This window comes from Barbus barbus (genome assembly GCF_936440315.1).
Source record: "Barbus barbus genome assembly, chromosome: 10".
In the NCBI taxonomy this organism is placed as follows: Eukaryota; Metazoa; Chordata; class Actinopteri; order Cypriniformes; family Cyprinidae; genus Barbus; species Barbus barbus.
This window is the reverse complement of record NC_136738.1, coordinates 1,111,879-1,256,057: the sequence shown is the minus strand read 5'-3', so window position 1 is coordinate 1,256,057 and position 144,179 is coordinate 1,111,879. Positions and strand designations below refer to the sequence as shown.

At 36.6% G+C, this 144,179-nt stretch overlaps 5 protein-coding genes across 9 annotated transcripts; 2 read left to right on the top strand and 3 right to left on the bottom strand.

Annotated features, from left to right (window-relative positions):
- Positions 1-33,292: 33,292 nt before the first annotated feature.
- LOC306875944 (rac GTPase-activating protein 1-like) lies at positions 33,293-44,863 on the top strand (the record flags this gene model as incomplete). Its single annotated transcript, XM_079426773.1, has 16 exons — positions 33,293-33,374; positions 34,692-34,894; positions 36,225-36,361; positions 36,446-36,518; positions 36,646-36,702; positions 37,947-38,045; positions 38,638-38,779; positions 38,855-39,000; positions 40,435-40,596; positions 40,683-40,778; positions 40,984-41,182; positions 43,173-43,278; positions 43,367-43,499; positions 43,590-43,707; positions 44,620-44,731; positions 44,809-44,863. The coding sequence occupies 16 exons, from the start codon at positions 33,293-33,295 to the stop codon at positions 44,861-44,863; spliced, it is 1,920 nt and encodes a 639-aa protein (XP_079282899.1).
- Positions 44,864-45,170: 307 nt separating this feature from the next.
- Positions 45,171-49,644, bottom strand: LOC306876381 (mannose-1-phosphate guanylyltransferase regulatory subunit alpha-A-like). 4 transcript variants are annotated; one of them, XM_079427492.1, is made up of 14 exons: positions 49,391-49,628; positions 48,897-48,994; positions 48,699-48,802; positions 48,441-48,633; positions 48,284-48,343; positions 48,071-48,201; positions 47,931-47,945; positions 47,340-47,474; positions 47,119-47,216; positions 46,990-47,036; positions 46,327-46,419; positions 46,056-46,224; positions 45,829-45,962; positions 45,377-45,644 (listed from the first exon to the last, which is right to left on the bottom strand). In XM_079427492.1, exons 1-13 carry the CDS (start codon positions 49,428-49,430, stop codon positions 45,862-45,864), a joined length of 1,284 nt encoding a protein of 427 aa, XP_079283618.1. In that variant the 5' UTR covers positions 49,431-49,628; the 3' UTR covers positions 45,377-45,644; positions 45,829-45,861. The 4 variants fall into 4 exon arrangements, with proteins under 4 accessions (XP_079283619.1, XP_079283617.1, XP_079283618.1 ...); XM_079427491.1 differs by having other exon boundaries at positions 45,179-45,962; XM_079427494.1 differs by lacking the exon at positions 47,931-47,945 and having other exon boundaries at positions 49,391-49,644.
- A 953-nt stretch (positions 49,645-50,597) lies between these two features.
- LOC306876335 (protein lifeguard 3-like) lies at positions 50,598-55,348 on the top strand. Its single transcript, XM_079427422.1, has 12 exons — positions 50,598-50,672; positions 51,567-51,808; positions 52,010-52,065; positions 52,181-52,245; positions 52,357-52,410; positions 52,544-52,594; positions 52,673-52,712; positions 52,800-52,837; positions 52,927-53,014; positions 53,318-53,413; positions 53,966-54,019; positions 54,886-55,348. The coding sequence occupies exons 2-12, from the start codon at positions 51,577-51,579 to the stop codon at positions 55,033-55,035; spliced, it is 924 nt and encodes a 307-aa protein (XP_079283548.1). The 5' UTR covers positions 50,598-50,672; positions 51,567-51,576; the 3' UTR covers positions 55,036-55,348.
- Positions 55,196-82,896, bottom strand: LOC306876334 (aspartate--tRNA ligase, cytoplasmic). 2 transcript variants are annotated; one of them, XM_079427420.1, is made up of 18 exons: positions 82,728-82,896; positions 79,934-80,036; positions 78,632-78,661; positions 77,853-77,910; positions 77,108-77,200; positions 73,593-73,695; positions 69,947-70,049; positions 68,001-68,081; positions 66,289-66,348; positions 62,167-62,278; positions 59,494-59,628; positions 58,454-58,601; positions 57,838-57,984; positions 57,693-57,735; positions 56,818-56,898; positions 56,626-56,737; positions 56,367-56,438; positions 55,196-55,937 (listed from the first exon to the last, which is right to left on the bottom strand). In XM_079427420.1, the coding sequence occupies exons 1-18, from the start codon at positions 82,748-82,750 to the stop codon at positions 55,846-55,848; spliced, it is 1,596 nt and encodes a 531-aa protein (XP_079283546.1). In that variant the 5' UTR covers positions 82,751-82,896; the 3' UTR covers positions 55,196-55,845. The 2 variants fall into 2 exon arrangements, with proteins under 2 accessions (XP_079283546.1, XP_079283547.1); XM_079427421.1 differs by having other exon boundaries at positions 55,526-55,937; positions 79,934-81,683; positions 82,728-82,874.
- A 1,857-nt stretch (positions 82,897-84,753) lies between these two features.
- LOC306876540 (C-X-C chemokine receptor type 4-B-like) lies at positions 84,754-87,134 on the bottom strand. The gene is made up of 2 exons (XM_079427817.1): positions 87,040-87,134; positions 84,754-86,790 (listed from the first exon to the last, which is right to left on the bottom strand). The coding sequence occupies exons 1-2, from the start codon at positions 87,052-87,054 to the stop codon at positions 85,744-85,746; spliced, it is 1,062 nt and encodes a 353-aa protein (XP_079283943.1). The 5' UTR covers positions 87,055-87,134; the 3' UTR covers positions 84,754-85,743.
- Positions 87,135-144,179: the final 57,045 nt, after the last annotated feature.

Below are 144,179 nucleotides of genomic sequence, written 5' to 3'. Positions count from 1 at the left end.
TAATCATAGTTTCTGGCAAACTACAATAATTACTGCTGTAGAATATCAGAGACTGAATCAGACAAATTTAAGATGCATCAGAACATTGAAACCTGAGGAGCTGGAATTCAGAGCGGCTTTCATTTTCATTTTAATGAAACTAATCTATGCATAACTCCATATCATGTATGTAACCCACACAATTGACTATCATGTTAATCACATATTATGCATGCCTTTTTAATCAATATTGAATAGAAATTACTTACATTTCACTGCTGGTTATACTCTGTATAATTGTGTGTGAGACGAATAAAAATCTTGAATCTTGAAAAAATATTGAATAGCTGAAGGATTCATATGCGTATTTGGTATGTATGAGTTTGAAAAATCATGCTTTAAATGTTTCTTCCAATCAGTTCTTAGTCAAATGTATCATAGTCTGGTTATAGAAATCACATCCAAAAGTATACTTTGCAAGAGTGTGTAAAATTTGGATCATGTGACTGATAATATGCTGATTTATGATGGAAGGAACACCCCAAACAAGGACAGTATCTAATTGGTCAAGACGTCCAGATGGGATGGTCTGAAAGCCAAGTTTAAAAACCATCAAACTCTCTCTCGTTCACCCTTCTCCTCTCCTTTTTGCTTATCTTTTGCCACCGTGTTTTAACGCTGCTCTTTGAGCGTGCTCTGGCCCACGTGCCAGCTGCTACCACAATGAGAAGAAAACCAACCTAGTCTCCTTACATCCTTTTATTCTTTTACTTTAATTTCTTTTTTTTTTCCGTTGTGAGTTTAGTTAAGTTTTGCCGCCACGCCTCGTCTCAGAGTTCAACTGGAGTCTGTGACCGCCTCAAAACTTCTACCAGCCACAACTCCATCGGCTTCCCAAGACGTCACTTCAACGACTACTGAACTCTCAACCAATCAGACACTTCGGGGAACCCCCTCTCCTGCAACCAGGACAAAAGGGATTCCCTTAGCAACGCAAGCAAGTACCTCCTGGTTCTAACTGAATCGGTGCAGTTAATATAAATTTTAGCCTCAATGTGTTTAGTTAATTTTGTCTGTTTTTTTTGTTTTTGTTTTCTGGGAAATAACATGAAACTAGCCCCAGTTTCTCGCTTTACTGGCAATTATTAAACTGTAAAAATTGTGTAGTAATGCCATTTACTTTATACTACATATGCAGAATATTTTCTTCAGCTGAGGTTAATCTACAGTACATAATTTGACCACCTTTGTCACAGTAAGGCGTCTGTTTATATATTGTGGTCCATTGATGGCCTAAATTCAATAGACATGACAGTTACCTGCACTCTTCCTCCCTTCTCTGATGCCCTCCTCTTTGACGTCTCTGATGGGCCTCTTGCCCACAAGTCACTGATTGTTCTTGCTGTATGTTGACAAACTGTAAAAACACACACACTTTTTACAACCAATAGTGGTTACTTGGGCGCTGTTCAATATATTGACACAACTACGTATGGCATTTAATTTTAGATTAGTTTTCTTGTTTGTCGACTATGGCAAAGGGAAATTTCTGAAAATCTACAATACAGAGCAGCACTCAAGAGATGAATTAATCACCCGGTATGACGCCACACCTCAGCGTCTACCACATAACAACCCGATGACAGCGGCTCACAGGCATACACCACCACATCAGCACTGTGACCTGACAAGGGAAGAGCAGGTGTTATTCAGCAGAGACTACAGGCCTCTTTGTGTCTTTAAGGGTCATGGATCAGGTGCGCTGACACAGGTCACGTGCACGCCTGGGCTGTTGCTCTGGGGATAACAACTCGAGCATGAAGCCCGATGTGGCAGACACACTCAGCAAAGCTGATCTCTGAGCCGCACAACCCCAAATACTCCATACATCCACAGACTCATCATAAACATACAGAATACAAATAAGACACGAGCTTTCTCAAAATTACAAGCTGCAGTCTGATTGGCTGCCTTCAGCCATTTATGGGAGTCAGAGTTAAGATGTTTTTTTTGTCTGCCTGGAAACAAAGTTGTGTTTATATGCTACTAAATGATGTGATCAGAGTTGGTATCGAAGGTTGTCCATACCATACCAACGGTGGCCCAGTAGTGCACAACACAAATCACCACAATACAACGCATAGGACTAATTTTGTTGTGTTGTGCTAATTTATTTGTTATGTTACGAATTGTTTCCATTGTCTTTCAGCTTGTTTCCTTTGGGTTGCAGATTGTTTCTGTTGTGTTGCAGCTTTATTACATAAATTATACAAATATATAATTTAAATTTTATATCAAATTGTTATATATGAATCATATTTAAATATTTTTATTTTACTTTACATATTTTCTATACGTATATTACCTATTTTTTACTTTACATATTAAAAACTATTTATATATACTAAATATAGTTTAAGTATTTTTATAAAAAAAACTGTTATTATTATTATAAATAGTTTATATGTTTTTGAACTAGTGCGGTCAAACGATTAAAATCACATCCAAAATAAAAGTTTGTTTAAATAATATGAGTGTATACGGTGTATATTTATAATGTATATATAAATACAAACACATGCATGTATATATTTTTTAAAAACTTGTTCTGTTTACATATTAAATACTTAAATATTAAATATATTTATATATAATATAAAATAAGAATATAAATATATATGCATGATTTTTTTTTACTTTTTATTTTTTTACAGTGTATATACTGTATGTGTGTGTGTTTATATATACATAATAAATATACACAGCAGCACACATACATATATGATGTAAAAAAACGTATTTATTTTGGATGCGATTAATCACGATTAATCGTTTGGCAGCACTATTTTGAACATGAATTAAAGGGATAGTTCACCCACAAATTATTTTAATCTACTAACCCCCAGGCCATTTAAGATGTAGGTGAACTTTAAATACTTGTATTATTTCAATACACTGATAATTGCTTTTGTAAATGCTACTAAATATTAGTATAAAGGAATATTCCACCTTTCTCTTGGGATTATGTCCCAATACAGATTTATTTGACACTAAACATCACCTAATGATCAACTGTCATTGGTCAGTTTACATGACAGGCACCACCTTCCTGATTAAATGACCGATACTTGGCAAAACAGACCAGACTTTATGCCGAATGTCAAACGTCTGGCTATGCAAGACTAAGCTGTACCAAATTAACTACTGCTTATCCATAAACATAAGCCCTACATTCTCTCCAACTGGCTGATAAAAAACCCTCCCCATGTCCTCATTTCCACTCTGACCCTCTCTCCCCACGGTGCGGCTCTGAACGCACTGATTTTTTGCTTGCATGCAGAGAAGCACCCTGTTTTCATGTTACAAGCTCAGCGATGGGAGTGTTGCAGGTTGTAGTGCAGCCAGCATGGGCTGCATAATTCAGTCTAGCTGTTGCGTTTGGGTGGGAGCTGGGCCGCAGTGCATCTCCGTAGCGTCGCGTTAATGATGACAGCCCGGCCGATAATGGTGCGGGCTGCCAGACAGGATCCATACAGATAACCCAGGCACGACACTGATGGAGTCTCTCAGCGTCATTACCGTCCATCAGGTGGAATTACAGGGCAAAAACCAGCAGCAATATATGTCATTAGCAGAGTCACGGTTCAACACACAGCCCTGCTAAAACAAGGGTTGAGACTAGAGCCATCAAACACAGCCTCAGCATCCCGCCCCACGCACACACATAAGCTGCTTTTATGATATGTTTGATTCAGAATATGGCTACACTCTATTTATGTTGATACCAGCCTATCATCTTACCTAAGACTTTGTACATCTCATGCATCCACTTGGTTTTTATGTTCAGACAATTCATTAATATGCAAGCATCTGAATTTTTCATGACTTTAAATTATTTTAAAGGAAAGAAAGAACCATTCGCAAGCAGATTGTAGACAATTAAGATAATTGCGAAAGCATGAAATATTAATTCCTTAAGTGGACCTGGAGGAAAAGCACACACACTTAGAAACTATACTAGTCAGGACGTCTGATACACCCATTAGTTTTCATACAAAGAAAATTATATTTTACACCTGAACCCTAAACCGTATTTTCATTTTGCTGATTTATAAGCATTGTGGACCACATCAATAGGCAGACTCTAACAAGCTGGTTTGATATAGCTTCCCTAATGACAAATTCATATAATCTTACAATTACAACCACAATGTAAATAGAAATACTTCTGCTCTATCTTCAGTACTTGAATTTACTCTTGAAATTCTGCATTGCAGTACTGTGACTTTACTGTTGGCTGTTATTTGATAAACTGCTTGAGCAACATCATAAGTTGCTATGGTTAAAAGCATCTCCTAAATAAGTGTCATCAGACAAATAACTTAAGAAAAATAGCTTGGACTTAAAACGCAAACAGTGTTTACACAGCACTTTTCTCTCTATGTAAATACCCAAACAAATGTGTCTACAACGGTGTTCTTTCTACTGATCAGTCGTTCTTGTTTGGAAAGAGCACTTACATGCACGTAGAGAGCCATTTGTTTGCTACACAAATAAAAAAAAATCCAAACAATTTATTAATTTGCTTATTTGTGTACTTTATACAATTATATCCCAATACTGTCCTCCTTCAAATGACTGACTACCAGTGAATGATAAATAGTAATAACCTAAGGTAATATAAACTAATGCTGCTTCTTGCTGTCATTTTGGATCCAGTGGAAAACACATAGTACAGTATAAAGACGTCTGAGGGAACTTTCCATCTGCACACTTAAGAATAAATGTTCTTTTGGCATCTATATGGTTCAGTGAAGAACTTTTAACATCCATGGAACCTTGTTCAGAAGTTTAAGGTTCTTAAGATTTAAAAATCTTCTTCAAACCAGTTCTAACCAGGTCATATGGGCTCATATTTCAAGTTTTCCTTTCTCTTTGGAGTGTTACAAGCTGTTCTTGCATATGTATATATATATATGCACTGGATAGCTGGCCAATCAGAGCACGCCTCGCTTCTCAGAACGATGAGCTTTGTAAACATTGGAGCGTTTCATAAAGGCGGAGCATAGAGGAGCAACAATAAATGTACAGTATGTGGAAAATAATGTGTTTTTTTTTAAACCTTAAAGCACATAAACACATTGCATTACAATAAATATACAAAATAATGTTATTTTTAGCAACGTCATATGACCTTTAAGAACAGTTCACTGAAAGGTTCTTTGGGGAACCAAAAATGGTTCTACGGAGGCATTGTAGTGAAAACCCTCTTGTATTTTTTAAGAGTATGTGAAATATAGTATGTGGTATAATTTAATTCATAAATATTCGACACAGTACCTACATTTGAACTAGAAATATTCAGCAGTCCCAACTACCACACATGACAAAACCATTTGAATTCTTCATGCCATTAAATTTCTTTAAAAGCAAGACAGAATGATTTGCGAGCAGGTTCTAGACAATTATTTAGAATAATTGTTAAATCACAAAATATTCACTTCTGAAGTGGTTCCAGTGCAAAAAAAATTGCTATAATATTCCTTTTGATGAAATATGCATCACAGAAATTAATACAGCATTACTTGCATTATTTATTTTTATAAGACATTTTCAACTTGCCACTCAGAAGGTGCAGAGAGAGGTCAGGGAAATGAAAATGATGCTTTTCAGAGATCGCACACGCCTTGCAGAGATTTTTTACACTACAGTACTGAAGCAGCCTATATGAACATTATCTGCTTCACAACAGGCTCATAAATCCAGGGAGAAAAGCAAGAGAGAGGAAGAGCAAGAGAAACGGCCCCACTTCCTCAGGGTTTATCATTATGAGCATAACGGCGGGATGAAAAGGTTTGTTTAAGGTCCTGTGATGGACAGGTGATGACAGGCTTTGAGGCAAAAAGACCAAGTACCTATTAATAGAAGCATGTGTGCGTTATCTTCAGGAGCGAAAAGATCCTTCAGCAAACTTAATAAATGTCTTCCAAATCAATTTTGTTCAGCTGTAAATGAAACAGACTGCGAGACAGATGATAAGTCTGCCATTACGGAGGCGCCTTTCTAGTGCGTTTACTCTTGTGTGCTGGAGTCAGTGTATTTAAACCACACTGATGATAACATGATATTAATTTATTAAATGGACGGCGCATCCCGGTCCAGCTAATTAATTTCTATGCATGCTGTGCTGATCACTTTTATCCATATTTATTTAATATGCTATGAAGGCTAGTTGGCACACAGGGTAACCATAAGGTCCAGATGTGGGGTTTTTTCTACCAGTGGTTTCGGATGCTAGTTTTAAACAACTAATTTAGATATAACGCCATTTAATTTAAGCTATAACGCCATCCATCTAGCCTATTAATCAAATGGCAAAAATCTAAAACTCGAATTTCCAAACTAGAATCATAACCACTCCACAAAAAGCAAAAACAATGAAAGTCACTGTGTTATATTTCAGGTTCATATGAAAATCCTTAGGATTAATGCGACCCAACCTCTGCGAGTCCTTCAGAAGCTTGCCGAGCTCATTGTGCAGTGCTGAGATGCCATTTTCTGGTCCAATGACACCAAGTTACTCTCATATTGAACATACCCAGTGGCTCGGGTTCATGACTGGCATCTCAGACACGCATTAAAGGCTTTCCCTTTAGTACGGAGTTGTTAAGTTTGTGATGTGAGGCAAGTCCCACTTCTCCAGCAGCAACTGAGATGAGCTCCAAGAGCATTCTGGGAGCTCTGCAAGTCAGCCTCTATTAAAAATGACAAGATCAGACGCGCACACACACACACACACACACACACACACTCTCTCTCCAATTGTGGATGGGTGGTGTCACGTCACCTCTCTCCTCAGACAAGTTCCGGAATACATCATCATGCCAAAACACAGCTCATTAAACACTATTAGCCAGTCATTTCAGCAAATTAAATCCCCTCTCGACTCCTCTTGCTTAACAAACAGCTCTGGGGTCAAAACCAAAGAGGGGGAGACTCAGGCAAATGAAAGCAGGTCTCTCATAATAATAGAACATCTGGGACAAACAGACATAATGTGATGTTGTTGTTAATGATCAGAGGTCAGGATTTGATTGTAATTACTTAAAGAGGCTCCTAATAGTGATAAAGTGCCTGTAATTGGCTCAAGGCGCTTGTGAAAATGTGTCCTAAATGATGATCACACTAGAAACATTACTAATGAAGAAAATCAGATCAACACATTAATTAAGATCAAGCTGTAGACATTTCACACCGGGGACAGAGCGGTGGGCATGAGATACGATGCCTGGTATGAGTCTGATTGGTCAATCGAGCAGTAATATTTCCTTGTAAACACCTTACTGAGAATAAGTCCTTACTCTGATATAGTCACATTATTTGTGCACATGTAAACATTGTTGAATAACAGCATTAAAGGGATAGTTCACCCAAAAATAAAAATTCTGTCATTAATTACTCACCCTCATTTCGTACCAAACCTATAAGACTTTCACGTTATTAAATTATGTAATTTTTGTTTTCTTTGTGCACAAAAAGTATTTGCAAAATTGAAGTTGAGACACTGATGTCACATGGACTGTTTTACCAAAGTCCTTACTACATTTCTGGATCTGGTTGCTGTCTATGGAGGGTCAGAGAGCTCTCAGATTTCATCAAAAATATCTTAATTTGTGTTCTGACGATGAACGAAGGTCTTACGGGTTTGGAATGACATGAGGGTGATTAATTAATGACAGAATTTTCATTTTGGGGTGAGCTATCCCTTTAATATAATTGAAAAAAAAAACAAAACAAAAAAAAAACACTTACAGACCTCAAACGTTTTACCAGTAGTGTAATTTCAACTTGGATCAGTATTTCATGCTGCTTTATGTATTTATTCATTCATTCATTCATTGAGTGGTCATGTAATAAACAAGATAAATGTACAGTCAGCCTGACATTATTGCAGAATAAACCCCTTCAGAGCGCGACAAGTCCAGATCCCTCTATCGGGGGTTTATTTTGCAATAATGACCGACTGATGGTACATTAATTCTTCATATATCAAACACCTTAATGGCTTTTTCATTAACAAAGGTCTTGGGAATTAAGATCAATGTACAATTGTTCTTTTTCAATCAACCATAGAATATTGCAATTTACATAAAACAGCAGCTGCAGAGGGGATTTTAATTTTTTTTTGAGTGGCATAAAGGCCAGCGCATATCTGAGAGTATTAGGGAGAAAATGAACAGAGAGACAGAGAGGGGGAGAAGGAGAGAACGTTATGTGCCCAGAAAGAAGTAATTGCACATCAGATGCTGACAAAATGGTGTTTTGATGCAGCAAAATTGGCAGCTGAAACTTTCTCTGCATACGGCTTGTACATACAGATAATCTGAGGATTCAGAGCCTCCGTGCTGCACACACATCCAGCGCTGGCGGTTAGAGGAAATGCTTTCTGAAATGATTGCCAATGTCATTGACATCTAATGTCAGGATGGAGCACAGAAGGCTGACCCAGCTGTTTCACCAGTCAGGGAACAGACACTTTCCACAATTAATCCTCAGCACAAATACAGCCTTATGTGCAAAAGCTTTCCAAATTAGTCTGCAAAACAGAATGTGCATTTACATACATTTATTACTAAATTATATGTTCAAAGACTACTGTTAGTTGGGAAAACATGGGAAAATCCATCTACCGTGTGGTCCAAATGAGTCGACATTAAAAAAAAAAATTTAAATAGATAAAACTAAAAACACATTGTGATGTTAAAGGAGTAATTTTGAAGACTAAAGGTCCTTACACACGGAGTCTGAAATTTTCTTATGCGTTTTTTCGTATTTTTCCTATCAAAATGCTTGCTACAGATAACGCAGAAAATCGTGTTTTTTTTAATGACGGACGAAAGTTTCAGAGGCAGATTGTAAACGTGATTGACAACGTGAGGTCGTATTTATTTTTCAACGTTCGAAAATTTCAGACAAAAATGTGCAATGGCCTTAACCCTTAAGAAAGGTTCTGCATTATTTACAACTAACCATATGTGACATTACGCATGTATAAAAGGTCAGATTTTCTTGCTTTCATTCAAACACAAGGTGCTCTATGGAACGGTCAGGACAAAAATGGAAATATGTTCATGCATGATTCATATTCAGACTAATATAAAAAAGTCAATATATTCTAAGTGAATACTTGTAACTGTATTGGGCAGGGCTCTTGCTTGTCCTGCTGAGTTAAGCTTGAAATCTAACTAAATACACCTGAACAAGCTCATTAAGGTGTTCAGAATTACTTGCAAATTGACGAGACATAAGGATAAGAACAAAGAAGTGAATAGGAACAGGGTATTGTAAATGTGTATTGAAAAAAAAAGCAGATGACTATAGGTTTATGTAAATTTTCCATATAATGTCATTTTGAAGGGGAACAAGTTACAGAATAAGAGTATTTTAACTAGTGATCTCAGGCTTTTGAACCCCGTCTATATTACAGGACTGTTCACCATTTCTAATTCGACCTCAGTTATGAAAAATGAATTATTGATGAACATTTAAAATACTGAAACACGTTCATTTCTTTTTCTGTTTGTTAAAAATGATTGTCAAACTTCAGTGACAATTTAATAGCATGCCATCAGCGGAGCCGCTCAGAAAGAAAATATAAATGACATTAAAAAAATGAAATTGAAGAAAGACAGTTATATGTCATGCAGACTGTATGGGAAAACCCACACTGAAATAAGGACCCTCCTTGTATGAAAGCATTTGGAAAACATGTCTTTAATTATTTGCTTAAAGGAATTGTACACCCCAAAATGAAAAAAAAAATCACCCAGTTTTCCTGTATTCTCGACTTTCTCCGTGAACCACAAGCAGTACATTTTTGAACATTATCCAAGCCACTCTTATCAATATAATGAAAGTGAATGAAGACTGGGGCTGTCAAGCAACAAGATGTCAGGAAGTACCATAAAAATATCAAAAAAGTAGTCATATAATAGCTTTGTGTGACAAACAGACCGAAATTTACAAATTTACGGTTGTAACTTGTTTGATCTTTTTGAAGTTTGAGGGCTCTAATTTCCATGTATTGCAAATGCATGAAAAAAAAAATCCCATCATCAAAACATCTTTTGTGTTTCAGCCTACTGAAGAATCAAAATGGATTTGCAACATTAAAAATGACAGAATTGTCGTTTTTGGGTGAACTACATTATCCCTTTAAACAAAGAGTTCACCCAAAAAAATGAAAAAAGAACATTTTTAACTTAAAATCATTGCTTCTGGCTAAAATACAAGTTGTCTGTCTATAATATTGCTGATTCCAATGAAGGAGTCCTCGTGTCAATCTTTTTCAGACTTTTTTACTGGAGGAAGTGCTATTTTAGGTTATGGACTGTATTTTTTAAAAATGCCTTGATGGATTTGCTTCTTACAAACACATAGTTTTTGACTTCACAAGATGTTAATTAACAGATTGAATTCCTTGATACTATTTGGGCTCTCATTCTGACGGCACCCATTCACAGCAATGGATCAACTGGTGAGCAAATGATGCAATGTTAAAATCTTCAAATCTGATGAAGAAACAAACTCATCTACATGCTGGATGGACTGAGGGTAAGTAAATATTCAGCAAATTGTCATTTTTAGGTGAACTATGCTTTAAATCCTGAACCGTGAGGTTCAGAAAAAAAAAAAAACAGAACGCGAGTAACACAAACAAAACACGGGTCACGGTAAGACAGATCACTCTAGTCCAGCTCAATCTCTTTGATAAAGCACATCTCAGTGGTTTAATTTCCAATGACGGAGAAATATTTTTAGCTTGACTCAAAAAGGTACAAATGTCCTGAAAATAAAACAAAACGGGCGCCACATCAGGGGATTCTAAAGTAATCTCACATCAATACCTCAGGAGCTGTCACAGAGGAGCATTTGTTTTGGAACTGGGAGGATGAAATGATGACATTCAGGGGCCCGTTTCGTGAGATGATGTCTGGAGCCACCCGCCTGACACCTCCATAAATCAGAATGACTTTGCAGAGTCACACTAATGGAGACAAAACAGAAGATTAATACGTCTCAAGGTTTTGATAAAGGTTAATTTGGTAAAAGTATGCATCCGTTTGAAGCAATTACCAGCCACGAATGGTCGGTACCTGCAGAATTAGGGTTGCCATGGATACCTGCGGAGCAAGTAATAGGAATGTTTCCCTGCATGACAACATCTCGAATTTATTCATCTTTCTTTTATTTACCAGCTCGAAATACACAAAAAATAGAGGCTTTTAAAGCGAGACAGCAGACCTGGCCTGTGTGTTACGCTCATGAATGCAGTATCAGTTATCTCTTCAACAATCTGAATAGCTGTGACCACGTAACCTCTCTATATCTCTCCTCTATACATCTATGAGGCACAAAGGCACAATAAACAGTGATTTCTGTATGGATATGTTTGCAAACACAACAGGTCGGGTCACTGCAATTAACTGCAATCTTAAATCATTTTGAAAAATGTTTGCTCAAGGAAAATGAAATTTACTCTGCTGAAAAAAATAGGCTACTTTAAACCATCTTAATTCGACTCATTTTAGATGAGTAATAGTGGTCTGTTACTGGTTTGGTTATTGTTACAGATAGACCAGCCTGACGAGTGTAGCCATATGGGTGACTGAATAATGAACGATTTACTCTAAATGTATCATTGTATGAAGATTTTGAGCTGCTTAGCATCCTTTCATTCTTTAATTGTTCTTTTGAGTCGGAGCATCAGATCAGAACATTATGGAGGACTGAACCTGCAGAAATTAAAAAGGATTGTTTGCACATTGGACTGATCTGGTTCTTACTGACTTGATTCAGTCACAGCAGTTAAAGATTCGGTCACATTTACCATTTTCTGCAGAATTTTGTTTCACATAAAAGGAGAAAAAGTTCCCCATGCAGATTTTGTGGTTTGGTCACTTTCTGTGGTTTGGTCACGTAATGTGGCAAATTTGAACATGAGCAAAATCCTTATATGAAACTCCAGAGCGTGCAGATTCCTATTGAAATGATTGGATTTCACCAAACAACAGTATGTGTGACTGCACCTTTATAGTGCTGCTGTGTCTTATTCCAGCAACTAGCAAAACGTTTAAAAAACACAACCACACAGATGCAAGAAATATGTGACCCTGGAGCACAAAAGCAGTCTGAAGTCGCTGGGGTATATTTGTAGCAATAGCCAAAAATACATTGTATGGGTCAAAATTATAGATTTTTATTTTATGCCAAAAATCATTAGGATGTTAAGTCAAGATCATGTTCCATGAAGATATTTTGTAAATTTCCTACTGTAAATATATCAAACCTTAATTTTTGATTAGTAATATGCATTGCTAAGAACTTCATTTGAACAACTTTAAAGGAGATTTTCTCAATATTTAGATTTTTTTGCTCCCTCAGATTCCAGATAGTTGTATCTCAGCCAAATACTGTCCTATCATAACAAACCATACATCAATGGAAAGATTATTTATTCAGCTTTCAGATGATGTATAAATCTCAATTTCGAAAAATGTACCCTTATGACTGGTTTTGTGGTCCAGGGTCACATATAGAAGATACAGATATATATACAGATAAATTAGCTACGAAGACTGAGACGACATTTGCCTTTGCAGAGATCTTGAGTTTACAACTGTGTCCAGAAAATAAAGTATAGATAAGAGTTGTTTGAATATTGTTTAATATGCTACTTGAACATCTCTGTCTGTCACACGAGGCTTTTTTGTGTGTGCAGACTTGCCAGATGTACTGCAGCATGACAATAAATAATCTAGAGACCAATTACTTGTGTATGAGGCCATGGGTCAGACAAAACAAATGCATCCCCACAGGACAAAGAACATGAGATGTGTCCACATCAACACGTTTCGCCTCATCTGTTCCTCCTGGGAAAAACACAAAAACTCCAAGAGGATGCAAAATAAGCTCTTTGTTCACTAATATAGGAGTGCATTTGTCTTTGGGAAGTTGCATTCAAATGCTAAGTTCTTCTCCGTGAGACGTCTGGACAGTCAATGTTCACTGAGTGGGAGTTCTTGAAACTAAGCGACAGAGAAATGACAATTTACACACAAACATTTACTACTACGTTTTCCAACCTTTCACTCTTTTGAGATGTATAGACTGATTCTTTCACTCTTTTGAGATGTGTAGACTGATTCTTTCACTCTTTTGAGATGCGTAGACTGATTCTTTTATTTTTTTCAGTAGAAACAGGAATTTGAACCTTATAAACAAGAAATGAAAAAGTTTTTAAAGGCTGATTTCATGTATAGCTCACTACCAGATTACTATGAAGTGAACTGTAATTCTTCTCAAATCTGAAAACTCTTCATCTCTAATTCATCTAAAGGCTAAAAGGAGCTTAATGAGTACATTAAGATAGGAAATGACACTGATTTCACCACAATAAACTGCTCAGTCCAAACACTTCAAGTAGACCATCTCTGAACGCATAACACATCAAACCCTGAAGCAGATGGGCTACAGCAGCAGAAGACCACACCGGGTGCCGCTCCTGTCAGCTAAGAACAGGAAACAGAGGCTACACTTCACACAGGCTCACCAAAATTAGACAATAGAAGATTGGAGAAGTGTTGCCTGGTCTGATGAGTCTCGATTTCTGCTGCGACATTCAGATGGTAAGGTCAGAATTTGGCGTAAAGAACATGAAAGCATGGATCCATCCTGCCTTGTCTCAACGGTTCAGGCTGCTGGTGGTGGTGTAATGGTGTGGGGGTTATTTTCTTGGCACACTTTGGGCCCCTTAGTACCAATTGAGCATCATTTAAACGCCACAGCCTACCTGAGTACAGGTACATCTCCAAAAATTTAAATATTGTGAAAAACTGCATTTTTTTGTAACAAGAGAGACCCTGAATTTATACTGTAGGGATGATCGTTTAATGAACCTCAAATATAAATATTCTAATATATTGAGATACTGGATTTATTATATGAAAGTTTCACTTTTTGAAATGTTACAAAAAAAATCTGTTTTTCCACGATATTCAAATTTTTGGAGATGTACCTGTATTGTTGCTGAACATGTCCATCCCTTTATGACTGAAGTGTACCCATCTTCTGATGGCTACTTCCAGCAGGATAATGCACCATGTCACAAAGCTCAAATCATCTCAGACTGGTTTCTTAAACATGACAATGAGTTCACTTTACTCAAATGGCCTCCACAGTCACCAGATCTCAATCCAATAGAGCACCTTTGGGATGTGGTGGAACGGGAGATTCGTATCATGGATGTGCAGCCGACAAATCTGCAGCAACTGCGTGATGCTATCATGTCAATATGGACCAAAATCTCTGAGGAATGTTTCCAACACCTTGTTGAATCTATGCCACGAAGAATTAAGGCAGTTCTGAGGCCATAAGGGGTTCCAACCCGGTACTAGCAAGGTGTACCTAATAAAGTGGCCAGTGAGTGTATGTTACTTTACTTTATTTAACTGAGACTTCAAAGCCACCTAAAGTACACACTGCCTGAAGACCCCAACAGCGGTCTGAGGTTAAGTGCCTTGTTCAAAAAATAAAGTCATCAGAGAAGATCTTGTAAACGCTCTGCTGACAGGTCACCACTAGCCAGGTTTGAAATGATGGGCTTTGACTCGCTAGCGCAGATCTTGAACCACTGCATCACCACCCTGACGGATTTGATTTTAACCATGCAATTCAATTCAGTGTTTTTAAACATATGCTCTATTCACTGACTTACATTTCATCATCATACTACTCTCAAAGCTGCTTGTTTGTTTACTTCAAATTTTATTTGCAAATGGATAAAAATATATAAATCTCATGCAACACTTACACAGTTCTGAGAAACTTGTCAAGGTGATTTTTAATTTTCCTTCACAAGAAAGTCTGTCCTCTAAAATGGAACGAAATGTTCCTGTATAATACAATAAGTGTATGAGAGGTTGTTACAGGTCCTGACAAATGCTCATGTCACTTTAACTGATTTGCCTTTTATGCACTATATAGAAAGAGGCCAATACTCTAAACTTGCACATTTTCTTTTATTTCACATAAAAAAAAGTACTTTTGAGATGTTTTATGGTCTATAGATTAGCATTTGCAGCAGCTCTAGACATGCAAAGCCCAAATTCTATTGGCCTGGTTAATGATGTCAGTGTAGATTCTATATTGATCAATGGCAGCAACTATTCTTCAAAGGATAATGAAATAATCAAGCCAAACATCCAGACACACATCATTTATTTAGCGAATCAGGCACTAAAACAACCCAGACAGCATTTGATAATAAATGGCACTATTATTCTTCGCAAGTTCCCCTTGTGTGTTTAACATCATCTTTGTTTGAGTATCATGTATCCCAGTGATTGAGAAGCTAGCATATTATATATTTATTTAGTCTGTGCAGCTGTCCTTGTCCTAACCTCCCTCTTGGGAATGTCCTGATGTTTGTGACATTTTAATAACAAGGCTATTTTAAGATCTGTTTGCATGGATTGCTCTCAATCTGTTTTACTTTGTTCTCCTGTTGGTTTGATGCATTTTTTCAACATCTCTATTTGCACAGCAGTACAACACTCGTCATGTAACGTCTGTCTATAATTACATACTGCCATATATTTTCTCCAGTAGATCATAGTACGCTGTCAATTAGATATCAGAGATCTCATAAACTCATCACTCCCACAAATACACTGCATTGCAGGTCCAGAAATGATCTTCTTTCAGCTGAAATATTAAATCACTGTACTTTGTAAAATACACTGACCTTTATAGAAAACAACAGAGCTTAATTAAGTTCATGACAAAGACCCCCAGATCTCAAATACATGAAGTGGTTGTGTGTCTCTGTATAGGTCACCAATTATTAAGTATTAACACTTTCTTATGATTATTATTTAAAAAAAATATTATAATAATTAATAAAAAGTAATTGAGGTCTGTGAACAATAACTAGTTTGCAGAGTGATGTATGCACATTTCTAACTTGAGTCATTAATCTTTTTATTAATATTGTTTTACTGCATTATTGTTATAGGTAAGCTTACTAAAAAAATGCAGACCACTATGCAGACTACTAAAACATACACTACTACCATTAACCCTTTTTTTTAAAGAAATGTTAGCAATATTGCATGAAAATTATAAATCGTAACTGTACAGACATTTATAATGTTATAAAAGATTTCCAATTCAAATAAAAGCTGTTCTTTAGAACTTTCTATTCATCAAAGAACATTGAAAACAAAAATGTATCATGGTTTCCACAAAAATATTAAACATAAGATAAAATAAGAAATATTTCCAAATTAATTAATTCTAAAGGATCATGTGACTGGAGTAATGCAAATTTTATATTTAAATATATTACATTAATTTTAAATTGTAATAATATTTCACAATATTACTGTATATACACACAAGCAGCCTCATGAGAGCATAACAGACATCCCAAAAATTCTAAAACTAAATAAATAAAAACTACCAACCCAAACTTTTGAATGACAGTCCATAATTTTGCCAGATTGCAATATATAATTTAAATAAACTAGACTGCTACTTTTGGCTAATGAATGGAAATGACCCAACTGTTTGCTCTCCAAGAGTTTGGACCCAACATTTATATACAACTATCAGACATGTGTTAACACAATCAGCTAATTCATTATAATGCTGTTAACAATTCCCTTAACCATGTGACTGGAATTGCTCAGTTGTACAATGAAATAAAAAACTGACACTTTACTCATCTCAAATTTCAGCCCTTGTTCTCTGGTTTTTCAGCTCTATAGCCTATAAGACAGGTGGTCCAAAACCATTAATGCACCTGAAAAAGAAAGCAACTTCAAACAGAACCTATTTCAAGCTTTGAAGTCTAGTTACAGTTAAAAGAGAGACCAAAAAAGACAAGACGGTCTCGTAGTGGTTATATTCTAATTTCACAGTACTTGTGCAGAGGCCTTAGATGAAAAAAACACACATCTTAATCTATTCTCGTCATAACCTATTTTACCAACTTTGATTCTTCAGTAGAGGGAAGTTTATATGCATATGAGGAGGTTCCTAGACACCTCTCGCAGAGAACACCGGCCCACGGCTACAGGCTGAATGGATTAAAGTTCAAAGGCAAGAGCCAGGGATTACTCACAGATTCAAAGTCTTCAAGGGTGCAGTGCAGCCCCTGAAAACGACAAGATTTCACCATGTCCCAGAGGCGGTGAGCAGCTCGATCATACAACTCCTGCCAGTCAAACCTGCACAGGTTGCACTCTGGATATGTGATGTTGAGTCGTGGCACGTATGCGTCGCCCGTTTGGCTGGCACGCTTACTGAGGACGGTGTCTGCAGGAAGGCCCCAAATCCCTCCAATGTGCTGCACATCACAGTCTGTGAGAGCGGATAGCCGGACCGGGTTCATGTTGCACAGCGTAACAGCGGGAAAGTGAATCTGGCTGCTCTCCTCATCTAGTTGGGTGACATGGTGGTATTGGAAATAAAAAGTAATAGAGCTGCAGAAATAGTGTAGGAGGAAGCCCAGTGATCCCAAGATGGCCAGCAGCCAGAGCGAGTATCTGATGGAGCCCATGTTTGGCTGGAGGAGGTTTTGAATTCCATGAAGAGAGGTCTGTTCCGCTAATGCTCTCAGATACGAACAGCGAGTTCTGCCGGCTTTCATGGAGTGCGACTGTTGGAGAGCTTCGCCCCAAAACCTGTATGAAGCAGCTGCCATTGTACTATAAAAACATCTGTTGAAAGTCTTGCTAGAAACTGAAGCAGCATTGGTCACAAGCCTTTTATAGATCTCGGAGGTGGACTTCATAGTCTAATCTACAAATATAATCTAATTTGAAAACTTCTACATCTGCATTACATACATTTATCTCAACGAGATTTCATCTACAACTTCCTCATTAAGACTTCTCGCAAGCAAGTAAAGAGAAAAATGAGTCTGAACTCTTCATCTTCACAGATGTGATAAGACACAGTGGATGCAGTAAGATAGTGATTTCCATTACCAGTCGTTAAAAAAAAATTATGTTGACATTGGTTTCTCTCATCCAAATGCTTTTTGCTCTATTGAAATTATAAAATAAAGCAAAAAAAATGTACCACTATTATATGCAAACAAACAGATGCAGTTTTGCATTTTTTGTGCAAAAATTGAACTTGCAACATTTCACTCCTCAAGCATTAGATTCTCAATAGCTCAGGTAAGCAATGACAGTCTCTAAATCAAAGTAATTAGTTGGTTCAACCAGTTCACGTAAAGGGACAGATTTAAAACAACATTTAGTGAGGCTTTTAGGTTGTATTTTGTTTTAAATACTGCTGCTCATTACTATATTTATGACACAGTTATGCATAAATTAGTAGCTAGTAATAGTTATATTATGGCATCTGTGATTTTTCATTCACTTAAAAAGCCTGAAAAATACTGTAAAAATATTACAGTAAAAACCTGGTTTAATATTAAATTATATGTATTCAAAAAAATGTCAAACTATGAATTACTGTGTAATTTATGGTGAAGAGCAAAACATCTGACATCATATCTTAGTGTGATATCACATCACATATGATTATATTTTATTTAAATAGCCGGTCCATAAAACAATACTTTAACCAGAAAATGTAACATAAAATAACCAAAAGTGCATTACTTGTAACAAAAGCAATAATTGTTTTTTATTACTTTTGTTCCAAGTAATGCACTTTTGGGTATTTTGTTACATTTTCTGTTATTTTGTTTTATGGACCGGCCACTCATCGTGTGGCTTTCAATTTTATCACCTGCATTATCATAGTGGTTACCAGTATAAGGTAAAAAGCAGCTTTGGTAGATCCAGGTAGATTGGTATATTAACATTGCATCACTTAAATATACAGTTATAAAATTTGCACCAATGTGCAATACCAGAATACACACACACACACTTCAATGTAGTTAATTCGTTGTGTTAGTAGCATAGCTAACTTTTTTTTTTTCAAAAGTCTAGTTTGACTGTAGCTTAAATTAAAATTGCATGTAGCAAAGTAGCTTCCCCAAAACTGCAAAGTGTCTAGCCTAATGCCTCTTTGTTTGCACAGATATAGATAACTAGAACAGAGGCTTACGGATCGATAGTGTGATTGACAGGCTTCTTGGAAACATGCTGAGCTCATTTAATGAGAACTACACTGTTTGCATGCGGGATTTGTTGAACAGCACTGTTGCCAAGATGTAAAATGCGTAGGCAAGATGATGAGAGCTGGCATATAAATCAGTTTAAATTCATACTTGTATACATGCACCAATATACATCTTCAGAGCTTTCACCCTGTGGTGCCATCATGCTCAGATGACAATGATTCTTCTTGAAGTCTGAAACTGGGTGCCCTCCGGCCACCTCCCACACAGGAAGACAGCAAGTATGATGTCTCTCCCGCTGGCACAGATTTAAGGACAGCCAGAGTACTCCAGGTCTCTCTCTACCGGACACACACACACACACACACACACACACACACACAATGGGGTCCAAAAGTCTGAGACCACTAGCAAAAAAATTATCCTCTATTTTACATTTTTTTAATTGAACAAAAATGAATTACAATTTTCACAAGTTTAATCGTTCAAAACTGTCCAAATTGGGTCTGAAAAGTACTCAATATTAACTTCTTGTTCATAGAAATGTTAAAAGCTTAATGCAACGTTTGCTTGGTTTATTTTTTCTAAATCCTGTTTATTAATTTGGTTTTATTTATTATTAAAGGAATAGATAACCCAAAAATGAAAATAACCTAAACATATATTCACCTTCAGACCATCCAAGATATGGATGAGTTTGTTTTCGTGGGAACAGATTTGAAGAAATCTAGCATTAAATCAGTTGCTTACCAGTGGATGCCCTGAAGTCATGAATGGGTGCCGTCAGAATGAGTATGAATAGCTTATAAAAACATCACAATAATCCACAAGTAATCCACACAACTCCACAAGATGTTAACAAATTAAGTGAAAAGCTTTATTTGTAATAAACAAATCTATCATTAAGGCATTTTTTTACTTCAAACATTGCTTTCAACTAAAATACTTCATAATTTCATGTCCTTTTTTGAGGTGAACCATTCCTTTCACCTTGTTTAAATGGCTAATTGTTTAAAAAAAAAAACATTTATTTTCATGTTTAAATGAAAAAGCCAAGATTTTCAAAGTGCGTTTTGGTCCTCACTATGTTCAGTACATATGCATTAACTGGGGTTTATTTTAATGCATGTGCATCTCTCCACAGCAATTAAAACAGTGAGTCACAGACAGCCTTTTACATTTCATCAGCCATCAGTCTAAGAGTGAGAAAAGATTCTTTCAAATGCAACTGTGGAGAGATTTACACTTGCATACTCTTCAAAGACAAAAAGTGCATACAGCATTTGTGTGCCAAATACCAAAGCATTTACCTAAAGATCAAATAAGCACCAAGGCCAGACAAGTGCAACAAACTGTGCCAACAACTTAGAGACAAGTGCTGTTGACAAGACGGATAGAAAGCATGTGTTCTATACCAACATGGAGTCAGACTTGGATGCAACCTTTGGAATAGAAATGCATGGAGTCAGGATGGTGGTTCCTGTTCCTATGATATTGTTGGTTAATGTTCAATTATATATGTAAAATGTTTGATAAACAAACAAACAAACAAACATGTTAGAATAATGTGCACTGATGAATTATGACCAAGGCCAGAGACATTACCTTCATGAAAAGGAAGTGCTCTATTTATTTGAATAAATGCATATATTTTTTTTAAAAACCTGCACTTCCAGATAATATAATATTAATCAAATAAAAGCCCTCTTAAGTGTAGACATGTACTTAAGTTGTCAAAAAAAACAAATTTCTAAAAAAATCAACCAATTACATTTAATATAAATTTAAACTACAGTAGAATACATTATTTCATTGCATTTAACATGGAATTAACTTGTTTCCGAAAACATTGTTCACAATTAATGCACTAATTTCCCCTTTTAAAAGCATGCTAAAAGTGTAGTTATTTTTTCACAAGAGTCATAAGGAAAGCCAACAATATCCATTTTAATTTCCTGTAAAATTAGCCTGAATGCAATCTGTGAATTGACTGTTTGCAAGAGGATTTGGTAGAGAACTGTATACTCTAGATGTGTTTAATAAAAGCACCTGTAACACTTTGAGCATAAAGATCAAGCTACACTGAGCTGTCGAGTAAAGGAGGTGTCTCCACAATGTGACCCATAGAGGGCTCATCTTTTAAAATCTTCACAGAAGGACGTTTTCTTTTACCCTCGTCCGAGACAAATCAATCAGACCACAACAGGCACAATCTGCTTCCATTTTCACCACTGTGATTGTTTCAGAATGCTGTAGCTTTCGTACTCTCAGGTGCTAAATCCTTTGACGGTTGTGGGCGCACTGCTCTCCTCTATGATTTGAGGTGAAGTAAACATCTAATGGGAGCCGTGCTGAAGTCAGAATAGCACACATAGTGGAATTGATCCCAATCTTCTCCGGAAGATTGACAACACTGACTAGACCGGTGGACAAGCCGAGGCAGCAATTTTTTCCTTGTCTGTCTTTTTAAAATGCTTTGGCACTGCCAAACATGGCACATGTAGGTCGAGTCAGATCAGAAGTCAAAGAGTTTATTGGCCTGGCCTGCTCAGTAAAACACTACTTTGTTTTTTTGTTTTTTAAGTTAACAGTAATGTATGTATTGCACATGATAAAATACATTGTTAGCATCTGCTCATTTTAAAGAAAAGTGGTTAATATAGGATTTTTGCCCCATTATTGACTACTAGTCTAAAATCAAATTAGGAAGAGTTTCTACATTTATGGAGAGGTGTTGTTAATATTATAATATTAATAATAATATCAATATTTTGGTGGGGTTGCACCATATTACATTTTAATCCAAAATGTTACTTTGTTACATTAATGTTACATAAATACATTTATATGCAAGTATGACTTTTTTTTTAAAAAGTGAACAGCAGGTAAAACTAAAGCACAATGCTAAAAGCAAGAAGATTGAAAAGATGATACAAAACATAAAAGCGTACGTTTACCCTAAAACCGCTTCACATTTGTTTGCATTACAGTAACTGCATCAGTGACATGAGTAGCAGGTCATGGACCCCAGAAATGGCTTTGAGATATGATTGTGTAAAAGTGCCAGCTTTCATCATGCAGCCTGAAAGAAAATCAAAGCTGATTCTAATTGCTGCTCCACCAAACCTTTCTTAGACAAACTCCAGCTTCATTGCAGTGGATTCTGCAGTGTGGCCAATCCATTGAGATGAATTTCCACTAAGTTCGCATACAATCAAATGAAATCCAAAAATATACATATAATAGAAAGAAAGGAATGAGGCCAGCATGGTACTAATATTTGAAAGATCAGAGCAAGAGCCATGAATAACAGACCACAGAAAGAGAAGAAAGAATAATGTAGGTCGCATGTTTGAATCAGTGCAGGATTTCAAGGACGTTTAATTAGAGCTTTTACCCAGCGTGGTAAAGAGCCAGGATACGGAGTCATTTATACCTGTGTCAGATTCATAAGAAGCCCTTGTCACGCTGTTGACAGCCCATGACATTATGCCAGTTACGAATAAAAGCTGTTGTGAAAGAATGAATCTTAATTGCTAGCTATAATCTGCTGTCTTGGTTTATGCCAAATTGCTACATTGTTTTCATAATAAACCAGGAGACCAGGCTGCATGTTCATTGGAGAACGATAATGATTTTTTAATCTGAGACAATTTGCCAATGTTCCCTTTACACTATACTGTAGTAATTACAATTACCCATAGCAGGGATAAGCAGAACTATCATCATATTTAACTCCTTATCTCTCCAGATAAGCTCACAAATCATACTCCTGGGGTAATTAGCTGCCTGGATTAATGAAACTCCTCTAATTAATAGGCCTTTGTCAGTCTTCAGTGACAAAATGATGTTTTACCTTTGACAGCACTACACTGCTGCAATCCCCAACATGGGATAGGCCAGAACACAAAGGACGGAGGAAAAGAACGCATTCTGTTAGGTACAGCACTGCGGCACTTCAGACTAACAACCAAACTGCAGTTTTTGGTGCGTTCACACTAAAGCTTTAGATCCAGATTAGAGTCTATTTGACGTCAGTTACAGCAGGAACTGCTCTGGAATACCATTCGTGTATCTGCTATTGGTACAAAGAAATCTGGCCTAGTTTGTGGCGAATCAGACAATTTAAGATTCGATCAGATTGGTGTTGGAACAACTCAAAGAGACAAATTCCACAAAGAGGCCCAGGATAACAAGACAACATCATAAATCTGTCCAGGATACCCTGGTGCCACAAGTCTGAAGCAGGTCAACCAACTAGCAGCTTTGAGCAGCTCACAGCATTAAAACAAAAGAACACTTATTGATAATCCCAGCTCAGGAAGGATGTGCGATATGACAATATTTAATCGTGAACGATTAAAATGTCTCCACGATTCACTTTTTCAGAAATATCATTGTATCATCCAATAGTGCACGTTCTATCGGTTACAGTTCTATGGCTTTCACCTACATCCCAACATGCTGTGCAAGTAACGTTACACGACAAATTGAGGTGCGCGCCAGATGACGACTCGTGTGTTCAGTGAGATTTAGCAACGCAGTGATGATGGATGAAAACACGGAGGAGTTGGTCCCTAAAAAAAATTTGACATCGGTAATATGGAAATGGTTTGGATTTTCCCCAAAAGATACGGCGCAAACAACGCTTATTTGCAAATGTTGCAATGATAAGATTCGCACGTCGGATGGCAACACAACAAATCTTTTTAACCACCTCAAAAGAAAGTACCTGAAAGAATATGCTGACAGTCAGATTGTGAGGGGACCCCATGAGAGTGCATCAGGTACAACACACACACAGCTTAAACAAACAACTCTGACGAAGGAGGCATTTGAGAAGGGAACTCCGTATGACAGAACAAGTAAGCGCTGGAAAGATGTAACTGATGCAGTGACATTTTATCTGGCCAAGGATATGATTCCCATAAAAACTGTGGAAAATGAGGGCTTCAAAAGATTGCTTAAAGTCGTGGATCTGCGTTACGAGATACCCAGCCGCAAATATTTTTCCGCCACGGCCATTCCATGGCTATATTCTGAATGCCGCAGCAAGATGGAACACAAAATTCAAAGCGTTATTTGTTTTGCTACAACTGCTGATTTGTGGTCAAACCGCACTTCAGAACATTATTTAAGCCTGACCATTCACTTTATTCATGACTGGAAGCTGTGCAGTGCATGTCTAGAAACTACGCATTTCCTACAAGATCACACGGGGGAGCTCATAGCACACGGCCTCAAGGAAGCGCTTGAATGTTGGGGACTGAAAGAGGCAAACATGACCTGCATGACTGCAGTGGGACTAACATGGTGAGGGCCTTGGAGCTCAACAGTTGGACGAGTCTACAGTGCTTTGGGCACAGACTTCACCTAGTTATCGGTGAGTGAAACTAAAAATAAAAAAAATATTGTCACTGGCATTTAGGAGTTTGTTCGTATAATAATTACAAATTATATTAGGAACACTGAACAGTGTAAACTTATGAGATTAGTTTGCAATATGAATTGAATTATTATATTAAAATGTTTTGTATATTTAAAAAATTGTATTATGGAACAATCTGTTTGTTTCAATAAAATAGTGCAAATTAAAAATACATTAATTAAAATTTAAAGTGTGTTTTAGGTTAAATCTATACATTATTCTTTTTTTTTTTTTTGAAAAAAGTGCCAAAGACCCTCATGTTGAACGCGTAACATCTATCTGCAAGAAAGTCGTCAGTACCAGTACAACCAGTCTCAGTTACCTCACTGACAAATATCAGGATCCCGCCACTGATGACCTGTTGGATATGGCTTCGCTTGTCGATCCCAGGTTCAAAACCCAGTATATTGACAGAGACAAGACAGAGGGAATACAAGCCAGAGCTGTGTCTGAGCTGGAGTCTTTGCTGACCATACAGTATCCAGCTTCAGCAGCATCAGATCAGCAGCCTACATCAACTTCGAGCCTTGATGCAAAATAATCCAAACCCAAAAAAGCAAAGAAATCACTTGTCAGCTTTTTGAAATCCTCAGGTGCTGTAAGTGCATCTGGAGTCACTATATCAGCTTCCACATCTCTAAAAGCGGCAATAGAAAGGGAATTGAAGGGCTACTTGTCCACACCAAATGCAGAAAGTGAGGTGGATCCTCTGGAATGGTGGAGAGGTCATGAGGCAAACTTTCCAAGAGTTAACCAACTTGCTAGAAAGTACTTGTGCATTGCAGCAACAAGCGCTCCCTCAGAAAGAGCCTTCAGCACTGGTGGCAATAGTGTCACCTGTCAAAGGGCAACTCTCAAGCCAGATAAAGTCTTTGTGTTCTTTTAGAAGGAGATGTTTGTAAGAAAGTGAAAGGTATATTCTAAAGCTGCTAAGTTTATAAGAGTCAGGGTTCAGAAAAATGTTATGCACCTTGGGGTTAATTGTTTTGGTTCTGAATCACATCGCACTTCAAAAAAATCTACTTAAGAGATTACAAAAGGTAGTTTACATTGTGTATTTGATTTTTTTATTTAGCTATTTATAGGGTTTTTTACCTTTAAGCCAATGTTTATTTTGACCAAATTCATATTTCTATTTAAACATTTTACTTAACCTTTTTAAAATACGCTATTTAATTTTTTGAGCCTATTTGTGCTGCATCTGTTGTTTGTTCTATACTTTATGTTAGATGCTATCTCAAAAAATAGAAAGGGAAAAGAAAATGCTGACAATGGGTTTTGCTGAGGATTTGTGTCTAGCGGTCTGAGTGTTACAACTGTTGCCAATGTTGGAATTCTTTTTTTTGTTTTTTTTTAAACCAATGTTCATTTTGTGATGAGAAGTCTTTGAATGTTGTTGAATGCAAGTCTTGTTGAATGTTCTTTGTGGAATTGCACTTGCATAAAATCTACACTTGATTAAAATATGCTTGAAAAAATACTTTGGCCTGAATGGTCTTTTGTTACCTTGTAGAGCTGTATTTTTTGAAAATGGGGACATGAGTTTGGCTGTATTGTGTTTCTCTTACAACTGTATTATTTACTGTAAAATTAAACTGAAGGACATCAGTAGTAATACTGGGCTTATGACAAATTTTGTTCAAGAACACTGCTAGATTATAAGAAAAAACATTTCTTCTCAAATCAATGTCATTATTTATGTGTAAAAAAAACTGTGTAATAAGTGATATAACTATACATTACCCCTTAAACGTCCATATTTTAACTTGTTTCTTCAGACAGGTTCAAAACTGCTTGCTAGGAACTGTTTTTATTTGCAGTAGCTTTGTGTTTAATGAGCTAAATGCACTAACTTAAATCAATATTTCGTGTCTAATTATTTACTTATGTGGCAAGCAGCCATGTAATACGTAGGATACTGCATATCCTGCAAGCTGTAGAAAGGTTTCTTTTATCATCACAAAAAAGCAACTCAAAGCCTGTGAAGAACTCTCCTCCACCATAAGTTACACATCTGGGGCTCGTTCTTCATACCTCGCTTAATACATCTGAGATTATTTGAAAGATTCCAGATCTTCTAATCCTGATAACTGATCTCTGGCTAATTCAGTTTTTCAAACAAATTTGCGGATTTGATTAAAATATCTGTATTAAGTTATCTAAGATTACTGCATGATGTATCGATACTCGAAACCATGATCAGCAATGCAGCGATTGGCTGGCTGCAAGACAGCAACGTGATGACATCATATCATTTTTTGTCCCTGGACCAGTACGGTATTCTTGTAATAAAGTAGCGTTGGCTGGGGCAGATTTTAAATATCAATTCTGCTTAAAAAGATGCAATCCAATCCTGTTTACGTGAAATAAGCCTGCTCCCGAGCTTTTTAAGCTTATGGATCTGTTGCTATGACAACAAGTCCAGGATGAGCTTCGAGGGAACCAAACGATCCAAGATCAAGTGAAATCAGCAACAATCAAATCCAGCTGAGTTAGTGACGTACGAAGAACGGGCCTCTGATCTTTATTCCTGTCTGTGTACTGTACATTCAGTTTATAAATAACTGTGTTTACATTAATGTCCCACCAAAATGCACTGTGTGATCAGTCAGCACCACAGTAGTTGGCCTATACATTGTTAGTTTTATTAGTCCTCATGAATATCACTGCATGTGGCATAGAGGTACTTTCTCCTGTAATATCAGCTAAATATCCTAAGAAAGCAAATCATTCTACAAAGGAGATGATGACTGCTGGAGTTCATTACTGTACTTTGCTCATTGCACAATGTAATGAAATAATGAATTCTCTCATTCTACACTTTAAAAATGTGCGCACAATACCAAACTGATTCATGTTATTATCTATTATTGTGCAAAAATGCAGTCTCCTTATTGTGTCCTCACTGCAAAACAGAAGTCTGACATTTCTTAAGTTCAGAATTAGTTCACTTAGACATGCACAGACATAAATACATTTAAACGGTTTGATACAGTAGCCTAATATCTGAATTTAGAAGCACTTATGAAACAAATTAATCAGCCTTCTGTTTTAGATATAATAAATCCTTATCCTTAAAGCTTTGTAACTCTGCAGCTCTTATACATGCACAAACAGCTACACAAGAAAGAAAAAAAGCATCATATGACCCCTTTAAAAAAAAATCCACAAACATTTGAATAGAAGTTTATACATCTGCTCTAGTATTTTGCGTCAAGTTCACAATAAATTGCCAGTATATCTATAATTGACTTCAAGTCTTCTGGATCAAATGCCACTGTGTGCATTATGTGATTTATTTTATACTCATCATTTCAACCCTATGAAGTTACTGCATGAACTGCTGATAGTACAGTATTCTGTTAAATGTCTTTGTTTGACACCTTTGCAGTCACTGCTTGGCAGAATGATGAGTCAAAACTGTGGTGCAAAGGATCTTCAGAAGTCATGGGAACTCTGAAACGAAAACAATATATGCCACATGGGAAGCTGACATCATCTTCAATCAAATAATGTGGTACTGAGAGACCTGTCCTCCGTTCAGTCAAGATTTACATTCATCTGACACAGGAGTTTCTCTCCTTATTCACACTGTAGTCTGACTAGTTTTACACGGTTTGTTTCAGGTTATGAAGACGGTTCCTCTCTGGAGAAGCATCTCAGAGGAACAACGGGACGAGGTTGGCTAGAATATATAAATATTTTTTAAAAAAGTCTAATAAAATCTCCAGTGAGATGTACACGATTCATTTCATGCTTGAAAGTCATTTGACAGTAGAAACAGTAGCAAAAGGGTGGCTGTGTTCAGGTGGCAAAACATAGGGAACCACATCATTGTCAAATAACTCAAAACATACAGTGCTCTGCCAAGAATGCCATTATACAGCCTGAGAACAGATCCAGAATTAAAACTTTACCTTTAGGAAACATTAGAGTGATTGTTAGTAATGGAATAGCTTTGCTTTAAAATCATTCATATCTGTCTTGTCTCTTTTCATCTGCAGTAAAGCCCACAGCTGCATATACAATTAGATAAGCTAAACTTCAAATGTTGGTCTTTTTATAATCCATCAGAAAGTAAGAACCGGCAAATAAAGTTTTTCTAATGATTAGTGAGACATTGGACAAAACACGACTGCAGCTGTACTTGATATTTATTTTTTTACCTCGATTTCTACTTTAAAAATCAAATCAGTGATAAATCAAAAGAATTATAATGATACGTTAATACAATAAAATATATTTGTAATTATTACAAACACACACATACAAACAAAATCAACAAAATTACCATTTCTGACAATTCTATAATAAAATATGCCTTATTTTAATAGGTTTCACAACAGTGTCCCTTTTACAAAAGCATATCAATATTTAAATCAAAGTCAGCCTCATAAATGTCCTCTTTTCATATTTCACCTGCTATAAATTATAAAAATTAATACCACTATAAATTTAGTATTATTTATATACTATACTACTATGTATATATTAGGTATTTATTGATGTTTTGAATTTTATTTATTTTTTTCAAGTTGCGATAGTTGTCATTTTTATCTCTTTTTTTTCAATAAGGAAAGTTATAAATATTGTTACTTTAACAATAAGAACACTAATGGTAATATTCTCACTATCCATACATTTCGTGAACTGTCCCTTTAAGAAGAATTGCATTAAAGCACATTTTTAAGACATTGTGTTTGTCTAGTCTAGTGTATGCTTTAGACTTTACAGCGATCTGCCTCTTCAAAGTAAAGCTAGCAGCAGCATTTCTGCCTCATTGAATGCAGCTAGTTGCTTTGATATTATCTGAAACTGGAATGTCACTCGAAAGGTCGTCCACTGACATTTGTAATTTCTTAAACAACCGACACAATAAAACGAATCTAAATGTGCAAGAAATGGAACGCAGTCTGAACCAAACTATACTGTTAAATGTTGACATTTCTCCTCCGTGCACTTTCAAAACGCACCGGTTTTATCCTCTCTAAGCCCTGCTAAGACTAATGAGTCAGAGAGACATTAGTCATCTCATAAACTGATAAGTGATCACAAATGGTCAAGTGCACTTGGAAATCCAATATTTGCTTAGTTCTGCTTATGTGCATCAAACAGCATCCAACTTTCCAATCAGAAGATATGGAGATACCGTATGCACTTACCGAAACAAACCCAATCAAGGAAGATGGTCGACACTTTGACCTTTTCTACAGTATGGGTTGGATCCCATAGCCTGTTCCTGCCTTATGCAAACATACATAGACGGTGAGGGCTTTCCACTGCAAACCCGGGTTTAATCTAATTCCTCCACCTAGTTATCGGCTTCTCTACCGTTTCAGATGTAAACTCAGTTCGGCTTTTAAACTTGCACTTGTAAAATCACACATTCTGTTTCCCCTAGAGAGAAGCTAGTGTGTTTGCTGCACATTTAAAGCCATCTGATTAATTATTCAAGGGTATTATTTTCAGCATTCAATCTATTTCCTGCATCAGCGGTGCTGATAATGGGTCCCGGTGGAGCTGGGGAAGTCATGCATGCATATTCCTTGTTTATTCCATGCTTACCTCATAAAAACTTCACAGATGTACTGTACCTGGTGCTCACATGGGAACAAGTTCACAAACAGATGATTATGAGAATTCAACTAGCGACTTCAGCTATGTATATTAGTTTGAGGCTTTTTTGTTTTGACAGTTTCAGTAACAGCTTTGGATGAGGCGCATTTACTTTTTCATTTCTTTATTAATATTTTGATGCATCTGAGTCCCCAGAGGTTGTTATTTTTCTTTCCCTAGGAGCCAGGTTTTGTCAGCAGCTAAGTGCACACTGCTACTTTGGAAGTATAGGGCCTATATTTGGTCTTTTAATTTTGTTTCATACCAGAAAATAGGTGACTTCATTGACATGAACAAATTGTAATTTAGTCTATTTCAACACAATAGGTGTGAAATAAACCATAAAGTAAATTAATATGTTTCACTGTATTCTGGCACAAAGAGGTCAAAGCTCAGGTCTGGATCTGAATACATATAGACTGCTTTCATTTGCTTGTGTTGGGCTTTTGCTTTCTCTTTTACTACACATGTCAGTTAGGAAGGAATTACTGGGTTCAGGACATGAAGCAGATCAAACCTGACCCTGCAAGCTTAGGCAGGACTACAATGTCTCAACAACGTTTATGTGACAGTCTCTGCTTATCCAAGCACGAAGCACCACACATCCTTCATCTTCACTTTAATATTCACAGACAGCAGATCTCACATGAAAAGGATGAACAGATTGAGACTTGATCTCAGAATGACTGCTTCTCTGGGTTTTGGGTAAATACTTAATGAGACAAATGGCTCATTCAGTAAAACCGTGTTGACTAAATAGGGACTAGTATCAAACACATTCATCTCTGGTCCTCAGATTAGCATCTCATCTGCTGAGCTGTGTATATATTCAGCCAAAGGCAATAAGTTTCCTAATGAGCCAATGCACTGTAAAGCAAACATTTATATTAAGCAACAGACAATAAATTGCGTTTTTAATGTTTATGTACAGAGCTTCTGAAATCTATTTGTTCTATGCTGTAGAGTCCCAGTCGAATTAACGTAACTTAGCCTACGTCTTTCAGGAAAAAAAAAAAAAGAGGAGTGCATTTAAAAGATTTGTGATTAATTCATGACTAAACGTTAATTACAAACTAATCTGTAATAATAAAATATTTGCAAAAAATAAGCAATGTTTAAAAAATCTTCTATAGAAGATAAATATATTAATCAGAGAAGAACTGCATGCCATGTCTATTTATGAAACAAATTAGGTTATTTTATAAATGTATTTTTTCCCAAGATCAACGCAACACTCGCTTGTTAAAGCAAATGTGCATCCGCCATCAGAAACTGATTATTTTGTGGGTTCAAAACAATGCAAATATCTCAGCAGCCTCAGAGAAAAACAGATTTTGCATTCCACGCAGCACATGCAATCACAATTACATTTTTATCAATGTCGCCGTAAGAAGGGGCTTTAATTTAGGAGGAAAACTCATTTCTAAACTCACTGCAAACAGTGGGTTACAAAGGCAAAGAGTGAATATAGGCCAATATGAGGCGCCTTTGCACCTTTTAGTACAACATATGGTGTTGAGATTTAAATATCACCCTTTATTTGATATAATTTATACAAGGTAACAAGAAAAAAACTATATTGGTACAGCTCATGCAAAATCAATAACCAAAATGACAACAATATTGGTTTAAACATGACCACAGGTTTATCATAACATTATGTATAGGCCTATTTCTAGTCTTACAATTTAAACAAATTAAATATTAGATAAGAAGAATAAGAAAACGGATCTAGTCCAGTGCAACACTGCTAAACCCAAATGTTTACCATCAGGACCGAGCATCTATTGCTATGCAAAGGACGACATTTGAAACCCATGACAGCACTAACATTCAAATGCAATATTTCACATGCAGTGACCAAAGACTCGCAAGCCAGTTAAACTACAACAATGAGAAAGACCTGGTGTTGCAAGTCTTTTATTTCCGACAAAATTGAATTCGGTCTCTCCAAAAGCCACCGCTCTTGATCTCCTACGCTCAAAGCAGCCATGTTAAAAATGACTGTAATAAGATTTTTGGTGCTAAATTAAAGTGACTCCAGTCGCAGCAGAAGCCATTATTTGTGTAATGGAGCATTTGCAGTGGAGACTCGGAGCATGATAGCACAGAGAAGCTTATTTTCTTGTGAGCAGCGTTGAGTCAAGCAAACACAACAAAGCTTTGCTCAAACACCACCCTAATCACTGGCAAACTCACACAGCTCCATATGGTGAAGGTACAACAGTCCTGGATGCTCAACACAAAATGCCTCGACTGCCCTCTACTGGCTTCCACGGATCAGAGAGAAAGCTTGAATGAATGCTGGAGTCCTGATTTTTGACCCTGGAACAACCAAAAATACAGTCTTGACCACATCCCTACACCTAAATCTAACCTTATAACCAGGAGTAATCCCTAAAATCAGAGGAAATGATAGATGGATGACACTGATTGTAAGCCTAAACTTCACAAACACTATAAACTGGTTCTTCACATCTGATTTGGTTCATCTCAATGTTGTTTCAGTTAGTCTGACTTATTTTGAAGTAAATCAAACTGAAATAAACCTGTTCTAAGAAACAGCCTCCTGGAACATATTGCACTTGGAGATACTCGAGTATCAACCCTTATTTCAAATTTATCTCAAATTAGGAATAAAACATTGGAAAATTGCGTTATCATTTTGTATTAGATGATTAATATTACCTTTATTATATTTAAAGATGCCATGCAATTGTTGTAGCTGTTTACTTTAGGTTATCTTAAAAGAAATAAACAAACATTTACTCAAATCACGTAGGCTAGGTAACTTAGTCAAGATTATCAGGTAGTTCAAGGTATGCTATTGGCCTGTACTGAAACTAGTCCTGATATTAACTGTATTAATAATAATAAATAAATAATATAACAATATAAACATTAGCAGGTGCGATGCCAGTTTCAATGAATTAAAAGCTCTTACTTCTGCTTTGAACTGTTTTCGGTTGTTGCTGGGCTTCTGGACCATATTCCGTCCAAACACAAGTTTGTGAACCGCCTGGGCTCCATGTGACCGCCACATTACACTCACGTGAGGCATTTAAAGCGGTTTGTTTGAGTTTGGATCACCTGCTGACGAAACCATGGGGGACCAGTTTATCCGAGAAGTCCTCAGTCTGTGTTTGCAAAGGCTTGCTATTGAAGAAGCGTCCAACTCTGAGCTCGGTAAGATGGTACAGAACCTGATTATTTTATAAATAAATCAAATAAAATAAAGCATATCTCTGACCTTGAGCTAAAACAAACAAACAAAAAAAACTTTATTTTATAATAATTCTTATTATATATTTTTTTCGAAACGAAATGGGTCTCCATCATGTTGTGTGTTGTGCAGATGGCTGTTTTTGAAATATTAGATGTATTGTGTGTTGAGTTTTGTCATGCTGTTGTTCTCTAGACTATTTGCTGTAGACTGGTTTGTATGTTGCACTAAACATGGAGTTTAAATACCCCCCCAAAAAACATATATTTTCATGATTTTGTTATCTTTTGTGATGATGTGTTTCAAACTCTGCAGACAAAATGTTATATTCTCAAAACTCCATCTACAGTAAAACATGTATATAATTCACTCACATGTTACTGCCATTCAAAGTTTGTTTTTTTATGCTGCAGCCTGTTATGTTTTTTGAAAGTTATGCTGAATTTATCTGATCAAAAATAAATTTAAAACAAGTTATGAAACAACTGAGTAACTAAGTGTTACTCCAGTCTTCAGGGTCATGTGATCTTCAGAAATCATTCTATTTGCTGATTTTCTGCTCAAGAAACATTTCATATTCTTCTCAATCTAGAAAACAGTTGTGCTGCAAAATAGCTTTTGTGGAAACCATTAAATGTTTTTCAGGATTCTTTGATTGAATAGAAAGCTCAAAAGAATCATCAATTTAATGCATCAATGCTGATTAAAATTAATGTTTTTTTTTTTTTAATACAATGTACTTTTGAGGTTAAATTAATTTCCATCTCGACCCAAACAGCGTTACTATTCTAGATGGCAATCAGCCCTCTGAATACTATATGCCCACTCTCTGAGAAAACTGATGCTTTAAACTTAACGTAATGTGTCTGAATGGGTGGATGTTCAGTGCAGGACTATATTAAAATCATTGAATATAAAATCATTTGAAATGACTGTTATTTTTATATGGACGTTGAAAAGAAGGGAAGGCAAGTCAATTTCAGTGTAATGTGAGGGATAATTTCATCTGAAAAAAATGTAGTGTGTTGGTTCCAAAGAGCTTTTGAAAGCCAGGAATACATTTTTATTTTTACTTTTGAGGAAAAATGTGCAAGTGGTTATTTGATTACCACAAATTACCCACTTTTTATTGTTGAACTGTAACTGCTTCATATATTTTGTGCTATTATTTATTTTAAACTACTGCTTTCAGAAAGCATGTTTTGTCTTGATAGTCGTTCTTTTATTTGCATATATATTTAGCCATATTGAAATCTCACCAGTTGTCTTTTATCTACAAGAGTTGATTGAGGTGGTGAGGAACTTTGAAGCTGGCCGGAAGAAATGGCTTCATGCAGAGCTGGAGCTGAAAAAACAGAAGGAGCTCCTGGTGAAATCGGATGTGGCTCGAGCTGCTCTGGAGGTCAAACTCAAACATGCTCGAAACCAGCTGGACGTGGAGATCAAGAAGCGCTACAAAGCTGAAGCAGACTACCAGTGCCTGGTTAGTTAAGACTTGAAACAATATCTCTTATCACTTGTGCAGTAATATAAAGTAGCTAGATTTGTGTTTCCCTTACCAATAAGTGCTATACTTCAAGTTTATTTTATTAAGCATACGTGAGTAAAGTTCAAGTATACTTTATGTAGTAAGCATACAAACATCAGTTAGTAGTATACTTGTAAGTGTACTATTTCAATACTCCTTGGGACTAAATTGGCCCACTTTCTAGTATATAAATGTATACCAGTAGTAAACGTTGAGTACACAACTAGTTTACCTCAAAGTTTTTAACTTGTACTGCAACTATACTAAAAGTTAACTTATACTGATAGTTTACTAATTAAATACTTTGAAGTATAGTCTAGTTTAGTAGTTTTATACTGCAAGTATACTCATAAATTCGTTAAGTGAACTTTATAGTAGTATACTAAGTATACTACTATATCCCTATTTAGGTATTAATTTGTATAAAAACTTTAAAACATTAAAAAAGAACAGGGTATCTGCTTTGCTCTCTAAAACATTGTATTCTAGCTTCATGCATTCTTTTTTTAAACACTTGAATGTGGGTAAGTCTCATAAATAAATAAATAAACATCATTTTGAACAAAAAGCTGAAATCAAAGATTAATTGGATTCAGACGTAGATGGAGTCGATCAACACCCCGAAGCTTGACAGTCATTATTACCTCTTCATCGGTCGATATTTTATTCATAACGTAACAGTTTTGATGCTGTTTTATGTCTGATGATCGTGTTAGATTACATGTGGAAGCATCTGTTGTTTCAGTTTCTTCTTCACTTGTGTTTTTTTGGAAATTCTGTACAGAAGATGAGTACTAGCTCCCCGTATAGCAATGAAAACACAGATTCTAGGAGCACAGTATAGCTCAAATATATTTAGACTTTGAAAAAGTCTAGTCAAGTATACTTAAATGCCATTTTAAGTATATTTCTACATAAAGTACACTTTCCCATTTTAGTTTAAAAGAAGTATACTAATAGCACACTTGAATAAACTTATTTTTCCTAAGGGTTGTACCACTTATTATAAATGATTCATTTGTTGGTTGTTTCGCTACTGCACCTTGAAACTTGTCTGTAAATGTTGAAGCCAACAAGGAAAGCGTTGCCAGTTTGGTCAGTGCAACATGACTAACATAGACTTGGTGGAGGGCGTCATCGAGTACAGGGCCATGTGAATGTGGCGCTCATGACTTATGTGCATAGAGAGTTCATAAAGCACAAGTTCTCTGTGATTTATTGCCCATTGTCGTGAGTTTATTAAGGACACTTATTGTATCTTTATCCTCATTAATTAATTTGACAGGAGCGGCAGATGCAGTTGATATGTGATGTTCTGGTGCATGACAGCAAGTCAAGTGCTTGTCTCAATGATGAGCAGAGGTCAATGCTGACCAGCTTCAGTCACAAAGGAGCCAGTGTCCCACAGCACAGAGGAAAACGGTACCTCAACAATCAACACAGGCTTTATATACTTCTCAGTTTGCTGGAGTTTTCCCCCAATGCTGTTTTCCATCTTTATACCAGGTTATCAGTGATTGATGAGTCCTCCTTCCTCTCGCACTCAGACATTAGTTATGACAGAACGGATGATGATTTGGTGGAGTATCATATTTAGTATCATTTTTATTCATGCTGTAGGATTATTGTCAGACCTGAGAAAAGTGCATGTGCATAAAAATCACTGAGAAGATCAAAACAATTGTTTCTGCTGGTATGGTTTCTAGGACTTGGACAACACAGCGTTTGTTAAGCCTCTCAAGTCAAGAGCTCGTGAGAGACGAGTAAGTGCTGTACTTAAGATTAAAATTACTGTTTTTACTGAAATAATATTACATATTGAAATATTACTACAATTTAAAATAGTTTTCTATTTTAATATATTTTAAAAAGTAATTTATTCCTACTATGACAGCTGATTTCTTTTCTTTCTTTTTTTCAATATTTAAAACAATTGTAATGCTTAATGTTTTTTTTTGTGTGTGTGTAAACTGTGATGCATTTTTCAGGATTCTTTGAATAGAAAGAGCAGTTTAATGCTTCCTTGCTGAATAAAAGTACTACTTTTTTCCTTTAAAAAGTGGAGATGTATAGAATACATGGAAAGGCTAGGATTCCAAATCAAGTCTAAAGTAGCAAAAATAAAAGATCTAACATAAAATTAATTTAAGGATTTGCACTAATTCAATCATACTATTTAAATAAGTAGATTTGTGTCATTTTAAATGTATTTTGAATTATATTATATATATATATATATAGCTCACTAAATATTCCCATTCCTTTTTCACTAGTGTATATACAGTGCTGCTTGAAAGTTTGTGAACCCCCTTGCAGAAAATGTGAGTAATTTTAAACTCTTTGAATTTGAAGATCAAGGTAAATTGTACTTAATTTGTCTTCCGGGAAACATGCAAGTATCTTCTGTTGCTTCCGAAGGGCAAAAAAATTATATTTCTACAAAATAATAAAAATTTGGGTATCTTCATCCTGTTCAAAAGTTTTCACCCCCCGGCTCTTAATGCATCGAGTTTCCTTCTGGAGCATCAGTGAATGTTTGAACCTTTTTGAATAGTTGTGTTTGAGTCCCTCAATTGTACTCGGTGTGAAACAATGGATCTCAAATCATACAGTCACTGCTGAAAAGAGTTCAAATATGCAAAAGATGCTGGGAAACTGAAGAATCTGCAGGACATGGAGGATTTTTCTGAGTTTAACTGTTCAGAACAAACAAGAGATTCATAAACAACCATCACAAAACAAAAAATCATCCAGGTAACCACACACAGTATTAAGAACCTTTTGAATGGGGTTATTTTTTATTTTTTTTTGGCTAGTGGACTAAATGTATAATATATTACTCAGGACAGCACTAAATAAAAAAATAACATGCATTTTGTATGATCGCTCTTATTTTGTTAAAATTACTCCCATTTTCACAGATTCTGCAAGGGGTTCACAAACTTTCAAGCAGCACTGTATTGTAGTTTTGTCATTAATGTGTCTCTTTATCACTGCTTGTTTTTAGCGTTCATCAATGGGCCCAAGTGTTGGTCCTCCGATTCAAAAACGAGGGAGGTTAAGCGGGCGTTCAGGAGATCTGCTGGGGGCTAGACCGCTGGAGAAGGTTGGTAGAAGTTTATTAAAACAATTCATGATCTGAATCTTGAATATTTGATTCCGCCGTGCATCATTTGTAAGTTAAGGCACCATGCTATTTTCACAATCAGTTTAGTGTTTAAAATCTTCAGTAATCGTACGTTGTCAATGAAACAGTACATCAGTAAGGACTGTAACACACAGTTAGCAAACGTGAGGTATATCTTGTGAAATGTACAGACTCTTCATATTAGTAGTGGGATCATATTCCCTCTTTAGGGTAGTCTGGTGTCGTTTCTCATCAGCTCGTTCGTTCATCAGTGCCTCATCCGACTGCTTGCCATCATATTGCCCACATCCACCGCCTCACTGCTCGGATGAGAACAGCAGTGGACCGTGTCCTGTCTGTCTCCCTCCATGGGACTCATATCACTCCCACTCAGCTGGCACTGATCACTGAGAGAGAAGCAAAGCAATTTGGCACTTTGAGAAACTACATTTGTCCAGGAACGTGGACACGAGCTAGATAACCAATTGTTATGCTACTCTAAGGGTCTTCCATTTCCGCAGAAAGAATGATTGGCTTCAAATGGATTTTTAGTGTGTGTTTGTCTGCTTAGGAAATCGAGACGACGGTTGTGAAGGCGTCTGTCACTACCCCAGAGACTAGAGGTCAGATTCACATGGTAATAGACATAACCCAGGAGACTCCAGAATATCAGTCCAGGGCTCTCAGAAATGAACATTTTCCGTCTGTTGATGGTAAATAAGACTCAAATGTGCCACATTCAATGACACATTGTAACCTTCTCAAACTAACCAGAGTCCTTCATGCAGAACAAACATCTGTGTGGGCACACAGTGAGGTCTCAGAGGCTGAAACAGTGGTTGAAATGGAGGTGAGCGCCCCGGAGCTAGCCGTCCCTCAGGACTTCACTCCTGCCGTGGATAAGACTTTGCAGCATGTTTTCCAGCAAAAAACAGTAGGAGGCCATTCAGTAGTACTTCTCAACATTTTGTGAGGCTTTCACATCTGGTTTTAACATCAGTTTCATGAGTCATGAAGCAAGCTATTACTTGTTTTTTTTTTTTTTTTTTTAATAATATTATATAATAGAGACATTTTTGACATTCCAAGGGTTCCCAGAAGCTGACGTTATCATAGTTGGGTAAACTTGGACAAAACCACAACAAACATAATTTTTTATATACCCATTTTGTACAAAAGGAAAAGAAAAATCCATGATAGAATTTCTGTGACTTTACAAAAGATTACATGGGTCAAACGAGAGATGTCAAATGTGTGTTAATTCCTTATATTAGAAACACTCATGCGGCAGAGAGTTTTCTGTAATTTTACACCGAGGTGATATAACACAAAGTATAAAAATATGTATAAAATATGAAAACATTAAAAAATATATGTGACCCTGGAGCACAAAACCAGTCTTAAGTCGCTGGGGTATATTTGTAACAATTGCCAAAAATTGTATGTGTAATAAAATAAATTGTATGTGTTTATGCCAAAAATCATTAGGATATTAAGCAAAGATCATTTTCCATGAAGATATTTTCTAAATTTCCTACCTTTTTTTTTATTTTATTTTTTTTTATTTATTTTTTTTTGGCACCCTCAGATTCCAGATTTTCAAATAGTTGTATCTCGGCCAAATATCGTCCTATCAAACCATATATCAATGGAAATATTATTTATTCAGCTTTCAGATGATGTATACATCTCAATTACGAAAAATGTACCCTTATGATGGGTTTGTGGTCCATATATTAGTAAAAAATGTCATAGTCTGTGAAAAGGATCCATGTAATATAAAGATTTGTTATATTATACATTATATTATGTTTAACATGAATTTATCGTATAAAATATAGTTATTTATAAAATAGTTCCATGTACTGTAAATTAACTTCATAACCTCCCCAGCCTATTAATTACTCAACTTCATATCCTTCCAAACCCATAAGACACGTGTCGAATGCATTTGTCGTGGCAGAGACTCACACGGAAGAGAAGAATTGTTGAATAAAGTCTTATTTATATTTTCTTTGTGCACAAAGTTTTCTCGAACAGCTGATGTCACATGGGCTATTTTAACGATGTCCTAAATATCTTTGCGGGCCTTGAACGTGTCAGTTCCCTTGCTGTCTATTTTGGGTGAACTATCCCTTTAACAGTTTGTGCAGCATATTTCATTGTGCATTTTATGAAAATTTTTTGCTGTAAAAAATTTGAGAACTTAAACATTTAAGGCAACCAGCTTTAGCAGATTTTTCTCAACTGTGTTAAGTTGAGAACTCAAAAATCTGCTGAAGCTGGTTGCCCTAAATTAAGTTGGCTAACTTTTTTTTTTTTTCTTACAGTGTATGATGTCTGTATGACTGTGGTTAATGTTCTCTAGGTGATTCGTCCAGAGACATGCGTGCCATGTGGGAAGAGGATTCGCTTTGGGAAGCTGGCCATAAAATGCAGAGACTGTCGAGTGGTGAGCCATCCTGAGTGTAAACAGCTATGTGTGGAGCGATGCAGTCCTAATGCTCACGGTTCAGCCCAGCCCAATGAGGTATTCACCCTTCATAGTGCACAGAGCACACACATCCTTATGTGAAGATGCTCTGTTCAAAAGTTCTGTTTGTTTCCCTCTTATAGCAGACTTTAGAGAGCTTTGCCTCCTCCACACGTCCAAGGATTCCCTCTCTCATTGTTCAGTGTGTTCATGAAATTGAGAGAAGAGGACTTGAAGAGGTGTTTTTACTCAATAATACAGCAACACAGGGATAATTACACTGCTTGAAACGCAGAGCGGTATAATTAAGCTTAATTTGGATTTAAGAAACAAATCTTTTCTATCATATTGCAGTACATTACAACATCAACTTAACAGGGTATGCAGCTGATATAAGAAACTTCTCCGTATCTCATTTGTGTTGTGGCTGACTGGGGTATGTAGAAGGGTATTTACAGAGTGCCTGGAGGAGAGCGGCAGGTGAAGGAACTGAGGGAGAAATACGTGTCCGGGAAAGGCCCGCTGATGCTCCACAAAGTAGATGAGGTCCATGCCGTCTGTGGACTCCTCAAAGACTTTCTGAGGAAGCTCAAGGAGCCTCTCATAACATTTAAGCTTCACAGAGCATTTATGGAAGCTTCTGGTGGGTAATTTTAAATATACACTACTGTTCAAATAGTCTTTAAGTTTCTTATGCTCAACAAGGCTGCTTTTAGTTGATCAAAAATACAGTAAAAGCAGTAATATTGGTCAATATTATCACAATTAAATATATTTAAATTGTCATTTATTCCTTTGATGGCAAAGCTGAATTTTTAGCAGTTATTAATCCAGTCTTAAGTGTCACATGATCCTTCAGAAATCATTCTAATATACTGATTCTCTGCTCAAGAAAAGTTTCTTATGGTTGAAAACAGTTTTCAAATTTTTGAAAAGTAATGCGTTTTCAAAATTCTTTGATTTAAGAGAAAGTTCAAAGAACAGCGTTTATTTGAAATAGTAATCTTATATAACAAATGTCTTTACTGTCACCTTTAATCATGTTAATGCATTGTATTAATTCATTTTAAAACAAATCTTACCCCAAAATGTTTAGGTAAAATATTTATGGTTAAATATGATAATTTCATATTTACAGTGTTTATTTAAAGGGCTTTCTAAACCGCATGATGTTCTTTCTTCCTTCCCTGGAACACAAAGAAGTTTAGCAGAACATGCTGGATGCTCTTTTCCATTCAACAACCATTCAGTTGATCTGACTAGTATTCTAGAACTCAAGACCACTTAATCTGAAGTCTGCGTTCAAGATCATATGTGTCCCTGGAGCACAAAAGCAGTCTTAAGTCTCTGGGGTATATTTGTAGCAATAGCCAACAATACATTGTATGGGTTAAAATTATAGATTTTTCTTTTATGCCAAAAATCATTAGGATATTAAGTAAAGATCATGTTCTATGAAGATATTTTGTATATTTCCTGCCTTAGATATTAAAACTTAATTTTTGATTAGTAATATGCATTGATAAGAACTTCATTTGGACAAATTTAAAGGAGATTTTCTCAAATTTTTTTTTCTTGCACCCTCAGATTTTGTTTTGAAAAATATACCCTTATGAACACAATTCAAATAGTTTTGTCATATTATAAGCTCTATATATGACTGGTTTTGTGGTCCAGGGTCACATATATTAATTGGGATTCTGTCCTGACTCAGACTTGAACATCTTCTGTTTTCAGTCTTGATTGACTCGACTTACTCCGGGCTCAGCCTGGACTCGAACTTTAATAATCTGATCTCTTCAGTGCAGAAAAAAACCTGGCATTTATTAAGAAAGTCAATGAGTTGATTTTTGAAAGCTGTCTGTCCTGAACGTTTTGTTCTTACTACTTAACTTTCTTTTTCCCCATCATCATCAAGTCTATCAAGAGACCCGTCTTGTCTTGACATTAATAGTCCCAATTTGACTTTCAAAATTTGATATACGTTGAGGAGTCTGACTAGATTATCCAAAAAGGTGGCAATTTTGCAGAGGGTGGATTCTATAACAAGCGTCTGGTGCTTGTGTATGCCGGAGGCATGAGGACGTATGCTACCCTCATTCATTTAGGGCGGATGGTTATTTCCCATTACTTGTGATATAGTTGACAAGTCCCTGATGACTCGGAAACAATCAATGTCGAACGTTATCTCCAAAACCAGCGCTTGTCTTTCTCAGCATTTTAATTTCATTCGCCGCTGTTGAATGGAGGGTAAGTGGCAGATTTAGGAGCAGTCAGGGTGCTTCTGCTATTATTGAGGTTTTTTTTTTTTTTAAGCCCTCATAGTTTCAGGATGACTCCAGGGTAAAGTACCTCCCTTTTAAATTATAAATTGGATTGGATGTCATGGGGAGAGCCATATTGTCTAATTTCCTTGGCCAAGAATGGCTGTTGCATGTAAATGAGAGAAAGTCCTTCATAATGCAAATGCTGCTACAGGTGTTTATGTACCTGCTCTGTGAAACCTGATATCCTTAATGTTAGAAACGTTGATGAAGTGATTAATTCACCTGATATATTGCTCTGGCAATGGAGCGTAATAGAATCTGATACTGTGGCTGGCTCTGACAAAATAGTCATTTTTTCACTTGCAGAGATGGCTGATGAAGACAAGAGCATAGAAACATTACTAAAGACTATCAAAGAGTTGCCGCAGCCGAACAAAGACACCCTGGCCTTCCTGATGCTGCATTTGCAGAGGTAAAGTGCTCCGATTTAGACATTTCTGCAACTCTGACTTTGTATACTTGTTTAAGCATTTTGAAAGCGCGTTCATGTTGTTTATCAGAGTGATGCAGAGTCCGACGTGTCAGATGGATCAGAATAACTTATCCAGAGTGTTTGGGCCCACTGTCATTGGTCACGGGTTGCTAGAACCTTCTCCTATGACCATTATGAGAGACACAAACACCCAACCCAAAGTAAGTTGCAAGAAAATCTCAATGTGATGCATTCCTTATGTATTTAGCTTTGTTTCAAGAAATAAACCTCTTCTAACTTCTTTGCAACAGGTAGTAGCTCGGTTTTTGTCCTTCCCCTCAGATTTCTGGGAAGGCCTTCTAGCTGAGAAGGAGGCTCCGCTCGTTCCTCCTGTGGTGGACCGCAGAGTCTGTCCAAGCACTAGCAGAGGTACATGGTATCCACCAAGAGTTAAGAGCCGTTCACACCAAGAACAATAACTATATAATCATCCACACCAGCACAAAATAACGTTCAGTCTACTATAAGCATGAACTGCTGTTCTGTTGCTCAAGCTCTTTAAAGCAGGATGGATTTTGATTGACTGTCAATGGTTATGAAAGTGATTCAAACAGTATCGTTACTTTTGTCCCGATATCGGAGTCATGGTGTGGACTCTGCTATAACATTTAAAGCATTTTTAACTAAATACTTATTGTTATAGTTGTCATCCTTGGTGGTGTGAACGGGCCTTTAAAGTTAACATATATAGGCCTACTGGCTGGTTACAGTTCCACTGCTCACTTATTGTCTATTTTAATACCGTTTTTATGGTCTAAAATAACTTTCAAATCTGTGTGACACTGGACCACAAAACCAGTCTCAAGTGTAAATTTTTCGAAATTGAGATTTATACATCAATGGAAAGATTTAAATTTAATCCGCTTTCATATGATGTATGGTTTGTTATGATAGGACAATATTTGTCTGAGATACAACTATTTGAAAATCTGGAATCTGAGGGTGCAAAAAAATCTAAATATTGAGAAAATTTCCTTTAAAGTTGTTCAAATGAAGTTCTTAGCAATGCATATTACTAATCAAAAATTAAGTTTTGATATATTTACAGTAAAAAATTTACAAAATATCCTCATGTAACATGATCTTAATATCCTAATGATTTTTGGCATAAAATAAAAATGGATAATTTTGACCCATACAATGTATTTTTGGCTATTGCTACAAATATACCCCAGCGACTTAAAACAGCTTTTGTGCTCCAGGGTCACATATGTATTTTTCAGTTTGTAGACTATATTTTGCTAGGACTCTTTAACTTTGTTTTTTAATTTATAGGAACAGATAAGCTATTCAAACCTCTGACCTCTCCTGAGTTGAGTAAACACTCGAAAACTACGTCCAGTGGCTCAATAAAGGGTCGGATCAAGCACTTTGGTGGCACTTTCAATAACCCGTAAGCTAATTTGCCTCATTGTATTGGTCTCGAGCATGTTCGTATCGTGTTTTCATAACCATTGTTTTTCTTTCTAGAAGCAAACCAAAAAATGAACCAGGAAAAAAGAAATTCTTCACATCCCCCAAATGATGTGTGTGTGTGTGTGTGTGTGTGTGTGTGTGTTGCACAGGAACACTTTGAGCAGTTTTTCTTCCACCACACAAAATGAAACATTTTAGCACTTCATATTCTACCCGGGAAAAAAACTTTTCCTATGAATGTAATTCTGTCCAGAAAGGTACAAATCTATGAAATATGAGACTACACTCTTTGTATTTTCTTCAGAATGATTAAGTCTATTTATTATGTAGGAAATGTCCTGGAAAATATCTAAAGGTGGTATGAACACAGGGTGAAATGGCTAAATGATTTGAAATAAACTAGATGAATTAATGTTCTGTCTTTGTGGGGTTTTTTATTTATTTTGTTAATATATATGAGCAGTATCCGCACTAGTGACTTCAGAAGTTTATACAGTTATATATAAGCATTTTGCCAAACTGCAAAGTCTGTAATTGAATAATTTGTCTTGGTCTTAAAGGTTAAGAAAAATAATTGATGGTCTTGTAGCTGTTTAACCATAAATACAGACACTGTGATTTTCTACAAGGGCAGCAGTAAATTACTTTATTACCTTTTGTGACTTAATCAAAATATAATTTATTGCAGACTCTTGCACTGTGCTCGGCTTTCAGACAGTCACAGAAACATCAACTGGTATCCAATTACAAGGTTTTACCATTTTTTTTAGTTTTACATGACATGTTAAAGGCTGGAACGGATGGTAACGGACTGCACAAATAAACAGCATTTCTTTTTTGCACCTTTCTTTGAATATATTTGACCTTTCACTGACGAGGGAGCCAACAAGCTGTAAATAAAATGAATTTCAAGTCATTTCAGAAACAGTTATTCTACAGCAGAACTATTTGTGCATTTGTTTGATCCAGCTGTGACCTGATAACACTGTACAATGGTAAATCCATACAATACAGTAGCAGACCTTTGAACACAAATGCTACTGAATCTTCAGATGATTATACCAGATGAAATACCTGATTTATTTGTATGAAAATGACAGACTGAAACTACAGTATGATCTGGTTTTTGAAGCTTCTGTTGAGGTCTTTATGTGGCAGGACGATGGAGTTGAGTATGATGACCTCAGATGGGATATTTACGTTACAGCCTGATTAGATAGAGAGAGAAGCATTGAGAAGTCACATTAGATGAATCACTTTCAAATACATAATATATTCATAATGATGTTCTATAAAATTACCTAGAATTGTAATGGACGGTGTTAGTTTTCCATCTCTGAACAGTGTCTCACTGTCAATTTTGGCATATGGGTCATTAGGATTCGGGTCACTAGGGGTCCCTTCCACTCTGGCCCATTTGCCAATGGTGCTGCCCCAGCCCACGATACTGTTCAACACGCAGCTGTGATCCTACAGAACACACAGTTAGTATATATACTGTATTATATTGTGTTGAGTCAATAGGGAGAGAAGGTGAGTGTTCTGTGCCACTGCTTAGGAGCATAAACTCACCTGTAAAGTAGCCCCATGAAGGATGATGGACTCCCTCACGCGAACTCCTGCACCGATCGTTACGCCTGTTCCTATGGACACATTTGGACCCAACTAAAGAAGAAAAGAAACAACACAGATCCTTTAAGGTATCTTGGAGGGGTTACAGGGATCGCAAAATTCCTAAAACCCTGGTAGCCCTTCAGGGAGGTACTCTTCAGATTTTGATAGCCCGAAAATTCATTTAACAAAAAGACAATTTTTTTTAAATATAGAAAATCAGATAAGTCTAAATGTCAACAATACACAAATATCAATGAAATAATTTTATTTCACAATTTACAGGGTATCTGCAGAATTTTTAAAAGCCAGTTTAAAGCAATTTATGAATCTTTTTCAGAGTTGCATGAGTAAAATGAACACTATACGACTGGGGTTGGACAATGTCTATGGTAACATTTTAAGCCATAAAATGACATGATTTAAAGTTTTCACACACACACAAAAAAAAAAACGTTCACTTTTTATGAAAAGTAAAAGTGACATGTGGCCAAGTATGGTGAATTCTGTAGTTTTAATCTTCTGCTAAACATACTTTTTCATGCAGAAGTGTCACATTGCAGAAGTTTAATGCATTGCAAATGATTGTTGAGAAACTAAATATCAATATCAAGAAACACTTACCACAGCAGTTGAATCAATGTTGGCAGTTGGATGTATATAAACATTTCCTAAAATAAACATATGCATTAGAAGGCATGCATAAAGAGCTCTTTCAGACAAACAAAATGTATACTTCCACTAAGCATCTACCTCTGGTCTTTGGCCCTCCTTCTCTATTAGTAGCTAACCTCTCTGGATGCGTTGTGTGATACTGGTTAAGATACAAACGGCATGCATAGATCGCAGATCTGGAAAAAAAGAGCATAACAGTAACTAAAATCATACACACACACAATCAAATGTAGTTACAGAGAAAATGCAGTAATATAATCAGTGCATCATTGTAATTAAACAGCATGTCAGCAACTAACCCTGCAGATTTGATTTGGCTCCAAAAGCGGTCTGTTTTGTACACATATAATTTGCCTTGGCCTGCCAGCGCTGTAAAGATGTCCTGCTCCAGACGGATCACCTCTGCCCGATGCCAGCCGTTGGACTGCTCCTCTCTACAGCACACAACCACATAGCACCAACTTAAGTCTTAATTGCACCCTCTGGTGATATCAGGAGAATTTTCAACGACCCAGGACAGAACGACACTATGATGGACAAACACAAAATTAGGAAAAATAACTTGAACACAAACAAATGAAGGATAACGAAAGGTAAATGATGAAGATGCAAGGGGTTAAAAATGAAATGGCATTTGCAATGTATTTAACTTTTAAAATGTATTGTATTTATTAGTAAATCAGAATACTGAGTAAAAAATTCCCTATAGGGTAATTCACGTCTTTGTCCAAGCCATCAATTCACATTATTTTCAAATAAGTTTTAGATGCTGCTAACAGGAATCTAGCTGACAGACCACACAAGCAGGTGAGCTCACTACAAATCTGCATCACACTTGCTTTTTCTCATTCTACATCCAAACCAGGCCTTCAGTCCACGTTCAGACTTACCCCTCATCGTAATATCTGATGATGGAACAGGAAACAGAATGATGGCAGACAGGAAGGAGTTAGAGGGGAAAAGATAAATGAAGAGAAGCAAGTATGCATGCACTTCCACTCAAGAACCCTACAGGAAGTGTCCCACTCACAACAGCATGTCCTGTTGGTTCTTCTGGAAAACCGCTCCGATATGCTGGAATATCTCCGGAGTGAACAGGTATATTCCACAGTTGATTATATCACTCACAAATGTGCTGGGCTTCTCGACATAATGCAAGACCTGGAGGAAAGGATGAAGCAATTATGATCTTATTTGTTATTGCTTCACGTTTTTAAAATAAAAAAGAAATAATCTTGATTACCTCATCAGTTTGTTCATTCTCAACAATGCAGCCGTAGTTCAGGGACTGTTTTCTGTTGGCCTGAAACAATCAGATTTGATTATTAAAGCTAATAACTGAGAATCCTGTTTTATAGATAGCCTGTCTCATCTATGATTTAATACATAAACACAAGAACCGTGGTGCCGAGGATGACAAAACTGTAAGCGTCTCCGTGCTCCTTCTGGAAGTCCAGCATCTCTGGCAGAGGAAACTCTGAGCACACGTCAGCATTCATGACAAAAAACGCCTCTGGACCGCCAGACAGAATCTGATCTCTGAAATGGTAGATTCCTCCTCCGGTGCCCAGAGCAGCGTACTCCTGAAGGTACCTGAGGGGGATTTCACAACAATAAATACTAATGTTATATAATAAAGATATTATAAAGGAGCTTACCTTATTGAGATTTTGAAATCTTGTTGGGCGCATGACAAAAATCTGTTTAGTTCTTCATTGGGCTGATAAAAGCCGATAAGTAAGATCTCCTTCATATTCGGAAGCTAAAGAAAAGAGAAGTCATAAAACCTGTTAAACGAGTGCACAACTTTTCCCTATAGGGAGATGAATCAAATATCTATTCATCTCTACGTGAACCTTAGAGCAAGCCTCGATGTGATGCTGTAGCATGGGCACTCCAGCCACTGGAAACAGAGGTTTGGGCACCTCGAAAGACAGCGGGCGAAACCGGGTCCCTGCAACACAGAATCAACAAATACAATTACAAAATCATCATTAGGGTGCATTTCATGTCCACTGATGGGACTTTTATTTTACTAACAAGTCTTTTCTGCACAAAAATAATATTTTATCAATTGCTTATTATAATCTCACATTTTTTTAAATAACTACTTCTCATGTCCTTTCAGGGTATATTCTGTATTAGCACAGGTGTTATGAAAAATATTACCAAAATTAAACATTTGCATAAAAGTACCGTAATGAGGCATATTTATAATTTTAAATAAAGTCCTGTCCTTAGTGACAATGCTGAGAATCACAAAATATTATTCTTAAAATGATTTTAAAACAATCACCGCACGAGAGAAACATTGATGAGTTCAGTCTGAGTCTGAGGGATATTTACTCGCCTTTCTGAGGACCTCCGATCAGAATAACAGCCTTCAGCATGATTACTATACAGATGCTCGAGCAGGAAGCACTTAAACTCCTTCAGTGAATCGATTTCGTGTCATTCCATGTTTGGCTTCAACGTGCAAAACTTACAAAAAAAAACTATTTGTTTATGTATCCAATTCCAAATTAAACAACATGACAGCAGAGTAAAATCTAATGAGCTGAGCTCACGTAGACACTTCCGGAAGTAGCGTTTGTTTTTATTTTCAAAATAAAAGTCATTCTAATCCTCACACTTAGAGGCAAATACACTTTTAAACAAGACATCTGAATTATATAGTTTTTATTATTATTTAATTAATAATTTAATAAAGTTGTATTGTTTGTTATTGTTTTACCTTTGTGATTGCTGTTTTTTAATTTGTTTTAGTTCATAGTATGCAAGTAAACTGAGCATTTTTCTGCTCTTGGTTAATGGATGTGTTCTGTGTGCTCTCTCGCCTTTCTGAGCTCATTTTTTTATCTAATATTTATCCCAGCCTGGTCTATAAAATGTTGTATTAGCATGCATCATTTATTTGGAGTATTTATTTATTCGTTAAGTGAAATAGCACTTACTAAAGAAGATATCAGTGCAGTAAATAATACATATTTAAATAAATATATATATAATACATTAATGACCAATCACAATAACCCTAAGAAATATAACCAGTCGCAGACAGTATGCAAATATTACAATGATATCAAAAATCGGATAATGTAAGATTTGAATCGTATATATATATATATAAAATAATTATTTAATGTGTATTAAAACCAAAGATAAAGAGCACACCGATCAAACCTGTATCGAGTCTGAGTGTGTATGTAATATTATATGTTTTAGCGCCGTCTGTTGGTAGAAAGGTTTTACTACAAGATCATTAACGAATAATAAACTAATAATGACCAACTAACTACGAACGTGTTGTTGCGAATAAGACGATACAATAATACACATATCTATTTGTTCAGATCACCCAAAAAAATAAATAGTTAATTGTGAATACTAAACAGCGGTCACACAAAACAGTATTTAGGTGAAATAACTACTAGAATAATTCGAGAAATAGATCCAGTCCAGATCCGGAGACCTGCTTCCAGCCAATCAGAGCTCTCCTCGCGCTCCTCACGCTTCTCAAGCTGCGTTGTTCAGTCTCTCGCGCTCTCATTTGATTCAGTCTCTCGCGCTCTCATTTGATTCAGTCTCTCGCGCTCTCATTTGATTCAGTGCCTGAGGACGCAGTGAACCTGGTGAGCGAAATATATCAATAATTATAATTATGCTGATGTCACACTGCCATAAAGTGTAACTGTATTGTTTACAAACTTAGTGAAGTATTTTTACTTTACTCGAGTAATGTTACATTTAATAAAGTATCTGTTGTGTTTTTATTTGGAAAGCTTTTACTTCATAATATCATACTTTTTACTGCACTACATACATTTCCTAAATAAAATAATTATTATCTGAATTATTTTCACTTGAGTACAAGAAAGAAAGTCATAGATTTATAATGTTATTAAATATTTAATATGAAACGTAGTGCAGTAAAAAGTACAATATTATGCTTTGTGAAGTAAAGTTTTCTAAAGAAAAACACTGATAAAGTACAGACACTTGAGTAAAAACACTTGCTGTCCGCCTCTGTTTACTATATGCACTTATTTCTGAGCCTGGACAACAAAGCCAGTCTGAAAGCTGAATAAATCATCTTTCCATTGATGTATGGTTTGTTATGATCGGACAATATTTAGCTGAGATACAACTATTTGAAAATCTGGAATCTGAGGGAGCAAAAAAATCTAAATATTGAGAAAATCACCTTTAATGAAGTTCTTAGCAATGCATATTACTAATCAAAAATTAAGTTTTGAAATATTTATGGTAGGAAATTTACTAAATATCTTCATGGAACATGATCTTAATATCCTAATGATTTTTGGCATTAAAGAAAAATCTATAATTTTGACCCATACAATGTGTTTTTGGCTACAAATGTGCTACTTAAGACTGGTTTTGTGCTCCAGGGAATGCATTGGATACTCTGTATGTGTGTAAATAGGGAGAGAGAGAAAAATAAAAATAAAGTGTTAATATAGGTATTAATTTCTTAAAGAACTTTAATTATGTGGCTTGTGTTTCAGGGACATCACGATGTCAAAGTCAGATCCCCCTCCAAGTTATGAAGAGTCAAGACAGCAGCAGCATGGAAACTATCCATACCCTCCCTACGGATATCCAGCCCAGCCAGGGGTGTACACGGGCCCGGGACAGCCTGGCATACACCCCCCAGCAGGGCATCGGCAGGGCCCTGGGTACTGCCCTTCAGCAATGCCATCTGTGATGCCGTCCTTCATAACACCAGGGATATTTCCCTCCAACCTAAGTAAGAATCAAGTGTAATCTATTACTTCTCTACTTGTCTGCTTTATGAACACAACTGAGCTGATTTTATTCAGAAACCATGCACTCTTGTTAGGCGGCTGAGTCTGGCATATATCTGCTACAGCAGAAATGCAACATAGTTGTCCAAATACATTTATATATATATATAATGATCAAAACTGTTTTCTGTGCATTGTTGTAGGAGATGCAGAGGGCGTATGGGACAGCATGAGTGTTCGACATGCCTTCATTAGAAAGGTATTGAGACTATTACTTTTAAAATAGAATACAGATTTCTAAGTATATAAATGTAGCAATAAAATAAGCAACAGCTTAATGTAACGAGATTGGCTTGTGGTTGTTTTTATACCAGGTTTACCTTATTCTAGCCGTCCAGCTGTTAATCACTGCTTCAATCATTGCAGTGTTTACGTTTGTGTGAGTATGATAAATTCACAAAACAACTGAACATTCATGAACTGAATGTAATGCATTACACATACTACTGTAATGAAATGGGTGTGTTTGTGTACATCCCTCATCTTACAGTGAGCCCGTGCGTCTTTTTGTGGTCCAAAATCCTGCCATTTATTGGGCATCATTGTGAGTTATTTTACTGTCAAATCAAAGTCTTTTATGATCCCCAATATTACATTCAGAAATCATTATAATGTGCTGATTTGTTGCGTGTGGATGCTGTGGTACTTTTTTCTATTTCTATTTTTTTTTCTCACAGCCCGGTGTATCTTGTTACTTACCTTATGCTGGTTTGCTGTGAGGGGCCGAGGTGAGTTTAATCATTTTGAACTATTTACATTATAAGCACCACAATATCTACCGTATTTAATCCTGACTTGGTTTGTAGGAGGCGTCATCCATGGAATTTAATACTCCTTTTCATTTTTGTAAGTGATGATTGCATTTAGCTTTCATGGACATTCCCCTTGAATTATTCATTGTAATTAACCAAATATGTTTTCTGTCCTCCACAGACCCTTACGTTGTCTTATATGACAGGAACAATATCAAGGTAAGACAGATATCATCAGTTTCACACACTGCATATGCTTGGATTTAAACTTCAGATATGCTCTTGTTTTTCCATCTGGTGTTATTTAGTTATTTTGACACCAAAGCAGTGTTCCTGGCCCTGGGGATCACGGCAATAGTGTGTATAATCGTCACAATCTTCTGTTTTCAGACCAAGGTAAGACCTGCTGTGGCAGCACCCATCGACTGGTGAATGCTACTTTGTTGCCTGTGTAAAATAACCCATTGTATTTGATTACAATGATCGTCTGTCTCTGTTTAAACATTCATGGCTTACTGGTAAATATCTCATGCTTGCTTGAGACAAAACTGTTTTTTGTGTGCTCTGCTTTTTAATGGATAAATGTTTGCTTTTGTGTAATATTTTCTCCCCATTTTGCATATGTAATTTACTTTAGTATTGCAGCTTCTAAAGTTTGGTGTGTTTTGAAGTAAAGCCATGTTTTCTGCATTTGAACAGGTTGACTTCACCTCCTGCACAGGTCTGCTCTGTGCTCTGTGTGTTGTTCTTCTGGTGACTGGCATTGTCACATCCATTGTACTCTCCTTTCAGTATGTAAGTGAGGCCAATATGTCATTATTTCAGTCATTGCAAATAATGTGGTGTTTAAAGCAGTGGTTTTCTTTGAAGAACCAGGGTTCCCACAAACCATAAAAACCTGGATATATGAGGAAGTGTGTGATTTCTGTACCTAGAGAACTCTAAATTATTGGGCATTTTTATAATGAAAAACATATTTAAAAAAATCCTTATCCACTAAATCATCAACAGCTGGATAAGTTAGGTAAATAGTTGTGTATAGGTTAAAAAGAGTGGGATCCCTGAAGAACATTCAGCTCCAAAAAGGTGTAATTATTATCATTATGATGCCATAAGGAGTGCCCACATATTAAAATAAGTTTTGTACTCAGACTAGGGGGACTTTGAATATTGTTGAGTCCAAAACTGTCTGACAGATGCATATGTTATATACAGTTCACTTATTAATATAAGATTGATGTGGCTGAATTGCTGACCAAGCTTGTCTTTGGAAAGTAAGGCCTATATCCTGTCTTATGAATTATTAACCAGGAAAATACCTGTTATATGATAATATACCTGTCTCAGGTGCCGTGGCTGCATATGCTGTATGGTGCTTGTGGAGCAATAGTCTTTACCTTGGTGAGTTCATTAATAGCATTATTATGAAAAATATACTTAAGTGTCAAGTCACCTTTATATAGCGCTTTTAACAATACTTAACTTAAACCTTAATTGAATTAATATTGGATTATCTGCAAGTACAGTTTCTTTTAAATATACCTTTTAAGATTTGAAGTACACATGCAACAGTGTTGGGGGAAGTTACTTTTAAATTTACTGCATTACAACATTGCGTTACTCCCTAAAAAAGTAACTAATTACGTTACTTGGTTACTTTTTAATGGAAAGTAATGCGTTACGGTACTTTTGCATCACTTTTTAAATCTGGGCAGGGCTTGCTTGTTTGTTTTTAATATAACATTAATGTATATATATATATATATATATTGTGTTTTAGGCAAACGTTAAAGCCCTTTCACACCAAAAGTGAAATGAATAAGTCTCAGGCTGAAGGGAAAGAAAGTTCACGTCTGTACAGAAGAACTCAGCTTCAGCAATAATAAAAAAAAAGAAGCACAAATGTTTATCTAGAGTGATTTTTGCTTATTAGTGTAGTTGAATTGGATCATCGAAGGTCAGCAGCAAAGGCATTATTTAACATTTAATCATAGCAGGTTTGCGTCATATTCTGAGTTTGCATTTGACTGTTTTTATTAATTTTGAGGAATACTGAATCTTTTTTTTGCAAGTGAGGTGAATTAATGCATGCTCACATTTATTCTAGAGCTATAGTAACATCTCACATGGGGACAGGACAGCTGTCAATCAATAAATTACTAGAAAAAAGTCATCTGAATGCGTTACCCCCAACACTGCATATTCAATACAATTAAGCACGCTTGTTTCCACAACTGAATGCTAAATGATTGCTTGTCTTTTTCTAGTTTTTGGCTTACCACACTCAGCTGCTCATTGGAAACCGAGCGAACAGCATCAGCCCTGAGGAATATATCTTCGGAGCTCTTTCCCTTTATGTTGATATCGTCCAGATCTTTATCTTCTTCTTGCACATCACAGGAAGCTCTTCTGAGTAAACAGATGAGCGTTTCGGTCTCAGAGACTGACCTTTCTTGGAGCTTATCTTGATTTTTCAATCGCATGGATCTCAAATATTACCTTCAGCACTGCTGACGGTTATTAAAATTATGTTGTGTTGCTTCATATGTTGTTCTACAGAGGTTGCTCATACTTTTACCAAAATGATTGTCACTTTATTTACAATAAGCACTTTATTTTTTGTAACATTCCACCTGTTCTTTTGCAAGAGTTTACTGTAAAAGCGTGAGCGTGCACTAAAACAGTGATTTGATGTATTATCAATGTTTAGCCTACAGCCTGAAGGGAAATAAAATGAAGAAAATCAATTAAATGTATGATGATTATTGGCTATAAAACAGGAATCATTGGCACTGCACAACAGAAAGTGATGCAATATTAACCTTCAACTTAGTAAGTGCTTCTGATTCGAAACACAGTAAAGAATACATGTACAACATTAAAAATCATTTTCAAAGAAAAATACTCAGAAACGTACCATTTTGTTAATTTATTGTGCATGTACTGTTTAAATTATTTGTTAGAATTCTCAAAAAACTTGGTGTCAAGGAACATGATCAGTAGAAAAACACCTACACGTACAGTATAACTTTAATGATACATGTCACAACATCACCTGTATTATAGCAGTTAACACTGATTCCCTTCAAAGTACATTCGTTTTATCTAACATCCCGTTGTGTCTGGTAATAAGTATTATAAAAGTGGCTGAATCTGTGTGGGTTAATCATCATGGCACGTCCAGATCCCTGATGGCTGGCTGTCCGAGAGGTTGGCTGCTTTGATCTTTATGGGGTCAGGCACTTGGGGTCACGAGGAAACATGGAGGTCTGACGTACATTATGTAGGCCGAGATAAAGCATGGTCACTCTCTCCAGACCTAAGAGATGCCAGACATTTAACATCATGCACTAGTGCAGCAAATGAGAGCTAAAAAACTGACACGGAATATTTTAGGATTTCCAATCATATGATTCTTCAGAAATCAATCTAATATGCTGATTTGGTGTTCAATAACATTTCTTATTATCAACAGTTAAGCCACTTAATGTTTTAATGACTAGAAAGTTCAAAACTACAGTATAGCCATCTTTTGTTACATTATACAGCGGGTAAAATAAGTATTGAACACGTCACCATTTTTCCCACTAAATATATTTCTACTTTAGTTGTTACCGACATCTGGTGAAAATTTCAAGTCAACAGAACCTTTAGAAATATATTTACTGAGAAATGGTGATGTGTAAATGCCTTAAATGACCCAAAACCTTTGAACAGTAATTTCTAAGATTGTAAAAATGTTTGTTACCTATGCCACCGCCACCATGAGGAGGAGCTCCATAACGGAACGAGTCAATATAGGCCTTGATCTTCTCCAAGTCTGTAACACAGAGCAAAACATGTATCATCTATGACAAAACAGACTTCAGAGTAGTCAATATTTACCATAAGGATGAAGTGCAAAGAGTTGTGAATCAAACGTATTACAGTCACTCCACATTCTGTGTATTCCTGTTTAGTGGAGCATCACTTTTAAGAGCACGGATGCTGTGATGCAGTGTAGTTACCGATGCCGTGGTGCATTGCTCTTTCAGTGAGCAGCTGGGCATCGTGAACTCTCTGAGCTCCAGACAGGATCTCCTCTCCTCTCATGAACATATCATACGAGTTGGAGTATTTCTGCAGGAAGAACATGTAGAGTTTGTTGTTCGCTGAATAAAAAGCGATGGATTTAGATCTATAGGCTTCTAAACACTTACCGGGTTGCTGGGGTCAGGCATGGTGTAGAATGGCCTTACCGCCAACGGGTATTTGTCCAGCACATAGAAGTCAGTGTCATACTAAAATAAATGCAAATGTGTGTTTAATTTCTATGAGCAATATTCCACTCATTTGCACAAACATATTTGTCCTGGTTTCAATATTTCTGGAGCTAAAGCCATTGATAATTTAGATTTACAAGGTTATTTTCCACTTTCTCTGACCTTAAGCAAACAAAGGTGTCACAAACAGACTTCAGAATGACCCATTTGTTGTAGTTTCCATAAATTATTCTGAGCTTTAGAGTATGTCTGCTCTCTTTTATGTCAAAGTAAATTAAAAATGTGGTCAGATTTTTTATTTATTTGAAAAGAAAATTATCTTATTCCACAAAAACCATATTTTATGTTCTTTTAAGCTTTATTTTAATCAAAGCATCCTGAGAAAAAAAAAAAACGTGTCAAGGTTTCCACAAAAATATTAAGCAGCACAACTGTTTTCATCATTGATTTTTATGCAGCAAATCTTTTTATTAGAATGATTTCTGAAGGATCGTGTGACACTGAAGACTGGAGTAATGATGCAGAAAATACAGCTGCAGATCACAGAAATAAACTGCATTTTATTTATTTAAACTTGCTGCATTTTTAATCAAATAAATGCAGCCTTAGTAAAAACATAAGACTTTTTTTTTAGTAGAGTACAGTGAGTCAAAAACTGCATGTTGTGTTTACTTGTGTTATCTTTGATTAATATTTAAATTTGTTTGATGATCTGAAACATTAAAGTGTGACAAACATGCAAAAAAAAATTTAAAATCAGGAAGGGGGCCAACACTTTTTCACACCAGTGTATATTATTAATGATCTTTTACCTTCTCTTTCACAATACGACCAAGCAGCTTTTCATTAGGTGTGCTGAGGAAGAAAAAATGAAATGATCACAGATCTGTTCTAAGATGTGTTACAGATTCCCTGCGTGTGCAATGTGGGAAATTCTATCAAGAAAGCCACCCTGACCTCAAATCTTCTTCATCCCCCATTTCCACCCCAGCAGCTCTGAGCATCGCCACCGCCTCCTTATACTCCAGTCTCAGCGTGGGCTCCAGGAACCTGAACGGCTCACTGGGGTACTGCTTATTCACCGTCTGGATCTCTGTCTGGAACCTGGAGTGCATCCACATCACAGACACATGATGAGAGAGAATAAGTAGGTAGAACGGAGACTTGCATGGAATGTTTCAAGTTCAAGTTGAGCTTGAACTTGAAAAATGTCATCTTCCAAATACTGTTTTCCATAGCATTAGTGGGCAAATGTTATTTTTCCTCAATGCTGGTCAGGCTGGATCAATCATTTATGAATTCCACATAAAGAGAAAGCTGGGACAGATTGCCTTGTAAGTAACATTTGCCACAAAATGACATGACTTGCAGTATTAACCTGAGCACTAGATGGCAGTGTACATCTTTGTTATTATAAACCACATGAACTTGTTGGCATTTCTTTCACGTGTCATTTCAAGAGAAATTCATGTGACTATTCTCATGTGATTTGCTTCTTATTAAAAGGAAATAGGACTTCACTAATTTTCTTTTTGCACATTTAAAGCCATGTTGAAGGAGTCACGTCCCTTACCGGTCACGCAGTCCCTTAAAGATCTGAACCATGGTGTCAGTAATGGAGTCAATGACCTCATGGTAATGATAATTGAAAGCCATTTCAATATCCAGCCCCACAAACTCAGTCAGATGGCGATGAGTGTTGGAGTCCTCAGCCCTGAACACTAGGAGAAACATTTGCATAGTCAACTGAGTGATTGACATTCATAGTAACCGCAGTATTTAAATTAAACCACAGGGGGATTAACTTTAAACACATTACTAGTGTTCACGGCTGACAGAAATTTATCATGAAATAACATTTTCAAAATTCAAATTGCGTCACAGTGTTATTAGAGTCAAACCAAAACTAAACTATTTAAATATTTATTGTTAATTTAAATAAAGCTGAAATTAAATAAATATGAAAATCTTAAAATTAAGCTTTTACAACAAACTGAAATAAAATGAGTTTATGTAAATGAGTAAAAGCAAAAAATAAACGGAAAAGCTAAAAGGAATATAAAAACAAAACAAATGACAAACGCAACAAAATGACTAAAACCTAAAATGAAAACTGAAAATATAAAAATAAAAGCTAATTTAAAATATGACAGTACATAAAAAAAAAAATTCTAAAACAACACTAAATTTCTAAAATGCTGCTTTTTCACATTTTCAGACCATCAATAACGTCTCAGAATGATGCACTTTTGAACATTTCCAGGTAAAAGGGAGAAAAGAAGAAGCTGTTTCTACAATGTGACTTCCCATCAGCAGAGGTCCCTGATGAGCTGTATTTTCTGAAGTCTTGCGTCCCAGGGCTCTGCTGAAAGTGTTTGATATTCTTGCTCTATTCAGTGTGCTGCACAGGAGGGATTTCTGTGCAATCCGTCTGTTTATCCTGCAGTATGTCCTGATCTGCATACTGGCAGAGAGGAGATACTGCTGAAGGTGACAGCGGCCAGATGCTTTTGAGGCCATGATCGTCTCTGGGTCTTCTGGATTGTTTGCGGTCACCTTAGAGATGACCTGAGGATGTAGAAGGGAAAGAAAGGGTGTGTTTTCATGCTTTACCTGGTCCGACACAGAAGACTTTGTCAAAGTCAGCACAAATGCACATCTGCTTGTAGAGCTGAGGGGACTGGGCCAGGTATGCACTGGTTTTAAAGTAGGAGACGGTGAAGACATTTGCTCCCCCCTCGCTGGCAGCTGTGAAAAATACACAAAAACACATGCGCTGTGATCATAGATATTATGTTGTCTGCAGATGTGAGGACAGAGCAGTGCTAATAATTCTCATGGAAATATGGCCATCATAAGAACATGATGTTCTAGAGGACACGTAGAGTTGGGTGTGGGCACCGGATGCCATGCGGTTTTACTGAAAGAACACGATGTTGATCTGTTGCGGGTGGTAGATCTCACCGAAGGCGGCAAACTTTAAATTCAAAATGCGTCACTAAGGCTTCTTCTGATTGGCTGGCCGGGCTACAGAGGAAATGAAAGTAACTGTTTTCCTTAACAGCGAAAACCACAAACACAGCGGGGAGAGAGAAAGTGTTGTAACACCACCAAGGCCTTAGTGACGTAATACCCAGTCTTTAAAATCATTGGTGGACTAAAAAAGCAGCGTATTTAAGAGCTGCTTGAAGTAGTTGAGCGACATCATTTTGGCGCTCGACTTCCATCAACGCTAAGAAACAAGCAATGAATCACTCAATAAAAACGTTCCAGTATTAGGTGAATAAAAGCAGTAAAGCAGATATGAATTAACATGAATATGTGTTGTTGTGTGTGTGTGTGTGTGTGGGGGGGGGGGGGGTTGTTTTTTATTACATTAAGGTTTTTTTTATATAAATGAATAAAAAAATTATTTATTTTACATTCCCTCCTGTCATTACAAAAGTCATTATACCAATAAAGTTTAATTACACCACTAAAATGAAAGCTCATTTCTGCCTCAAAATATATCTTAATAAATAAAAATGAAACAATTAACCTTATAATTTGCAATGAAACTTGCATGTCTTATTTTAAACTTTCTCTCACAATTATCTCTTTACTTTTTAAGGTAGAATCAGTCTCCCACGGAAAAGTGAAATATTTTGAAATCAGTAAATTATTATGTATACTATCAAGCTGCAAAAAGGACAAATATTTGCAGTCGGTATGATTTATTTATGTTTTTGATATTTTTGAAAGAAGTCTCATGTTCAGAAAGGCTAAAATAGTAATATTGTGTACAGTTAAAAAGAAACTGTTTTCTATTTGAATATATTTTCAAATGTAATGTATTCCTGTGATGATAAAGCTGAATACTCCAGTGTCACGTGATGCTTCAGAAATCACTCTAATCATCACCTATTATCAAATGTCGAAAACAGCTCAGCTTAATATTTTTGTGGAAACTTAGCTATTTTTTCAGAATCCTCTGATGAATAGAAAGAGCTGAGAAAGCAATCAATTTGAGTTTTCAACAGAAGCAGGCCCTGAACTCTTTGTGCTCATGAATCCCAGCAGATCTGATAGATCTCAAGAGTGCTAACATGGCATCCTATTACTGACTGGAGACATATCTCCTTAATAAACACCACTTTTTCTTTTTCTTCAGCTGGTGTTTTGACAGTGTCACTGTCTTTTTTTTTTTTACCTCAGAAAATGAAAAAGTATCAATCTTTGAAATTGAAATTTTAACTAAGTTGGACAGCGGGAGCAGGAAATCATTCAGGAGGCTCAGTGTGTGAGGACAGAGATAAGAGCTGTGTCGTGAATACAGATACTCCAGCGTGAACATGGAGACAAGATCATTTACCTCGTGTCATCTCAAATGTTCTGTGAGGTTGAAGATATAACAGAAGCAGAGACTTCTTCTCTTCTAGATTGTGACGTACATCCAAATGAAATGGATTATTAGGTTACTCAATATGAGCTTACCGTCAGCTCTGAGAAACTGACTAAATGTTTAGAGATACATCACCAGACAAAGTCTGTCGTTTCACCTAAAGATGAAAGTTAAAAAATTAAACGAGCACGGCATTCGAAAAGACATAATGTGGCATAATTCAGCACTGAATATCCAGCCCGGCCTTCATTACATCAGAAGAAAAGTTGTTTCAGAGGTGGATGTGTTATGTTTTGGTACGACATGATGAAAACAGATCATGATTATAATTTATACAATTTGTAAATGAATTGCTTATATGTGACCCTGGAGCACAAAAGCAGTCTTAAGTCGCTGGGGTATATTTGTAGCAATAGCCAACAATACATTGTATGGGTCAAAATTATTGATTTTTCCTTTATGCCAAAAATCATTAGTATATTAAGTAAAGATCATGTTCCATGAAGATATTCAGTGAATTTACTACCTTAAATATATCAAAACTTAATTTTTGATTAGTAATATGCATTGCTAAGAACTTATAATTGAACAACTTTAAAGGAGATTTTCTCAATATTTAGATTTTTTTGCTCCCTCAGATTCCAGATTTTCAAATAGTTGTATCTCAGCCAAATATTGACAAAAATGGACCCTTAAGACTGGTTTTGTGGTCCAGGGTCACATAGCGTGCTATTATTTGTGCTTTCTGCTTAATCTGGACACCACATATTCATTTTCAAAAAATACTTTTTAGTTTCTCTGAAAACACTGAGTTTTGATATGCAAGTAAATAACTAGTGAACTACTCCTCTGGCATTTCTTCAGAGGTATGCAGAGAGATGAAGTGCACTTGGAGAAGGCCGTACCAGAGATGATTTTGGGGGTCTGGATCTCCACAAAGCCCTTGTTGATAAGCGTGTCTCTGAAGAGCTGACACACGCCTGACTGCAGCCTGAAGATGGCTTGGCTGGTCGTGGTCTGTGAAGGAAGACGCATGGGTTAGTACACAAGTTATGTAACCTGTTTGTTTGGGTGTTGCCAGGGACTGATGTCAGCACTGCTGTTCTCATGCCGTGTAACACCTTGAAACCTCTGCTTTGCATTGTGAAGGTTTCCTCTGTAGACGTTCTGGAGAAAACATAATGCTAGATCTCAAAAGACCTCTTTTGATTTTGGCAACTCTCTCTGGCAACTGAATATATTCTGGTCATTTTTGTCAGAGATACAAATAAATTAGGTCCTCTTCACAGGACCAAAGGGACAGAGTGCTTGAAAAATCAATCTTCAGCAACAATCAAAGCTCCTGAATCCTCGGGTCTCAAACAAAAAAGCTTTCTCAGCCTGAATTTCCCATGAATCAGATGACTCCCTGATGACCCGTGATACGGGCCACGTTTCCTCTTTCTTCGTCACGTACAGAGAGCTCGCATAAATCCTAGAGAAGCAAAAGGCTTCTATATCAATATTTCAAGGATCTTGTTTATTGGATTTGATTCGGTTAGGACAGACTCATTGTGATAGAGTAACATTAAGATTTCTGTGGAGATTTAAGGTAATTAGATCTACTCTGGTTCCATGTTTGTAGTTTTATAACCACATTACAAACCTCCACTCCCCTTAGGGGGATTTTAGACCTGTAAATAACAGAAAAATGACGCTGTTCAGAAACCTAGTGAGCAGTCTATATAGACACTTCTACTATTCTAATGAAATATGAGCGATTTGATAAACAGCAAGTCTGCAGACAGATCTACAACAAGCATGTGCATAAACTGGGCTGGCATCAAAACAGCTGTTTTTGCATGATTTGAGGCTAAATTTATGATATTATTATCGTCAGATTTTATTGCTGCTTTTAAATCTAATTTTGACATGCAGTCCTGAAGAACAGTTCATAGTTTCTGGTCATCAAGCAGAGTTGTACTGACTGTAAAGGGTGTTAATCAAGATGAAGTTTGAACTCAACATAATAAATAGCAGACATAGATAATGGGTAAAATAGGTCATTATTAATTAGACTGAACTATTCAGTTTTCAGTACTGAAATAAGTACACAGATAGTTTGAGCTCAGCACGATTTTTCATTAAGGCCACATTTATTTGATAAAAAAAAAAATACAGCAATATTGTGACTTATTATTACAATTTACAAATAACTGTACGATTTCTGAAAGAAGACTTTTATGCTCAGCAAGGCTGCTAAAAATACTATTATGAAATATTATTGCAATTTAAAATATCTATTTTCTATTTTAATATATTTAATAATGTAATTTATTCCTGTGATGGCGAAGTTGAAGTTTCAGCAGTCATTTCTCCGGTCTTCAGTGTCACATGATATCTATCGATCCATCCCCAAACTTTTGAACGGTACTGTAGATTTATGACTGAATTTTCTCTTTTCTGGAATCTTGGAATATTTGTTTCCCCTGAGCTCGTCACAATGCATTCTGGTATTGCCCTGTTTGCAAAACATAAATTTTAGTCATAAAAGCATATCTTAGAAGGCAGTATAATGTTGCCGCCTTCCATTTAGAAACCTTTTCCATCTAGGTAGACAGCTTTGGTTTTGTGGGGGGGGGAGACCCATATTATCACTAGTGACGTGCAACTTTGAAATGAGTTCCTACAACTTTTGACTAATGCATTTGAGTAGTTTAACAAATCATTAAATAGAGATTGCACTCACTAACAGCAAATTTCTAGTGATTAAATATAGCTGAATGCAACTATGAAAGTGTAGACTTTATATAAACATGCAAAGGTTATGGACATGACTGTGGGAAACCTGCAGAAATTACATGTTTTTTTTAAATAAGTTAGTGTGATCATTTAATTTTATGGCCGTAATGCAGTAAGTGTAATATATACAGGGCAATAGGACTTCCTCTTAATTAACTGCTAATAAATATCAAGAAGTCAACAGATTAAGACAGTCTGTCTATATTCTCAGTGCAGATCACGATAACGCGGTGCGCTGCGAGGACATTAAGTGACTCTTCTGTGAAGCTGAGTGGTTGTACAGTTAATATGCAAAGCTGCTATCAGCGGAGTGTGTAAACATGCAGGTTTCAGTTGGCATCCTCACACGTCTCTCACTGGGGGAGTGTAGAAATGAGCTGCGTGCGTCACTCTAGTGTTCGCAAGGCTGCAGTGAAAAGCGAAGAGGCACAAAAAGCTGTTGTCCTGTGGTTTGACTCCCCCGCCTCACACTCTCTGATTTCTGCCTTCACTTTCTGGAAGTTCTCAAAAACGGCCCGCTGTCTCAGAGCAAGGTGTGCTGTGGCAGTCCTATAGCACTGCCAGATTTCAATCTCACTTGGTGTGTGAAAAAAGGTGTGTGTGTGTGGGTGCCTGACACAGAGGTCTTTCATTATGACAAAGCTAAGTCTGCAACTGCTGGAAACTGTTTATTGCTCTACTGTTCACTCAGAAATTAAAGTGTGAGGCAGGCCAGGTCTGTTCACACAGACACATTGTCTCAGAAACAGGTGCTCTCACAAAGCACAGGCGGCCAATCACAGCGCTCGAGTCCCACAACCCCATCAGGGCTTCTTCATAAATCTGAACAATACACATTTGTGATTCTCCTTTATTTCAGAACCTTATCGCTTTTTTCATGCTGCACAATATCAGGAAGCCAGGGAGGACAGACCAAGGAGGTCTATACAGTACAAACTGAAGCAAGCTATCTGTTAACTTTCCCATTCATCCAAATAAATGTGTGTTTAACTTCAGGCTGACTTGAAGCAGTGCATGCAATTTTGTACGAACTGAGACCATGTCACGGTGACGTATGCCAACAAAGTACTGCAAAAGAGATTTGAGAGCAGCCTGCTAGCTCTTTCAAGCGGCTGGATTCACTGATGACAACACCTTTTTTGTTAATGCTTTTTTGTTCGTCTAATGCTTACAAATCTTTTCATGTAAACTTAATGTTAAATTGTGTCATGCTTATCAAAATAAAACTGATAAAATATACAGACCCCACTTTATTGGTATTTGAATAGTATATGTGACCCTGGAGCACAAAACTAGTCGCTGGGGTATAGCCAACAATACACTGTATGGGTCAAAATTATAGATTTTTTTTTTTTATGCCAAAAATCATTAGGATATTAAGATCATGTTCCATGAAGATATTGTGTAAATTCCATACAGTAAATATATCAAAACTTCATTTTTGATTAGTAATATGCATTGCTAAGAACTTCATTTGAACAACTTTAAAGGAGATTTTCTCAATATTTAGATTTTTTTGCTCCCTCAGATTCCAGATTTTCAAATAGTTGTATCTCAGCCAAATATTGTCCTATCATAACAAACCATACATCAATGGAAAGATTATTTATTCAGCTATTAATCAGATGATGAATAAATCTCAATTTTGAAAAATTGACCCTTATGAGTGGTTTAGTGGTCCAGGGTCACATATGCTTATGTTAAACTTTATTCTTGTACATGCAGCTGCTGTATTAAGAAATACATAAAGTATTAAATGAAAAAACTTTTTTTTGCTACATGAAAACATCTGAAACGTCAGTCAGAAGTCGAACATACCTGTACAAACACACGGTACAAATGTGCTGTACAGTGCGTTTAATGGACTGTACTGTTCTTTAACACAAACTGATTGTTAAGCTGATGAAATGTCTTTCCAAAAAAACATTCAGTAGACAAATCTATAAAATAATTTTGAAAGCTTTAAATTATAAAAAAAAAATTATGATCTAGGACTTTCATTCACTGTGTGCCATTGTAAATACTGCAAGTCTATTCCTCACAGCTTCATTTGATCAGTGTTACATTCAATGGGGCAACTAACCTGACTTAGGTCTATTGGCATTTGCTTGACTGGTACAGGGCCAATCACCTGAGACATAAATGTCATGTGACTATTTACAGGACAATGCTAACCAACCAAATCCTGACCCGTAGGGACAGATAATTAATCTTAAATGAAATCAGAGAGATGGATACAGGCTTACCCTCAGATCGATGACTCTGTTGTCCAGTCTAGTGTCCTGATTAACAGTGGCTCTTCCCTCCTGAAAGAAAAACAGAAAAGGTCATGATTACTCAAAAAAATTATTTCTACAACATTCTGTTGACAGCTCACAAATAAATCTGATCATGTCATTCCAAACCTATATGATTTTTTTTTCTTCTATCATGGTTTAATATTTTTTTCTGCCATGAACATTTACAAAAAGAAAGTTTACAACAAGCTGGAAATTATACAGGTATAATATACACCACTACCCAGGAGTATTTTTTTCTTGAGTCTGAAGTCGCTGGGGTATATTTGTAGCAATAGCCAAAAATTCATAGTATGGGTCAAAATTATTGATTTTTCTTTTATGACAAAAATCATTAGGATATTAAGTAAAGATCATGTTCCATGAAGATATTGTGTAAATTTCCTACGTAAATATATTAAAATTTAATTTTTGATTAGTAATATGCATTGTTAAGAACTTCATTTGAACAACTTTAAAGGAGATTTTCTCAATATTTAGATTTTTTTGCTCCCTCAGATTCCAGATTTTCAAATAGTTGTATCTCAGCCAAATATTGTCCGATCATAACAAACCATACATCAATGGAAAGATTATTTATTCAGCTTTCAGATGATGTAGAAATCTAAATTTTAAAAAATTGACCCTTATGACTGGTTTTGTGGTCCAGGGTCACATATGCATAAATACACACAGTATGTGAACAAAAACCTTTATTTTGGATGCGATTAATCGTCTGACAGCACTAGTATAAATCTGACTCTAGATTCAAATTGTTTCTCTTGCAGAGGCCCCAAGGCCCCTGAGCTCTAAGAGTTATGTTTCCTTCATAAAGCCTGTAGGAGCTGAAGACTGATCAACAGGCCGCTCATCCTCAGCCCGCCCGATAAGACACAGGCGTAATGAGGCGGCAGATGCTCTGTCTGACTGACATCGGGGAATCCCTGCAGAGAACACCTGGACAGCAACTGCAGCTGGTTTCTTCTTTCTACATAAACACTGTCTGACATCAAGAAAGACAGGCAGAGACAGAAGCCATGTTCACAGTAGCCATTTCTGTACTGTGCAAAGTATGCAAATTTTCTGTATATATGGTATGACCTGCTGCATTTGCTATGAGAAATACAAAACAGATTAGACCATATAGAATACTATATACCATACTGTAATGCTCTCAACAATGTAGCAAGGTTATTTTTATTTGTATAGTGCCTTAAAAAAACATGAAGGCTGCTGCTTTAAAGGATAGTTCACTTAAAAAAAGAATTCTGTCATTATTTACTCGCCCTCAATTTGTTCCAAAACATGTATATTCTGGAAGAAATTTGTAAGAATGTGTGTAATCAAACAGTTTCTGGTCCCCATTGACTTCCTTAGTAAGGACCAGCTTACACACACTCCTCAAAATATCTTATTTTGTGTTCATTAGAATAAAAAAAACATGTTTGGAACCAATCGAGGGTGAGAAAATGATTTTTAACTATCCCTTTAATGCAGTATATACTGTGCAGTAGTCCATTCCTAACAGAAATAGAGAGAAAACAACCTTTCACCTCAACTCTTCTTACATAAATTAGGCTGTGGATTATCGTAATAACAAAATGAGGGATCTGTTTAACATTTTAAGCTTTCATTTCTGTGCTGCTCTTCTCTCATTACCCACAACTTTTCAACTTTCTCACCTCGTCTCCTTCTCCCTCTGGCCTGACAGCATCTTCAAGCTGAAGGGGAAGTCTGGCCTCAGACTGGCTGATCACAAAGATCTGAGACCATGACACAGAAAAGGGAAAGAGAGTTTAGGCTATTATTAGACACAAAACAAAAGAAGTCATCAAGCACAATGCCCAAGCTGCTTTTTTTCCATACAATGAATGTGAAATAGTGAACTCTCTGGTCACTTTCACTGCATGAACTAAAGCAGCTTCTGCAAAACTGCTCCTTTTGTGTTCAACATACTCTTCCCCAAGTCATATAGATCTGAAACAACACCAGGGTCAGAAAATGATGGTCATATATTCATTCTGGAGTGAATTATTCATTTAACAGCATGTTACTACAGAAGAAGTGTACCTGCAAATAGGTTCTTGGTATAATTCTGTGTTTATAGCACATGTAAGGCTAAAACAAATGTTCAGAAATCAAGTTTTTTTTATTGTGCATTCCACATAATATCAATCAAACTGGGTTGTTCTGATAAAGAGGAGACACTGCAGGCAAAAACACTGCTTTTTCATGCACCTGTCAAGTTTCAGATTTTGGGCTTTTTGGTTTTTTCAGACTAGTGGAAAGAGTTTCTTTTATAGCACTTTATCTATTAGTGTCAATAGATTTCAATTACAATACATATTTTTAATGGCTGTTCTCTCAAAATGAGTTGTTTCTCCTACACTGAGCCGTAAATCTCCACTTCAGTAGCACTTACACACAGTTTTATTCCTGTCTATATCCTGACAGAGGGATTTGTTCATATATAATTTGCTTGATTAAATACATTTTATTATATACATATTATTCCCCCCAAAATTGTGAAAATATAGTGTTTTATGTCCGTTCTAAGCATTTCCTGAATTATGGAGTGACAAAAATGACAAAAAAAAAAACTGACTCTAATATGTCAAAAACAATTTTACAAGAATTTTGAAACTGACATCATCCAGTGTTTAGATTTTTGGACTAGAAATGTATGCAAATTAGTGTATATTTCATTAAATAATGACTCATTTGCATATCTAAACCTAACATTTTAGAAAACTTGTAATACAAAAAATGTTTGCAATTATCAATGCAATCAATCAGCTGGGTAAGTAAGGAGATAACTATTAGGTTTTGTTTTTGCTCTATTCACCTGGCCTTAAGTAATAATAACTTACACAAATACAGGTAATTTACAAAATTATAGTTCATTGAAGGCATGTGTTTTTTACATATTAAAAGTTTGTTTTATAGCAAAAGCAGATAACTCCACATTTCATGTTTCAGAGTTACACAAAAACACTGGTTTAATCTTAGTAATCTCCTCAGATGACAGTGTAGATGCCTGACAAAGGTTGCTGTTGTTGTGATCATAAACTGTATGATTGTGATTATACACAGTTTTCCCTCTCCATTGTAACGCAGTGCTTTTGCAAGGCTCTGTGAAAACGTTTCAGCTTATTTTCCGTTTACGCCCTGAAGAAGATATCACAGGTTCATCAAGTTCGTCGAAATGATTCATCCTCGATCACTTTTAGTCAGCTTTGACGAAACTGCTCTCACGTCTTTTCAAAGTGAAAGTAGCCGTGTCACCTGACCTGAATACGGCGCGCTGATTCGCTAGAATGGATTTATCGGCTTCTGTTCAAAAACAACACGGGAGCTTGTCGGATTCTGCAGTAAAACGTTAACTCACGATGCCTTGAAAGTGGACAATACCGGCTTTTTTGACAAAACGTGTTTCGGGTTCAGATCGTGCTATATGTGGAGAATATTTTTTTTTTTTTTAAAAAGTGGCGTTTATCGGTTTTTGCTAATTAAACTTCATATAAAGACCCTATTTTTTGTGAAATGTTATTTCAGCTTTCCATATTTACAGAGAACATTGAAAGGTGCTCTCTCAATCAAGTAACAGAGATGCATCTCAGATCTCTACCCTCTCCACATGGAGCTCCACATCCTGCTGGGAACAGCTCTCGATCTTCTGCTCCACCTTCTTCACCACGGCCTCCACGTCAATGATGCTCTCCTTTGTGAGGCTGTAAACACAAATATGCAGCATGAGGGGAACAAATGCATTTTGACAGCTGCAAACCCAAACACTGCAATTTAAAAAAAAAATCTAATTATACATTTTAAAATTCTTGTATAAACAAAAAGTATTATGGGAGTTTTAGAGACTACACGACAGGTCAACAGGTTTTTTTTCTTTCCAGACTGCAAATACACCTTCAGTGTAATTCAGAAATCATATGCTGATTTGGTACCCAAGAAACATTTCTTATCATCAACGATGAAAACTGTTGTTTGTGTGAAAACTAGCATGATTCAGGATTCCTTGATGAATATAAAACATTCCAAAAACAGCATTTATTTGAATCTGATTTTTTTCTTTACCACCATTTTTGGTCAATTTAATGTGTCCTTACGGATTAAAAGTATTAATTTCTTTATACTGACCCTAAACGTTTTAAACATAGGTGTAGACAGAATACTTCTAAAATTAATTAGTCACAAAACATGTGTGAACTTCAAAACACTAATTCATGTTTAGAAATGTGCAATGTGTGGATTTATTAGACTCGGGTGATAATGATCAAAAACAAAACTGTTTCACCTCAGAACAAAAGTTTAGGTGTTTTTTAAAACACATTCAGAGTAGCACACATGAAACAGAAACTGCAGAACAACTTCATGGAAACTCGTGAGATTATATTGTTAGGCAACAGCACCTTTGCAATTCAGCTTTGTTTCAAACGATCTCCATCACATGGTACACACAAGTTCTGCTTTACAACTCAAACAGATCGCTGTTGTGAAGACAAACCACATAGTTTTCACTCTGATGAAACACTACGGATTTTAAACATTTTGTCATGATTTGAAAGGCAATGAATTTCTCAGCACCACAAATACTGCAAAAAATATTAGCAGTAAAGTAAAAACCCGGTCACTTACTTAACCTCTTTCCAAATTAGTTTCAAAATGAGAAACTTCTGATGAATATTTGGATCTAAATTTTTAAAGCTTGACAGACATGGTCACTTTCATTTACGATCTGTCAAAAAATACATAAAGCCAATGGGGTTTGGAACGACATGAGCAACTTTCATGTTGGATGACCTACTCCTTTTAGTGAAACAATTTAAGATTGGCAAGACTAAGCCATGTCGCCTCTCTAAGGTCAAACGTTAAGATGACGGCCAACTGTCTGCTTCAGAGACAGACGGCACAAATTGCGATTGCAACCTTCAGCTCCAGTCATTACAAAGGAGTAATGAGAGACCAGAGAGAGAGGGAATGAGATGCGCCGGTCCCTGCCAGCTGCTGCTCTGAGAGCGGCCACATCGCTCTGGGATCAGTTCTGCTTACACGGCCCTCTCTAACTATCTCCATACAGACACGCTGCTCTTCATAAGTCCTGATTAAGTCTGGCTACTGAACACTAAGCTGCCCATGATGGGCTCTGCATTAGTGCTTGTGCATTGAAAGCACGCTGGCCTGAAGGGAGAGGTGGATATAAAGAGAGGATTACACAGGGAGCGAGTGTGTTTGACCTGCACATACGCTTTATCACACAACATTTGATTTTCAACAAGCTCCAGTGATGAAGACTACACATCCACTGACCATTAGCTAGGGGGAGCTGTGCTCCAGAACGTGTCTGTAAAGTCTCTATATAGGTTTGAGGGAGCAAGACGCACTCTAATCAGGGTCTGAAGCACTTCTTAATAACCTTATTATGAACGGATATGGCATGAACGGGATTTGAAGTGGTGTAAAAAATAAAAAAATCAGAAGTGAGTGGCTTTATCGCTTTGGTTTGAGATAAATTTCTATAAATACAAAAGTGCATTAAAATCTTTGCCAAGGGAGGTTTAATGATACTGGGATTCTACCATGGTAAAATAATGTGAACATAACCATTAAACATGGTAAAACTCATCATTTGAGTTGGTAATTCATTTCAGAAAACGACAATAATATTTATAATACACTAATAATTGTTTCTGCCAAATAATATAAAATAAAACAATATAATATAAAAATTCAGTATTTTTTTTGTCTTTGAACACAGGTCATCTAAATAGATTTTAGTTTCAGAATATGCACTTTATGAGTTTACAATGTTTTAATCTTTACCCTGTGATATTTCAACTGAGATGCTAAATGTTACAGTGATTTTACCATGGTAAAGCATGTGAAAATAAGCATTAATGGTAACACTTTACTTAAAGCCGTTGTGTATAATGCATTATAAAGGCTTATTAAAGGGTGTATGCATTTTAATTATTCATAATATGCATGTAATACATTATATCTTGTAAATAATTATAACTGAATTTAAGTGTATAAGTGTTATAATGTATTAACTAATTATTTATAATGCATTACAGCATTAATAATAGTAAAAGTCACTGTAATGCATTAGTTCATTGCTTTTAAAAAATGACAGCAATTGCAATATAATTAAAGAAACCGACATACAATTAGGCTACATATATATTCCGCCAAGGATTATATAATAATATAATGTACAATTCATAAAAAAAAAAAAAAAAACATTTTATATATATTTTTTTTTTTGTAGGGAATGTGTGCTTCCAGAGCATCTTAGTAATGCAGCTAATACAGGTGTGCATTATTTTAAAATACACCACATCATTATTTTAGAGAATTCTGGAACTATAAAAATAGGTATAGCTCATATATTAATTATGCATTTGGTAAAACTTGGAAGTTGGGTGTGTTAAACATCCTCTAACTGAAACTCTCTAACTTAACTGCCATGTTACTCCACTAACATTTACGTAATACAAAGAGAGGAAGTTTCTCTGCAAAACACAAAATCTGTTTCAGTGATCTGCGAGCGTGGGGAAGCGCTCATCTAAGATTCCTTCTGAGGAGAAATCCTTCAGAAATAGCAAGTTCACAGATATCAACCAGAACCATTTGAGTCAAGAACAATTACAAGAACTTCAAGCAATGGGAAGCAAGATCAACAGCGTAAGGAACTCCCCAGACCACAACACCCTTCCTAATTCATGACTGATAATGTGAATAGAGTTTAGCCGCCATTCAGTGCTGCGTGAGCAAACAGAGGATGTTAACACGGTCAAGCAACACACCCTCTGACCCTCTTAAAAGAATAGAGGTGGACTTGAAAACACAGTTTCGTCTATCAAACAGTTGTGAAAGCAAGAAACATTTCAAGCAAGAATGCAACAGAACGAATCATGCAAATATTCAAACATACACATTTCCATACATCCAGGCGGAAGAAAAGGTTTCAGTTTTGTGAGTTAATGTTTGTCCTATTGCCCCACAACCCCTCTATTTGACCCCATTCATTCAAGTCATACTTCTAAGTAGACATGTCTCTCTGATGTATCTACTGTTTGTTGTTTTAAGGGGAATGACCCATTACGGTGTTGAGGGAAAGCTGTTTCAGACTGCAAAAATGGAGCTTTTGTTCTGAAGTGAAACATTATCGATCGCCACTTAACACGTTAAAATGGAACGAGTCGCCAGGACTTCACTTTTCCCACCATTGTTTGACAGGAAACGTGGCCTATACTCACTTAGCTGCAAACTTGACCATCTGCTTGCTTGCACGATCTCCCACGGCGAGCAGGGCCTGCACGGTAAACTGCTGGTGACGCAGGACCAAGAAGCACTGCTTCCCTGGAGAGAAAACAACCTGTCAGAACACATACCGGAGCATACCTTACAGAGACGGGTACTTACTGCCCAAGTCTCAATCATATTACTTAATATACACTAAAGTTCAAAAGTTCTATTTTTTAAAGAAATTAATAATTTAATAATCTAGAATTAATTCATAATCAATTAAGCAAAGTCTGTTATGTTTAATTATACATTAGATTGTTACTTTATTTTTATTATTTTTATTTAATTTAGTTTAAATTGCATTTAGTGTGGCGTGTGCAATTTTGTTGGTGGGTACAATGAAAGCTGTATGCCAACAATAACAATAAAGAAATTCAATTCAGTTCAGTGACTGTAACATTTATAATGATACAAAATAATCAGTATTTATTAAATGCAGGTCTTTTGATCTGTCTGTTCATTAAGGAATTCTAAAAATGTATCAGTTTTTACAAAAACATTAAGCAGCACAGCCATTTTCAACTGTGATAGTAAGAAATGTTTATTGAAAATTCAGCTTTGCCATCACAGGAATAAATTACATATTAAAATATATTACAATACAAAACTTATTTTAAACTGTAATATTTCACAATGTTACCGTTTATATTGTAATAAATGCAGCCTTCTTTCAAAAACACAAAAAATATTGCCAACCTCAAACTTTTAAATATGTAATAGAATAGAATAGAATAAAGTAGTAGAATAAATAGTACTAATTATGGATTGTTCAAAGTCTGAGAACAATAACAGCATCACTAATACAATAAAAATGCATCATAATAATAACGTGCCTACTTTCACAAACCAAACAGATCCCAATCTGAAATATATCATTATAATATGCATTAAAAATGCCGTTTCATTTTATCTTGAGAGAAACTAAGCAATTCATAATAGCTTACATTTTAAATAAGGAAACGTGTTATCTTTAACCTATTACATTCCCAAAGTGACCTTCACAACACTGCCAATTCATAATAGATGGTTTCTGATCACAAAACCAGAATCAACAATACATTTTAACCAATTACTGAAGACATTTACTTATTTAAATCTCTAACAAACTAGGATTTGATATCAAAGTAGAGCATGCTCTTGTCAGAACAGTTAAATAAAAAAGCAGCAAATTTGCTGTCAGCTATCAACAGAACATCTGGACGTCTCTTTGAAACACACAATGTGTGTAGTTTTGACTTGTCACCAGATTGCTAATCAGACACCTTGAGAGTGAACAAACTCTGATTGGTGGAAACCTGACACGGATCAGCTCAAGATCAGAGACCACCCAGACTCTGTGAAGTCCCCCTCGGTGTTCAGAGGCTGTCAGACAGACAGCTGAGTGGGTAGGTAGTTAAAAACAGAAATCAGGATGTTGTTGTGCTGAAGGACATCCTTCAGCCCAGAGCACACCTACAGAATGAAGGAAGCTGGGGTTAAAGGATCCTTGACATGGAAGCCGTAGTGGAAGGAAACTAGTGATATAGCCGTGGTTTATTCATTACTGCACTCTCAAAGCAGACGTGTACGTGTGGGCCCTTCAGACTTGGATTGTGTGGAACAGACAGGGGAAGCCACAAAGTTTCATTTAAGGTGAGGATTCAACCAAACAGTTACTATTGACGTCATTTACTATTAATAAAACACAAGGAGTGTTTGTCAGTTCTGTAGTGAAAATAGCCACTATTTTCATAAGCTTTCAACGTCATTGCAATTCATCCAAATAAAACATTTGGCACAGATAAGGCCCATGTTGAGGGCACCCATGTCCCTCGTCACCTCCATTAACCACGGGTATGGAAAATTACAGGACTGAAAAGTAGGAAAAATTATATATTATATTATTATTTTACGAATGTGCATAACATGTATGGAGGAACATAAGAAAATAAGTCTAGATAAAATAAAATATAGCTAACAGCACACTGTGCATTATATACATACACACTATGTGTATACTACAAAAACGGTATATGAAGCAGTATGCAACAATGAACATTTTAAATAGTATGCTGCATTTAATTTTTGAAACGTGTAGTTACACTATATTGCCAAAAGTATTGGCACCCCCTTCTAATGAACAGGTTTGACTACTTTAGTAATTTCCATGAGTACAAATCTTAATGTTAAAGCATATAATGATATTCTAGGGAATTGCGTGCTTCTAATTTTATAGCAACAGTTTGGAAAGGACCCTTTTCTATTCTAACATAGCAGTGTCTCTGTGTATAAGACACGGTTCAAAAAGACATGATTGATTGAGTCAGTGTGGAAGAACTTGACTGGTCTGCAGAAAGCAGCTGAACACCTCTGGTGTGACTTTATATGCAGACCTTGAGCCAGAAACTCATCACTAGCTATAGTGTACACATATTTCACATTTTTAATCCAACTTTGAGTTAAAAGATCTCAACTTTTTGCCAATGTAATTTGGCTTGCTGCATACTTCACATTTTATCAGTTGTCATTTGGGCTCATTGGTGACAAGTTATAAAAGCTGTTTAGCATTAAATAAACTTTGTGTAAAAATACATTCATTCTTGGCAGTCTGGTCAAGTAATAAATCAATAGAGAGACTGTTCTTACTGTTCATTGATCACACTAGAAATGGACTGTCAAGTCATATTCGTTCTGGGAAAGCAGACTCACATGCATATTTTGGCAAATGCAGCAAAAGTAGATCTAGTTAGCAAGATTAGCACAAAAAAGTGCACTGTCTATTATTAATAGTCTACCAATGCATGAAGAACAGCTTATTCAGAGGTCACTTCCAAACTAAGCACCTTTATACTGATCAAAGTACAAACTTTCCTGTTTAAAGTTTAAATTCAATTAAAACAAATTATAATAATCTGATGTGAAATTCATGGGGAGAAATGCTTCACTTTAATGGTTTATGAAATACTCTCATGTATAATTATGATGATGTCTAAAAGGTTAACAAAAGGTTATAAAAGACATTTCTAAATAAATTAATTAAACACACCTCTGAATAAAACCATTGTCCATTTACATTAAAAACAGTACAATCCAATAAAATATGCTTCACAGTCATTTTAGTTTGGCAAGTAATGACGGTGGTTCTTCACCTTTTGATAATAAATATCCATGTGTAAATCTTGTATGACCTAAAAGACATCTTGTAAAAACAACCTACATTTAAAATTAGTAAAAAAAAATTTGTATGCTAGGATTTGTTTCATATAGCTTATTTTTTAATGACATTTATGCCACATGTCGAGTTTATCACAGGTTTCTACTGTTTGAGGAGCTGTAATTTAGTGTTTATTAATGCAATAATACAGCTGGCATGTCAAATAAGAAAGCCTTGAGCTTTGGTAAGAGCAGCTTCCATGTGTTGAAATGAATTGAGCAACACTTCCAGCAGCAGATGAGCTTGTGTAATAGTGAGGAGGCGGGTGTTTACCTTTAGCTCTGCTGGTGTGAATTCTGGCTCGCACCCAGATCTGCTGCTCTGCCTTCTCGGGTGTCAGGTCCTGGACACGCACCAACGCCCTGTCTGCCTCCATGCAGAAGAGAGAGAGAGAAACATCAAAGACGACAGGCCTCCCCCCTTGTACACAGATCTCCACAAAGACATTCACTCGGATTACAAAGCCACCGGGAGGAGGGCTAATAAATATGAAACATAACAAGCCCCGTCTGAAAGGTGACCATGACGTGAATTCTTCTCCATTTTGACAAATACAGTGTCACCCTGCCTCCGCTGACTCGCATTCAGACTTTATTATGAGGCAGCAGAGACGGGGCGGTCCGCTCAGCCCCAGTTAAAGTGCTCAGGGCGTTTGGCTGATCCAGAATCCACCCACATGAAAGCTTCATCTATCTCTGCCCGAGAGGAATGCTGGTGGGAGACGACTTTGTTCTCGCAGCCGGACAGTCGGGAGTAATGTCACCCTAATTCCTCATCCGAAATTTATCTCGTACAGTCATTCAAGACTATTATGTGTGACAGCGAGGGGAGGAACATCAGGGAGAGCTAAAGGACACGCCAGGGAGATCCCGACAGCATTAGATTATCTCTTAAACTCAAAGACATTCCTAATTATCATTCTACAGCAGATTTTGCACTGGGAAACCTGTCTATATTCATCCTGTGGGAGCGAGATGCCCTCCTAAATCTCCACTTAAAAACTGAGAAGGACACTGACCCAGTTTCTGCTGGGATTGGACCATAGGACAGATCCCATAGCGATCCTTGGCAAAATCCTGGGAGGAGGAGAAGAGAAGACAGGGATGGTAATGAATCTTAAAGGAACAGTTCGGCAAAATAAAATCTGTTAATTCTGTTATCATTTATTCACCCCTTATGTTATTTAAAACATTACTTTTTCCAAAGGAGAATGCTTGAATGGGTATTTAAACTTTCAAGCCTCATCAATGATAAAAAACAACTACAAAGCATCGAAAGAAGTCCATTTGAGGGATATTTAGCAAGTAAAAAAATCCAAAATACATTCATTCGTTGAAAATACAGCAAGTCGTTTATCACTGATAATCATTCTTTCTAGTAAGCTGTTAATTTGAGAACCTCATTAATGAGTTAAACAAATCTTTCAGATTGTTTTGTGAACTGGATCAACCAATTGATTGATAAATATTAAACTCAAAAGAATAATTTGTTCTTGAAACAAACATTGCCAGGGTTATGTCAAGATATTCAGTGAATGATATCTTAAACGGGTCATTATGGTCCATTTACTTAAGAAAAATTAATTTAAAAAAGTCCCCATTCATTGTAACTGAAAGCAAAATGTGACTAAAAAAAATTATGTACTTACGTTCTTAGTGTCCCAAATATATTATGAATATGTATTTTGGAAAGATTTTTCTTCTTTTTTTTTTTTTTATGTACTAATGTCTATAACAGTTGATATGGCTAATAACAGACAGAAAATGTGAATTTGGACCGTGAACAGTAAATACTTACATCCTCATCAGCTTCCTGCTGCTCTGCGGCCTGAATCAAAGACAGAAACTGAATTCAATAAAACTTCAACAGTAGAGGAAAAACAGACCCTCCGTAAGAGCTAATATAAAGATTAAACACATACTGATTATTCTGGAGAAAGCCAAGTGCTGCAAGTTCACTTCAAAATCTTACCAAAATGCAATGACACAAATTCAAACACTTACTGATGTCTGCAAGTACATTAGAGTGCGAAAATGGAAAATAAAAGGACTTTTCTAGGTAAAACAGAACTGGATTCTTTGTAAATTATTCAAATCAATGTGGCAATTTAAGTAAGAATGGCTTTATAAATTTGTTCTGCTCATGTTTCCAGTCTCTGAATCACTCACTTGACAAAATGTTGCACAAATGTCAAGAAGACAACAAAAAAAAAAGATAAGACTAAGTAAAATATAAGAACATGGATATTATTGGACTGCTTTTATTATTCACTTTATTATTATATTATATGTGACCCTGGAGCACAAAAGCAGTCTTAAGTCGCTGGGGTATATTTGTAGCAATAGCCAAAAATACACTGTATGGGTCAAAATTATCAATTTTTCTTTTATGACAAAAATCATCAGGATATTAAGTAAAGATCATGTTCCATGAAGATATTTTGTAAATTTCTTACCATAAAAATATCATTTTTGATTAGTAATATGCATTGCTAAGAACTTCATTTGAACAACTTTAAAGGAGATTTTCTCAATATTTAGATTTTTTTGCTCCCTCAGATTCCAGATTTTCAAATAGTTGTATCTCAGACAAATATAGTCCTATCCTAACAAACCATACATCAATGGAAATATTATTTATTCAGCTTTCAGATTATGTATAAATCTCAATTTTGAAAAATTGGCCCTTATGACTGGTTTTGTGGTATTTTATTATTTTTAAATATTAAAAAATAATAATAATAATAATATATTATTCTTTTCCAGGGAGAGTATGCTTTTCATAAACCTTCTGCAAATTACTGTGTTTTTTTTTTTTTAATTCTTTAATATTTTTTTTATATATATAATTTAAAAAGCCAGAACAGTATTGAACAAACCTCACAGCCCAAATTTCACTCACTTCTAATAAAACAAGACATTAAGCACACAAAATAAGCACAATGCTCATTCTGACTGTTTAAAATATTGTGGAAATATTTTCTGGATGCACAAATGCCACTTTGTTCAGGCACATGCACATATTTGTAATCACAGGAATTGCAAAACAATGAAAAGCCCTCCATACTGCAGTGGTTTGCGTCTCCTGGCACACACTCACCAGCTTGGCCTGCTTCTCTGCCTTCTTCGCCGCTTTCTCTGCTTCCTTCTGCTGTTTCTTCAGGGCTTTCTTCGACTGGGCCTGCTGCTCCTCCTCACCGGCTCTAAAACAGGAAGACACCACACAACAAAAGCAGCTCTGTCAAACTTCCATCTACCTTTTTTTAAATTTCCTTCCGGGAAGCTTTTCTGAAAGATGGTGAAAAGCATTCCAACCTCAGCTTACACGCATAGGCACAGCATCCCGCTGGCTTTTAAGTTGCTGTGTCTTTCATCTATTGTTTCAAGATGCCCAAAAAAACAACAGAGGCTAAATTAGACTTTCATCAGTAATGTCTGCTTGTTTGTGCTCCTGTGGTTCATGTAATCCAGAAATAGCAGCACAGGAAGAGTGATGTCTGTCTACAGTAGCACATATGTAACATCTTTCAGATGCTTGTCCCATACTGTAGCAACAGACTGATATAACAGTAATGAATGGGAACATGGAAGTGACAGTAACGATCGATAATGAAAATAGTTTTTTCAGTTCACTTTTAATGATGTGATTTCAAATCAGTTCCACATATTGGCAACGGTTTTTCAGTCCATATCACATGATCACAAGTGCATATAGTAACTAACACTGTAGTGGCAGCATGGTGACGGTGTCAGATGGTACTGAATAACATCATTTTATATAAAATGCCCCAAAAAATAAACTATGCTAAATCGTCAGTTCTAAATCGCATCCAAAATAAACTTTTTTGTTTACATAATATATGTGTGCTGTGTATATTTATTATCTATATATAAATACACACATACAGTATATATTTAGAAAATATTTACATGTATATATTTAGATTCGTATAATTTGTATATAAGTATATTTAATTAATAAACAAAATTTTTCTTAAATATATTCATGCATCTGTGTCTATGTATATATACGTAATAAATACACACACACATAAAATGTTTATTTTGGATGCTATTAATCACGATTAATCATTTGACAGCACTAATTAAAACAGAAAATATATATTTTAAATTGCAATAACATTTCATAATATTTATAGCAGCCTTGGAGAGCATAAATGTAAACTGATCACAGGTCAGAGGTTAAAGGAAATGACATGCCTCTGTGATCTCCATTACCATTTTAAACTCATTATATAACACATGGTTTCCGGTTAACAGGACTGACCAACCGCTTTAAATACACCCGTTACAAATCACTCATTTGCTAAAGTTAAATTCTGTGCTGTCTCTAAGGATATGAATGGCACCATTTAATCTGAAACCACAAGAGTAACAGGTGGTCAACAACATGAGCAGAACAAACCCATGCTCCACCTCAAGACATTCAACAGAATTTACTATTATTAGTGACTCCACTGCTCTTTATCCAACACTGATCTACAAAGAACCACAGCAGAATCTGGGCAGGCGACCATATGGCAGCCCTCAGGCAACACAGGATCAGGTGCCTGTACACAGAGCTACAGAAGTTTAAACACAATGGATCGGTGAAAGTCTTCCCCAGCACTACTACTGCCGCGGGCACCGCTGAGGCCTCAACCGTGCCAAAGTGGGCAATAAACAACTCCACTCCCCCCTCTGCATTATGCATTAGCACGTAACGGCAGCGGAGGACATGCAGGGCCACAGTGAAGGTATGCACAGCACGGAGCAGTTTTCAAGGGAATTCATGGATGACGGTCTCCCAAAGCATTGCTGCAATTTCTGCTCACAGGATATTGGAGGCACTGGTGCAGATAGAAGAGAATGAGAAGGCTGCCGATAATTAAAGGCCTGTGTCAGATTCAAGGTTATTTACACAGAAACACAAGGAGCAGAGCAGAGCAGAGCAGAGCAGGGCTATAAGAGTAAGGGTGCAGCTCCACAGCACCAGAAAGCAGCTGTTGACTCATCAAATTATGTTTATGTATTAAACCATAGACAGTATTGTTTAGATAACACTGCTTTGGGCACAGCATGGCATTATTACATAAATAATCCATTTAAAAAATAATCTGCTATAACTAACATGAAACAAAATTAATTTCTGAGATCAAAACAAATCTTTCTTACTTTCACTTTGTTTTTTGAAAAGTAAAAGTAGGTCAAGATATTTACTTGATGGAAATTCTACTTTTAAAATAATTATTACAATGGCCTCTTTTATCTGATCCAGGGTTATTGATGACTTTATAGATTATTTTCCACTTCAATCATTGGAAATGCTTTTGTTTTTGAGCTTTCTGTTTATCATAGAAGCCAGAAACAAATGTATCATGGAAATAAATTTAAATATACATATATATATATATATAAGCAGCAGAAATGTTTTCAACATTCATAAAGACAATAATTGTTTCTTGAGCAGCAAATAATTTTTTATCAAACTGTGTCCTTCAGTAATAGACATTAAGTTGATTATTAAAAACGGGTAACTATCTGTAACTAGTACATCATTAGCACTGCTCACACATATCACAGGTTTGCTTTATAACATTAAAGTGTTGCATTTTAAACGTCTCCACGACGGATAGCTATGAGTTTATTCTCTTCTATGTCAGTAAATTGATTCCAAACTAAGTTTAAAAACTTAAAACTGTGGCAAAAGTAGGTTTATCGTGTCTGAGCGCTTGTTTAAGTCCAACTGTTAGTATATAGAGACCCTGTTCAGCTCATAGTTAAAGATCTGCTGATGCAATCATCTGTAACTCAGCTAGCAGCTAAACAAGCTAATCAGTGCCCTGACCACAAATATAGCACATCCGCGCAAAACAACGACATTGTGTTCTCACCCTTGAACATTGTCTTTAGTCATAGTTCGGCTCTGAAGGGATGCAGTGAAACAAAAGCACTAGAAGTTCAAGATTTGGGGTTTGTTCATGTGCAGTGACAGCCACTGGGAACGGTGTGCGTGTGGAGAAGTGCGGAAGTGTTTTGGTGTTGCACACACTCCTCGCGGAGAGTCCGTGTAGAACACGTCTCCACGACAAAAGGTTCCTAGTTACTGGTTTATCCGCACGCGCTCTGTTAGCTGCTCAGCTCGTGTAAATAAAACAGTTAAATTAATTAGTGAAATAAAACATTGCAATCCTGCTGCCATCCCAGAAAATAATGAGTTAAATATGAGTTAAACCAAATAAACCCTGTGAAGATGTTCCGCCTCTATGGTTTATAGTCACTTCAAGGCTGCTAAAACACTCCTGTAACCTGATGAATATTCATTTCCCACAAACATAGACCTACTGTGCAGCATGCAAACAAATATATTACATGCATACTCTATATATGATATGTTTCTCAGTAGGATTGCTTCATATTAGCAGTGTCACTGGATAATAAACAGGCTTTCTCTTGAGTTACAGACCATCGTTTCTGTTCTGTTGTGGCTATCAAGTCTTTCAAGGGCTATTGGTCACAGGAGGTCCTGATGCAGGAAACTTCCTTCCTGATCCTTCAGTCAAAACAATGTAAACCAATGGCAAGAGTAGGAAATATAGTCTGATAAACCTTCTGTGCAACAAAGTTCCCTTCACAGCTTTATTTGTGCATCGAAATAAACACATTTCTGGCCATATCTGAGAAGCAGCTGGCTATCATACCTGCTGGGGGAAAAACATGGACACCATCACAAAATTAGTAAAGGTTGCACTGGTTATAATGGGACTTGTATTGATTTGAATGGAAACTGTAATGGGTCTCTGCTGGTAATTGGGGGCTTCCTAATGGAATGGAATACACTACAGAAAACCATTTTAATGGTTAAAAGCTGATGTTTGTAATGTTTTTATTTTATTTTCAGTGATGGTTCTATTGCTTTTTCAGCAGGGATACTATCTATGTGTGTTCTTTTGTTCTTCTCATGTAATTCTTTGCTTTAACACATTAATTATGAAAGGATTGTGATTTGAGTGTTTGGATGAACATCTGTTTTTGAGGGTTGTCTGAGATCCGGGATTTGATAATATAGGGTTTTCCCAGCAGACTTCCAGAAGCTCCTTTTGGTTTGTCTCTTTTCAAATGGCAGTTTAGAGACGGGAGAGATGGTCCAGCTGAGCTCAATGGAGTGTTAATGGAGTGGCGTGGCTTTTGAGAACAGCTCTTATGCTAATGACAGAACCATTACAACATTTCCAAATGAACAAAATGAAGCACCGAATGCTCTACTTTTACTGGCCTCTTACTGTGAGAACAGACACTGAAAAATAACCATAAACCTTAAAGTCTGATGCAGGGTACTTCACACCTCATTGGATTCTTTAGAAATGGAAATTTTAGCCCACTGTGTTAAACATGAGTTAAGACATAACAATATAAACCTTGTGAATATCACTGTGGTTTATAGTTTCTTCAGGGCTTCTGGTACCTGATGATTATTCATCAAGCAATAGACCACATCTTGATGACTGAAATCTTTGCATTGCAAACAGAGGCCAAAAGTGCATGTCTTCATGCAGTATCAACAGAAATATCAATTCTTAAGAAAGTAAGAATTTACTAAATCAAAAGATAAAATTAAGAATATTTGAAATTTTTCTTCTTTTCTTGCATTTTTTTTTTGCATATAAAAAGTATAGCTTTTAAGAATTTTGCATTTTGAAATTTTTTAATTAATTCAAATGTATATACATATATATTTAAAAGGTAAATTACTGATTTTGTCATTGCAATTTGTGTTATACTGATTTTAATTTATGCTGTTTTAAATTTAAGTATTTTTTATTTATAATATAAGAAATTACTGTATTGCACTGATGAGAATCATTAGGGAAATATTGTATATAATAAAACTAAAACTTCAAGACATTACAACAACAAAGTAGAGGATCAAATGTATTTAATGGTCTTTTGTTTTGCAGGACATTTTCTTGATAGGTTTTGTCAAGACCCAATAAAATGTTCTCTTATACCAGTATAAGACATTACATTTGTATCCTGCAGATTTGATCATTTAAAGCTTTACATCTTCAAACTACCTTATTAACTTCTTTTGCTTGTTACCTGATACAACAACAGAAGTCCCGAAAGACGAATAATTCTGTCCCTTTGTAGGTTGATGGGTGTCTTGTATCAGCAGTTGCTTAAAATGCTAAAGAACACAGATGTTCTTAAAATTACAGACCCTCTCCTCAGCCATTCTGTTCAGCGGGAGATCAGGTGGAGCTTTTGTTTTGGTAACTTGACAGACCTTCACTCCACTTCAGCTCTACCCCACCCCCCACTGAGAGATTGGTGTGTGTGTGTGTGTGAGAGAGAGAGAGAGAGTGTATGGGCACTGGAGAGAAGATAGATGACACTGTCAGACCTCATTAAAATGGGTGATTTTTAGGTTTTATTATGAAATCAAAGTAAAAATGCAACAATTGTGACATTATTAAATTACAACCCCTTTTTAAACATTTTTTTACAGTATGAGCTACCATTTCAATAAATATCAAAAAGCTTATGAGGCAATAGGAAAAGCTAAGTGCACACACACACACACACACAGGCAAACAATGAACTATGTACAAATAATTTACACTACACGTTTGGAATCAGACAAAAGACTATGCAACAGTTTGCTAACATTTCCTGATAAGAACTTCTGCAAGTACAGACTTCGTCAAGGCTCTGCCTTTAGGTCCTGCAATAAAAGTACTAAAAAAAAAAAAAAAGATTAATTTAAGTAGTTGGATAAAAAGTGTTACAAAATAATTAACACAACGAGTTTACAATATACAAAAAGTGTAGTAAAGTCCTTTTTTAAAAAAAATAATAAAATGAAAGCTTAGTCATCCACGCAGGAAAGTTTTATGTACAAAGTGTCCATTAACTGGACAGGACACTCGATGACTCCGACTCAGTAGATACTGACGATATAGGACCTCTTTTCTTGGTCAGCATCTTGTGACTTGATCTACTGCTGAAGCTCAGAGCGTTACGGGCGGATTTACTGAATTTGACTCCCAGGAAAGCATAAAGGATGGGGTTGAGACAGCAGTGGAAATATGCAAGCGCCTCAGTAAAGAAGATCCATTTCTCCAGACCCTGCTCCAGGAAACAGCTGTGAGAGATTACATTCAACGTCACCAGAGCGTCCACAAGGATCCCGGCGCAGTACGGCAACCAGCAGATGAAGAAGCAGAGGATGAGGATGACTGTTGTCTTCAGCGCCTTCCTCTTCAGGACCTGACCTTTGGAGTTCTTGGACAGCTTTGAGATGATGATACAGTAACAGGTCAGAATGATCAGACCAGGCAGCAAAAAGCCAACGATGATGTGCTGGAAACGGAAAGCGACCTTCCACACCATGTTGGCTTGCTGTGGGTAGGAGAGCTCACAGATTGTATTCACGCCCGTGTTGTGGACTTTGGCGAACACCAGATCGGGAATGGTGAGCAGGGTCGCCGGAAGCCAAACTCCGAGGTAGATCACCTTTTCTGAGAGCAACCTCCTAAAGTTCTGGCTGTTTGTGGCACGGACCACCGCCAGGTACCTGTCCAGACTGATGAAGGCTAGAATCAGCACGCTGCTGTACAGATTCAGAGTGTAGATCATATTGACGGTGACACACAGAAATCCCCCAAAAACCCATCCGCTTGCCGCATCCACAGCCCAAAAGGGTAACGTGAAAACAAACAGGAGGTCGGCGATGGAGAGATGCAACCTGTATTTATCGGTCATGTTCTTTGACTTCTTTTGGAAGCCCATCACAAGCACCACAAATCCATTGCCAATGATTCCCAGGACAAATATAATCCCATATACAATAGGGAGAAATATCTTCGGGAAGTCATTGCTGACCGTTAGGTCACAGAGTTCATCAAAGTCAAAGTCTCCAGATCCGGAGTCTGAGCTGTTGTCTAAAATGATGTGCTGCAGAAAATAACAATATTTTGATTATTTTCACATAAATAATGCATTAAAAAAATCACAAAAGTTACATCAAACATTGTAAATTACAACTACATTTAAAAACATTAAAACAGATTTTCTTTTTAAAATTTTTTAAACCTAAATGGTCCCAAAGTGCAGGTTGCAAGACATGATACAACAGACTAAGCCTTATTAATAAGCATTTAATCAAACTTCAGAGCGATTTACATTTGTTCTAAATCAACTTACATCGTAAAATTCCATGTTGTTCAAACAGATAAACGCACAAAAAGTCTCCACACACTTCAGTCAACGGAGCTCCTCCAGCAGCTTTTAAATAGTCCACCGTGGAGCAGGACACGCCCCTTTTTATTCAACAGGGCGGGGCCACGAAGTAGGCGGAGCTAAGCGGGGCAGCGCTCTCGTGCGCTGTATTATGAATGCGCACTGCCTCCAATGGTTATTGACATAACCTTTATATTTGAGTTTCACTCGTGCCTGGCACAAAAATAGTTTGTACACAGACTTTTTTGCTGCTATCAATGGCACTGCTTGTATTACAAATAGATAGATAGATAGATAGATAGATAGATAGATAGATAGATAGATAGATAGATAGATAGATAGATAGGACTATCACAAATATACCACACATATTGCAATTACTAAGGAAGTTTATTTTTATTCATTTTAAAACTTATTTTATATTATAATTTAAATTCAATTTAATAGCCTATTTGATGTCTCTTTATTTACTTGCTAAGCAGCTACAAGGGGGATAATGAGCAGTCAGCAGGTCGTTATCGCACATTAATTCCCTTAAGGACAATACCAGACACTGTTTTGTGTTGGGGTCCTCATCATCTGTCAGGGTTTATTTTGTGTTAAAGGAACAGTTCACCCAAAAAATAAAAATGTGCTTATAAAACAAAAAACAAAACTCACGCTCAGGTCATTCAAGATGCAGATGAGTTTGTTTCTTAATCAAAACAGATTTGGAGAAATATGTCGCTTGCTCAGCAATGGATCCTCAGCAGTGAATGGGTGCCGTCAGAATGAGAGTCCAAACATCACAATAATCCACAAATAATCCACACAACTGTTAACAATTTATAAAGTAAAAAGCTGTGTGCCTTTAAGAAACAAATCCATCATTAAGGCATTTTAAATTCAAACCATCACTTCTGGTAAAATTACAGTCCATAATCTATAATAATGCTTCTTCTTGTTATCCTCTTACATCAAAATATTTGTTTAGAACTGTTTTGGATTGCAATATAATGCTTAATTTCTCCAAATTTGTTTCTGATGAAGAAACAAGCTCATATACATCTTGGATGGCCTGAGAGTGAATACCTTTTCAGCAATTTTTCATTGAACTATTCCTTTAAAGTCCAGCTTATCCCTTATATATTGATTTAATCAGATCAACTGAAGTGAACTTTCCCACCACCTAAAATGTCCTCCCAGACACCCCAGCAGTTTTGTTTATGATCACATGGTGTTTCTTGGGTGAAGAACAGTGTGAAGGCCGTTGCTCGTGGTGGTGGCGTTAGGCTTTGTAGTGTGATTTACTAGATGACAGGTCTCCTCTGGTCCTCTTTGCAATTTGTTTCGTGCAGAACTCTGATTGTTGAAGGAACCGTGAGTGATGAAAGAAGAAGGTCACGCAGTCGCTTCCATCATATGCCTAGACTAACACTTCACGACAGATCCAAACTCTCTGTGACTCTACTAAATCTCAGCTATGACAGAATCGCATTTCTTTGAAACATGAGACACTTATTGAAGTGATTTATTCATTTAATTTTTGAGCAACATCCAGTCAACTTAGGTTTGTTGTTATGTCTGTCCTCTCATTAGGTCGATCCCTGATGGTGCTCTTAGCATTAGAGCCCTGTGGACCACACAGATTCCTCCATCTATTGTGTTACTGTGAAACATCAACAGCATGGGCCTCTGGTGAGTAACGGATACGGAATGAAGGTGACTCAGGAAAAATATAAGTAGATGTAAAAGTGTTCACTGACAGATGGAGACATGAGAGAATTCTCATGCACTTTTTCCTCAAGGATCATGTAACTGTGTCCAATAACAATAAACACTTGATCCTTACAGTTCAGACACTTACTTATAATATAAATCACTCAGCAAATGAATTCTGTACCTATTATTCTTTCTGTATTTTATTGCATAATAGACCAGAAAGGCAAAGCTTATAGTCGCAACTGCACATTACATAATGCTGATTAACTAGGAAAATTATGGAAATGTTATGACATTAAATATTTAAGCTTCTCCACTATTTCTAGGTTAATAATCTAATAAATTTGCAACATTCAACGCTATAATTTTTTTGCATTAAATGAGAAAAATGCAAACTGTAAGCATTTCCACAAGTGGATTCAGACTCATTTCCACCGTCGAAAGTTAAAACAGGTTTTGACAGGTCGTTCCAGGCTGAATTATTAACTTGGCAGTGTCTCCATGTTTTGTTTTCTTTCAATTATATGAGTGAGGGTCAGGTCAGGAGGATGCGTTTCGCTAACCAGAGCTAGAATCCCCCCTGTGAAATATAAGATACCCTGTCCTGAGAGCACTAAACACAATCTGTCTGTATATATGCCACATGAATACAAAGGATCCGTGTGTTGCTTAGAATTCAAATAAAAAGTGTGAAGAGCGGCAAGGGAGCTAAGGAGCAGGGAATGAGCATGGAAATAAGGTAAAAGAATGCAGCAGAGATAAAGAACGAAATCTGTAAAGCCTCCAGAGAGTAAACAATGCTTGTTTTGCAGCCACAGCTCATTCAGGCCGTCAGCAAGCTTGAAAAGGATCACATTCATAATATAATATGAGGGCTGAAGGATCAGCTCTGGTTCATAAGATAGTGCTTTTTGGAAAATATGCAATGATACATAATTAATCATAAAATTCAGAGCTAGGGGGTTTCCAGCTATTACGACCCAGCTGTTTGTGTGGAGTTTTGTGTGCTTTGATCTGACGTTAAAAACCCCAAGCAGGCTGAATTGTTGTTTTTTTTATCCTGATTTGATGATTCATTTGCATGACAGAAAAAAACAGATAATGATCCTGTTTAGTTATTTCAAGGGAAAAATACTATGTTTTAATTAACTAGTTTTATATGCAAAATAGAATCTAAACATCTCTAAAAGCTCATTTTAAGATCAAGGGTTATTAGGTTTTATCTGCTCTTAGTCGGCACATCATTTAGATCATGATCGCTGAAGGGCTTTTTTATGAGCTGGAAAACATACATATTTTACTTATGGTTCTGCTTTGGGGTGTTTGTTAATGAACATGCATGTTGGAAGGCTGTTGCCTAATTAATCCCAGCGTCTTTGTGGTTGTGTTCTGCATATTTATCACCCATCTCCCCTCATAAAGAGCGAATGAAATATAACCAGGGCAATGACATGATAAGATTTGCCCATTCATGTTCTAGCTCAGAATATTTTTCATCTTTCGTGACTAAATGATAGTGTTACTCACATATCATAAAGCATACCTTCTCAGTTGAGGCATGTGTCAGTGAAAAATCCAGTTCTTATGACATTGAAACATTGATATTCAGTAGGTGTAAATACACAAGCACAGTTTTAAGCCTATAGCAAAGCACAGAAACAATTAGGAAATGTCTCGAAGGACTGTTTAAATTAAGTCTTATGATTGAACAATGGACATTTTTAAGGACAAAGGTTCGCCTTATCTACGAAAGGCACCTTTTTACGCTTCCTACTTGGGTGTGGGGCAGACTTATTGACTTTCTGAACGCTCTTCCTCTTATAGCATTAGGTCTTGGCTTTGAGCTTTGAAATTAGAGGGCCATATATTCACGGGAGAATTTGTTGGACAGGCCTGAGATGTGCCTTCATCAAGTTTGAAGTCTATTTCAAAAGCTATACTATTCAGATAATCAAAAACGTTGACTCTCATTTTGCAGATTTGCTGCATGTTGTTTGCACGTGCGCTATACTGAAACTACGTAAAACAGGCAGTCACATGTTGTACCATGAGCTTCGTGTGGGTGCCCGAGGTGTTGACTTACAACAGGAAGCACTACAGTTTGCATATAAGAAAAAATTAAAATCACTGACACATTTTCTTTGCCCACACGTCCTGACACGACTTCGAAAACGAAGGGGTAATGAAAAAGGAAAAAATAGGTTGGGTAAAATGAAATTTCAAATGGTGACACTTCCCCTGGGGTGTTGCTTGAAATTTATATTCATTATTGGCTCATAGCCAAAACAAACCACAACAGCGTCTGACAAGCCTTTCTTGGATGAGATGAAGTCTGAAGGGAAGGGTGTTTGCTGTTTCTCCATGATAAATTCCTACCTTCCTTCACTAACGACTAAATTGTGGTTTAGTGTGCAATACTGAAAGTGACCAATTAGTATGTCACATTGGATTACAAAACAGCCAAATTCTCTTTCCTAAGTTGGGTGTGATAGCAAAATATAGTGTTATCGCTGCTATTTAGCTGTTATGCTGGGCAGATGTCCATTAAATGGTTAACTTTACAGGCAATTGTTTGGTAAATAGACCTCATAGGTGCAGCTTCCCTCCGTCTGTTATTCTATCAGAGGGAAATTATCTAAAAAGTCACTCCAATTGCAACCTACATTTTTGCAGGTAGCTCTGTTTTATTTACAGAGCTACCTGCGTCTGGCCTTCCAATAGAGCCCATTGTGTGCATTCATCAGGAAAAGCACTATGACTATCTGTGACAGAAGGGTTGAGGGGCAGCCTCTCCTTTTGCTCCCTTTCAAGTGTCCCGAGCTCTAAATCCGCCCATATGGCCAGAGTGGCTTATGTAGAGGAGAAAGGGCACATCAAACACATGGCCTGCTCAATTCTGCTTCACTTGACTCAGATAAGAGGGACGGTGCACCAGATGACAGCTCATAAGACCTCATGAGTAGGTGAACGGAAGAGTTATAAGCACTCTGCTAATGAGCGTTCAGTGCGCCCACAATGCAATTCAGAGTTGTTTATTATTTATTAGGCTACTGATGTGTGATTAGTACCCTGTCGAGTTAGATTTGAGGTAAAGTCAGTCAAGACATAGTGCAAAAACATCAATGCTTATACTTCAAGAAAACAAACAATCCAAAAAAGTCCCTTAATTTCCTCTTACTTATGTAAGATACTGATATTCTGATTTCCATAGGAAGCCAGGAGGAAGTGTAGAGTTGACTCATCCACATAAGAGCACTTAAAGGGATAGTTCACCCAAGAATGAAAATTCTGTCATCATTTACTAACCATTACCACTATTGACTTCCATAGTAGGAAAACATATATATATATATTATGGAAGTCAATGGTGCCCCAGAACTGCTCTGTTTCCCACATTCTTCAGAATATCTTCCTTTGTGTTCGACAGAACAAAGAAATTGGTGAACTATCCCTTTAAGGCACTAGGACTTCTATTAAAATTATTAATCACTTTTACTAAAAAACTAAATATTAAACATAAAAAATATTTGAAACTGCATTTCTTATATTGTTAGTTTTGAGCCAAAACAGTCCTAAAATACTAAATATTAATTATACTTCATATTCCAAATACGTTTTGTGATGTTCATTTTAAGTCCTAAATACTAAATATCCTCAATATATCTTTTAAAACATTTTTAGTTATTATAAATAATATTTTCGGAGTGAAAATAGTTCTAAAATAGTAAACATATAGAATATTATACATAAGTACTTTTTTGTTTTTAATATTTTTAATATTTTAAATAAAAGTTCTGAATATTATAGAGCTTCTTTAATACCAGATGATCACATTTCTCACAACTTAAATGTTATTTTCTGTGCTTTACATCTTTAGACAGATACAGTGGACATATTTTTAGATAGCGAGAGAAATGGGCATATTGCAGGCCAGACTCGAACCCACATCACCATCATGATCACCAGAACATCAGGAATATTAGTGCTGCTTCAGAGCTCTGACATGCAGATATTTCTTAAACACCAGACTGAAACAAAGCACTCATAACCAGCACAGTCATATAACGGCACTTTGTCTTCACCAAGATCTGGTTTCTTGCCTGAAAGCAAGCCTGAAAGACGAGACCGGAGCGATGGCCTGCAGCAAGCTGAAAACAAATGGTTATTTTTCTGTGCTTCATGTCTGGAGGTGAAAGAGAGAGAAAGATGAAAAACAAGCACCTGTTAACATGACTTGTTTTTGTTCCTCAATCTCATAGGCTGTAAGCTATAATAATGGGCCACACGGTGAAAGTCTTGGCATAATTATATGCTTCTCAACTGTCTGAACTTCTGACGCCTGACTGCTGTGCCATGCCAAGTACTCATATTTAAGTATATATATTTGCAAAGTTTAATTTACTTTTCATTGGGGCACACGTGCACACTCACCAGTTTTGCTTATTGCTGAATTTTATATGCAATGCAAACTACATAAATGAATCAATATTTCCCACAGGGTTCATTAAATGTTTGTCATATCATGTTATTTGTATGTTTAAAGTATATCAAAGTCTGGAACTGAAAGGAGATTCCCATGAGGCTTTGGGTTTTAAGGAAAGCAAACAGAGGACTCCCTTTCTCCCGGTTAAAGTTTCCGCCTCCCGGCTTTTTCCGTGGACAGACAGGGAATATAACTCCCAGCATTAAGGGCTTTGTATGTAACGGCTTCTTAGTTTATTTTGTATTACATTTCACACCACAATTTCCCTTTTTTCCTGTTATGGCTTGTTAATTCTGAGATGTCTTCACTGATAAAACCTGTTGTCGACAGTTTCCAGACCGTGAAACTGAGAGGATTGCTGTGAAGTAGCCAAAAATATAATCCTGATAGATGCATTGTGTGTTTACTTCACATTTAACTCAAACCCCTCGAAGACAGTCATAACAAAAAGTGGGGGGTCTTGAAAACATTAAACATTTTAATTATACATTTGAACTGTTTTCAGTAAGCACAAAAGTTCAATTACAAGTTAGCCAGCTTGTCACATTTGGCTGAAATCACATATTGAACAACATGTTCACATTTTGACCATTTGGGTTGCGTGAGAAACCTCACCTACTTATTTCTTGCTATGAGTGTACTCTTTAGACAGATATTGGGTGCTGTATATTTCTCATATGTCGCATTCTTGTGCTCTGACTCACTCAATGTGTTTTTAACTGTGCTTGAATTGCATACAACTGTAAGCCCCTATTGTTCACAGCCAAAGTCACTTCACAAGACGCAGACGACTTGACAAGGGAAATCTTGTTCAGACCTCTTACTTAGAGCCCAGGAAAGTGCTTCACTCTCACTTCAAATCAAATCCATGTCTGATCAATCATGGGCCCTGAGCCTTCAGGGTGGCAGTGGGGATCAATCTGCCATTTTTCAGGGGGTCCACTGACTGCTTATATCTAGGGCTACGGCTGAGGCCTGTCTAATTGAATTAGCAGGGCCACGTCCCCGGGGTGGCTTCCATCTGGTTTTATATGTAACTGACAAGAAGAAGTGACTTGAAGATACATCAACAGATGCAGCTGGTAGTCCAGGAGGGAACTAAACTCTATAGAGGATGCAGAATGAGATTTTATTTTGCTTCATTTCCTTGGCATGGTTTCATTATGTGTTTTGAATTACGTCACGGTAAAATACACAAGTGTTAGAAAAACCTGCAGAAATGACACGTCTAATTGTACATTCTGACTGTTGTTTCCTAACAGATGTTCTGTTATTGAGAACTAAAAGCATTTCTCGTGCTAACATTTTTTTTTGGCATTCATGGCTGATGTTAATTAAATCAATGTTATCATTCCAGGTGATGACAACACCTGTGCTTTCGGCTAATTACTCAGACTGAATCACCTATTATTGTCTTCAGTGTCAGACACCAGAAATGATTGCTCAACCAACTTCAGAGTGCTTTGTCTTTGCCCTCAGACACCCATATCGCAGAAGATGGATTATTGTTAGTGTTCCTAATGCCAAACCACTTATTTGACATTTATCAGGGAAGCCCAAAACACTGAACCATAAAATAATTCAAAAATAGGTCTGTTATTCAAATCAGACTTTTAATGTGCCTGTGCCTTTGTTATAGCAAACAGCTTTATGGCATGCAGCATTGTGTCTCACCTCGTCAACCATTAGGCTACTAATACTTAGTTCTCAGTGTGGTGTTAATTTAAAGGCATAGTTCACACAAAAAGGAAATTTCTGTCATAAATTGTTTCAAACATAATTGTTCCAAACCTGTATGAGGGAATGTTAATTGGATTTAATTATAATAATTATTATTAATAATAATAATAAATTACAACTGTGGAGAGCAATAACTGCACATAAAATCCCAAACATTTTAGCCAATTTATAAATACAGCCTTTTACCCGCATAAGACTATAAAACCATGTCTGACTTCTTTATTCAATGACAAGAACACTCCAGAAAGAAGCTGTTCTAAAATCACTTACATTAAGAAGTATTTGAGCATAAATGCTTGAACACCTTCCAGCAGAGTTGTTTTTACCAGTGCCATTTAGTCTGAAAAAAGCACGCAATAAAAATGAAGCCGTCTGCGAGGTAATTAGCTCTCCCTTTCACTGCCTACCAAACTTCTGCCATTCAACATGTTACTTCAAACACAGTGTGGCTGAACTCTTGGTGAACCTGGCCTGTGTTCTGCTGATTTTTAAGTCGTGACGTATTGTCAAGTATGGTGACCCATACTCGAAATTGGTGCTCTGCGTTTAACCCATCCAAGTGCACACACACAGCAGTGAGTAGTGAACAAATGCACACACACACACACACACACACCGTGAACACACACCCGGAGCAGTGGGCAGCCATGCTGCAGCGCCCGGGGAGCAATTGGGGGTTCGGTGCCTTGCTCAAGGGCACCTCAGTCGTGGTATTGAGGGTGGAGAGAGCGCTGGACATTCCCTCCCCCCATCTACAATTCCTGCCAGCCGGGGGCTCGAACTCGCAACCTTTTGATTACGAGTCCGACTCTCTAACCATTAGGCCACGACTTCCCCTATGATGGCTGCTGCTTCTCATGTTGTTCAAACCTCAGAGAAACTTCCCCTGTCTAGTTAACCCCCCTCCAAACCTAACATAACACTACAGCCTGTTTATGCATGATAAAACTGCCTGTCTGACATGAAATCAATAGCCAAGGACATCGATGAGTCACTGTCACACTACTCATCTACACATATCTCTGTTTTGCACACTGATTGCGTGAGAGCAACTGTTAAAAACAAGAAGTTGTGAGTTGTTTGTTTCCCTTTCTCAACATGCAGTGAGGTCACTGTCAAGCTAGAATTCACACTGGTCCGCTTTCCACTGGAAAAAGATCTTGTTTTGGTGCGTTCTTGCTCTGTGGTCTGTCATGCGGACAGGGTTCATGTGAATTCACCTCGGTGTCACCTGTAATGAGAGAGGGGCTTATTCAAGATCAAGAAAGCCACTTTAAAGCATTACCTCATGCTCTATGACATTTTAACCAACCGAAGAAATCTAAAGTGGCCGCAGAGACTCGTCAGGCTCTATATTGATTGTTATAAACTCCTATTCATTCCTAAACAGACATGAATAAATATTTAACACCTGTACACTTATGGGTGCCAGCGTTTTTCATTTTTTTTATTTCTGAGGTGGATGTCCGGATCAATTAAGAAACTTTTTCCACAGTTAAAAGATATAATATATAAGAAATAATGTTTTTTTGGACATTGCATTCAAAATCCACTCGTCTCAAAAATCTAAGGAGGCATGCTTGTCTTCCTGACATCTATTAGAGGGGCAGATGGCCTCTCGTCTTGTATTGTTGGGGGTTTGGAGGACAGGAGGTGTGAAGTGTGGCCTGCTCAGAGTGAATAGCTACAGCTCAGGCTTGATGGAGCCACACACAAAGGCAAGCGCCCAGAGATTAGTGACATGACACAGCCATTCTGAAAGCACACAAGCGGAGCACGGAGATTGTGCTTTGTTGCTGTGGAAAATGGCAGAGTGACACATCTGGAGCAGAACTGCATTCGGCTCAGGGTTTCAAGGCTTCCCACCGGGCTTCTTTCCACCATTATCTGCTCAATGGGTGGAAAGTCAGTGGCCACTTTCCTAAAATAGAGTACAAAGTAAAGTCTGAAACTTTTTTTTTTTCATTTTTCAATAAAATGGTCAGTAAACAGTGGTGTTTAACCTTCAGAAAAATAAATATCTTATGAGGTGTTTTATTTATTTATTTATTTGCATTTCAGGTCTGTTTTATTTTGGTAACACTACAATAAGGTGTCATTTGTTAACATGAACGAACAATGAACAAGACTTTATTACACTATTTAATACTCCTTTTTAATGCTAGTTAATGAAAATACAGTAATTCATCATGTTAGTTCACAGTGCATTAACTAATGTTTACAAACACAGCTTGTGAATTTAATAATGCATCAGTAAATGCTGAAATTAACATGAACTAATATTAATAAATGATGTAGTAGTTCATTCTTAGTTTATGTTAACTAATTTAGTTAACTAACGAACCTTAGTGTAAAGTGTTACCTTCATTTTCTATGAAATTTGCAACCCTGTTACCAGAATTTGACAAAACTGAATTTGACAAAAAAACATTACATAAATATTATTTCTTTATTTATGCACACATGCATATATGTATGCATACATTTTTGTATACTGAAAAAATGGTGTAGAAACATATTTTAAAAATTACTATTAAATTTCACAAACAATTACAGAGAAATTACATGTAACACATTGAATAAAACATGAATTTGTTAAGCACAAAAACTCAAATACTCCAAAAATATTTGTTTTATTTACAACTGTTATTTGCAACTTCTTGTTTCATTTATAATAATAATAATATTTTTTTTTACTGTCTAGATATGCATGTTAAAGAAAAATACACCAGGGTAATACAGTTGCAAATTTGACCTAGTTATTACTCTGTGGGGGCTAATAGCTAGGGCAAACCATTGATTTATACGTAATGATAAATGTATGTTTTCCACAAATAAACAAAACTTTTTTTCCTCTTATTTTATTTATTTTTATTGTTGTTTTTGTCTTACAATAATTTGAGTAACTGTGTTGAATGGTTGAGCTTGACAGATGCAGCCACTGGTTGTCAAAATTATGACATTGTTGTATGATTTTAATTGTTTGATATGGATACAGTTGAGAATTAATATCCAACAATTAAAATCTATTAGAACTGAAAAAAAACCAGTGTTTGTGGGCGAAAAGATTGGAGATAGAGACCAAAACTTCTTCAGATATTTGTTCATTGTTCGCAGTCTGGTACAGAAACTGGAGTATCTAATCTGATTATGTTTGTGGTAAACTGTTTAAAATGTCTTCATGTCACTCAGGTTCTCTGATCAACCATCTTCACCAAGCACAACAAATACAAGAACTAAGATCATATCACATACGCTGTTCATCATCACAGAGAACGATAAGGCGACATGGTTTTACACATCTATGTTCTCAAATGTCAACAGTTTTAAGCAAGGCATGGTTGAGAAGTTAATTATGTAACATCTTGTTCCTGTTTGTGTGCTAATTGTTATAGCTGTGCTTCGAGGGCAGGGTCACATGTTCATTACAGCACTCCAGGGCAGAATTGAGTTCAGAAGTCATGGCACTTTAGTCATAAATCTCCCAATCTGCCTAGTCCTGTCAGTATTAATACAACTCATTGGCTAACAAAGACAGAGAGGGGTTGCTTCTATTTTTTCTGATTCACTTCACAAAATTTGTTTGTTCCTTAAAGGGTCACTGAATTCTCCCAAAATAAACACATCACACAAACACGTATGCACAGACGGAAAACAACATGTGCACTGCCATCTGTGAACGAAAGCTCATTATGATGTTCATTTGCATCCTTACTATGTTGGTTACATTCATATTGATTGACGCGTATTAGAACTTAAACTTATTCCAGATATGAAAATCATAATACATAACTATAATAAATAACTCTCATATTCTCACTGTCTTTATAAACACCATATTTATAATCTCAGAAACCGCAATGCTATATATGTAAAAATAATAATAGTTATTTTAAGTCATTTAAAATGTACAACAAATGTACAAAATGTGAAAATTCATTGCTTTTATTTATTTTTATAGACAAAATAACATGTGCAAGACTTGAAAGTAAAAATTTGTGTTTAATATTTTCTAAATAAATGAGTCTGACAGGTTTTGGATAAACCTGATATATTAAGTATGCTTTTAAGTTATTACAATGACCCCAAACAGAGAACAAGGGTTAAGTAGTAACCTCATCTGACAGTGACCCTGTCAAGATTTATATTCAATATAAACCAATATAGTAAACAGTCACCAGGTGGCACTCCATACACCTTAATTCAAGATCCTCAATCTTTTCTTTATTCTTTTGATTGAACCTAAATCAAAGCGTATGTCAAGCGACTTTCATATTTCACATTTAATCTGTGATCACTCTGTTGAGTGCTATTAGAGATGGCATATATCCCTGCTTTAATCAAAGTTTGATGAATCACAGTGTTTCATGTGAAGACCGCTCTCCTTTTTCATCCTTTAAGTGCTTGTATTCTCTCTCCTCTGGGTGTTCAGATGTTATGGGGGTGTAAAATTTCATATCCAGCCTTCTCATACTGCAAGCACTGCAAGACTGTACCGATGTAAAGCTTTACTTTTATACGCAGAGGAACTGTCAGTATTTGCTATTGACTTAAAACTGAAATTGCAGATCGAAAGCAACTTTTCAGGTCTTAAAGCCAGATTATTGAATGGTCTATTTCTATTCCTACAAGACTTAGAGGTGGCTGGGTTTTGGGAGAGAATCAACCTGCTGCGTAGGGCTGGCCTCATCTCCCTCTCTCCCACGCCCACTTCTCCTCCAGTCAAGGCTAACACACTTTCTCCAGTCTCCCTCTGAAGAATAATTGGGCCTCCTCCTTGTTTTATTGTTGCTCTCCAGATCATAAATCAGTAAGAGGGATGGTGGCGGTTCCACCGTGCGGCTCCACTCCTGCCCTGCAGACATGATGGGGAGTTGCTCTCTAGTGACATGCAGTATTCCCATGTGTGCATGGATATGGATCCCAGAGTAAAGGCTGCCACAGGAAACAAAAGATGGCTTGTATTATTGTGACCGAGTGCCCAAAGGCTAATTAGGCAGAAAAAAAATCCAGCAAAAGCCTGCAAATCAATCATGCTGATGCTGCCTCTAAATAATGAATGAAAAAATAATGAATTTTTAAAACATTTTTGTTTTCTGTTATTATTCTGGAGTGTGGTGGAACAACATGCCTTTGTTAGTGGGTTGCTTAATGTCAAAACCAAAAGTGAACTTTGAAATACTGATATTTTAGGGGGTTTTGAGGTACTACAGCGAGTTTCACACATAGACAGAGCTGAGGTAATGTGTGATTTGGTCTGATGATCAAAACCACTTCCTGCTGCAAGTATAGAACAATTTGTACTTTGCACTGTTCTTTTTTTCCTATTTCCTTTTATATATATATATTGCATTCTTAAATTATATAATTTGCATGCAAATGATATTTGAACAGTATTTGGTTCATCTAGAGCACTTCCACTTTTTATATGAACATTGCTGTACTAAAACTGATATGTGTTTTTAATGTGTTTATTTGTTTATAAACACATTTGTTGTGTATTTATGTAATAGGCAGCCATGTACCATGAAATTAAAGTAAAGTATGTGTAAAAACAATTTAACTACTGAACTGCGTTAAGGCAATATCAGCATACTATGTTCATCTTACGGTCTGTGACAAAAGTGAAAGCCTGTGAGGGCAAAAGGGCAAGCGTTGTTAGCCATGTACCATGTAATTAAAGTAAAGCTTGTGTAAAAACAATGCAGCTATACTGAATATATCAGCATACTATTTTAATTTTATGGTCTGTGACAAAAGTGAGGGCAAAAGGACAGGCATTGTTATCATTTGATGTAGGTGCCCTCTAGTGGAGAGTCAGTGAATCAGTTTCTGAACCGTCTAAATGAATCGGTTCGCTAAAATGATTCAAACTTTTCAGCGCTATATGATTCAAGTGACTCGTTTCCTTACACTATTGTGAAAATAATTGTTGCTCTACTAAATATGTAATGAAGTTATTAATACTGCTATCTTTAAGGGTACCACCCAGTAGCAGGGCCGCATTAACACCGGAAGGGGCCCCTGGGCTTTACCTCTTGAGGGGCCCCTAAATCTTTATTTGTTTGTTTTCAGAGGAGAAGCCTACCTTTTTCTCTGCTGGCTTCTCGCGCTGCCTCTGACTGATTTATGAATCCTATGAATCATAGACTACTGTATACACATAATTACACTATTTAAGTAGGCTATTCACTCATAATCAGTTATGTCTTAAATGAACGTTTCGGGAACTGTTGGGGAAAACATCTGATATTAGATCTGTGCACAGTAAGATTAATATATAGCCCTCTCATTAATGTTAATCTAACAATAAAAGGAAAGAGCGCTGCTCTTGATTGAACCACTTTTGTAGTTTTAATAATCAATTTATTTTTACTGAACACACTAAAGTGATTTTACATTTTATTATTTGTTTTTCTTACTTGAATGCTTGTTGCTTTGTTTAAGTGTAAAATGAAAAAAGTAATGCACTATTTGTTTCTTATATTTGTTCTACTTTTTTGCATCTGATCTTATTTTTAATAACAAAGATAAAAAATAGCTTTATTGTGATTATTAATATATTAATGATCATTAAAAAAATAATTGGAGGAAAAGATGCAGCGTTTATAGATGATTTTGATTTGGAACCTTCAGAAAACTTTTAACAGTTTTTCTCAGAATTTACAGAATTTAGAAATTGACTTCATCGACATCAAACAGCTGGAGCTCAGTTATTTTCCATCCGATTCCAACAAATCATATATCATTTTAATAGAGAATGTTGAAAATTTGCTCATTTTGCCAGAACAGGTCACATATATGAATCTTCTGTTGCCTCAGGATTTGATTATGATGCATCACAATGCTCCAATTATTTAATAACCATAGTTAATGAATCATCAATAAAGCTGTTTTTGTTATTTTACCTTTGTTTTTAAAAATAAAAGCAAAGATGCTAATTAAAAACAGTAGAGCAAATACAAAATAGGCCTATGAAAAATGCAATTAACAGTCCTTTTCATTTTACATATAATTTACAGAAGCACTTAAGTAAGAATAATACAGAGATTGAATAATCAAATGTAAGTATAATCATTGTATATTCTTTAGTGTATTAATCACAATTAATAAAGCTACAAAAGTTATTCAGTCGGGTGAGCAGTGAGAAACTCTTTTCTTTCGTTGAGGTAGCCTATATTAAGATCTAAATCGTGAATCTAATCTAATATGTTTTTCCACAACTGTTTGTTCACTTCCACAGCTGTAGTGTGTAGTCGCTAACCAACTACTGCAAGCTCAACTATGTTAAGATGGAAAAGTAATATAGCATATGACCTACCTTCCATGATCTGCATCTGCATCTTCTCCTAGCCCCGCGTTAATATGCCATGATTGTCTGAATTTTTGGCAATTTTTATATTTTCTGACTGCACTTGCATTCAAAGCAAACCAATAAAGCGCAGTTTTAAGGGAACAGCCAACTCATTATAAAATGTGGTTACAATATTTTCCGGGGCCCCCCTCAGCTCATACTCATACTTTCTCGCGCAGTTATATCATTGGTTAATTATACTGTAAATAAAATGCGGGGGGAGCCGCTTTTAATATGCTGGGCATTGAAATGGCTTTCAAATGCACAATCGCTTTTTAGTTTCACTTTCGAGATTCGCTATTGCACATACTCTGTTTATACTATGGAGTGGCAGTACTTACACATTTTACACGATCAGATGCTTGTCAGTGGTGCTGAGGATCTGTAAATCATTCGCCATCATCCTCAGTCATCTCTCCTTACTCTGTTTATGTGGTAAGTGAAATCTTATTTACTGTAATGTAACAGGCTACCACGAGCAAGCAGCTAACCATGTCCCTTTAGTTATTTTGTTAGAAAGCGTTATTGGCTTTCCGTGCCTTTCTGAATACAGACACCAACCCATCCCTGCACTTCACATCCCCTGCAAAGCCTGGAACATAATATTTATTTCCATGATCTGCCATTTTCACTGTTGTCCTCGCTCGTATTTCTTCACAATACCTGCAGAACTTCTGATGGTTCGGCTGTGCAGGTTCAGCTGGTCTAGAACATGGGCGGGTTTATGCAAATGTAACGTAACTATTAGTGATCCCGACTGTTACGTCACAGTCAATGTTATGTTCTGATTCGCCTATTTTTATTCACGAGATTTACATAAGGAGGAGGAAACAATGGTATTTGAGGCTCACTGCATGTTATTTCCATGTACAGAACTCTTATTATTCAACTATGCCAAGGTAAATACAGTTTTCCATTCTATGGCACCTTTAAAGAATAAACACTTATTTTCTACAAGAATACAAGAATAAACCCTATTTTCTTAAAGAATAAAAGATAAAGAATCACAATTGTCCCTTATTTTCTATTTCTGAAGTTCATTGGCAACCCTAATGATGACTTAATTATCTTTTGACTAATAGATTTTTAAATAATAGATAAAAAAAGGATAATAGAAAGTGCAAAGGCGGCACTTAAAAGGGAAAAAGCCAGTACAAAAAACAAAACAAAGTGGGCCGGTGTAAGGCATGAAACTCCAGGGCTGAAAGTGAGTCCCACTCCGGCCCTGGCTGCAAGTGTCACTTTTGGGGCTCCGTAAATTCTCCACCGACTTAATGGAGAACATAAATCCCGTCTTATTTAGGAGACCGAGCGGCTTGACGGTGAGTACTGCCTCTTTGTCGGTCAGTTTAATTGTGAAGGATGAGATTAATTTGTGTCAATCAGGAAAAACAAACATTAAGGCTTAAAGAGACTAATTTATCCTGTTGTCTAAATGTTCCCGAGTGCTCCTAATTCGGAAGCACAATTAGAGCTCAGTGTTAAAGATGGTACGGTAACGTCTCAAGTGCAGATCTGAAACGATTAGCTGCTCAGTGTGAGATGTTCTGCTTGGCTGCAGGTGTGTCTCAGTCCTCAGAAAGTCATAAGCCAGTAATGGTATGCTCGGTAATTTAGGAATACAAATTGAACAAGCCTATGTTGCAAAGAAACATCAGGCAAGGTGAAGGAGCATGGCAGAAAACAGATGTAACAAAACGGAGAGCAATAAAGAAACCTCTCAAAATGGAAATGACTTGCATCTCAAGCAAGCTGCAGTTTAAAAACCACCTGTTTCTTCTCATCTCAAATGGCACGATTTATCAGGCAGGATTGGGGAAAAATGAATGTACTGGAGGTAATTTTCCACCGTATTAGATTTTAAACAACAGCATGTGAAATTATCTACAGAGACTGTGAAACCATTTTACCCGCAGTTATGAAAATTAAACATTGTGGGAGGCAGGCTTTTCAGACGATTGTTGATGCATTACCCCTGATATTATGCAATTTGTTTGTCTGTATATTTTTAGGGTAATTTTTTATCTCGAACACCCCCTGTTTAAATGCCCATAATTGAGACAAAGCTTTCTCATTTGGAGTCGGATCCCTCGAGATGCCTTACAGGAACATAATGACACCTCACCGCCATAATTATTAACATGTGCATTTACAGCGAGGAACACTTAGCATTTGGATTAAACCATTGATCTCAATTGGTCCAGGAGGTTTGTCAGGTAATGGGTTTACACAAATCAAAGCGAATAGAAGATTGTTCCCCTGCTGCCAGCGTGTCCAACAGCCAGTACCCTTCGTGGTTGGTTTAGTCAAAGCGTACAAAGCACTTCAATTATTACAGCACTCTTTATATCAGTGCTTGAGATGACAGCCATTTCTTCAGCTGTGGAAATCAAGTAGCTCTTTGTTTCTGTTTACAAACAGCCATAAAGCCGCTAAATGCAGAATAAAATGATGAAGATGCAGACGCACAAGAGGAACATTAATCTGAGTGAGATGGAAAATCCACTAACAGGTATGTCGACCCGTACTATTCTTCTAATAAACAAACCCCTCTGTTTCCAGGTAATGCGCCTTGCTGCTTCCACTTCGGTAAATGGCTTCAACTTTCTCATCTTTGGCTCTGGAGGAGCGGGGGTTTCATTTTTATATACTAACATAAAAAAAGACTCTGCTTTGACAGCACTCCGGTTAAATATTTCCCTTGGCCATAGTTGAATTGCGAATACTTTTAATAGTGGTGAGGATTGGAGCGGACAGGCCTGGGGACTGGAAGGTCCCAAGATGCTAGGGCCAAATTGACAAGCCGTCTATGCTGGCTCAGTCTTCATTTACAGCAGGATGATCCTTGCCAACCCTGGTGGCAGCCAATTTGCTCTAGGACAGATGAATGTGAGAGGTATATGGAGGCAGTGTTTTCCCACAATCCCTTTGGGCAGAGCTGAGACCTCTGTCACAGAACTGACATCTTATTTACCTCAATGTTTGAGGAAATGTTGAGTCGACCGTTTCAACATTTGAATCAGGTGATGATGACCATGAGATCATTACGTTTTGAGCTACTTAGAATCATTTTGCTCTTGCATTTACATGCTATCAGTGGAAAACCCAACACTATTTTCTACCAGTCTTTGATAGTGTGTTTTCAAATGGTATGATCAGACACTGCCGTGGAAATTTCATTTATTGATTGAGTTCTGTTTTGTTAAAACACAAAATAACAAACAACACTTTTAAGTGTTCCCTTAGTTTTAATTAGCCTCTTCCCATTGTCATTTACGAGAGGTGTAAACACTGCCCTGGGCGGGAGGGTGAAATTGGCCAATTCTATCATTGCATGCAAGAACCCGGTGGTTTCTCTCAGCTCCCTATGCAAAGTCTCTTGGTGGTTGTGTTGGCAGGCTAAATTGAGTTGTTTATTTATTAAAACTTTTTTTCAATGGAAGTTGTGGTTCTCACGATTCTGAAGAAAAAACATTAGACAACTAAACAAAATCACATGTAATTTATGAATGAATGATTCAATGACTCGAGATTTACTTATTGCATTACTGGATGAATCAGCATTTTTTTAACAAATCTCTTGTATGATTCAAAGACAAATACAATTTAAAGTGCCTCTATTATGGGTAATGAAAGGTTCATATTTTGGTTTTGGGAGTCCCCAACAACAGGTTGACATGCATGCAAGGTCAAAAAACACTTTCATTGTCTTATAATATGCATTTATTTACCTTACTTGCTTAACGACTCCCAAATGATTTGCTCAACAACTAATTTTTCCAAACCCCTCCTTTGTGTGACGCTAATCTGCATATCTACATAACAAAAATGTACCCATTAAGCACAACCAGACTTTGGCCACACACCTCTTCCCTTTCCCTTTAAATATTTTCGTGTGAGAGATTAATAGTTTATTTTAACATAACTTCTTGTACTGAAACCAATATCTTGTGCACTAAAAATGTCTCAATGCAGATTTTGGTGAGTTTAATCGGTACGTTTACCCTAGTTATGGTATGGGATGGATTAAGAGATCTAAAATATGGTCATGCAGTATAATCCAATAATATGTGCTTTATAAGTACTAATAAACACAGCCAGTATGCTAGTAATAGGCATGCCAATAAGCAACTAGTTAGCGAGAGTTGCCCCTAAACTAAAGTGTTACCGAAATGACTAGTCACTGTGATGCAAAGTTATTTTATCACCTGTTTATTCTGTTCTAGAAGCTTCATCTGTGTCTTTATGCATGCTCATGTTAATTAATGCATTGCGATTGGTTAATGTGAGAGCATCCTGGTATAGTTCAGAGTATAAAAGATTGTGATGAAGGATTGTCTTTTGTCACACACTCTGCAGATGCTCTGTATGACTGTTTGACTTTCTTGCAAGAATAAATTCCCCTGTTTTCTTTATGCTTTCAGAATTTTTGTATTTTTGTTTCTCACCATATTAACTGATAACTTCCATTAATCACTCAAAAATATTTTTCTAGACTCTTTCAGTCTGTATTGGATTCAGTGTGCGGCTAGCTACCTTTGTGTTAATTTTGAATATGATATTTACCCACCAAAATTAGACATAAAATTGAATTTGATGTGATTGGTGTATCTATTGCCACCGTTTTTACCCATAAGTTCCTGATCTTCTATTTAAATAAGCAGTGATTAAACCTTAGTCAGGGTAGACGCAACAGACATGCAATATTAAGCTCCTAGGTCACAATTAGTTTCTTTTCAATTAACTTGTTACCTATAGGACTTGATGTTTTCTAGAGTTTAACCTGAAATGTATTATGCTGTATGTTTGCTCGCTTACACCAAGGTACACAACAGTCCAGCTCATTGAACAGACTGTACCTCTATCCTTCATAGCCTCGTTGTCATTTGTGTCAAATTGAGTATGCTGTCTACCCTGACTAAGGTCTGTGTCCGCAGATCCATTGTCAGTTAAAGACTTAAACCGCCTCGACAAGTTTACTTCATCAATTACAGTCAGATTCCACTCACTTCTCTCTAGGCTATGATCCACAGTATTAGCCCATGCCTCTATGCTAATAGTCTGTCATATTTTTAAATGGCAGCTATTTGTTAGCCTGGAAAGGACTGACTGATGATGTTTACAAATTCAGCAGGTAAGGTCTGAAATTATCTTCTATAAATCATGCAATGCAGCACTTCTGTTGCTTGAGATCATTCGATAAATGCGTCTGCCAGCTTCGAGAGCGATTGTCCCTGCCACAGGGAGAGATGCACACAGGCTAGTCAGCTCTCTGTATTCTTAAAGGCCTTATAATTAATTTGGACAGCTTCCAGCAATCTGCTAGTGTCCCAAGCTGGTTCATTTCTTACCCGGGAGAGTGACGGATGAGACGTGGCCAGATTGTCACCGCTCAGTGTGAACTGGGAGCTCTCAGAGACGAGCGATCGCTAACCCCCGTACATCGCTTTGACTCTCTGCCAAATTTTTACAAAACTCTGTTCATTTGGAAATGTATGCAAATGGCAGGCAATGGAGCTCTCCTTGAGTTGGTCCTTGTGGAACGTGGTTAAAAGCTGAGAATTATGTTCATCCTCCAGCCTCTCAGTCTCTTTGCTACTTCAACTATTTAACTGAGTGCGATGCTTTAGGGCTGAGTTTAATTTCTTACTGGATTCATGTGAGAAAACACTCTCTATTTTGTAACCTATTGTGATTCTTGCACAATTCAAATATGATTCATAATTTAAGACTGCAGGTGTCTTGTGCATGAGATTTTATTTTGTCATTTTGGTTTTGCACAACATTTGTCAAATTTGCAGTTGATTGATCGTTAGTTATTTCATAGAATGAATTAATCAAAAGTTTGATTCTGTTTAAAAGTTTGGAATCTGTAAGCTTTTTAATGGTGTTGAAAGCAATGTGTTGAAAAACATTAATATTGAGAAGTTATTTCAATTAAAAATAACTGTTTTCTATTTGAGTGTGTCTTTTAAAATATAATGTATTCCTGTGATGGTAAAGCTGATTTTTCAGCATAATTACTCCTTTAGAATTGATACTCCATAATTGATCCTTTAGAAATCATTGAGATATTCTGAATCATCAAGTTGGAAATAGTTGTGATGCTTCATATTTTTGTGGATTTTTTTTGTGTTGCTTTGAAGAAAAAAAAAAAAAAAAAACAGCATTTTTCAGCACAATCTTTTGATTGGTAGTGTATACTTTTAATCAATTATAAAAAAAAAAATATTTTCATGCAATTGTTGTGAATGGAGATTTATTTATCTGCCCATCTGCCGTCTGAGTTCCTGGAACAAGTATAGTCAAATTGTGAAGGTTTCATTATTTTGAATCAGATCCTTTCAATGATTTGGTTGATTTATTTCACAATACTTTACATATAATTCATTCTCAAATCTGACTGATCTTGTTCTCAAGTTCACAAAATCAATTCAATGATCTGGTAACAGCAGGGAGGATTATCAGTGAGTAATGACTGGAGTTCAGGTCTGTTTACACACAAGTCTGTTGTATGGCTTCAAAAGACTTAGTGAACACGTCATATGGCCCATTTTTATGGTGCTTTTACAACCTGTTTGAAGCCCTCAATCCTCAAGGGGAATAACTGCATGGGGAAAAAGAGCAACCAGTACAATATTTCAAAATTTGTATTCCGCAGAAGAAAAATATGCGAACAACACAAAGAGGAATAATTGATGACAGGATTTTTTTGGGGGTCTGAACTATTCCTTTAAGTAATGCGATGCACTGCCAAAAATACCTTCTTGCAGCTATGTCCGTGTTTAGAAGCGAAGCGGTTTAAATGTGCCAAAGGAGGTTTTTCTCCAGATTTTTTCATTTACTGAAAGTGTCACACTGCTCGGTTTGTTTGGATTATTATACACGGCAAACTAGTGAACCTCCACATGTGCCCTATACCATGTGCATGTTGCCTGGCAACACACTCCAGGATTCCTCAGAAGGTAAATGATGCACATTAGACATGCAGAACCAACAGTAGCAAGATAATGAAAATAGGCCTTCTGTACTTGATTTCCCCTCACCCTTCTCTTCCTCAGCAGGTGAGCTGCTGAGTGTGCTGGAAAACCGCTTTAGATGGAGATTCGCCAAACGAATCGCCACACCTTCAAGGCAGCACAATTTGATTTTAAGATTGAACCAGCAAGGATGCCCATAATTAGCTGTGTGATTAGGAACCATAATTAACATTACGTAATTACCTTAATCAGATGTTCTACTTTTGCTAATAAAGTTATCTAAGCCCCTCAGCAGAACCTCAGCAGTCTTCATTTGAGGTATTAATTTGGCAAAATCTTTTAATGAAGGCAGATGAAGTTGTGGCATTGGCCCGAATTAAAAGAAAAATGCACAAAGGGTCTAAGATGGTTTTTGACTATATTTAAATAGTATTGATTGTGAATTGATTTTATGTTGGAGATGAACTGTCATGTCTGTTTGTTAATGGGGGATTTGTGGAAGGTTCCCATTGACATGTTTCTTGTGTTTTTAGTTTTTTATTATTAATATATAGAATTATTTAATAAATCCATGAATTAGATGCACGTTTCCATAACTTTCATTATTCATCATAAACAATAGGCTACTTGAGTGGAATCATTTAATCAGAATCCCTGCAATTAATTTGTCATTCAATTTAACTAAATTGCCAGATTGCCTTTTGTATAGAATAATTTGATTATATTATTTTGTTTATATATTTTTTCATAAATGACACAATTTTTAAAAATAGAAATGACTAAAAGTGAAATTTTAAATATTCTGTGATAATTTCCCCTGGTTGGGATTCTTGCACCGGGTGGGGGCGGGAGTGATCTTACCTCAGTAGTACAGATTTACTGCTGTTTTCTGCAGTAGTAGTTTGTGGCAATATAGTATGAGCTGTACTGTTGCCTATTGCTTTGCACATGGTTATTAGTTTTCTTCAAAAAGACTGTTTCCAAAATGGGCTTCTTGAACACTTTCCATTGGTTGGACAAACAGATGATATGTTCTAATCTCATAGACTGACTTTCATACAAGGTTTATTATTTATTAGTTTGTCAGGAACTGTAGCAGGTTGATACGGCAGCGTTTTAGAGGATTAAATACATTCTGGATTTGTCAAATATGGCAGTACAGTGACATCAAATCTTGTTTGAGGGACATAGTAATAAGAAAAGGAAATATCCACAAGCAAAACTGTCTATTCCATTGTTTTTTGAGATATGTCGGCGTAAAACACATTTTCTAGTTTGCCTGTGTTTTTGCTTTGTGATCAATCCATTATTATTATTTTTGTTCAGCCATGGTCTGGCAATGTACTTATTGTGTTCATACTGTATTGCAACACAGTTCTGCTGCTATTGAGGTGGGATACGGGTAAGTTTAGGGGCATGTTTGGTGGTATGGGTAGGTTTAAGGGTGGGTTAAGGTGTAAGGGATGATGGGTAAACAGTGTATTTATAAATGTAATCACAGAAATGAATTACAGATGTAACTAAATATAGGTGTTTTTAAAAATATAAGTACAATGTAAGAACATTTATGTACACAATAAGTGCATTGTATCAAATGATTAATTTAAATGTAAGTACATAGTAGTTAAGGCCACCTAATATAAAGTGAGACCGCAGCTACTAAACCAAACAAGAAGAATCTGATTAAAAAAGCAGAAAAACTCTTGCCCCCTGCAGCAACCTGACAAATCACACTTGGCTACATGGTACAGGACGAGCAGGGAATCCATTAGTGTGTGTGGCCCCATTCCTCTGTTGCACTACAGCAAGCACACAGACAATAGTAAAAAAATAAATAAATAAATGCTGCCCCCTGGCCATGTGCAATTTTCAGCTCCATGCTCATTGATGCAATTAAAACTAAATTAAAATGACAAATGCACAGTGCTGAAATCAACAGCTACTCCCTTCACAGCTAAAACTCCCAAAGGTTTCAAAAGAAGTTTTCAATGCACATTTGAATTGGCAAACTTTCAGATACTTAAGCCTGTGCTCTCCTTGCAGTATTTTACCAAGCAGAGGCAAGCGTGAATCAGTGGATTTCATGCAATCTGGAACGCTGTAGTATTGAATCGCATTGATCTAATGGCTTAAATGGGCATATTAATGTACTCTCAAATGAACTTTAAAGACTGTGAGTAGCATCCTCCCACTTTTTGGCTTTATTTTGCTCCCTTTCATTGCATTTTCATGCTGTCTCTTTGTTTCAAGTTGCTGCTGATAAAAGCATCTGCTAAAAGAATAAATGTTTCAGTGTAGCTGCAATAACTTTGTGGCACTAGCCCTTGATGTGTTTGCGCAGCAAATCTCATCTAAATTAAAAGCAGCCTTATGTGCTATTTCACATGATTGAAGTCCGTGCTAATTAATGAACACCAGCATCTAACAACTCGAGAGCCCGTATTCTACGCACACATGTCCCAGAGGGCTTGACTGCCTCTGTTTCTCAGGGCTGTAATTCTCAGAGGACTGAGCGATACAGTCTTCAGCTTCACCTGCGGACGGAGGGATGGAAAGAACGAATGAGCCGGGGACCAGGAGATTTGAGCATCCTATAGATTTGGTCACAGAGGTGTGATGATGGAGGGGGCTGTCAGGATGCTTTCACATGGGGTAAATCACACCTCGATGGAGACGAGAGAGTGCCACCATGCATTAGGTTTGGAATTAACATTTCTCTGCTCCGGACCAGCAGAGCGATGTGGGACTCTTATCTAGCACACAGCCGTCCGTAAGATACTGAAATTACACTGAGTTAAGAATGGTATTTTTAGCAACGTGATGGGAAATCTGTGGATGGAGTAGGAGTTAAGTTTGGTCCCCAAATGTTCATTATTTACTCTCCAACATTCAAATGGTTTAGGTCTAAGGGAGCAACACTTTTTCTCACTATCCTCTCATTATGATGGAGGTTAGGTGTTTTTGTATACAGAGGGATAGATTTGGTTTTAAGGGATTTAATCGGATTATAATATCAATACATTCAAAGCCAGACCTCCTCCGGTGATATTTATTTATTTATGACTAAGGGAGATTCTTGGAGGCTTTTTAAACAACAAATAATGCTTGTGCCACTAGATGGCAGAATATCAACTTGCATTAAAGCAAGTGTGTTGAATTTGAGTGCATATAGATGAAAGGTACTGTTCAAGATCACAAACACTTCGTTTTGATGCATTTCATTTCTGTAATTAGACCTTTTAGACATTATAATGTTACATAATAAATATCTGAATACTCACTGAATGAGTGCTGATTTAAATTAACTGTAGAAGTAGTAAATTTAACTATAATAGTCCACACAGATTAAATGAATATTCTGGGTTCAGTACATTTTAAGATCAGTCAACAACATTTGTAGCACAATCTTGATTACCACAAAAAAATTAATCTCAGTCCCTCATTTTTTATTAAAGAAAAAAAAAGCCAAAAGTATGGTTAATATAATGTAATCTGTTTCAGTATAGTATTCTTTAGACACAAGACAAACAATAAGGATAAGGCTTAAAAAAAACAAAAAAAAAACTTACATTTTGTGTAGTTGTATCCAATTTTACGCCAGTGGCATTAGAGCACAAATACACAAGTTTTAACAGAAGATCCCAGTCCCACTCACTTCTATTGTAAGTGCCCCTTTTCCTTAAAAGAGGCATGTGTCCTATTTATTTATTAAGAGAATACTTTTAAAAAAATTAGTAACCAACCAGTTTTGGTTACCTTTGACATCCAATGTACATTCCAGTGTCACTGGGGCCGTACCTTTTCAGAAGGTTCAAGGTATGCACTCTTTAGGGTTTAATAAGGTGCAAAGGTATACCTTTTGAAAGGATACTTCCAAGGGACAGCGTTTGTACCAAACACACACTGAAATAAAATATCTTCTTTTGTGTTCCACAGATGAAAGTAAGTCAAACGATATGATGCGAACAAATAAAAAGAGCCATATTTTATTTTAAAAATAGCAAAGAACTCTAAATATAATTCTTCAAGAAACGTCAAGTTTCTAGCCATGAAAAGTGGATGTAAGGAAATAAGAATGTGTCCTCCGGATGTCCTAATGTTTCAGTGTGTGTATCAGTTAAAATGTCACAAGAGAACATTACGCACCACCCAAGGGTAGTCCGCTCAGTGCCGCTCTGTCAGACCACATTCACCCGCCCGACTCGGACAGCCTCCAAATGCTACTCTGCCGCAAAATACCTCCATTTATTTGATGCTGTCCAACACCTGAAGCAAACAACGTTTTCCTTGTCAACAATTCAGAGCACCTAGTCAGCCTGTCACGCTCCAGAGTGCATCCTTTGGCTATGGTTATACTGACAGCCGCTCACTCTGTCTGGAAAAACTCAAGCTCTTTATAAAAGTGCACACTAGAGTGCTCAAACACAGACAGGAGTGCGATAGATGGGTCCAAAGAACATCCCCTTATCCCTGCAAAATAAAAAACAGCCAAAGAAACGATGCAGTTTTCATTATTCAACTTGTGATGTTAGTTATTGGTGTTTTTTTCTGGCTCCAAGAATTCTTTTTCTCACTTTTTCCAAATTTTTTACTTCTTCTGTGACTGTTTCAACCCTGGGAGATGAAGTATAGGATGCCAGTGGAGCAACATTTGTGTGCAGTTTTTCTGTGGTTGGTGATATTATCTCATGTTCTGCTGTGGACGCTTGTAGATGGTTTTCTATAGAGCTGGTTTCAGAAATCCTGCACACATATATACATTTATATGTGCTAACAAATCTAAATTTTTAGTTTAATTGGCTTTGTGCCTACCGCTCCAAGTTAAAACAGATATTTATAGAAATAAAACAGGATTATGTGTTCTTGAATGCATGTTTTCCGGTTTAGCTGTATATGAGCCTGCTCCTGTGTGGTGTGTGTGTGTGTTGAAGCAGAAACAGGATTACTGATGTATATGTAGATGAGCTACAGAAGTAATCCAGCACTGAGGATTCTGGGAAGCAGAGCAGCAGGTGTCCTCCTGTATCTCGCCTCCGATGTTTGTAATTTGGGCATAATAGTACTTCACCTTACACTCATACATGCAAAATCTCTCAGTGAAAACAGCTGAAATTAAGCTTTAGTAGAAAATATGAAAGCGCATATATGCGCACTTAACGATTAATGAATTAGGGTTCAGTGGTGGCTAGTAATTTTAATGACTTTTGTAAATCTAATTAATGACATTCTCTTAATTTTAGGTGATTTATTTAGTTTAATTGGCAACTCCTAGCCCTTGTGGCCTTATTTTTCCAAAATCAAGCTGCTGATAGTTTGGAATGAGCTGATTTACTGTAGATATAATCTACTCCTATTATATTATATATAATCTACTCTACAGAATTAGTAATTCTACAAGGTTTTATTTTATGACGTACATACATTGTCATTGGGTTGAAAAAATTTGGTCATAATCTATTATTAACCGTCATTTTCATTTTTAATAATGAACCTAGAGGACGAGCATATAGGCTTATGCATTTATTAATTTATGATGAGAACAGATGAACGGAGACAAAAAAAAAACAGGCCACAGAAAACAACTAAATATGCTAGGGTTGGGTAAAAAAAAAAACGATTTCAGTCTCAGATTTCAAAAGCTGTCCATTTTATTAGGAAATTCAAAATTGGTGCTCTTTAATGTGCCGTGATAGATCACTGTAGACGATAACGCTCTGTATATTATAAGTGCCTGCTGTGGTTTTGTTCTCTGTTGCTTTACATGCTCAAGCTCTTTAAAGTCTTTTGTATTCTGATTGGCTGTCAATGTATTTATCATTCATCAGCTGGAAAAAGTAAACTCGGTAAAAACCACAAAACATCAAGATACTGTATTTTAAAGATCATTTTGATTAAGCTTCACAAATCTTTATTGGGAAGGGATGTTTTCCATGCTTATTCAATGAACCATAAACAGTTATTGCACATGTACCTGTAGAACAGTCCTTAAAACACTTTCCAGGTGGTAGGCTATGAAGGTGACAGTTACAGTAACTTAGGACATTAAAGAGACCTTTCTACTGACTCTGAAAAACACCAGAAGAAAGATGTCTAGTGTGTGAACATGCCATAGTTCAGCTGCAGGGAGACATGAGGATTGCAGATGTGGCCTCAGCAATAAACGGCAAGGTCCGTAATGCAGGGCGCCTTAGACAGTGCTACAGGGAGGAAGGATGGACAGCTGATTTTCTTTGCAGTGACAAACCACATGTAACCATGTGTCCCCCCAGTAATGTCTGGGAGCTTACAGATTTCTCAGTGGAAGAGTGGAGTAACATCTCACAGCAAGAACTGGCAAATCTGTTTCAGTCAATGAGGATGAGATGCACTGTAATACTGCAGCTGCTGACTGCAACTTTTGATGTTGACCCCACCTTTGTTCAGAGACTATTATTCCATTTTTGTTCATCAAATGCCTGTGAAATTTGCTATTGTTAATTTTTTTTTAAGTTCATTCCAATTATACCGGTAGACATAGAGATTTTGGACTATTGCCTCTATTGGGGTTATGCTCTTGTGATGTTGCTGTGCTACATGGTCACAAAAACGTATCATTTGCACATGTTTTTAAGCATTATGATTTTTAAAACAAGTGATTTTAAGCCATTGAGATGCAATAATCAGCGAAAGAGAACTCATTTCGCTGTGTGCGCATGCTGTCTAAGAGAGATTTCTGTCATAGAGGCGCGCGCACATGAAGACGGTGCGGGAGTACTGACCTGTATTTAGGTCTTGTTAAGTGGAAGTAAACAGCTGAGAAAGAAATCACATGTGTAACATTATATTGGATCTGGGCAGCTCTTAAAGTGACAGCAGTCTAATATTCCTGCAGTCTTTCATTCATGTTAATCAAGCAACATGAGAAAAAATCTTACTACTTTAATAAGAATAAATATATATTTGATGTAGAATGTGCAGTGTTTTATACATTTGATCACTTTACACAATGCATGTAGCATTTCTTATTTATTTGTTCTACTGTAATTTTTTGTCCTATTGCTTGTAATTAGTTTATTTTTCTTATTTAATCGCTGACTGTTTACTTTTCTTCAGTGAGCTTGTTTTTTGTTTTTTTAATCTAGGCTAATTTGAGTTTTTTGTGATATTGACACTGGTGACAAGAATTTTTTAATTTCTATGGTATCAAAAATGTTGATATCATGAAGAAATTCTTTAAAGCAAAAATAACTATATTGTGATGTATGGCATTATAAATCACTTTGCTCAGTATTTTTCAAAAACACCAACTTCAAACTCATCTACGCTACTTATTCATTCTTGAAGTGAACTTTTGCCTGTTTGGTGATTAGATGCATGGTTTTGGACAGCTGTCATGAATTTAACGTGATATGTCCCATGTGTGATACATGTGAGTTGTCCTTGATGTGTTGCTGTGCTTCTCGTCAGGTGTGTGACCACCTTAAATGAACTGAATTTGACAAAACCTCATTTTGGAAACATTTTTATTTATAAAATTAGTATTAAAAAAAGAAAGCCATTTTAAATGTAAAAATACAGAAAGTTTTGTTAGGCTAAGTGTTTGGGTATTTATCACTAGCTGTATAAAAACAAAATATGTCTATCGAATATCCCCATTTAGATTGCTAAGTAAATGTGTGTGTGTGTGTGCATGTGTGCGTGCGTGTGTGTGTGTGTGTTTATGTGGTTTATGAGGATACAAATGTGTATAATGACATGGGTATGACAGAGGTATTACAATATGAAGGTGGTTTATGAGGACACTGCCTATGTCCCCGTAATTCAAAAGGCTTAAAAAACATACTAAATGGTGTTTTTTTGAAAATCTAAAACTGCACAAAGTCTCCTGTGAGGGCTAAGTTTAGGTGTAGGGTTGGTGTAGGGCAATAGCACACACAGTTTGTTCAGTATAAAAACCATTACGCCTATGGAGAGTCCCCATAAACCACAAAAAACAACATGCGTGCGTGTGTGTGTGTGTGTGTGTGTGTGTGCGTGTGCGAGTGCAAGAGGAAGAGTGTGTAGCTTTGGTCTGTCACCACCGTCCAAGTGTTAAAGCGATGAATCAGACCCTCCTTATGTGGCGCTGAACCTCAAACAATTCACAAGATGAATGAGGTTACAAAGTTAAACGTTGGCATTGTGTCTGAGTGAATAAGAACTTTTTCTCTCTCTTTTTTTTTTTACCTGTCCTCTTTTTTTCCTGTCTAAACATTGCTAGGCAAGTAGAACTACACTTAGCAGAGAATATATTTGTTGGTGGAAAGCAGTGTATGGTCCATTAGGCCTACTGGATTGTTGTCAAGGTCCATAATACATTTTTGCCTCCACTTTGCCTTGCCTGTGGGTCATTTAAAAGACTGCTGAAGCGTTGTCTTTTATCATACTGCTAGACATAACAGTATTTGGAAGGGAAATAACTTTTGCAGATTGTAAAGTGTCTGTCTCTAATGTACAACCAAGTTTAGTGCCAGTGATCATGTCCTAAACAGCCCTGTTTCTCCATTTACGAGGAGCCTATAGTTTTGTGTGTCTGTGGATCACTGTAATGTACCTGTATCATTTTTAGAAAGTGGGATGTTGATGATACCTTGTTGTTAAAGAATTTAATCCTATAAACGCAGCTCCTCTTCGCTAGTTTGTCTGTTTGAGTGATTTCCAATACCTGCCCATGGAACGAAGCTATCTTGTTCTCTGCAAGTCCATTATCACTGTAAGCGTTGATGGAGATGAATGGAGACAGCACTGTTCTGTGCTATATGCAGCAGGAGCATTTTCTCTGAGGTGACAAAAATTGGAAGAGAAAATAATTGACAGGACAAAACCAACATTGTAAGATATGAGAAAAGATAGCGTGTAAAGAAACAGTTCAGAGGTTAGAATGTTTTGCATTAGACTGCTTGTTCTGTCCATCGACCAACTTCTCTTTTGGCATTTAACATCCCTTTTGTGTTCATTTTATTTGTAGTATAGACTATTTATGTTTTAGGCTAAAAGCAAACTCATGATCTTTCTGAATCTGAATCTGAAGAATCCTGTCCTGAGATCCACCGAAAATATTTATATCGTGAAATATGAAGGAAAAGAACACACTTTGTTGTCTTTTACTTTTGTTTTTTACTTTTCTTTCATTTGGGCAGGCCATTCTGATGGATTCAGTTAATTAGCCATCATTCAGTAAAGGATTCATCAGACTGATTTAAACAAAGTTTGAGTTTTTATGAATGACTGACTTGTAATAATACTTTCCCTGTTCCCTGCAGAAGCTAGTTGTTTAGGACCAGCACATGACCAGCTCAAACCAACAGTCATGCTTCAAAAAATACCTTACCAGCATATGCTGGTTTTTCAGCATGGTTGTTTGAGTTGGTGTAAACAGGCCATTCTGTTTTAATTTTTTTTAGTGTGTAGTATCGCCTGTAGCGATGCCACGGTGAGGAAATGTTCCCATTGATTAATAAACAGTGTTATCAATTACAGCGCACATTTTAGATATTTCTCAATAACACTGAGGATCTGTAGCGTTTACTTTGATCTTTAATGTTAGATCTTTACCTATCTTTAAAAAATGAAACGAAAACACACAAAACAACAAGAAAACACAGCAATAAAACAGTACAATGACTATGTTTACATGCACACAAATAATGTGATTATTTCAATAATCAGAGTAAGGACTTAATCACATTATGATGTTTACATGTCAAGAGCAAAGCTCTTCACTCCCGTTTACATGCACTATTCTTATTATTCGCTAAGAATTGTGGTTAGTTTTTTACTGCTATTATTCACATACCCCACTGCACAGCACAAATGATGGACTCAGAAAGAGCAGGTGTGTTACTGGCTGCTGTTTTAGATTATTTATGTCTAATTCAAAACACTTTACTATGGTTGTAGTCCATGCTTTTTTGGTGCTATAGAAATATGATGGCAATTCGTTTGCCTTCGCTGCCGTCGTGTTCTACTCGCCGTTTCTGGATGAGGGTAAGAAAAGAGTTGTGTTTTCCCCAGAATGTGATGCTTTCTTCCCCATGATCGTTTGCAGACTGCGTATTATTACAGGTGCTTATCACATCATTCACGTATATGTCACGAGCACATGCGATTAAGGTGCCTGTATATTTTCTATTAAAATCGGCGTATATGTTAATACGATTATGCTTGCTGCGATCAGTGTTGGGAAGTAACTAGTTACATGTAACGGAATTACGTAATTTAATTACAAAATAATTGTAATCAGTTTCAATTACAGTTATTTATTAATAAAGTAATTGAAAAGTTACGCTACTTATTACATTTTAAATAGGGTAACTTGTAATCTGTAACCTATTAGATTTCCAAAGTAACCTTCCTAAAACTGGCTGCGATTATGAGCTTAATCACATTATTCAAATCAAAGTATTGCATTTACATGCGGTAACGTTTAATCGCAATATTAATCACATTAAGAGGGTGCATGTAAACGCACGTTAAATGTAGACCCTCTATTAACTAAAACAAGAATGCTTAGTTTGTGGTTCAATGTAATTGAAATGAAAAATGTAAACTCACATATATTAAACATAGCAATATTGCAATATTGCCACCTTGTCACAGAATCCTCCCTCATTGTCTCGTCAGTCATCTTTTCTTACTATGTCTTAATATGTCATATCTTTTCATCTATTCATGTAAAAAGTGAAATTTAAATACACTTATATCCGTTCTGTGACCCACCAGTTCAAAAGCTGATATTTTAGTGGATCATTCTCAAATATAACTAAACATATCACACTTCTGTTTTAAAATTTACTTTAAAGTGTCAAGAAAAAAACATCTACTGAGTAAAAGAAAGCTCATCAAAGCAACAGCACTGCCAATACAATACATAAGTGAATCGAAGAGACTGCCACCTCAAGTTTCAATGGAAGTGTTCTTTATACCAAGAAAGGTAAGAATAACCTGGACTGTGTCAAAATGTTAAAAATAGCACAGAGAATTACCTCCTCCTGAGAAGTGAGAGCACATCTCTGATGCCTGTTGTTCCAGTTTATTTCTAGTCATTCTTAGTCAACATAATGTACAGAAGGTGTTAAGTAAATCACTATTCAATGTCTAATTAACAGGGCTTAACATGCAACATGTGTTCTATTCTGATTATCTAGACAGATCTCCATCTTTATATGAAAAATAATTATATGAGAATGTGTGATTATTACTGTTTTGTAACATTATTAGTTATGTGACTTTGCTAACATATTGTGAAAATAAAAGTTTAAGAGTCTAACCCGTACATAAAGTTGACGTGTAACAAATTAATGATCATATAAAACATAATTTAGCTACCACATACCACATATATTGTTTGATGTAACAGTAAAAACTGAATTCAGGGTTTTTTGCTGCTTTGAGTTCATTGTGACCTCTGACCATTGCCTGTGATGCAGTGAGTGAGATCAGTAACTTGGTTGTCATGGAAACAATGCTACAGGACACGATCACATCACATTAAGAGCTCAGTCAGTGAATTTGAACATTTGCACTCACACATGCACACATTTGCCTAATGAAATACATGGAGTAAACTGTAGCAGTGTGCAGTGAATGTCTGTATGTTTCTGTATTCAGTATCCAGATACATAAGAAGTGGTCATTTACAGTTTCTACATACCAAATATGCTGTCATTTAATAAAAAAAAATATCATTTAAATTATTCCTTTTTATTAGAAATTTGATGTAAGAATAGTGCTTAAATTGTAAATATAATGACAACAGCATGGCTTCCTCTGCACACTCGTTTTGAAAGAAATGGTCTTATTGGTCAAACTTAAAGCAAAGTAGCATGTTACTGTATGTTTAATGTTATTATTAAGTTTGTATTCTGAAACACACAAAAGATGCAGTGTGGCCATTTGATTTGAAATTGAAATCACATAATGTGCATTTTCAGTCATATTGGCTTTACACATATGTAGATATGTTTAGGGATGCACCAAAATGAAAGTTTTTGGCCAAAACCGAACAAAAGGAAACACTGGGCCGAAGGCTGAATACTGAACACTGTTTTTCACCTTTTTTTCCTCATGTATTTTGGCATGCATTTTTTTCACCATTGCATAAATTAAATGCCAAAATGTGCTGTTTACTGTTTTGTCTCACTTTTCAAAGAAAAAAATCAATTACAAAACAATAATTAAAATATATTTAATTAACTGAACATTCTGTAACATTCTAGCAGACATTATAACAACAAAGCTATTTAACTTCAAATTAATAAGTTAGTAAAATAAAAATATTTTTGGCCCATTTTGTTAATTCTGGAATCAGGCATGTTACTGGCTAAAGACAAAAAAGAAGTAAAAGTGAACACTTTGAGCAAATCAGTATATTAGAATGATTTCTGACGGATCATGTGACACTGAAGACTGGATTAATGATGCTTAAAAATGCAGCTTTGATCACAGGAATAAATTACATTTTACTATATATTCACACAAAACAGTTATTTAAAATTGTAATAATATTTCACAATATTACTGTTTGGTAACACTTTATTTCGATGTCCACTTTAGACATTCTACTAACAGCAAGTACCTTTGCCACTACATGTCAACTAGCGGTCATTAGAGTATTAGTAGACTGTGTGCTCAATATCTTCACTTTATTTTAATGGGTCCACAACATACAACATACTGACTATGAGAAACTTTGCAAGTATATGTCAACTTATTCTACTAACCCTAAACCTACCCTAACAGTTTACTCTGAGAGTTAGTAGACATGTAGTTGCAAATGAATGAGAATTAGTTGATGTTGTCACAAACTCAGCCTCTGTGGCTCCTTCCGATCACCACCAGAGGGAACTATCACCAGAGTACTAACTGTTCCATTCGGACTTCATTTCCCATATACCCCGTGCCTGAGACTGATTACCTGCACAGGTGTTTCTCATTGCCCGCTCTATTTAAGCTGTGCTGCCCTTGATCTCCTTGCGAAGTTTTGTTTTGCTGTGCAGACATTTCTGAGCGTTCTTCCCGTGTTTGATTTCCTGTTGGTAACCTGGACTGTTTACCCATTTAGGATATTCTGACTCTGCCTGCCTCATTGAGTTATTCTACTGTTTGTCTGCCCGCCTGCCTCGACCTCTATCTATGAATCTGCCTTGCCTTCGTTGTATCTAACGCCTGTGATTGATCTATGCCCGTCTGACTTGTTTTGTGAATCAATAAAGCTGCACATGGATCCTGACGCCACTGACTCATCATTACACATCTAGTTACAAAGTTACTTATTGTTAGTAGAATGTCTAAAGTGGACTATCAAAATAAAGTGTAACCTACTGTTTTTGTATTTTTTACTGTACAAATAAATGCAGTCTTGCTGAGCAGAAGAGACTTATTTGTAAGAATCTGCTCAACAGCGCTCAAATCTTAGCGGGAAATTTACATTTTTAAAATTTCAGTACCGAATGGTATACTTTTGACAACACTAGTGTGAATATTATAATTAATTTATTAATAGAGTTGTTGCAATTATTATTATTATTGCCTTACTTTTTTATTTTATTTTACAGAACAACAGTAAAATTAAAATTCTAACATTTCTGAATGTTGATGGAGCTTTTATTTTGGCAGAAACCCACAGGAAGACCTCAGTGCTTCTTTTTGTTGACAACATCAGATTTATAAATGATTCTTATTATGAATTTGGGAAGATGATTGTCACACATATTACATTGTCACATCCATGCCTTGTAAAAATTCACAGAAATGTTACTGAGCAGCTGACGAGTAACACTGTATCAGTGCAGATTTTCCTGCCGCTTTGGACTTTGAACCATTGTTAAGCGGCGCGAGCTCGTCCAGCACTGTTTGAATGCATGCAATTTGTGCGTATATTAGAAAACATAACATTCTGCAGTTTATTTACTAATTGTTTAAGGCCATTTTGTGATTTCAGTCATCATACAGTAACCAGCAACAACCCCCCTTCCTCTTCTGATCAAAGACATGCGATGCAGTGCTAAACAGTCTCTCACTGTCGGTTCTTGTAATGATTTTTGCATCTTTCTCAGATAGTTTTAAATGCTTCCACACTGCTTACATGTTTGCTGAATTATAAACAGCGTGCACCTGTCACTCTATACTGGTTGCCATTTGATAGTATCACCAAATACAGGTCCTTTTAAAAAAATTAGCATATTGTGATAAAGTTCATTTTCTGTAATGTACTGATAAACATTAGACTTTCATATATTTTAGATTCATTACAACACAACTGAAGTAGTTCAAGCCTTTTATTGTTTTAATATTGATGATTTTGGCATACAGCTCATGAAAACCCAAAATTCTTATCTCAAAAAATTAGCATATCATGAAAAGGTTCTCTAAACGAGCTATTAACCTAATCATATGAATCAACTAATTAACTCTAAACACCTGCAAAAGATTCCTGAGGCTTTTAAAAGCTCCCAGCCTGGTTCATTACTCAAAACCACAATCATGGGTAAGACTGCCGACCTGACTGCTGTCCAGAAGGCCATCATTGACACCCTCAAGCAAGAGGGTAAGACACAGAAAGAAATTTCTGAACGAATAGGCTGTTCCCAGAGTGCTGTATCAAGGCACCTCAGTGGGAAGTCTGTGGGAAGGAAAAAGTGTGGCAGAAAACGCAGCACAACGAGAAGAGGTGACCGGACCCTGAGGAAGATTGTGGAGAAGGACCGATTCCAGACCTTGCAGGACCTGCGGAAGCAGTGGACTGAGTCTGGAGTAGAAACATCCAGAGCCACCGTGTACAGGCGTGTGCAGGAAATGGGCTACAGGTGCCGCATTCCCCAGGTCAAGCCACTTTTGAACCAGAAACAGCGGCAGAAGCGCCTGACCTGGGCTACAGAGAAGCAGCACTGGACTGTTGCTCAGTGGTCCAAAGTACTTTTTTTGGATGAAAGCAAATTTTGCATGTCATTCGGAAATCAAGGTGCCAGAGTCTGGAGGAAGACTGGGGAGAGGGAAATGCCAAAATGCCTGAAGTCCAGTGTCAAGTACCCACAGTCAGTGATGCTGGTGTTGGTCCACTGTGTTTTATCAAGGGCAGGGTCAATGCAGCTAGCTATCAGGAGATTTTGGAGCACTTCATGCTTCCATCTGCTGAAAAGCTTTATGGAGATGAAGATTTCATTTTTCAGCACGACCTGGCACCTGCTCACAGTGCCAAAACCACTGGTAAATGGTTTACTGACCATGGTATTACTGTGCTCAATTGGCCTGCCAACTCTCCTGACCTGAACCCCATAGAGCATCTGTGGGATATTGTGAAGAGAAAGTTGAGAGACGCAAGACCCAACACTCTGGATGAGCTTAAGGCCGCTATCGAAGCATCCTGGGCCTCCATAACACCTCAGCAGTGCCACAGGCTGATTGCCTCCATGCCACGCCGCATTGAAGCAGTCATTTCTGCAAAAGGATCCACGACCAAGTATTGAGTGCATAACTGAACATAATTATTTGAAGGTTGACTTTTTTTTTGTATTAAAAACACTTTTCTTTTATTGGTCGGATGAAATATGCTAATTTTTTGAGATAGGAATTTTGGGTTTTCATGAGCTGTATGCCAAAATCATCAATATTAAAACAATAAAAGGCTTGAACTACTTCAGTTGTGTTGTAATGAATCTAAAATATATGAAAGTCTAATGTTTATCAGTACATTACAGAAAATAATGAACTTTATCACAATATGCTAATTTTTTGAAAAGGACCTGTATGTCATTGTTTTGTACAATTTATCCTGTCTTTTCGCCATTTCGGCCGACACCGAAAGAGCTTTTTTTGGTATTTTCGGGCCAAATAATTTCAGTTGCCGAACAGTCAGTGCATCCCTAGATATGTTCATTTCAAATCCAGAGTGTCTATTTACACCTAGTACAAATAGCCCGCCTTGTTGGCAGAGGCTATTTACACTAACTCCGCCCACCAACGTGTGATTGGGACAACGTTATAAAACATGGCTTTGGATCATCAGCTCCAGTGGTGCAGATGGTAAAGCGCCTTCATTGGTCATTTTGACATGATCGACCCGGGTTCGAACCCGCCTTTTGCTGAACGTGTTTTTCCCTCCCTTTTCAAATATAATATCACATCGTAAAAGGCATTTATTTTCAATAAAAATGACCAAAATAACCAAAAAGTTGAAAATAAAGTATCGGGTAGGTGTAGGGAGGGCTTTATTGTACCAATAAGGTGGCATCCATTTAATAATTTTGAATTAAAATTCTAATTTGCACTCAATACATTATTATTGCATACTGTTTTATAATGTAATACAATACTGAAGTGCAGATAATTGCCACATGTTATTGGTTTTGACTTTCTAAATAAGGTGTTTGATTTTATCCACATCTCTACTGTAAATATGTTATTAATTGCTCAATGAAAGGTGCTGTATTCTATGCAAATGCCAAACTCTGACATCATTCAGATTTGGGTGTGCACCAAAAAACGTCCTGAGTTTTATACTTTAAAAGAGTTTGCCATTGAAGAGCTTCCATTGAAGATCAATGCTGTGGCAGAGCTCAGACCTTTGCGTTGTGATTTTCAAATGACTGTGTCACAGAATAATCCTGAGCCACGCTGTGGTGGGTGACAAGGCAGGATTTCCTCCAGCAGGGGTGTTTGTCTTCATTGCCTAACCCTCGTGAAGTGCCCCAGAGTCTGAGGCTTCCTCCACCTCGAGTTCCTCTTGAGTTCTGTCCGGCCATTTGTTCTGACAGCTCCCCGTCTCGTCTTTCGCCCGTAGCGTCTTCACCGCTTTCCAGGGGCATCCCGTCACACCACTCACTAAATATTTACCTCATGCTGGTTAAATATAGACAGTTCGCAAAACAGCCCATCCAAGACAGGTCCCATCAACGTGCTGCTGAGAAGAATGATGGATGGCCCTGTCAGAGAATTTATGACTGTCACAAGCGAAACACGAAGGAATCGAGGAAATGACTCCTGACGGAAACAGTGTGAAATGCTACAGTTTTTGCCACAAATGTCTGATGTTGTCCTGAATGCCTCTTTAGTGTCATATAAATGCCAAAATGATGAGACAGGACCATGGGGTGTTTTTCACAGTGGGTGGCCTTCCTAACAAAACACATTTAACTTTGGGCGACTTTTTGTTTATGCTCTCCTAAGGCAAGGACGAAAACATACAGAACTAGACAAATTAGGAATTTATGACTCTGTCATGAGGGTCAATGACATGACGTGACATGAATTTTGTTTGTTTTACCGGTTTATCTATTCAAAATTTAAGTGCAATTAATGCATTCAATAACTTGAATGCATCTTCTATGAATTTTAAATTTTTGCATTTATTTGCTGAAAAATACAGTAAACTATAGTATTGTGAAACATTATTGCAGTTTAAAGTAACAGTTTTCTATTTGAATGTATTTTAAAATGTAATTTATTCCTGTGATGCAAAGCTGAATTTTCCAGTCTTCAGTGTTACATGATCTCTCGGAAATTATTGTAATATGCTGATTTGCTGCTTAAGAAACATTAATGTATTTGATAGTATATTTGTAGATATGTCTCTAAAAGTGTTTTTTTTTAACAAACCCATTTCTAGAAACATTTAGTAAAATACAAAAAAAAATTTGCCCTCAAAATCAAAAAGTGCTTATATTTTCAAAATCCAATTACACTGGTCAATGAAAATATTGGAAATCTTTCTTTATAGTTTTATCAGTTAAATAAAGGTTAAATAGAATTCACAAATTCTAGTTTTAATTGCATTTTACAAAATGTCCCAACATGTTTGGAAATGGAGTTGTGCATGGCTGTTACACCACATGACATTAAATTTAAACTTTTATTGAAATTAGTTCAAGGATTTTAGAAGCCATCATGGATACAGAGAACAAGCCTTGTGTTCTTTATTTGTGGAAACTTTTATATGTCACTGACCCAGTCATTTATACAGTTCTCGCAGTCTTCCAACATCCAGCTCTCTAATACATGATGTTCCAAAGGAAAATATAACCGCTTTCCTTGTTCTTCTCAGTCGATCAGTGTCAGAAAGATCCAGTGTTGTACAGTTCCTGACCTTTAGATTAAACCCTGTGTTGGCCTTCAGTAAAATGATTCTTAAAAGTGATATTTTAAAACTGTTCTCGAAATATCCACAAAGCATAAAGCCATCTAGTATAGTGTTTGTTTAGATGCATACTTTCTCTCCGAGATTTTGAGACACAATGACCCACCTATCAGGAGACTCTACATTTTAAAGGTTGCATTAAAGGGCAGAGCATACTGTTACTGGCCGGTCTTTGTGTGTTTGGGGGAGATGGGGGTTGGTATCGACAGATCCTCTAACTGATGTCTCCAAATCCTCGATGAATAATTCATTTTGTGTGCAGGGGACAAGATCCCTCGGCTGAGCTTTCATCTCCTAGACTCCAGAGTGACCTATGTCACACTCCTGCAGAGTTCATTTCTCCTCTGCTCCCAAAGTCAAACCTCCACACTAAAATGTTCAGATATGACTCATTTGAAATATTTATGCCGTCCAACTAACGCCGCTCCATTTGTTGATGACAATGAGTTATCGATGCTTTAAGCAGTGTAAACAGCACGCTTCGTAATGTATTAAGATTGATCCCGCATTAAATGTGATGTGACAACATGACAGCTCTTCATACGCAGCTCACTAATTTTCAGCTAATTCAGCTCATATTAAATAATAATGTTTTTGCTCCTGGCTGACACTTGGTAATTATTCTAAAAGCTCTGTTTTGAATTTCATTTTCATTATTGAGAAGTAAGAGGTCCAGACTTTACCGCAGGAACTTACAGCATGCGATCATGGCCTGTCGAAGGCCACGGTTTATTTTCCTTGTAGTTTTTAGTCCGTACTGATTTTCGACCTTTCACGATTGGTACATTTGTTTATTTATCTTAACAACTAGAGAGACTGATGTGTTTGACCTTTCGCTTTGATGAAATGGTATTTGTGCTGCTACAAATAAAAGCCCCTTTGGAGGTTATCGTGTTTGCGTATTGTGGGATAACTGACAGCTTCTCTTTGGTCATCTTATGGATACATTTGACTTTTGCCTCTGAATTTCACCTTTGGTTCATTGGGATAAATGAGGTTGTTTAGTGTATGCGTGAATGTGGAAGGATGCCATCTATGTTTGTTCGAACAAGTAGCCTATACTAGTACTGTACCAATGTTGCACAGGTTTAAATCAATCTAATGTCAAATCTTAATTGGTTTTTAGGATCAGAGTTAAGACTTTTTAAGTCAAATAAAATAAAATATATAATATATATATATATGGTAACATATTCATCTGTAAAATGCATGATTTACAGTTCAGATGCAGGTTTTCAGAAAAAAAATATTTTACTGTCCAAGATTTTTATAATGCATTAGCTTCTTGCGATCTGCTAGTTCACATATAACTCTTTGTGTCACTATATTTGTAGTCTGTGTGCATTGATCATTGTTTTGGATTTAATGTATGGATTAAAGTCTTAAATTTCGATATGCTCATAATACAAAGTTATTATCATTTCAGGACACTCAGAACACATCAGTTGAATAGTAAATTGGCATTTAGTGGTTCTTTGGCTGGTGTTAACATTGTTCTTTGTGTATTTTCAGTACCGATACAACAATGGTGTTAGACGTTGCACTGCCATCTATTGATGTGGTTTGGTTTAATGTAAATGAGACTCATACTACTGAGTTTTTGTGAGTGGTCTACACAAATAATTCCCTAACCAGTCCAACAAAAAATAAGCAACTACTCCAACTACTATTTTCTCCATCAGCAAATCTTTACACCTTGTGCACGTTATACCGATGTGTACATTAGTTTTTGTTTTGTGCTTCTTCAGCCATATTCAGCTACTAATTCTCTCGTTGTATCGGCTGGTAAAGCACGATAGAATGTTCCAGTGTCTACATTTTACTCTTCACATCTCCAAACTTCGCTACTAATATGAGTGTGAGGATTCACCACAGTTTTTACTTAAGTACTGCAGGTCATGTCATTTCAACATGGAGAAATAGATTTTGAGTGGGGTGTCCTGCACCATATATAGGCCCAATCTCAATTCTATTTTACACCCCTTCACCTACCCATATGCCAAAACCTACCCCTTCCCCTTCCCCTTCCCTTGTCCCTTAAAACAGAGTGTCAAGGGATAGGGGTGAAAATATTCCCCTAAACAAATGGGACACCACTACGATATCATTTCACGTCAATATACGTCGTCTAGCTCCTACAATACACACATCTTTAGTGGTGTGCTGGGAGCCTTAACGTTCTACAGTAATGTGCTGCTTACTAAACTAAACTTTAACTCAGGAAACACAGAATGGCTCCGTAGAGTCGCTATCTGTAGGAGAGGAATAAACGCAGACAATACTCAGCAGTTTGAGAAGGGTCTGAGTGGGTATAATATAGTGTGTGTGTGACTGACTGCAGGTGAGTCCAATCAGTGCAATGGAACATGGGAAATGTAGTCCAGGGTGATATGTAACAGTCTGTGTGGTGTGAGAGTCAATATAATGGAAGGGCAACCTCTGGTGGCAATCAGATGGAAGGCCACGGACTGAATTAGAACTGAGTACATGTCAGAATTTTCATTTTCCAGTGAATTGTACCTTTAATTCAAAACTAGTACCTGAAAAGAGTACCTTGAGCCTTGGTTATGCGTTATGTCCTCTACTTTGAATGCAAATGAAATCACTGATATGCTATCATATGTTATTCAGAAATGCATCCATGTCAGGGATGCTAAAACACGTTGCAGATTTAAGATATTACAGAGTCTTATCAGCTGTATTTTTTCATGTAGATCTTCAGGTATTCTGTCTTTTTTTCAGAGAGCAATGGATCACCTCAGTTTGCACTTCACTGTGGTTACGCTCGAGCGCTTTGCTCATTCCATGCTTGAGGAGCTCCACTCATGCAGGTGTGAGTAACAGAGACTTGCACATTCACTGCCGGCCAGTGTCTCATCTGGGATTCGATTCATGCGTCTTTGTGATAATCTCATTATATCTCCTCTCGGAGCGTCTTGGGTAATGTAATGTGGCAGACACAATCACAGACAGGGGGCGTACATTGAGGCTTAATCCTCCCCGCCCCACCGGCACCACTTTCCGCCTCCTTGGGAAATTGTAATCAAACTTTTGCCGCTCCCTGATTTTATTGTCAGGCTTCAGTCAGACCCCAGGCCACTTGGCAGACTGATAGAGTCTCTGCATGTGCCCACTTGGAGGTGAGGGTGTGATGAATGCTGGGTGTTGTGTGCTGTAAAGCTTTATGTGGCAACTCTGATAATGTGATAATGGAGTGGCTGTCATTTATGAGGGCGACACAATGCTTAGTGTAGCACGAAGGCTGACAGTCATGAAGCGATGTCAGTCATAGTGTGAAGGCAAGCGACATTGGGTTCTCAATGGATTTTGGTGTGTATGTGCTTATTGTTTCAACAGTAGAAGATGTGTTTTTTTGCATGGAAGAAGTCAAGTCCAAAATATTTATAAATACACATTTCAAAGCAGCTTTAAAGAAAAATATGATGGTAAAAATATATATATTAGAGCCCGACCGATATATAGTTTTGCTGATTTTATCGGCCGATATGAGCCTGTCACAGATATATCGGTATTGGCGAATATGTCGCCTATATGCACTTTTTTTTTTTTTTTTTTTACCGAGCATATAGATGAAATGCTTCTAAATGGTGTAATTACTTAGTTTGTCTCAAACCAAGGTCAGTACACTTATATTAAATCGCTATATAGACTAGTGTCTGTTAATATTTAACTGCAAAAAGACTATTTAAATATGAATCTTCATGTTCAGCATGTTCATTTGATTACCAGAAAATACACAACACAGAATTTGTGGAAAAAAAATAAATAAAAATAATAATAATAATATATATATATGTAGCAGAGGCCAGCGGGTAAGTTAAGGTTAAACCTGTGCAGGTTAAACCTCAAGTGGCGCTCTAGCGACTGATGATAGAGGCTGTGGCCTTTAGCCTCCTTGTTAGAGCCCCCGCCTCCCACGCTGGAGACAAAGGTTCGATTCCCGCTCGGAGCAGGTGGAATAAGACTACGACATATATATTATTTATTCATTTTACATTTGTTGTTTACATTTGGACATAAACTTGCCCCTGTTGGTTTGGCAGTAGCTTGTTGCCCTACACAGTTACCTTGTTTATTCTTCTTAATTCAAATTATATATATATATATATATACTGTATATATAAGTAATGGGAAGTGTACTGTTAAGTTCTTAAGTGCACTGATGTCAGGCTCACTTTGGATAATAAAGTTTATTGTTAAATTATTAAATACCCTGCCTCCATTACATATTTTTGTCACATCATTCTAAGTGTTTGATTACCATATTTGAGTTATCATTGCTAAAAATGTGTTTATATGTGTGTGTGTGTGTGTGTATATATATATACAGTATATATTCTGTTTATGTGTATACTGTATACAGTACCAGTCAAAAGTTTGAATGGGAAGTGTGTCCAAACTTTTGACTGGTACTGTAATATAATATAAACATAAAGAATGTTGGCCGATATATCGATATCGGACTTTTTTACTCCCTAATATCAGTATCGGCATCGGGCCAAAAAAAAAAAAAACATATCGGTTGGGCTCTAATGTATATGATAGTAAAGATACATGCATAACAATCACTGAAATTTAGTATTATTTTGTATGTTTACTACATAAAAAATGGATATAAAAAAACAAAATGATTTGATATAACTTGACTTTTAACTTGACTGATGATAAAAATCTGTAAAATAGATTTTTTTAGATAGCAACTACTTGATCCTGTCAGTAATCGATATAGTATTTTTCTCTAATGAAGAAATAAAATGTGAATGTGAATTAAAAGGAGGTAACACTGTAACCAACTGTGCACTCTGATACAATCCAACCATTGCGCTCAGATTAAACCTTTTAGTTGCGTTTTGAAATGGACACTGAATATTTCTGTTTCTCAAATTTGGAATGAACATTTAGAGCATAACAAGGATATATTTGCGTTAAACAACCCTCAAACGGCCACAGTTTCAGTTAACAGCACCCAATTACAGGGGAAAATGTGCCTTTCGTTTTTTTTTTTTTTTGGAACGGCGCAAGGGCTTTGGGAGTGGTTGAGGATATAAAACATTAGAGATATTAAACCATGATAAAGCTCCTAAATCTGCCATTTTCATCAGCAGCGCATCAGAGAGCGGGAGGTGTGAGCAGCATCTGTTCTTAATCAAAAGCTCACCGGTCTCGCCTGAATGAAATGGCATTACATAGGCTGCATGATAATGCCGCTGCCCCCTCTCAGCGTGGACCGGCTCTTAATCAATAACCGCCGCTGCAGTGAGGCATAAACCCGTATTCTCTATGCATTGATTCTTAATGGATTATCATTGCTGATAGTTTACTGCTGGGGATTTAGTGTTTACTCCAGTAACATGTCTCGTTCCCCTCCCATTTTTTCACATACTCTTTTCGTCTCTCCTACAGGGTCTGTCGGTTTTAGTCTCTGCTGCTCAGCTGTTTGTGTTTAAAAGGTTGCCGTCCTCCTGGGACGACACTATTCCTGTGCATCAGATTTCTCTTCTAAACTGTCTTTCTTTAGCGATCACTGGGGAACCTGGAATTTATCTCTCAGAGATAGAGAGGAAAAGAGAATGAGGAACTTGGCACCAGAGAGAAAAAGAGAAACAAGCCGTTTCAAATCTAGTGAGCTGCTTTGCTGCCTACATAGGCAGCTGTCTTCTAAGGAAGTGTTGTAACAATCATGAAATCTTATAAGTAGTGGTTTGGAACGCTCTACTTGGGTAGGAACCCTCCTAAACAGCAGGCTTCTGATTTTAACAAGTATTCTGATTTTAATAATAGCATGTGCTCTATTAAAGGGATATAAATATAGGACATGGTTAAAATAGTCCATGTGACGACAGTGGTTCAACCGTAATTTTATGAAGCTAAGAAAATACTTGTTGTGCGCAAAGAAAACAAAAATAACAGATTTAATCAACAATTTCTTCTCTTCCGTGTCAGTCTTCGACGAGAGAAGATTGAAGGTTGAACCATTGATGTCACACTATTTTAACAATGTCCTTACTACCTTTTAGGGTCTTGAACGTAGTAGTTTCGTTGCTGTCTATGCAGGGCAGAGAGCTCTCAGATTTCATCAAAAATATCTTAATTTGTGTTCTGAAGATGAACGAAGGTCTTACAGGTTTGGAACGACATGAGGGTGAGTAATTAATGACAGAATTTTCATTTTTGGGTGAACTAATAATTTAAGCATAAAAAAAATACTCAACACATGTACCACAAATGTTAGAAAAGCAAGTTGTTCTTATTCATACTTTTCAGTATTAATAGATCTTACAGAAAGTTTATAAATGCCATTTCTTTGGGAGTTATTTTTTCACTCAACTTTGCATGCAGTCTGGGTTTTGCTGCAAAGAGTACTTGCAATACTAAGAATTTGGCCAAAATGAAATACCTATCAAAGTAGGCAGCATAATCTCACAATTGATTTTGATGTTAGTATGTTGCTAAGCTAATAGCACTGAACTGTAAGCATAAAAAGCACAACAGAAATATATTGAGTAAAACGATTTTAATTACTCTGAGCTGTTTTTAATTGATATTTTTCAGCACTGAATAAAATTGATTTGGATGTTAGCATAATGATTATGCTTATTATGGCTGTCACAATGCTCGTGGTCAATTTAAATAATGCTATAAGTCAAATTAATATTATTATTATTATTTTTGTGGCCAATGAATCACAATCAAAATTCTAGTGTAGGGAAGCGGAGAGATTTTGTAACTATAACTGTACAGAAGCATACAAATACCAGGCTGTCTAACACTGCCAGGGTCAATTTTTTAGCTGCGGGTAAATTGTCTTGCTTTCGTCTTTCATCGCTTCTAACATGATTTTGTGTAGCAGAAGTGTTTTCATCCCACTCTTTTTGTTTCTGTTTTATGATTGGTTGCAACCAAAATCAACAAAATGCCTTACTGCCGTTAGATTAATTTTTTTTTAACATAACGAATAGTCAATTTTGTGACATATCTATGTCCTACCTTTTGGAACATTCTTTGCATCTGGTACCATGTATAATGTCCAACAATCTTGTTAGATTTCATAACAGAGCAGTAGAAATGGAGGAGGATAGATAGAAGAGGGGTTAAAGCTGTGAATGTGACGCTGCAGACTGAACGCAAGCCAACAAGATGTTTTCTCTGGGCTTTTACAGCCTCCCCGTTGCCTTTTTGTGCCCATCACTTCTTACTAACATTCTCTCATTTGCCTCAATCCTTGTCCCTCAGTCAGCTTTTACAATAGTAATTATGGCCGACAGCTATTTTTTAGTTCCTTTTGTTGATGTGCAAGAACGTTGGTTTGCCCTTTGCTGTGAGAACAAGAAATGGTGAGGAAAGTGCGGAGCCAGCAGTAATGGGCTGTACATGTTTTTTCCTCCATCTCCATTCGTAAGGGGCTGGAGAAAAGTATATTATTTCCAGGCCATTAGCAGGCACTTGTAGCTGTTCTTTGCTCTATAAAGTATTAATGCAGGTGAAGCCGCACACTGATGGAGCAGAGAGCCTTGGATTTGCAGCACAAGTCAGGTTTAGCATAGACACGCTCCTCAAATTGAGCACCTGGAATTTTGTTTCTCTGAGACTGCTGGTGGGAAGATAAAGTACAGATGATCTGTGTTACTAAACTAAATCCAACATAGGCTCATTGGGAAAACAAAGCCTCTACCTACATTTCTGAAAAACTTCAAAAAACTTATACATAGAGTTCACTGCAGTTTCCAGTGAGTTGAAATGACCACTAGTGACAATAAAACACCAACAACTTTTATCTCTTTTCACACAAATTATAATTACATATTTGATTTATAATGGCTTGTTTTTGTGTGTTTCCTTGGACAATACTATATTATGAACTATTTTACCATAGTGCATGACATTTGCATCTCATAACCAGATCCATATTGATGGCTTTCTGATGTAGTAAACTTGCTTGGCAGGTCACCTGGTACAGCATTGCATTTGTGATAGAGCATTAGCCTTTTAGTGTAAAACAACCTATACAACAGAATAAACTGTTCCCAGATTCATGTTAAATCCCAAATCACTCATAGTGCCACTCACCCACATTTCGAAATGTGCAAGAAGAAACATTAGAGCATTTTTGCAGAAATGACGCCACACACACATTTTCCCAATGAGCCTGAGTTGACTAAACTGAAGCTGAAAGTTCATATCTGGTTATAATAAGAGGGGCACTAATCAGTGAAAATGGCCAATCAAGCAGAACTTGGCTGTGACAGTGTTTACAATTTATAGTGTTGTTGCCACTACATTTTTTTTGCCAGTTCTCTGAGAAATGTGAAAGAGAAAAATATCTATCCTTCTCGCATTATTACAGAAGTTTGCTTATAATCTGAAAAACAATCTCACAGCAGAAACAACATTTTGTTTTGGCTACGGAAATGCAAGTCTAATACCACTCAGAAATAGTTTTGTTTGGTAAAGAAAAGTACATGGCAATTTTCTCCAGGCTAATTGCTGTGATGCTTCTTCATTGAGCCCACTGATAACAAGCAGGGTTTTTTTATGTCAATACTATGTTCATGGTATGTTGCTTCATCTGAATTTCTGACTGCAAAATCAATCTCAAGTCTCAGATAACTAAAAACTGTTGATTGGTGTAATTATCATTCTTTGCCCTTGGTGAAATTCAAACACTCTGAAAATGCCAAAGTGACAGAAATCCTGTTTGCATGTTCTGAGAAAGATCCTTAATTGTGTTTGTTTCTTTATATGGCAAGTAATTTGAAAGTAACTCAAGGACATGTTATTTTCTTCTTCTCGCCAGTTCAAGCAACCCAAGGAACAGGTAAAGAATCTATTCACTGAAAAAAGTTGATACTTGTGTTTAAGTGGAATGTGAATCAGAGCCTGATGTCGACTTTCCTGTCAAGACTTCCTCCAAATTCAGAGAACAATAATGACCTTAACTTCTTTATCCAGCCCTGTGGTCGCTTGATATTGAATTGAAGAACGTTCTGTGCTTTTCCCCATCTCTGGACTATACACCGTTACCTTATGTTTATAGTGCATTGTGTGTAAGAAGGCAACCTGTAGCTGGAATATGAATGTGGTGTGATAACACATGCTGAAGAATCAATATCACAGTTTGTGTGCACTGAAGGTTTATTTGCTCATGTAGTTTAGTGCAGTAGTGTCTCATTCTTCTCCATTATTGCATTATTTCTGTGTTGGATGTCATAATTGTTTGCAGCCATGGTTAGGATCGTGTGTTAATTATGACTGAATGGAGGATAATTGGAGATGGAGCTTAGTACTGTAGTGGTACAGTTCATTGATTCCACATCATGGTCGACCTGCGTCTGCCACCATCTACCAGCCAATGAATGATGAGCAGGTCAGCTACTGTAATTCTCATTCGCTGAGGCTTGTCATTCCCATCATGCTTGCTGGCTTGATTGAAGTTCAGGCTTCTTGTGCTAATTAAAACCACTTTGTCATACAGACAATGCATTCTATTATGTATTTTTATCTTTATGTATTTCATTGCTTAAAGGATCAGATTAATCAAAAATCCTTGTTTAAGTCATACATACAGATGATTATGGAAGCCATTACTTTATTGTATTTTCTGATAAATAGTCAGATTTTTATTTTATTTTGAAGTGAAAACAGCTTCAATATGTCAACCAGTTTTTGTGTCATGTTTTTTGATTATTATTAAATATATTGCCGTAATAATGTTTTGGCTTTTATTTATTTATTTTTTAATAGTAGTAAAAGTAATGATAAATGTGTGTTTTTTAAAAAAAAAAAAAAACTTCTAATGATGCCTTGATCGTTAAAATATGGTTGAACCAGGGAGGTCTATAACATTTAATACCCATTTAGCATTCTAGTTATATCTATAAGTTGTTTGATGTTTAGTTAGAGACCCTTCTGTTTTGCATCATGATCCATATGTTGAATCCCTTCTGTGGGGGGTGTCTCTGGTGAGTTCGTCCCTCCAGGGCAATTGTACATCATTCTACAATCTAGTTTACGATGGAGGGATTCATATCTCCGTTTTCACAAGAATCATACAGATAACTCATGTCAGCTCTCCGTGTGAGCGAAGTGCAGGCACAGCACATTAACCATATTTACTGCCGACAATTTCCAAAGGAAATTGCCTCTGCAAAGGGAAAAGGGCATTTAGAAAACCCAAACTCTAGATTTCAATCAAGATACGCCAGTTTAAAATATTCTTTCCCTATGTACATGCTGTTGTCTTCGATTCTGTCTGTGAACTGTGACACTTTACAGGGTATTTTATTATGTGGACAAAGACGCAAATTGCTTGCCGTCATATGTGGATTTGGGAAGAATAATAGGTTTTTTATGTGAAAAGCAAATGGGAAGCCCTTTTTTCTACATGCAGGCCATCTGACACCATGGAGAAAACAATCTTGCCAGAGCATGTTACATTAAACAAGATCATGTTACATCATGAAGCACTTTTTGTTCTGATGTGAGAGAAAATTGGAGGACTAATTAGAGTCCCTTCAAAGAAACGGATTAGAACCTAATTTGTTTCAGCGCTTGTGACACTTTCCATGCGTTTTTTTGAACACCCAGTCTTAAATCCTCTGAGTGCTGATTACATTGCTGTTTTGAGTGTTCCTCTCCATCATGCACCGTTCCTTCCTTGCATGGATGCCCTCATTCTTCAGATCTTTTGCCAGGCTTCATCTTAAAGATAAGCCTTCCAGCTCAAGCTGTTTGTCTGACTTTTAGCTTCACTCTTAAGTTGCATTCAAAGGAGCAATATTCTACACTTTTTATTTGTTTCCTTAAACTCCATTTATGATGTTAGCCAAGGTTTATTGCACAGATTTTGCTACAATTATTAGCCTTAAACATGCTGTTTTGACTACTGTTAATTCTATCAGGACCACTATTGTCAATGATAGACACTTAGCATACAGCTTGGTTTGGCGGTATGGCTCTGTTCTGGCAAAAACTCCCTGCCCATCCATGCAGCCTGTCATGAATGAGCAGGGAGAGCAGCAATAATAATACCCCCCCCCCCCCCCCCCCCCCCCAACACAAACAATATGCCAGAACCCCCCGAACCACAACTGATGGCAATCTGAAAGAAGCATGTCCTTCTGGACTATCAGAGACTGGGGCAGCAGCCCAGAAGGGTAGCAGCGAAGGGGTGCTCTTCTTTATAAGCAGCTTAAGAAGAGCAGCAAGCCCCTTCAATGCAGTACCTGAAAAGATTAAGATGCAGATAATCGTTAGCATAAATAACAACCTGTAGTAGCAAAATCTACATACTGCACACTGAGTATACAGCACGCTACCAATACACTACAGCTTAAGCAACAGCATATCACTGACTTAAACACAGCTTGTGGAAAAAAATAGACGGATAAGTTTAATGAACAGCGTTTCATGTCAGACAACCTAAAACAATCGATTTAAAACCAAGCCTCAGCTGTGGTAAGATTACCTGGTTAACTTTAATATTACCAGCGTGTCAAGATACAACCAATAAACCTAAAGCAACAGCGTGTCTAGCAAACACATGTACTGAACAGGATATGTTGCTTAATAATCATATTTATGAGGGAAGCATCACCCCAAGCTCAGCCAGTGAGGCCATGCAACAAGAGTGTTGCTTGAGCTGCTTAGCAACTGTGGTCATGAAAGGGGGAAGCATGCACCCCTAACAGCATCAAGTCTTATACAATAGCATATTGTATATTATCCAAATAAAGTATCTAACATGCTATTAATCGCATTAAGGAGAAAGCTTAGCCAGCGAGGCCATGCAACAAGCATGTTGCTTTGAGCTGCTTAGCAAATTATGTGATCGTAAAGGGGGAAGCATGCACCCCTAGCAGCAGCAGTTTTAGACAACATGATAATGTATTGTATATATGTATACATGTATCATTTTTTGGGGGGGAAGCGTCATCCCGAGCTGATTAAGCCACTGAATACGGCGATCCACAGTTGAACGCATACACATTTAACCCGTTCTCCTGCCTGTTACTATCGGCGTGTCCTCAGAGCGATTACATACTCTAGACTGCGTTTGCTCCAGCTGTGTAAACAACATTAAAGCTGCTGCAAATATGCTTAATATTTTGCTCCAGCAAACCATGAAACTGCTAACATAGTTAATTCAATTGCAGTTCTCGCAATATACACAGCGATATGGATTAAAAGAGCATTCGCTTATCTTAGATGTTGATTTCGGATGTTCTGAAGCATGAGGCAACAGTTTGATTACAATTTGCTCCCGAGCAAGCAAGCTGCTGAATAATACTGAATAGTGCTTATATAGGAATGCTGCGATAGGTGTCGTATCCCTATAGGTAGATGTAATCAGCTGAGAGTCAGCTGATGCAAGCTTGACTCACGTAACCTGACAGAACTAACGCTACGCTTAATATCTTTTGCATGAGGTTTCATGCTGCTAAAACCAACCTCTTTTAATTATTACTATTACCATATTTCTCAAATGAAAAAAACTCAGTTTAATGAGGAAATAAATGCAGTTTTATTTCAAGAGTTTTGTCAGTTTTATTAGCTATCATACCATACAGAATTGTATTGTCTCGTTCAGAAGTCCAGCATATATTTATTGAGCTGAAGCAGTAACGGACATCAGGACACCTTCCATGCTGTCTCTCATGTGTATGGAAGTACCTAATTGCATATTGTGTTAATTTTTATTTTATTATTGCATTGTATTTTTATTTTAAAGACCTCTTTTATAGGAATAGCTTCCCTAAGATAGTCAACAAAACAACACAATTACTAATAAAGTAAATATTTAAATAATTTTTTCTGTAAAAAAATCTAGTCATTTTTGATGATATATCGCATTTAAAGGCCATGCTGGGCTTTAACCTCTGATTGCTTTGGACATCAGAGGAAGTGACTCTTACCTGATTCTTGACCGCTGACCTACACCAAGACATCAGAGATGGAGTAAGGGGATAAACGCCAGCCATGCTCTGTCAAAAGTGGGTGGTGGAAATCTGCTGAGGTGGCCAAAGTTCTTGGTGCAATTGATTAAACAATATTTCTCCCTGCTCAATGTGAAGGGAAGGAAATATATTTGCTCTTTCAGTGTGAGCCGAACGCCCCCGTGCCTCACTTGGGGTATAAAATGATGTGTTATTTTAATTTACAAGACCAAGCTCATTTCTCTCTCTCATTCTCTTAAGCATCAAGGATGCTTGTGGAAATCCTAGAATTAAAATGACATGCAATTAGAAGGATTTCAAGTTCATGTATTTGTCATGTATCATTTCCTTAATTAGTCTGTGAGAGACTGATGTTCATTAGACGGCACAGGAGCTGGCGTGAAGAAAAACACAATATGAAAGTAAATTGCTCATTGTACATTCTGATCTTTCTTTTGTGCATGCAAGCAATCAAGTGAGGATTCCTTTCTGCACTCAAAGAGAGAAATGGAGAGAAAAATGTCAAGTTTACAGCGCCGTCTCGGACCCTCTCACATTCCTGGAAAAAATAGCTGTGAATGACACGATGTTGAATCTCTCTCTCGTCGGTTTCTCTGCATAGTACGCTGGAATTTAATAAGTTCACATTATTAAAGCTCCGGTGCTGGGATATTTTTCACAGTTTTTATCAAGTACACTTTTATTTGGTTGTGAAACGCATTGAGCTGTGGCACTGGATAGGCTCACCCCTGCACAACCTATTGAGCTATTGGTTTTTATGCGATTATGAATCGCAGAGAGGTATGGAAAACAATGAGCCTCAAACTCAATGAGGTATTGCATCTTGAGATTGACCATAATATCAGGTGTTGTTCTAAAAGGTACATTTATGAACGCCAATGCTATATGGTAAACCAGCCTAAGCTAATTTTCTGGTCTTAGCCAGTTTTAGCCATAGCTGGTTTAATTAGCTAAACATTTAATGTTAAATCCTAGTGTCCCCCGGACCCCTGGTCCCCAAAACACTGCTCTAAAATCAGCTAATAGACCATTCTGACCTGGCTGGAGACTAGGGCTGCAACAAACAATTATTCTGATAATCTATTAATGTTACAATTATTAGATTATCATTAGAAGTTATACATATGTGTTGTCACAATACCAAATTTTTGACTGACATGATACCTGACTAAAATGTCTTGATACTACTACTGAACAGATACCATGACCAAAACATAACACAACAGGAAAAGTAATTGATATTTTAGGGCATGATAATGAGATATGACCAACATCTAATTTTGTTGCAATTTATATCATGATATAGTCATTTTTGTTGTTTTATCTTCAAGCAACAAACTTACAAATACAAATACAAAAACAAAATACAAAAACAAAATACAAAACAGACACAAATTAAATAAACTGTGTTTTTAGGTAAAGTAGTTCTATATAGCATTCAAGCAAGAGATAATACATACATTTAATAAAGTAATCAAAATGTCAAATATATAGTCTTAACTCCATGAATTAAATATTCATTGATCCTTATTTAATCTACTGAAGTTAGTCAAGATCAGTGAGTGATTTTCTCTTGTTGTTTGATTAAAGGTGGGGTAAGTTATTTCTGGTAGCCAATGTTGATATTGCCTTATCGTAACACCGTGTCTACACCAGACGTGATGAAAGAAATCTCTTATACTTCCATCGCACGTATATCTGCCCTTTGTTGTATATGATGAGAGAATTTGCACGCGCACTCATCAACAAAGCTCCGCTGTTTCATCAATGACTCATCTGAACGCCTCTGATTGGCCACTGCATTCATAAACTCAACGGAATCGTGTTTAGTTTGTAGCTTATTGTGTAATACTTTTACCATACTTCAGTTTCAAAGGTAGCTTCCCCAACTAAACCTGTTTGAAAACACATTAAACCAGACACTTTTCAGTTGACCCACGAGACGCACAGCAGCTTGACCAGACTGGGATATCTTCTAGACCAGCTGAAGACAGACTGTGGGAGACCAGCAAACCATCTTAGACTAGATTAAGCGTGTTTTTTCCACGTGGATGTTGTATGTATTAAATAGTGTGTGCTGTTAATGTATGATTCTACATATACTTTGTTTTAAGTGTGCTCACAGGGATTTGCAGGGCTCTATCGTACCACCCACACACAGATCTGTAAAAGCCTGCCCCATATTACACTCCTGCTGACCCACTTAAGGTGTTTAACAAACTGTGGACCTCATTGCTATTGCTGTTTGCAGCCATCTTGACAATCCATCTGGACCTCTGAAAGAAAAAAGTCAGTTTACAACACGATTGCAGGGGACCCTGATGTCCTGAAGATGACCCTTACAGAAAAGACCTGTGAATGACAGAACAAGATCCTGCCCCGTGATTACTGCCATCTTGAAGCATTCATGCCTGAGGCACACCTTGCAAACACATCTGTGAAAAGCACTTGGTAAAATAGAATATATTTAAATCAAAGGGATATTGAACAGGCCGTATCCTTTGGAGTGTTTCCTTTAAATATGTATTTTTCATTCAGGCCTCATAATGAAAACAGTTCAGCGATGTGATTTGGTCAAATATATTTGGGTGAAAGATGGAAAATCCTTTCTTCTCTGCTAAAAGGAAAGACTCATTCTACACTAGTGTCGCTTTAAGTCTTGAAAATATTGGGCTGAATGAGACTGTGATGCGTTTGAAGTATCCTGCCTTCTCTTTTTTCATTCTCTGCTGAATCTAAGAGATCGATTTCAAAGCAAAGCTATGAAAATGCTAATGCTGTGAAACCTACAGGAGATGAATCCTTAAAATCATTCCAATAATACCATCAGCTAAATCGAAGACAAATAGAAAGTTAAGTCGACGTGTGATTTGACTTAATGCCACAACTCAGGTTGCTCAGCCCAAAAAGAAATCCTAATATAAATGTTTCATTTACTTGATTTAAGCATTGCACTCAATCCAAGGTCCTCAGACACACTAGAAATGATGCAACAGGGGAATTGTTTATTATTTTTGGAAAGTTCTCAGAGCAGGTTGTGAATTTGAGCACCTATGCTCCTGAAGCTGCGTTTCCTATGAATGTGTCTTTGCAGGAGCTTTCATCATCACTGTTGTGCAAAATAAATGTGTTCTTTTCCTGGAATTGGGATGTTTAAGGCTAATTGTATTTGATTTAATCTCTAGTAATGGGTTGAAGACAAAACACGTGCTATTGTATCAACCAACACTGATAGTGCTAGAATGGTAGAAACAATCTAGAAATGACATTTAAATTAAATTAATAATATAGAATTACAATTATTTACTCCGACTCAATATTTGCTGTAAATGACCCTGTTTGAAGATGATCTAAATGTTATTATTGTGGCAAAAGAAAGTACTGAATAGACCCTAAAAAATAGAACAGTAAAAGTCAATGTTTTTTATTGTTGTTATTATTAAAAAAGTTTTAATCAATGTTTTATTGCCAGCCCTAATAATGATTATACAAACTGCTCCCTTGCTTTACTTTTAGTGATCAAACTAAATCTGTGTCGCTAGCTTTCTAGTAAATGTTTAGTGTTCTCCTCAAGTGTTACATTCAGTAAGAGCGAGATAAAACAAAGGAGAGATGGTTTTCTGATGAGAGCAGAGAGAGGTTTGTCATCAAGTTTTCTAAGACAATTCAGATCTTGAATAGTCTTTTCAACGGCACTTCAAAACAATCAAACAATGGCGCC

Excerpts from the sequence above, each read along its gene's own strand:
- LOC306876381 (XM_079427491.1), bottom strand. The coding sequence starts at position 49,430 with ATGCTGAAGGCTGTTATTCTGATCGGAGGTCCTCAGAAAG. Across the intron at positions 48,202-48,283 it reads AGAATGAACAAACTGATGAG|GTCTTGCATTATGTCGAGAA; the intron begins GTAATCAAGATT and ends CCTTTCCTCCAG. Across the intron at positions 46,225-46,326 it reads TTCATGGGGCTACTTTACAG|GATCACAGCTGCGTGTTGAA; the intron begins GTGAGTTTATGC and ends TGTGTTCTGTAG.
- LOC306876335 (XM_079427422.1), top strand. The coding sequence starts at position 51,577 with ATGTCAAAGTCAGATCCCCCTCCAAGTTATGAAGAGTCAAGACAGCAG. Across the intron at positions 52,838-52,926 it reads ATGACAGGAACAATATCAAG|TTATTTTGACACCAAAGCAG; the intron begins GTAAGACAGATA and ends GGTGTTATTTAG. Across the intron at positions 53,015-53,317 it reads TCTTCTGTTTTCAGACCAAG|GTTGACTTCACCTCCTGCAC; the intron begins GTAAGACCTGCT and ends GCATTTGAACAG.
- LOC306876334 (XM_079427420.1), bottom strand. The coding sequence starts at position 82,750 with ATGACTAAAGACAATGTTCAAGG. Across the intron at positions 73,696-77,107 it reads TCACACCAGCAGAGCTAAAG|GGAAGCAGTGCTTCTTGGTC; the intron begins GTAAACACCCGC and ends TTTTCTCTCCAG. Across the intron at positions 66,349-68,000 it reads CAGAGGGAGAAGGAGACGAG|GAGGGAAGAGCCACTGTTAA; the intron begins GTGAGAAAGTTG and ends TTTTTCTTTCAG.